The sequence below is a fragment of the Coregonus lavaretus genome (assembly GCF_964263955.1).
Source record: "Coregonus lavaretus genome assembly, chromosome: 36".
Lineage (NCBI taxonomy): Eukaryota > Metazoa > Chordata > Actinopteri > Salmoniformes > Salmonidae > Coregonus > Coregonus lavaretus.
The window spans coordinates 21686255-21830433 of record NC_140023.1 but is presented as its reverse complement, the minus strand read 5'-3'; the positions used below and the strand labels follow the sequence as shown (position 1 = coordinate 21830433).

The window sequence follows — 144179 nt, the reverse complement described above, 5'->3', positions numbered from 1 at the left end:
ACCTTAACCGGTCCATTATAAGGGAAAGGATGATGAAGAGTCAGGAAACCTGTTAAGTATAACATCTTTATGAATAGATGACGATTCCCTGATGATGATGCCAAACAGTCACTAATACAGTGTCTACACAGTGCCGGAAATCTTTTATCTCAAAAAAACAAATCTGTACCAAACAAGGATGATAGCCCTTGGTAAAGACTTTCCTGAAATATTTCCACAAGTGTAGTATAGTGCCTTCAAAAATACAGCTAGATTGAGAAATAGGCCTGCTGTATAGATTCCATGTTTAAAGTAACTGTCCAGTGTTTCCAGATTTATATGAAATATGACCTATAATTAATTACAATATGAGTTAAATAGTTTTAGTATGTTACAAAGCAGCTTTTCTGTGTTGGAAGGTTGCGGCGTACCCAACAACAGAATGGTTAGGGCGTATACCGGTCATAAAAAATATGACATCATCCTCTATGAGGAAATAGCAAGCATTTTCTTTTAAACTACAGTATCTGTTTGAGATATAAGTTTGAAGTGAGGTTTTTTACGGGGGGGGGTTTCTTCCAATTTATGGTTTCGCCACAAATACGAGAATAGGATGAGTCAACAACATTATTTGGCTATGAGTTAACAGAATATGAACTTTCAAAAGTGAGATTTTCACAGACAGTAATGTTAACATTCTATGTCCTATAGAGGCAAACAGCAGACGGCATAGTTCTGGGTGTCCTGGGTTGCTTAACTTCGCTTAACTTTCTGTGGTGCTATGGAACAGAACAGTAGTCTTGAATTATGAATGTTTTATCAATATTCATAGAATATGTTAAGTAAAACCTTATGCATAATAAAACAATTTAAGTTGAATGATTTACATGATCGTTCCATAATGTTCATTTTGTTCATTATTTAAAAAGGTCCATTGAGCTTACATTCTTCTCCATATTCTTGGACTTGCAACGCAGCTCAGAGATTTCTGTGTTGATAGCTGAGCTGATGTTAACTGGAAAGGTGTTCGGCCACTTCTGGAGAGTAGCCCCTATGATATAAAAGGGGAAAAGTAAATTAAGTAAACACTTACAATAAAGGGTGAAAGTAAGTAAATATACAAAGGTCTCTGTTCCTGTTTGCAAAAAATGTTTTAAGCTTACTGTAAATGGTGTCCAGCTTTGTTTTCTCTAGGGGGGAGCCAGACGCAGGGCTGGAGAGGGCGGAGCTGGGTTGAGCAGAGCATAGACGCAGAGCCGGAGAGGGCGGAGCTGGGTTGTGAAGGGGAAGACACAGGGCTGGAGAGGGCGGAGCTGGGTTGAGCAGAGCCAGACGCAGAGCCGGAGAGGGCGGCGCTGGGTTGAGCAGAGCCAGACGCAGAGCCGGAGAGGGTGGCGCTGGGTTGAGCAGAGCCAGACGCAGAGCCGGAGAGAGCGGAGCTAGGTAGAGCAGGAGAAGCGATTTTCACCAGTTTCCTCACATCTATGAGGAGCCTAGGCACATCTATAACACATTGATTAGATTGAAGATAGGTTTAGTAGTGAAATAACATATTTCAGAGGTGTGCTACAGCAGATGTGAAAATCTTATAGTTTCTGTGAATATAAGACGAAACAGCCAAGCTGGGTCAGCTCATTTACTGACACTGGCAAACATGCCTCACACAAGCATTACTAAAATAGTGAAATATGGGTGGGCATTGATGTTCAAAATTAATTTATTTCAATTGACTGATTTCCTTATATGAACTGTAACTCAGTAAAATTGTTGAAATTGTTGCATGTTGCGTTTATATTTTTATTCAGTATATGTCAGTTGAGTTGTCTGACTCTTCTAATTATTTGGGTGGAACAGATGCCCTCTTGCTCTGCTTGGGAGCCTGGACATCGTTATTACTGGCGATTTATTTAATCTTGCTTGTTGTGTGGAATCGGTTGTGTGAAACAAATACAAGGTAGAAGAAGACATTTACCAGAGTTAGGGTCATTGGTTAGGCTTAAGCCAACCTCTTTCCCAGTCTAAATGGCATGTAGCCTGGCATAACTGTAGCGTGGAGGATTGACTACTATGAGGGAAAGGGGGATACCTAGTCAGTTGCACAACTGAATGCATTCAACTAAAATGTGTCTTACGCATTTAACCCAACCCCTCTGAATCATCGTCACCCGGGGAGCAGTTGTTGTTGGGGCTTAACTGCCCTAGAGGCAGAACGACATATTTTTATCTTGTCAGCTAGGGGATTCGATCAAACAACCTTTATGTTACTGGCCCAATGCTCCTACCCGCCAGGCTACCTTCCGCCCCCTCTATGGACAACAGTTGCAAAAATTCCATCATGCTATTATCTAACCTGTTACAATTTGCAGTGGTGACCTGTCATTCAGGGCATGTGGGGCAGAGCCCCAACTATTTTGAGCCCCACATTTTTAGCAAAAAAAAAGAGAAAAAAATACGTGTCACATCAGTTTGCAAACAATATATACATTAAAAAAAGTAATTGAGTTAATAAAGCTGCTTTTTTGCTTTCTTGAGTAAGGCAGCTCCAACATGCAGGTGTTTCAGCCTAACTCAGTCCTTTCTGTGGTGGTGGGGCAGCCAGCGGAAAATACGGAGCGTAGATTTTGGTAATGTTCTCTAGTTGCGCCGTGATTGGCTCAGTGTTCTGTCACGCATGGAGACACTATGTCACCGCCAAGTCTAAGGGTAGAGCAAAAAAATTCCAGCCCCTTGGGTGCTGCCATAGAGTTACATTAGAAGTGCCCATCCAAGAAGGCTCAAGGTCATTGGCCACAGATAAAATGACGTCAAATCACATTATATCTACAGTAGCTTTGATTGGACTGATCATGTCTACATCATACTTTCAAAATCTTAGCTAGCTGTCATCATCATGAATCAAGTCGACAATCTACTGGCAAATCCTTTTTAATCCTTGTCTCTATGAAGAGAAATAATGAAGAGAAATTATAGATAAAACGTATCGGTGCTCATCGGCCATTGGACATAACATTACACAACAAGTTGGAAATTGCAAATTCAACAATCAGTGGTTTGGTAGGAATCAGTGGCTAACTGCAAGCATTGCAAAGCAATCACTAGCCTTCCTAATTGACCTGGCCCAGGTATCCTGGATGGATATAGATCTCATTCCGTCAGTAGAGGATGCCTGGTTGTTCCTTAAAAGTAATTTCCTCTCAATTACATTTACATTTTACATTTTAGTCATTTAGCAGACGCTCTTATCCAGAGCGACTTACAGGAGCAATTAGGGTTAAGTGCCTTGCTTAAGGGCACATCGACAGATTTTTCACCTAGTCGGCTCGGGGATTAGAACCAGCGACCTTTCGGTTACTGGCACAACGCTCTTACCCACTAAGCTACCTGCCGCCCCAAATCTCAATCTTAAATAAACATGCCCCATTCAAAAAATACAGAACTAAGAACCGATATAGCCCCTGGTTCTCCTCAGACTTGACTGCCCTTGACCAGCACAAAAACATCATGTGGCGTACTGCATTAGCATCAAATAGCCCCCGCGATATGCAACTTTTCAGGGAAGTTAGGAACCAATATACACAAGCAGTCAGGAAAGCAAAGGCTAACTTTTTCAAACAGAAATTTGCATCCTGTAGCACTAACTCTTTGGGACACTGTAAAGTCCATGGAGAATAAGAGCACTTCCTCCCAGCTGCCCACTGCACTGAGGCTAGGAAACACTATCACCACCGATAAATCTACAATAATCGAGAATTTCAACAAGCATTTTGCTACAGCTGGCCATGCTTTCCATCTGGCTACCACTACCCCGGCCACCAACTCTGCACCCTCCGCTGCAACTTGCCCATGCCCCCCCCGCTTCTCCTTCACACAAATTCAGACAGCTGATGTTTTGAAAGCGCTGCAAAATCTGGACCCCTACAAATCAGCTGGGCTAGACAATCTGGACCCTTTCTTTCTAAAACTAGCCGCGGAAATTGTCGCAACCCCTATTACTAGTCTGTTCAACCTCTCTTTCATAACGTCTGAGATCCCCAGAGATTGGAAAGCTGCCGCGGTCATCCCCCTCTTCAAAGGGGGTGACACTCTAGATCCAAACTGCTACAGACCTATATCCATCCTGCCCTGCCTTTCGAAAGTATTTGAAAGCCAAGTTAACAAACAGATCACCGACCATTTCGAATACCACCGTACCTTCTCCGCTATGCAATCCGGTTTCCGAGCTGGTCATGGGTGCACTTCAGCCACGCTCAAGGTCCTAAACGATATTATAACCGCGATTGATAATAGACAGTACTGTGCAGCCGTCTTCATCGACCTGGCCAAGGCTTTCGACTCTGTCAACCACCGCATTCTTATTGGCAGACTAAATAGCCTTGGTTTCTCAAATGACTGCCTCGCCTGGTTCACCAACTACTTCTCAGATAGAGTTCAATGTGTCAAATCGGAGGGCCTGTTGTCTGGACCTATGGCAGTCTCTATGGGGGTGCCACAGGGTTCAATTCTTGGGCCGACACTTTTCTCCCTGTATATCAATGATGTCGCTCTTGCTGCTGGTGACTCTCAGATCCACCTCTACGCAGACGACACCATTTTGTATACATCTGGCCCTTCATTGGACACTGTGTTAACAAACCTCCAAACGAGCTTCAATGCCATACAACACTCCTTCAGTAGCCTCCAACTGCTCTTAAACACTAGTAAAACTAAATGCATGCTTTTCAATCGAACGCTGCTGGCACCCGCCCACCCGACTAGAATCACCACTCTCGACGGGTCTGACCTAGAGTATGTGGACAACTACAAATACCTAGGTGTCTGGTTAGACTGTAAACTCTCCTTCCAGATTCACATAAAGAATCTCCAATCCAAAGTTAAATCTAGAATCGGCTTCCTATTTCGCAACAAAGCCTCCTTCACTCATGCTGCCAAACATGCCCTCGTAAAACTGACTATCCTACCGATCCTTGACTTCGGCGATGTCATTTACAAAATAGCCTCCAACACTCTACTCAGCAAATTGGATGTAGTCTATCACAGTGCCATCCGTTTTGTCTCCAAAGCCCCATACACTACCCACCACTGTGACCTGTACGCTCTTGTTGGCTGGTCCTCACTACATGTTCGTCGTCAAACCCACTGGCTCCAGGCCATCTATAAATCACTGTTAGGCAAATCCCCGCCTTATCTTAGCTCATTGGTCACCATAGCAGCACCCACCCGTAGTCTGCGCTCCAGCAGGTATATCTCACTGGTCATTCCCAAAGCCAACACCTCCTTTGGCCCCCATTCCTTCCAGTTCTCTGCTGCCAATGACTGGAACGAATTGCAAAAATCTCTGAAGCTGGAGATTCTTATCTCCCTCAATAACTTTAAGCATCATTTGTCAGAGCACCTTACCGATCACTGCACCTGTACACAGCCCATCTGAAATTAGCCCACCCAACTACCTCATCCCTATATTGTTATTTATTTTGCTCTTTTGCACCCCAGTATCTCTATTTGCACATAATCTCTTGCACATCTAGCATTCCAGTGTTAATACTATTGTAATTATTTTGCACTATAGCCTATTTATTGCCTTACCTCCATAACTTGCTACATTTGCACACACTGTATATATATTTTCTGTTGTATTTTTGACTATGTTTTTTACCCCATATGTAACTCTGTGTTGTTTTTATTGCACTGCTTTGCTTTATCTTGGCCAGGTCGCAGTTGTAAATGAGAACCTGTTCTCAACTGGCTTACCTGGTTAAATAAAGGTGAAAAAAAAAAAAAAAAAAAATATTCAGTGGAGTGGCTGTGTGGTCCCAAGTCTGGGATTAAGGGTCTCTTTTCCAAGCTTAAAATGATAAACATTCAACATTGGCCATGCAATCAATGAAGCATGATTTATGCCGCGCTCAAAACAGCTGTTAACTCGGAACTGCGAAATCTGACTTCAGTGAATTCAAGACAACTGGGAACTTGGGGAAAACGAGCTCCGACTGGGAAAATAAGTTTTGAACGGTCATCCAACTCGGAATTGTAGCACTATGACCTGAAGATCACTGACGTCATCATGATTCGACTTTGTTTTTTTCAGAGTTCCCAGTTGTCTTGAAAGCACCATAAATCCAGAGAAGGCCAGACTTTGATGACAAAGTTTGATGACAAAATTTGCCCACGAAGGACCGCCGCGCCACCTTTCTTTTCAAGTGGCACTGCATCTCAGTGCTAGAGTCATCACTACAGACCCTGGTTCGAATCCAGGCTGTATCACAATCCGGCCGTGATTGAGAGTCCCATAGGGTGGCCCAGCATCGTCTGTGTTTGACCGGGGTAGGCCATCATTGTAAATAAGAATTTGTTCTTAACTGACTTGCCTAATTAAATAAAGGTTAAATATGTTTAGATAAGAACTGTACGCATGTCTTTCATACCTATACACCATTCTTGTGTGCGTTCAATAAAAAATATTTGAACAGAAATAAAGGTTAAATAAAAATAAATAAAAAAGTGAGCACAGCTCAACAAGGTGAGTCCAAAAATGTATTGTATGCTGCTGCAAAAATGATGTAATGTGCCAGGTAGATATGTATACTGTAGCTGAGAAAGTAATACTGAGTGTATGTTGTGCAGTAAGCTGTTAGTAGCCCATGTGCCTCACCCTAATAATTTGGTCCTTTTCCCCCTCATAATTTAGCCTACTGTTCTGACTTGGTGGTGCACATGTAGCCTATAGCCTGTTTTAGAGAAATGTAACCATTTAATATTGTAAGAGCTTTCATTGTCTGCTTATATGCCCCCTTTATTTATCCAACGGTTCTGACTTGGTGTACAGTGAGAACACCGTCAGAACAGCCCATGTTCTAAATTATGTCGCTGTACATTTCAAAAGTGCTGAACAAATATTTATATTGACTACGTCCGACCTAGCTCGCTCATTAATGTTTTCATCGAAATTACGGATTGCCTCTTATCCGCTTGTCGTCCCCTTATGCCATAGTTTGTACATCTCAATTGTCAGTAGAAACCCCATTTGTTTAAGCAAGTCAGCCAAATCAGCTATGTTTTTTTTAAAGGCAGTAAATGAGGCTGAATGAACTGTTTCGCTGCCAGACAAGGCTCCGCTGATAGCCAGGTGTAGCAGTGGTAAGGTGTTTGGACTGCTGTTGGGACTCTATGTTGGGACGGCTTTATGTAGGCCCTAACAGTTTGTGGGCACCGTTTGGCACCGTTATAGTGAAATTAATGTATTGTTTAGTGTTGTGTTGTGTAGTGGCTTTGATGGCATGCATCCCACATTATTTATTTATTTGCCCCACCAAGATTTACATGCTAAAATCGCCACTGACCATTTGAATATTTTATCCTTGTTAACTTATAAAAGTTAAATCTTCCACCTGACATTTTGCAGAGTGAACTCTTTTCTCCTAATGTTCCTGTGTGGACTGTTTTCTCCTTTCTCATTACTATATTCTCATAAAAGCTACTATAAGTGAAGAGGGCTTGCACACAGCATTATGGGCAAACCAAAATTTCCCCTGGTTGCTGACGTAGGGCCATTTTTAAAATGTCCTCCACTAATGGTTAAAGTTAGGATTTGGGGAGGGAAGCTTTGCCCTGGAAATGGGTTTCACTGTTATTCCACTCTGTGAATGACAAATAGACTACAATAACAGTGTCATACGGTATAACTTATAGTGGCATGTTGGGCTTAAATAAATAACAATGCATATCTGAAGCAGAAGACTTCTACTTACTGCTGACAAAAATTATGTTGCCATTATAATGGGGCCACCCTTCTTGCTTCTTCTTCCCCTAAATCCACTCAATTATGGCGAGGATTCCCCTGGTCATTGAGTTTGCTATCATTGTATCGCCTTATAGCATCTAGCGTCTTGATCTCGCTGTACCTGGGCTAACTGGGTGACAGTAGCTAGCTAAGATGATCTACTAGCTAGCTAAATCCTCAAGCCAGCTCGCCAGCGAGTTAACTTGACTTAAACTAACGTTACCGGTAAATGACAAGATAATGTATAACTTCTTAACGGTAGCTAGCTAGCTATATGAACTTTGGCGCTAGAGCCTTGGAAACATGTTATGAGCTAAACATGTATATGCTAGCTAGCTAGCTAAATTATATTGTTAGCAAACATTAACACTCACCGTAGTTTCCATCTTGTCCAAGTATTTTTGTGAACTCCATCTCTCAGTCATTCTTCTGTGTTAGTGGAATACTTTCGTTTTGGCATAATTAATCATTTGTAACAAGAACCACTCCCTTAGCGTCATCCACACAATTAATCTTCTCCTTTCCCCCTTCTGATAACCAGGTGGCGAATCGCATCTCTGCATGTCTGGCAGACATATCAATGTGGATGACGGATCACCACCTCAAGCTGAACCTCAGCAAGACGGAGCTGCTCTTCCTCCCGGGGAAGGACTGCCCGTTCCATGATCTTGCCATCACGGTTGACAGCTCCGTTGTGTCCTCCTCCCAGAGTGCAAAGAGCCTTGGCGTGACCCTGGACAACACCCTGTCATTCTCCGCTAACATCAAGGCGGTGACCCGATCCTGTAGGTTCATGCTCTACAACAATTGCAGAGTACGACCCTGCCTTACACAGGAAGCGGCACAGGTCCTAATCCAGGCACTTGTCATCTCCCGTCTGGATTACTGCAACTCGCTGTTGGCTGGGCTCCCTGCCTGTGCCATTAAACCCCTACAACTCATCCAGAACACCGCAGCCCGTCTGGTGTTCGACCTTCCCAAGTTCTCTCACGTCACCCCGCTCCTCCGCACACTCCACTGGCTTCCAGTTGAAGCTCGCATCTGCTACAAGACCATGGTGCTTGCCTACGGAGCTGGGCTTCAGGCTCTGATCAGTCCCTACACCCAAACGAGGGAACTACGTTCATCCACCTCTGGCCTGCTGGCTCCCCTACCTCTGCGGAAGCAGAGTTCCCGCTCAGCCCAGTCAAAGCTGTTCGCTGCTCTGGCACCCCAATGGTGGAACAAGCTCCCTCACGACGCCAGGACAGCGGAGTCACTCACCACCTTCCGGAGACACTTGAAACCCCACCTCTTTAAGGAATACCTGGGATAGGATAAAGCAATCCTTCTACCCCCCCCCCCCCCCCCCCCCAAAAAAAAAAAAAAATAACTATTGTAAGGTGGTTGTCCCACTGGCTATCATAAGGTGAATGCACCAATTTGTAAGTCGCTCTGGATAAGAGCGTCTGCTAAATGACGAAAATGTAAATTTAAATGTACCTCTCTTGATTGCCCCTTGATTGCTAGCTAGCATTAGCCAAGCACACATGTGCAATATTGCTGGACCAGTCTTCTTATCTTATCTTTCCATTTCATGTGAATTTCATGTGAAATCGTGGGAATACATTTATATTGTTAACTTACCTATCTTCGTCTCCTTGTACTTTCAGCTTCTCATCGTGCGGTGACTGTTTGACTGACTCTAGAAATTCTAATTTTACGACCTAGCTAGCTATGTCGCTCTCCTACTTTCCGCTTGTCGTCGTGGTGACTCGTTGACTGCAGAATTTCACATAACTACGTCACCCTTAAGTTTCGACTACATAAAAGGACACACGCAAAATATAGGCAAAAAAGGCAAAGCTAGCTAGCGCTAAAGCTAAGGGAGTGGTTGTTGTTACAAATGATTAATTATGCCAAAACGAAAGTATTCCACTAACACAGAAGAATGACTGAGAGATGGAGTTCACAAAAATACTTGGACAAGATGGAAACTACGGTGAGTGTTAACGTTTGCTAACAATATAATTTAGCTAGCTAGCTAACATACACATGTTTAGCTCATAACATGTTTCCAAGGCTCTAGCGCCAAAGTTCATATAGCTAGCTAGCTACCGTTAAGAAGTTATACATTATCTTGTCATTTACCAGTAATGTTAGTTTAAGTCAAGTTAAGTCGCTGGCGAGCTGGCTTGAGGATTTAGCTAGCTAGTAGATCATCTTAGCTAGCTACTGTCACCCAGTTAGCCCAGAACACTGAACAGATCGCCGATTGAGGCTTTTTCTGGGATGCTCACAATCCTAATCTGCCAAATGTATTATTTCCGTAGGAGAATTTCCAGAACCTTGACAGATCTCATATGTAGTAAAGAAAGAAACACAGACTTCACTGTGGCATAAAATGTGAGAACTCATCTTTTGATAGGACTGCCACAGTTGTTATAGTGCTGTACAAAGTTGATATGATGTTCATAAAGATATTTTACAAGTTTTTATTATGTGTATTTTGCACGTTGTCATTTACAGGACTTGCAAGAGATGCAAAATTAATCAAAGGAGCAGAGACACGCAGCTGTCTTCACAGTGGCTGAGGTGAGTGGGACCTATATAGCTAGTTCTGGATGCCCAAATTAAGTGGTTGTGTTTGTTAAGGTCTCTGATGTGGTCCATTGGTAGATTGGCATTATTCATCATTGACTGGTTTTCCTTAACAGTGAAATATGGTGGTATTACCACAGGGGCAACTAATATTTATCCCGGTCTCTCTGTCTTTATTTCAATCTCTCTCTCTTTGTCTGTCTTTATTCATCTCTCTCTCTTTTTATACCCCCGCCTCTTCTCTTTCTGTAGCCCCATCTCACTAATTCATGTTTTTCACATGAGTGAGAGCAGAGTAAATCCTTGACATGATAACATAATGTCTCTGATGGCCCCTTGGTAGATCGGCATTATACATCATTGTAGCTCATCCAAAACAGTAAAATATGTTGGTATTACCACAGGATCAACTAGTCTCTCTCTCTCTCTCTCTCTCTCTCTCTCTCTCTCTCTTGTTTTTCACATCACGACTGAGAGCAGAGTAAATCCTTGATATGATAACATTATTGGGATGTTTTTTTAATGAGTTGTTAATTTCTTTCTTACCACTGATACTGATGAGATTGTCAGTGATGCAGAAATGCCAAACCAAACACCGGATCAAATAGCAACATCTTTCACATGGGCCCAGGTGAGTGATCTGTATATGACGCTAATTAAATAATGTTGTATGACATTAAATAATCAAAGTTAACTGACTTATTTAGCTTAAGACAGACAAACAAACTAACGACAAAATGCACACTACTGTAAACACACTTACCCTCCCTCTCACTATCCATGTTTCTCTCATGTGTGTTGTGGCTTTCTGTCTTTTTCTATGCAAAGTACAGTAGACCAAAGGAAGGTTATAATGCAGAAATGGAAAGCTAAAATCAAACTGAACCTACATAATTAAACTTCTTATATTGTTTCCTATCACTATGTCCCTCAAGAAACAGAGGATACCGGTGATGTCCACTCACATGGACTTACAGCAGATCAAAGACGCATCACGATTCTGTCCATTGCTTTGAGACACGACACTACTGGTGTGTTGGTGGAAGACCTGCTGACTCTTCCACAGTTACATTCTGCTGGGACAAGTGCAGAAGAAACACTCGCATGTGTCCTGTTTCTCATCCATAACATTGAAAAACAGTTTAGAGGAAGGACATTTCTTTATCAATGTCACATTGAAGGATTAACTGAAAGATCTTATTGAGAATCAGGGTATGCATGATCTATGTTTTCATGCTGATGACAGAAGTAGACATGTAATACGTGATATTGTATTGGCACTTTATATCAGACCTTGATGATGATGTGACATTTAATTGTGATGGTGTACCAGTCTTTCAGTTCTCCAAATTACGTTTTTGGCCAATACTGTGTTGTGTCAATGAGATACCCACAGAGAGTACAGATAAGCATGTGCTTTTTTGTGGTTTGGATCGAAAAAGCCAGATATGACTTGCTACTTCAAGCCTTTTGTGGAGAAATGTGCCACTTTTTTCACAGACAGGCTTTGAGTGGAAGCATCCCAGTGATCAGTCATGGAGACACATGAAGTGCATCCATTATGTGTTTGTGATGCGGTAGCAAGAATATTACTACAGATCTTCAAGAAATGTAATGGAGAGTATGGTTGTGGACTGTGCCTTCAGCCTGAGGTGCAACACACAAGGGGAAATGGAACGTCAAAGGGTTTAAACATGTTTAGATGAGAAACCGAATGACAGAGATCACCAAACCACTGTGGAGAAATAGCTGAGACTGAAGGCCAGACTATATTGGGCATAAAGGGCTCATCTGCCATTTTGGGTTTACCTAAGTTTGATTTGATGTTCCCTGACTACATGCACTGTGTGTTACTTGCCGTGTGCAGACAGATGGCCACTTTATGGATTTATTCTAAGAGCTATGCACAGTTATAGTACATTGGTACACAAACCCAGATAATTAACATACATCTTCTGTCTATAAAAACTCCAGGTAATATTGTTCCAAGATCAGTAACTGAACGCAAATTCTGGAAAGCCCACGAGTGGCAACACTGGCTTCTCTACTATAGCTTGCCAGTCCTGAAAGGCCTACTCCCACAGAAGTATCTCTCTCATTGGGCCTTGCTGATACAGGGAGTAAGCATTCTGTTGGGGTCTGAAATAAGTGCAGAGCAGATTGATCACGCCCATGAAGCATTAGTGTACTTTGTTGGAGGTGTAGAGTCACTGTACGGAGAAGAGCACATGACATTCAATGTTCATTCCCTTCTGCATCTACAGTTGAAGTCGGAAGTTAACATACACTTAGGTTGGAGTCATTAAAACTCATTTTTCAACCACTCCACAAATTTCTTGTTAACAAACTATAGTTTTGGCAAGTCGGTTAGGACATCTACTTTGTGCATGACACAAGTAATTTTTCCAACAATTGTTTACAGACAGATTATTTCACTTATAATGAAATGTATCACAATTCCAGTGGGTCAGAAGTTGACTGTGCCTTTAAACAGCTTAGAAAATTCCAGAAAATGATGTCATGGCTTTAGAAGCTTCTGATAGGCTAATTGACATCATTTGAGTGAATTGGAGGTGTACCTGTGGATGTATTTCAAGGCCTACCTTCAAACTCAGTGCCTCTTTGCTTGACATCATGGGAAAATCAAAAGAAATCTCCACAAGTCGGGTTCATCCTTGGGAGCAATTTCCAAATGCCTGAAGGTACCACGTTCATCTGTACAAACAATAGTACACAAGTATAAACACCATGGGAACACGCAGTCGTCATACCACTCAGGAAGGAGACGCGTTCTGTCTCCTAGAGATGAACATACTTTGGTGCGGAAAGTGCAAATCAATCCCAGAACAACAGCAAAGGACCTTGTGAAGATGCTGGAAGAAACAGGTACAAAAGTATCTATATCCACAGTAAAATGAGTCCTATATCGACATATCCTGAAAGGCCGCTCAGCAAGGAAGAAGACACTGCTCCAAAACCGCCATAAAAAAGGTTTGCAACTGCACATGGGGACAAAGATCATACTTTTTGGAGAAATGTCCTCTGGTCTGATGAAACAAAAATAGAACTGTTTGGCCATAATAACCATCGTTATTACATTTACATTTTAGTCATTTAGCAGACGCTCTTATCCAGAGCGACTTACAGGAGCAATTAGGGTTAAGTGCCTTGCTCAAGGGCACATCGACAGATTTTTCACCTAGTCGGCTCGGGGATTAGAACTAGCAACCTTTCGGTTACTGGCACAACGCTCTTAACCACTAAGCTACCTGCCGCCCATTGTTACGTTTGGAGGAAAAAGGGGGTTGCTCGCAAGCCGAAGAACACCATCCCAACCGTGAAGCACGGGGGTGGCAGCATAATGCTGTAGGGGTGCTTTGCTGCAGGAGTGACTGGTGCACTTCACAAAATAGATGGCATCATGAGGAAGGAAAATTATGTGGCTATATTGAAGCAACATCTCAAGACATCAGTCAGGAAGATAAAGCTTGGTCGCAAATGGGTCTTCCAAATGGACAATGACCCCAAGCATACTTCCAAAGTTGTGGCAAAATGGCTTAAGGACAACAAAGTCAAGGTATTGGAGGGGCCATCACAAAGCCCTGACCCCAATCCTATAGAACATTTGTGGGCAGAACTGAAAAAGCGTGTGCGATCAAGGAGGCCTACAAACCTGACTCAGTTACACCAGCTCTGTCAGGACGAATGGGCCAAAATTCACCTAACGTATTGTGGGAAGCGTGTGGAAGGCTACCCGAAATGTTTGACCCAAGTTAAATAATTTAAAGGCAATGCTACCAAATACTAATTGAGTGTATTTCAACTTCTGACCCACTGGGAATGTGATGAAAGCAATAAAAACGTGAAATAAATAATTCTCTCTACTACTATTCAGACATTTCACATTCTTAAAATAAAGTGATGATCCTAACTGACCTAAGACAGGGAATTTTTTACTAGGATGAAATGTCAGGAATTGTGAAAAACTGAGTTTAAATGTATTTGGCTAAGGTGTACGTAAACTTCCGACTTCAACTGTAAGTGTAATACACTATGGTCCTTTGTGTGTGCACTCAGCCTTTGTGTTTGAGGATTTCAATGGATACCTCCTGAAATAGGTGAAGAGTAGTAATGCTGTACCACAACAAATATGCAAACGAGTGGTGTTGTCCTGTTTCACAAAGCCATAAACACGAACCAGGTAGTCAGACTATGCATGTATATTCAGTGTCACAGTCCAGCTCCATTGTATGTAGGTTAATAAAGACATATTAATGGAAGTAAAATGAATGTGAACCAAACGTGAAGAATGTCACGTTTGTATCATCACAATCAAATTCCATGTATTAAATACAAAGGTTGGTTTGGTTTTGTAGACTTTCCATTGGCCCACAGAAAAACAATCTACAATAGAAATAAGGAAAGGTGAATACAATGTAGGAAAACTGTATTGGCCTCAAACCACACCAAAGCAAAGCTCTAAATTGGAAGTTCACATAGTGTCACGGTTTCGGCCGAGGCTGCTCCTCCTCCTTGTTCTGGCAGGCTTCGGCGGTCGTCGTCCCCGGAGTACTAGCTGCCACCGATCTATGTTTCATGTTCGTTTGGTTTTGTCTTGATGTTGTACACCTGTGTCTTGTTAGTCCTCGTTAGTGTCCTATTTAGTTCTCGTTGTGTGTGTTTGTCTTTGTGTGTGATTGCTCTTCTGTTTCGTGTTGGAGCTACGTACTTCCCTCCAATGTTTTGGAGAGGTTTTTCGCACATGTTAGTGCGCCGTTTGTTTGACGCCTGTGTGCGCCGTTATTTCGCCTTCGGGCTTATTGTGCTTATTTTCTATGTGAATATTGCACTAAAGTCTTTTGGACTGAGCTTCTGCGTCCTGCGCTTGATTCATGCACCACACCCACCTTCAGCACCCCTTGACACATAGTTGGAGATGATGACTTAGGAGTAACCCAAAGTTAAGTGTGAGTAACCCAACTTCTTTCTCTGTATGTCAACAATATTGTAAAAAAAAATAAAAAAAATAATTAGACAGTCCCCAAAGCCTAGATCTTTCCATATATTGTACATGTCAAGCCTGACGGGCCGGCCGAGGCGAGGGAGCCTGACGAGCCGGCTGAGGCGTGGGAACCTGACGAACCGGCTGAGGCATGGGAGCCTGACGAGCTGGCTGAGGCATGGGAGCCTGACGAGCCGGCTGAGGCATGGCGTGGGATGGGAGCCTGCCGAGCCAACCGAGGCAAGAAAACCTCTCGAGCCAGCTAAGGCATGGAAGCCTAACGAGCCAGCTTAGGCATCCCTGGTTCCTTCGGCTGTGGCTTTCGGACCCGATGTCACCCCCCAAGAAATACAAAATCAACTCCTTGATGCTTCCAATTGTGGTGTCTGTATTTTGTGAGGACAGACGCTGGGAGACAAGAAGCAGGTACAGGGAGTGAATATTTAATATAAACAGACATGAAACAAAACACGGACAGCGTCTGGGCAGTGGAAACATAACGACATTAATGCAGACACAGGGAACAAACTGAGGAACAGGCAGATAAAGGGGAGGTAATTAAGCAGTGATGAAGTTCAGATGAGACCAATGAAGCGCTGATGCGCGTAACGATCGTGACAGGTGTGCGTAAAGATGGGCAGTCTGGCGCCCTCGAGCGCCAGGGAAGGGGAGCGGGAGCCGGCGTGACAATAGTCATGGAGTGGTCCATCCTTGCCCCCAAATATGAAATTTGAACTTCCCACAGAACACAATAAACACAATGAATCATGAAATTAGGCTCTGTACCTGTTTTTTCTATGATCCAAGTGCTTTGAAATGTATATGTTCCATATACAGTACCAGTCAAAAGTTTGGGTTTTTCTTTATTTTTACTATTTTCTACAATGTAGATTAATAGTGAACACATCAAAACTATGAAATAACACATATGGAATCATGTAGTAACCAAAAAAGTGTTAAACAAATCAAAATATATTTTATATTTGAGATTCTTCAAATAGCCACCCTTTGCCTTGATGGCAGCTTTGCACACTCTTGGCATTCTCTTGACCAGCTTCACATGGAATGCTTTTCCAACAGTATTGAAGGAGTTCCCACATATGCTGAGCACTTGTTGGCTGCTTTTCCTTCACTCTGCCGTCCGACTTGTCCCAAACCATCTCAATTGGGTTGAGGTCGGGGGATTGTGGAGGCCAGGTCATCTGATGCAGCACTCCATCACTCTCCTTCTTGGTCAAATAGCCCTTACACAGCCTGGAGGTGTGTTGGGTCATTGTCCTGTTGAAAAACAAATGATACTCCCACTAAGCCCAAACCAGATGGGATGGCGTATCGCTGCAGAATGCTGTGGTAGCCATGCTGTTAAGTGTGCCTTGAGTGAGTGAGTGTGAGTGAGTGTGCAAAGCTGTCATCAAGGCAAAGGGTGGCTATTTGAAAAAAATATATAAAATATATTTTGATTTGTTTCACGCTTCTTTGGTTACTACATGATTCAATATGTGTTATTTCATAGTTTTGATGTCTTCACTATTATTCAACAATGTAGAAAATAGTAAAAATAAAGAAAAACCGTTGAATGAGTAGGTGTTCTAAAACTTTTGACTGGTAGTGTATCTCACACCATTCTCAATCCGCACAGTCATCCTTAAGCACTTCCTGTAACAAACTTTAAAGGCTAACAAACTCTCTGAACCTCAACCCAACCCACCCCCTCTGTGAGAAACATGTCTATTTCAAACCTCATCCATTAAACATTTATTTTAATGATGGTAAAGAAAGTGTGCAATGCCTGGTAATCACAGCAAAAGAACGGTTATTAAAATCTCTCTGTGTATGGCTGAGACGCAACTTCAAGATTCACCATCCAAAAGCAGAAGGACTGAAATGTATTTTGCCTTGTCAATTGTGTAATAATGTTAATAAATTGTATGCTTTCTTACTGCCGCCAAGAGTCGCGCGCATCCATGTGTGACGTCAGTATGTCGTGTACTGTAAAGATGTCTATAGAGAGAACAGGTTCAGAATATATGGATCAATAAAAGAATACCATCTATGCATTTCCGTCTCCGTTCCAGCACCAACTGGTAGATAAAAAAATACTCTGATCTTGTAGAGATTATTTAGGCAAATGGTAGGGTTAGGAAAAAATGTACAGTGCGTTCGGAAAGTATTTATACCCCTTGACTTTACAGCCTTATTCCAAAATGGATTAAATTGTTTTTTTCCCTCATCAATCTACACAAAATACCCCATACTGACAAAGCAAAAACAAGATTTTAGAAATGTTTTCAACTTTATTACAAATAAAAAACTGAAATATAACATTTACATACACAGTGAGGGAAAAAAGTATTTGATCCCCTGCTGATTTTGTACGTTTGCCCACTGACAAAGACATGATCAGTCTATAATTTTAATGGTAGGTTTATTTGAACAGTGAGAGACAGAATAACAACCAAAAAATCCAGAAAAACGCATGTCAAAAATGTTATGAATTGATTTGCATTTTAATGAGGGAAATAAGTATTTGACCCCTCTGCAAAACATTACTTAGTACTTGGTGGCAAAACCCTTGTTGGCAATCACAGAGGTCAGACGTTTCTTGACGCCACTCCAGGACCTTAATGTGCTTCTTCTTGAGCCACTCCTTTGTTGCCTTAGCCGTGTGTTTTGGGTCATTGTCATGCTGGAATACCCATCCACAACCCATTTTCAATGCCCTGGCTGAGGGAAGGAGGTTCTCACACAAGATTTGACGGTACATGGCCCCGTCCATCGTCCCTTTGTTGCGGTGGTCGTCCTGTCCCCTTAGCAGAAAAACACTCCCAAAGCATATTGTTTCCACCTCCATGTTTGACTGTGGGGATGGTGTTCTTGGGGTCATAGGCAGCATTCCTTCTCCTCCAAACACGGTGAGTTGAGTTGATGCCAAAGAGCTCCATTTTGGTCTCATCTGACCACAACACTTTCACCCAGTTCTCCTCTGAATCATTCAGATGTTCATTGGCAAACTTCAGACGGACCTGTATTTGTGCTTTCTTGAGCAGGGGGACCTTGTGGGCGCTGCAGGATTTCAGTCCTTCACGGCGTAGTGTGTTACCAATTGTTTTCTTGGTGACTATGGTCCCAGCTGCCTTGAGATCATTGACAAGATCCTCCCGTGTAGTTCTGGGCTGATTCCTCACCGTTCTCATGATCATTGCAACCCCACAAGGTGAGATCTTGCATGGAGCCCCAGGCCGAGGGAGATTGACAGTTATTTTGTGTTTCTTCCATTTGCGAATAATCGCACCAACTGTTGTCACCTTCTCACCAAGCTGCTTGGCGATGGTCTTGAAGCCCATTCCAGCCTTGTGTAGGTCTACAATCTTGTCCCTGACATCCTTGGAGAGCTCTTTGGTCTTGGCTATGGTGGAGAGCTTGGAATCTGATTGATTGATTGCTTCTGTGGACAGGTGTCTTTTATACAGGTAACAAGCTGAAATTAGGAGCACTCCCTTTAAGAGTGTGCTCCTAATCTCAGCTCATTACCTGTATAAAAGACACCTGGGAGCCAGAAATCTTTCTGATTGAGAGGGGGTCAAATACTTATTTCCCTCATTAAAATGCAATTCAATTTATAACATTTTTGACATGTTTTTTTTCTGCATTATTTTGTTGTTATTCTGTCTCTCACTGTTCAAATAAACCTACCATTAAAATTATAGGCTGATCATTTCTTTGTCAGTGGGCAAACGTACAAAATCAGCAGGGGATCAAATACTTTTTTCCCTCACTGTAAGTATTCAGCCCCTTTACTCAGTACTTTGTTGAAGCACCTTTGGCAGCAATTACAGCCTTGAGTCTTCTTGGGTATGAAGCTACAAGCTTGGCACACCTGTATTTGTGGCGTTTCTCCCATTCTTCTCTGCAGATCCTCTCAAGTTCTGTCACGTTGGATGGGGAGCTTCGCTGCACAGCTATTTTCAGGTCTCTTGGGAGACGTTCGATCAGGTTCAAGTCCGGACTCTGGCTGTGCCATTCAAGGACATTCAGAGACTTGTCCTGAAGCCACGCCTATGTTGTCTTGGCTGTGTGCTTAGGGTCGTTGTCCTGTTGGAAGGTGAACTTTCACTCCAGTCTGCTCCTTCATCTTTCCCTCGATCCTGACTAGTCTCCCAGTCCCTGATGCTGAAAAACATCCCCACAGCATGATGCTGATGCTGTGGCTCTGATAGTGGCTAATATTTAACATGATACAAATTGTAAAATAAAATGGAGAAAGCGCATACATCAACTCGAGTTGGCAGGTACAGCCCTACAGAAGCCTATGGCTTGCGTGTCCAAATTTCATCCACGCAAATTATGAGGGCAGCTATTTATAGCCTATTTCACTGTGGAAAAGGGGCCGCAATACATGTCATGTTGATATGAATTTCAGTTTGCTTCCGTTTAGCTGGTTTCACATTCATCTCCAGGGATCATAAAGGAAAATCATCTAAAACAATTGCTATGAGTATTTACGATCCCCTTCTCAAAATTGATTACTTATTTACTGTACCTAGCTCTAATAAATTGCTCCTATTCATTTATAAATTACAGAGCATTAAGAATGGTGTTATTTCTATAGAAAAATATTAATTGATGCTTTTTCCACTTGGAACCGGTAGGTTTGCTAGACCTTATTCATGGTTTGAACAAGCATATCTCCTGCCTGTTTGAGCAACAGTCATGTTATTTTGTACATATACAGTGGCTTGCGAAAGTATTCACCCCCCTTGGCATTTTTCCTATTTTGTTGCCTTACAACCTGGAATTAAAATTGATTTTTTGTGGGGGTTTGTATCATTTGATTTACACAACATGCCTACCACTTTGAATATGCAAAATATTTTTTATTGTGAAACAAACAAGAAATAAGACAAAAAAACAGAAAACCTGAGTGTGCATAACTGTTCACCCTCCCAAAGTCAATACTTTTTAGAGCCACCTTTTGCAGCAATTACAGCTGCAAGTCTCTTGGGGTATGTCTCTATAAGCTTGGCACATCTAGTCACTGGGATTTTTGCCCAGTCTTCATGGCAAAACTGCTCCAGCTCCGTCAAGTTGGATGGATTCCGCTGGTGTACAGCAATCTTTAAGTCATACCACAGATTCTCAATTGGATTGAGGTCTGGGCTTCGACTAGGCCATTCCAAGACATTTAAATATTTCCCCTTAAACCACTCGAGTGTTGCTTTAGCAGTATGCTTAGGGTCATTGTCCTGCTGGAAGGTGAACCTCCGTCCCAGTCTCAAATCTCTGGAATACAGAAACAGGTTTCCCTTAAGAATTTCCCTCTATTTAGCGCCATCCATCATTCCTTCAATTCTGACCAGTCCCTGCCGATTAAAAACATCCCCACATCATGATGCTGCCACCACCATGCTTCACTGTGGGCATGGTGTTCTCGGGGTGATGAGAGGTGTTGGGTTTGCGCGTTTTCCTTGATGGCCAAAAAGCTCAATTTTAGTCTCATCTGACCAGAGTACCTTCTCCCATATGTTTGGGGAGTCTCCCACATGCCTTTTGGCGAACACCAAATGTGTTTACTTATTATTTTCTTTAAGCAATGGCTTTTTTCTGGCCACTCTTCCATAAAGCCCAGCTCTGTGGCGTGTACGGCTTAAAGTGGTCCTATGGACAGATACTCCAATCTCCGCTGTGGAGCTTTGCAGCTCCTTCAGGGTTATCTTTGGTCTCTTTGTTGCCTCTCTGATTAATGCCCTCCTTGCCTGGTCCGTGATTTTTGGTGGACGGCCCACTCTTGGCAGGTTTGTTGTGGTGCCATATTCTTTCAATTTTTTTATAATGGATTTAATGGTGCTCCGTGGGATGTTCAAAGTTTCAGATATTTTTTTATAACCCAACCCTGATCTGTACTTCTCCACAACTTTGTCCCTGACCTGTTTGGAGAGCTCCTTGGTCTTCATGGTGTCGCTTGCTTGGTGGTGCCCCTTGCTTAGTGGTGTTGCAGACTCTGCAGCCTTTCAGAACAGGGACTTAGATTGCAGTATGTGACATTTAGATTGCACACAGGTGGACTTTATTTAACTAATTATGTGACTTTTGAAGGTAATTGGTTGCACCAGATATTATTTAGGGGCTTCATAGCAAAGAGGGTGAATACATACGCAAGCACCATTTTTCCGTTATTTATTTTTTAGAATTTTTTGAAAGAAGTTATTTTTTTCATTTCACTTCACCAAATATGCACTATTTTGTGTATGTCCATTACATGAAATCCAAATAAAAATCAATTTAAATTGCAGGTTGTAATGCAACAATATAGGAAAATGCCAAAGGGGATGAATACTTTTGCAAGGCACTGTATGTATCTCATGAGAAACAAGTTAGATTTTCAGCAAATTATACTTTTTGTACAGCGACAACACCTCTGCCACACCTTATTCGATCTCCACCAAAAACGAATAGCAGGTGAATAGCATGCTATTCTGATGCTTAAGTTCAAGGTCAGAATACGCATAGAGAGAAAAGTGCATAAAATGGAAATTACGTTTCATTTACGCACACTTTAATCAGGTCGGAATCGGGGCCCAAGTCTGAAATGAACAGGACCCTGAACAGCTTCTACCCCCAAGCTAGAAGACTGCTAAACAAGACTGCTAAATAGCTAATCAAATGGCTACCCGGACTACCTGCATTTACCCTTTTTTTCCACTAACTCTCTTGCACTGACTCTATGCGCACACACTGGACTGTACCCACACACTCACACATACTTACACTGACACCCCAACACACACATTCACACACACACACACTACATACACCCACACACAGATATCACGCGCACACATGCATACTTAAGCCACACTCACACACACACACACACACTCACACACACACTCACACACACACAAACACACTTTTACACTCACCACATATGCTGCTGCTACTGTCTATTATCTATCCTGTTGCTTAATCACTTTACACTATATGCACATAGCTACCTCAATTACCTCGTACCCCTGCACATCCACTTGGAACTGGTAATCCCTGTAAATAGCCATGTTATTTTTACTCTTTATTGTTATTCTACCCTAACCCTAATTCTATTGTTATTCACTTTGTATTCATTCCCTGTGTCACTATTTCAATTGTATTTTATTTTACCTTTATCTTTAACTCTGCATTGTTGGAAAATAACCTGTAAGTAATCAATCCACTGTTATTCTACACCTGTTGTTTACGAAGCATGTGACAAATACAACTTGATTTGATTTGATGCAAATAATAACTCAAGTAGTTTTTCATGTTATCTTTCCTGTTGTGTTTCTTTTTTTAAAATGTATTCAAAGTTTAGTGACGATTTTTGAAAAACAGCTAAACAATCAGCACATTTTTCTTGTTGACTCCTGCCTTGTATTCAAGTGGTCTAACATGACTTTTACAGCTGTCTCAGATTTCCCAAACGCTCACGATCCTACTGAGTCAAAGCCAAACAGGGCTGGAACCTAGAGAGGACTGCATCTTTTCTCAGAGCTGAAGAGGGGAGAAGTCTCCCCAAACAGCTTTGACATCTGAACACTGAGAGAAAAAACCTCCTCTGCTCCTGAAAGTTGACTTTCTGGAGAAAACTCATTATCATGCTATCTTGAGCTGTAAATTCCCAAGACAGTACTTCCCCAAACTATTTTGATGAAAAACTCTTGCACAATTTTAGGCAGTTTATTTTATTACATTAATCAATATTGAAACATCAAATAAACATGCAAAGTGTAACTATCTATTTACAACAATTTCAGCAAACAAAATGCTTATATTCAAATGTTACAGTATAAACACATTATACAGGAAGATGTCCCAAGAACTTTGATGTCAATAACACAACATCACCTTGAAAATGTTAGGAAAATAGGTTTCTCCAACGTTGGCCAATCAGTCTGTCAGAGGCAAGTGGGCAATGGAGGGTTGGTTGCTTGGCCTTGCAGTACCTGGACTTGTGTCCTGTTTATCATGTGTCCAGCCATTGCGGTTATTTATCCAATACTGTGTCCATTCAGTGCAGCAAAACAGATCACTGATTATGTAGTTACGTCTTGGGAGAGGAGACATTGAGTCTAGAGTCCAAAAAGAGGGGCTCACATGACAACATCATTGAATAGCAAACACATTTGATGCAAATCCACAGTAAAGGGAAATTGGGAATGGGAATTTGTAAGATTCTCGTGAAACAAAGGGAATATTTCTTTAGTGGTTTGATTTAGTGGATTATTTTACTCCATTTTGGCACTGGCGACAGTAGCTGAGTGGATATCAGGTCACCCAACACAATGACCATATAGACTGTAACTTGACCTTCATGATTTGGCACCGATCTACGTATATATTAGTTGAGTGCATTTTTTTCTTCTTTACCATAGACCCGATTCTAAGAGAAGGTCAAACTGTTCTTATAAAGTTGCTCTAGCACCGTAGAGAAGAATTTCGTATCGAAACTGTAGTAAGTTCAATATAAGTAACACCTAAGTTTGGTCCCCAGTGATAGTATAATTAAGGGCAGTTGTCTATAATATTAGGTTTTTAGGTAGCCTCCGTTTGTACTGTATGACAATCAATACTTATCTTCCCTAGTCTAGCAAACAACACAATGAAAACCCAAAACAAGCAAAGAAACAGAAAGAAAAATAAAGTTATCATTGGTAGTCGTGCAAAACAAAAACTAAATCTATTTTCATCAGTAGTTAGCTCATTATCAAAGATATATATTTTTTAATTATATTGCACTGAACAAGACCATGTTTGAAGAAAAAACTATATGAAAACACAAATGCTTTTGTAAGTTAATGTTGCATTATGGTGAATTATTGCAAATATAAACTTTCATTGTGTACATTAATTAAGAGAATGCATTACTATGATCAATATCATATTCATGAACAAATCATTATGTTGTTATTCTATGCTCTGGACAACCTGCTTGTCAATGGCTTTACGGAAATGGGTGAAAGCATTGTAACAGAAAAATGCACTTAATATTTAGGATATAAACAAACATGCATTGAATGTGAGACTGTGTCTGTCTGCACAGGACTATGGAATGTTGCGGTGTTCCTTTTGCATGCTGATATAGCATGCTATTACTTTCGATGGAGGATTTTTCCACGCAGCAATGTGAACTAGTAATTCATCGTTTCAAAATGTACGCAACAAAGTCAAAAGGGAACCATGAAGGATTACAAATCAAATTGAAATCTTTGGTCCTTTGGTTATTACTTATATGTGAAATCATTATCGGAAATATATGCCATTCATCATCACACACAACAGAGGACAAGGACATTGGCAAAAGATGCAGGGAGGAAGCTTTGCATTTCAGTTAAACCCTTATTTGGATGATGAACCGATGATTGATGATGACCTCCTGTTAAAATACAGTAGCGGTTTCACCTCTATTCAAAATGGCCTAAAACATCTAATACACGGTACTAGCTTCACGATTAAGACGGCATGTATCACAAAGCACAGCGCAAAATACTATCGCCCAGCGCCAATGAAAAAATACTGCACATATCACTGTTACTCGTGTGTCCACAAGGTGCTGTATATCCACACCGTTCTATTGCATTATTCCTGTACAGTTAAGGTGCTGGCAGTCCCTTGTAAAACATACTAGAAACAGAATCGTATGATGACAAATTATATAAAATGGTTTATAGGTGCCTTTGAGAGTCAATTTCCATAATGTGGTGGAGAGAGCCAAGGCTACGGGATTTATAATGGCAATAAAATGAGAGAGGAAATGGGAGCGAGAGAGAGGGGGGGGGGGGGTGAGAAAGAAAGAGAGTGGATGAGAGAGAGAGAGAGAGAGAGAGAGAGAGAGAGAGAGAGAGAGAGAGAGAGAGAGAGAGAGAGAGAGAGAGAGAGAGAGAGAGAGAGGTAGAGGTAGAGGTAGAGGTAGAGGTAGAGGTAGAGATAGAGAGAGGCCAAGGCTATTCGGACTAACCCAGAGGCGCTCTGGAGGTTTCCCTTCGCAGTGAGAAACTCAGTCATAAACATTACACCATTACACAGCACAACCAGTCATTTACTCCTCTGCTCTGTGCCGGCCATACAGATTTAGGATCTTAATTTGATCTCTATTGATGCTGAGAATTTTCCTGCATTTCAGGAAATGCAAACTTGTAGTGTATTCAAGGTTTAAAAAGGCTTCTAAAGTTTGTAATTTATACTTTAATGAAAATGTTTCAACCCTACACAAAAATGTCATTAATTATAGTCCATATAATAATTCACATTTCCTGTTGCTGCAGGATAATATTTCTGCTGTAGAAAACTGGCTCAAATTAAGATCCTACATCTGTAGGTCGTCTATGACCAATAAAAGAACAACATGGAAATCAATCAATTATGAAAGCAGTAATGAGCTAAATAAGGTATAATAAATGTGTCACGGACATTTGATTCCCCTAAGGATGTTGACTATGCCTCACTCATGAATGTAAAATGTGCATTGTTTGAGAAAAAACACATGAATGAATCACAGACAGAAACACACATCTTCAGACACCCACACACACACATACCCAAACACAGTTCCACACCCCTGTGATTACAAGTACAGGTAGTATGTCCAATAGAGGAGATTGACAAATACAAAGGAGAGGGGGAAGGTCATCCTGGAGTAGTTGTCTATTAAGTGGGGATTCTCCACATGGCAACAGTTTGCAGCTTTGCGCAGGACCTTACGGAGGAGGACCAGGACAATGAGGCAGCGGTTGGTGGGCTCCTCAGGTGCGTCAGGCTTGGGTTCACTGCCAGTGGGGCTGGAGGGGCAAAGTTCCAGCTCTGCTGTGGGCGCCAAGGCTGCAGCATCTGCAGCAGCTTTCTCCTTACGCCTCTTGGCCCTGTTGTTTTCAGCAGCGATGGTGGTGACCATGCCGTTCATCTCCTCGTCAAAGCCTCCCATCTGGTGACCGTACTGGAGGAGGGGAGGGAGAGAGAGAGAGTCACAGTGAAAGAGGATTGAAGAGTCGCTTAATTATGCACCAATCAACTGATGCTATCATCTAAAATAAACAAAACAATTGTGGAGATACTTACATCCATCCAGTATGAGCAGACGAAACATGGAAAAGGTGATGAAGATGATGATTCTGATAATGATGGTGATGAGGATGACGACAACGATGACGATAATAATGATGCTGATGATGACAATGATCAAGATTATGAAAATGATGGCAATGAACATGACAATAATAACCGCACCACTGACGTTAACAACGCTGAAGGCCTCACCATGACAATGTTGGCGTTGGGGTGGTTAAGGGTGCAGAAGTGGGCCACGGCATACTCGATCAGGGCTCCGAAGATGAAGCTGAAGCAGATGCCCAAGTACACGTCGATGGCCTTGATGAAACAGTTGGCGTTGGGCAGGGACGTCCTGGCACCCATCATCAACGTGGTCATGGTCAGAACCGTGGTCACTCCTGTCACAATACACAACACAATGGTTGGATGATTCATTAAATGTTTGAAATCATCAAGATGTCCAGTGTCCTGGAGTTTTCCTTTCCTTTCAATTCACATACAACAACACAACCCCTAGGGTTTAATGATGAACTACGTCAGTAGTCACTCCACACATGTAGAAATCAGTAGAATTCAGCTTGAGTTGAGTTACCTGACATTAATACACTGAACAAAAATATAAACGCAACAAAGATTTTTCGTAATTACAGTTCGTAAGGAAATCAGTCAATTGAAATAAATTAATTAGGCCCTAATCTATGGATTTCACATGACTGGGAATACAGATATGCATCTGTTGGTCATAGATACCTTTAAAGAAAAGTAGGGGCGTGGATCAGAAAACCCATCTTTATTTGATGTGACCATAATTTGCCTCATGTAGCGCGACACATCTCCTTTGCATAGAGTTGATTTGGCTGTTGATTGTGGACTGTCCCACTCCTCTTCAATGGCTGTGCGAACTTGTTGGATATTGGCGGGAACTGGAACATGCTGTCGTACACGTTGATCCAGAGCATCCCAAACATGCTCAATGGGTGACATGTCTGGTGAGTATGCAGGCCATGGAAGAAGTGGGACATTTTCAGCTTCCAGGAATTGTGTAGAGTTCAGTGCAACATGGGGCTGTGCATTATCATGCTGAAACATGAGGTGATGGCGGCGAATGAATGGCACGACAATGGGCCACACGATCTCGTCACGGTATCTCTGTGCATTCAAATTGCCATAGATAAAATGCAATTGTGTTCGTTGTCCGTAGCTTATGCCTGCCCATACCATAACCCCACCGCCACTATGGGGCACTCTGTTCACAACGTTGACATCAGCAAACCGCTCGCCCACACGATGCCATACACGCTGTCTGCCATCTGCCCGGTACAGTTGAAACATGAAGAGCACACTTCTCTAGCGTGCCAGTGGCCATCGAAGGTGAGCATTTGCCCACTGAAGTCGGTTACGATGCCGAACTGCAGTCAGGTCAAGACCCTGGTGAGGAGCACAAAGAGCACGTAGATGAGCTTCCCTGAGATGGTTTCTAACAGTTTGTGCAGAAATTTCTCGGTTGTGCAAACCCACAGTTTCATCAGCTGTCAGGCTGGCTGGTCTCAGACGATCCCGCAGGTGAAGAAGCCAGATGCGTGGGTCCTGGGCTGGCGTGGTGGGTCCTGGGCTGACGTGGTTACAGGTGGTCTGCGGTTGTGAGGGAGGTTGGACGTACTGCCAAATTCTCTAAAACAACATTGGAGGCGGCTTATGGTAGAGAAATTAACATTCAATTCTCTGGCAACAGCTCTGGTGGACATTCCTGCAGTCAGCAAGCTAATTGCACGCTCCCTCAAAACTTGAGACATCTGTGGCATTATGTTGTGTGACAAAACTGCACATTTTAGAGTGGCCTTTTATTTTCCCAAGCACAAGGTGCACCTGTGTAATTATCATGCCATTTAATCATCTTCTTGATATGCCACACCTGTCAGGTGGATGGATTCTCTTGGCAAAGGAGAAATGCTCATTAAGAGGGATGTAAACAAATTTGTGCAAAAAATATGTTTTTGTGCGTATGGAAGATTTCTGTGATCTTTTATTTCAGCTCATGAAACATGGGCCCAACACTTTACATGTTGCGATTCTATATTTTTCAGTGTACATCAGGCTATATGTTTAAGTAATATTACAGTTATGTAAAGGTAAGCTAACAGGAGTATGATTCACTTGTGGAACAGTCTGTTTTCTCTAACCACCTGCATTCTACAGATGAAGGATCTTAATTTTGCAGGATAACTTTCCTACTTGAAGTTAACAGCCGGTTTCCACGTCATCTCCCGACGTCCTCAGACATGGATAGACGTTGAATACTGACTTGTATCACCAGTGACCTGCATGGTTTAAAAAGGCTTCTGGAGTTTGTATTTTCCACTTTGAAATGTCAGGCTTGATTGTCCCTTAAGAAAAATGCATCAACCCCTACAAAAATGTCCATTAATTATAATCCATATAATAATTCACATTTCCTGTTGCTGCAGAATAATTTTTCTGCTGTAGCAAACCACTCAAGTTTTCAGACTACCAAAAAGCTTCTGATCAGCAGCTTTGCATGGAAGAGAGTGTGAAAGGTATCTGCTTGATGGGAGTGCTTCCTGGTTTGAGGAGCAGTGGTTTACCGATACAGATCCTTGCAGGGACGGAAGACTGGCTGATCCAGAAGGAGACCCAGGACAGGACCACCAGCAGGCTGGAGGGAACGTACGTCTCCAGGATGAAGTACAGGATGCTTCTCTTCAGCTCAAAGTGGAAGATCAGCTTGGGGTAGTGGCCTGTGGGAGAGAGACAGAGCGAGATGACAGCAGAGAGACATGAGAACAAGTGTGCTAGTAGAACCCAAGGGTTCCTAAAGTTTTCAATTTACTACCAACTATGAATTTAAAAGATGAACGTGGCTAACATTTATAGCTAGATTATGCTAAATATCATTTTAGGCACCCCTAACTAAATGTGGCATGCACGCTAGTGCTTCGTCCGTCACAAGAGACTAAAACTAAACAGTAGCCAAACAATATTGTATATGTGAAAGGATAATGTTAGAGGTAGGACGTGAAAGTTGAACCTGTTTCATAGATGGCCTCAGACGCAGAGGTGTAGTGGTCCTCTACTGTGTACTGAGCCAGACGCAGCGTGTCCAAACCACTGACCGACTCATTCCCTCTGGTCCAGTAGAACATCACATCATTGATGTTGTAGCCCCCTGTATAGAGAGAGAGAGAGAGAGAGAGAGAGAGAGAGAGAGAGAGAGAGAGAGAGAGAGAGAGAGAGAGAGAGAGAGAGAGAGAGAGAGAGAGAGAGAGAGAGAGAGAGAGAGAGAGAGAGAGAGAGAGAGAGATGATGTCAAGTCAAAGACAGCGAGATAGTTAATGGGGGTCTATTACACTAAGTGACTAAATGTTTTGAAATAGCACTTTATCACACATACCAGTGTACTACTTATACATCTAATAGAAACACAAACAATCATCCATAAAACAATTAATAAAGGTTAGCTGGCCACTGTGCTGTAAGTGTGCGACAGCCACAAGCAAGCTTTACAATGTTAATGTTTTATTCAAACTACTTTTTATTAAATATGTTTTATTAAATAGAAGTAGCGTACAGCAACAGCCCTCCATTGCAGATTGTGAAGCACTGTGACAGTAAGACTGAATAGGAAATGCTAACATGACAGTGGGTGATTCATACATATTTCACGTCCTATATAGGTCAGGACCTTACATAATCCTACAGACCATCTTACATGTGATTTAGAAGACCTCACAGTGACACTGTATAACAATGTACATAAACATTTGTTGTAAAGTGCTTACTCACTGTATACTGAAATCTTGAAAGAAGGTTAGGGGGGCAACTAAATTCCCATCAATAGCATTTATTGCTGTCACGTTTTAGAGCAAGCTGCTTACTGTATAGGCCTACATTTATAAGGAATAAAGCCACAAGCTATATAGGATCAACTATTTTTCTTCCTGATAATATGGGTACAGCTCCGAAACAGACCTGGGGTTCAAATAATTTTTAAATAATTTCAAATACTGTTTGCCTGTTGAAATAGAACCAATAGAAAAGTCTCCACCTGGCACTTCAGGCGGGCTAACGCAAACACTCAAAGGATTTTAAAGATTGCAATTAGCATTTGAACCGAGGTCTGCTCCGAAATACAAGTTTTCTATCCACACGTCAACCTTGCCTTTAGAGATTCTTTATAAGACGTAGTTTAGTAATTGACCTGCAGAGGGAGACGTAGAATAAGAAGCGCTACGAGGCAGCTGTGACTAGAGGAGAAGAAATCTCCATTAAACTGGGACACACAGAATCCCCATTTGCTGTTGCTTCATTACATTACATTTTATGGCTCTTACTCTGCCCTCTCACGGTCTCCCAAGAGACACAACATGTGTAAAATTCCAGGGTGTCATAAGTTATTGAGGAAAGTGTGTTTAATGTAATGCAGAGCACCCCGAAAAGTAACAGACATTGAAGCCGCTGAGGATCTCTTGTTGTAACTTCTTCAGTGTTGTTATGTTTGCCCTATTACCGACGGATTGCGGAACTCATGATATTTGTGACTGCCGGTTCAGGGCAATGTGCAAATTGGGTATGCAGCATGCGCCGGCGCCGTGGACCTGTGCAGTAGCGCGGGAACGGTTACATTAGAAAATTAGGGGCGGTCTTGAGGTGCTCTGAAGCCTGAAACATGTACTGCACTGCAGCCTGGAGAGGTGAAAGCTTTTGCCTCTTAAAATATCCTGCTCACCGAGACACTGAGATGAGTGCATCTTAAAAACTGCTGCAGAGGGACTTTTCAAATCTTCAAAACCAAATCTCGCTACAGTATCCTCCGCTGTGGTGAGTGTGGTCTCATCATTAAGCAACAATCAAACATGGCTGTGAATGTCTTCCAACTCAAGGCCTTTTCACTGTCAGTAGCCACTAAAATATGTCACCGCCATATCTATCTAAACACCTGGTGCTCGTCTTGTCTTTAAACTTCCCTGTTGGAAGTAAAGTGTGGGCTGGTGAGCGAGGAGGAGCGGGGAAGCAATGTTACATTTTTGGCAGCACATTAAAAAGAATGACACCTCACAGTATGGCTCTTTTCAGTGTGCTGCTGAAGCAAGGCTGTGGGAGTCTGGGATTTACAGTATACGTTCAACCTGGCAGTAATGTAAAGGGGAAAATCCTTGACTTAGCTCTACATGTATTGAGTGGGATAAGTGGGACAGGAGCTCCCTCTGGTTAAGTTTGTTGTTGACATGACATTCAAGGTGTTGCTTTGGCAGCGATGTGGCTATAGCTTAGCACGACTTGCTGTCATTAAAGAGTGTGGAGGCGAGCGAGGGAGGGAGAGATAGAGTGGGAGAGAAAGAGACGGAGGAAGAGAGAGAGAGAAAGACAGCGACAGCGAGAAGAGCGAGGAGGAGAGAAATGAAGGGCAAAAGAGAGTCTTCTGCTCTAAACCCTTTGCGTTTCCTCCCTTGCTTGGCTCCTGCAGGTTTTGAGCTTATGTAACAGCTCGAGCTGAGGCTGTAGCAGAGACAAGACAGGCGTGATCCCAATATGTGATTGGCTGGCGAGGGCTGGTGACTAGTGTGAAGAGGTTTTTGGGGCAAGCCAAGGATAAGAGGCTGGGCCGACGGTGCCAGACACCGTCCCTGTTTCCATGAGTTACAGGCAGCTTTGGGTATGACCCAGTTTTGCCTTATATATAATCAAATAAATGGGGAAAGTACACCTACACATGTACACACCCCTGCTTGCTTTCTCTCTTTTTCACACACGTTCACTCACATTCTCTCTCTCTCTACATATATATATATATATATATATATATATATATATATATATATATATATATATATATATATATATATATATATATATATATATATATATATATATATATATATATACAGTTGAAGTCTGAGGTTTACATACACCTTAGCCAAATACATTTCAACTTAGTTTTTCACAATTCCTGACATTTAATCCTATAAAAATTCCCTGTCTTAGGTCAGTTAGAATCACCACTTTATTTTAAGAATGTGAAATGTCAGAATAATAGTAGAGATAATGATTTATTTCAGCTTTTATTTATTTCATCACATTCCTAGTGGGTCAGAAGTTTACATACACTCAATTATTATTTGGTAGCATTGCCTTTAAATTGTTTAACTTGGGTCAAACGTTTCGAGTAGCCTTCCACAAGCTTCCCACAATAAGTTGGATGAATTTTGACCAATTCCTCCTGACATAGCTGGTGTAACTGAGTCAGGATTGTAGACGCTTTTTCAGTTCTGTCCACAAATTTTCTATAGGATTGAGGTCAAGACTTTGTGATGGCCACTCCAATACCTTGACTTTGTTGTCCTTAAGCCATTTTGCCACAACTTTGGAAGTATGCTTGGGGTCATTGTCCATTTGGAAGACCAATTTGCGACCAAGCTTTAACTTCCTGACTGATGTCTTGAGATGTTGCTTCAATATATCCACATACGTTTCCTTCCTCATGATGCCATCTATTTTGTGAAGTGCACCAGTCCCTCCTGCAGCAAAGCACCCCCACAGCATGATGCTGCCACCCCCGTGCTTCACGGTTGGGATGGTGTTCTTCGGCTTGCAAGCAACCACCTTTGTCCTCCAAACATAACGATGGTCATTATGGCCAGACAGTTCTATTTTTGTTTCAACAGACCAGAGGACATTTCTCCAAAAAGCATGATCTTTGTCCCCATGTGCAGTTGCAAACCGTAGTCAGGCTTTTTTATGGCGGTTTTGAAGCATTGGCTTCTTCCTTGCTGAGCAGTCTTTCAGGTTATGTCGATATAGGACTCGTTTGATTGTGGATATAGATACTTTTGTACCTGTTTCTTCCAGCATCTTCACAAGGTCCTTTGCTGTTGTTCTGGGATTGATTTGCACTTTTCGCACCAAAGTACGTTAATCTCTAGGAGACAGAACGAGTCTCCTTCCTGAGCGGTATGACGGCTGCGTGGTCCCATGGTCTTTATACTTGCGTACTATTGTTTGTACAGATGAACGTGGTACCTTCAGGCGTTTGCAAATTGCTCCCAAGGATGAACCAGACTTTCTTTCTGAGGTCTTGGCTGATTTCTTTTGATTTTCCCATGATGTCAAGCAAAGAGGCACTGAGTTTGAAGGTAGGTCTTGAAATACATCCACAGGTACACCTCCAATTGATTCAAATGATGTCAATTAGCCTATCAGAAATGTCTAAAGCCATGACATCATTTTCTGGAATTTTCCAAGCTGTTTAAAGGCACAGTCAACTTAGTGTATGTAAACTTCTGACCCACTGGAATTGTGATACAGTGAATTATAAGTGAAATAATCTGTCTGTAAACAATTGTTGGAAAAATCACTAGTGTCATGCACAAAGTAGATGTCCTAACCGACTTGCCAAAACTATTTGTGGAGTTGGTTGAAAATTTAGTTTTAATAACTCCAACCTAAGTGTACATAAACTTCCGAATTCAACTGTATATATATATATATATCTCTACCTCTCCCTCTCTGTTTTTAACAAAACCATAAAACCTAATCAAGCCCAACAGCTCCTTTCCTTAGTTCTACAGGAAAGGAGCAGTTGTTGCCCATGGGGCGGCGCACAATTGGCCCAGCGTCGTCCAGGGTAGGGGAGGGAATGGCCGGCAGGGATGTAGCTCAGTTGGTAGAGCATGGCGTTTGCAACGCCAGGGTTGTGGGTTCGATTCCCACGGGGGGCCAGTATGAAAAATAATGTATGCACTCACTTAACTGTAAGTAGCTCTGGATAAGCGCGTCTGCTAAATGACTAAAATGTAAATGTACAATTGCCAAGGCGCCCTAGTAGCAGCTTAGGCAGAGAGCTCTGTACATTTTGTTCCTATTTATTCACTTTCAAGTGTTTTTTTGTTTCAAGTCTAAGTCTATTTGTTTCCTGCCCGTGAATTCATGGCAAATCAGCTTTCTTAAAATAGAAGCAACAAAAAATTGCCTGGTGTATTCGAACCGAATGAAAACACACTAGCTCGCAAGCTTGCTTGGTAGCATTGCTAGCTAGCTAGTGTGTTTTGATTAGATTCTAATACACCAGCCTATTTTTGGTTGTTTCTACAGTCTCCTTGCTGGCAGTGATGATTTCATTGCTCAGGAGATTTCCTCTAAAGTGAGAAAGTAAGCTGGCTTTCACCATAATCCTGAGTGTGTGGAGAGCTCAAAAACGTAATCTCGTTTTAAAAGACCAGAGAGAGTCAACGGCTACAGAGAAGTCGCAGTCAGATGGCGGGGACGGCGAGGCGCCGGTGAGACGCCGGTGAGACGCCTTGAATGGAGAGTGAATTGTGCTGCTTATCTCCCCCCGTTGACCTCTGCTCAAGCCATGTGGTTCCCTCTTGACTGTTGCTCCATCTGATGGAGGCTTCAAACATTCAAAACGTTCAACTCTTGGCTGAAAATCGCAGTCCAGACCTACTCTGTCATATAGCTGTTTATTTTATTATTTTTTGTTTTGCTTTTTCAAGCGCTTTGAGATTCTTTCTGTAATGAAAAGCGCTTTAGAAATTGAATAAATTAATATTATTATTATTATTATTAGACAGCCACATGTTGCTGCTTAGCTATAGAAGTTAATCTGAAGTGACATCTTACAGCTCTCTAGTTGCAGAGTGCAGGTCTGCTTGTCCATGGGGTATTTGGTCAGGTCCATGTTGCAGGCCACAGTGGTGGTGATCCTGGTGAGATGAGAGAAAAACGCTAGTCAACAGTTCCTCAAATGTTTCTTTCCCCCTCGCAGAACCACCTCAGTGTTTTCCCATGTATTCCCTCTGGCCTCCCTCTGAAAGCACTACTACTGCTGTTTCTCTCCCTGGCCTCTCCTCAATCCTAACCCTCGTTTTCTGATATCTAATTGTATCCTTTCCCTATGGCACCCTCTTGCACTCTCTATCACCCCTTCCTTGCCTTCCTCCTGCCCTTCTGATCATGCCCTCTGTCTTCCCTGGCACTTCCACTTATGCACACAGGTCCTTTCTGACAGACCCATGTCCCCGGGCAGTGGGCATCCATATATGGAAAATACCTTAATGAGTCTACCAGGGGTAGGCAACTAGATTCAGCCGTGGGCAGATTTTTGTCGGAGCGGAGGGTCGGGGGGCCTGCAAATTGACCACAACTAAGCCCAAAAAGAGATTGTATTTCAAAATACCAATCATTTAACGAGTCTATATACAGGGGGTACCGGTCAATGTGCGGGGGTACAGGTTAGTTGAGGTAATTTGTACATGTAGGTAGGGGTAAAGTGACTATGCATAGATAATAAACAGCGAGTAACAGCAGTGTAAAATAGTCTGGGTGGCCATTTGATTAATTGTTCAGCAGTCTTTTGGCTTGGGGGTAGAAGCTGTTAAGGAGCCTTTTGGACCTAGACTTGGCTACATACTGAGCTTCATATATTGTATGCTTAAAGAAATGGGGAAATTATATTATTTATACTAATACAATTGTTCAGAGAAATAATAATAAGTAATAAATGTTTTTTTTTTCTTCCAATGGGTAGGAGTCAAAATTATTGACACCCTGTTTTCAATACATTTCAATTCCTCACCTTGCAAGGATAACAGCACGGAGCCTTTTTCTAAAATGTTTTATGAGTTGGAGAACACATTGGGAGGGGTGGTAGACCATTCCTTCCAGATCCTTGATATCCTTGTTCTGTGCTTCTGGACTGCCCTCTTCAATTCAAACCACAGGTTTTCAATGGGGTTCATTTCGACGCCAAGCCCACCACTGGTGTGTGTGGCCAAAGAGCTCTATTTTCATGTCATCCAACAAATGTAAACACCTGGAGTTCGCTCAATGGCATTGGGACATGGATTGGAACTGGTGCTTTGGTCAGATGACATGAAAGTAGTGCTCTTTGGTCACACACACCAGTGGTTTGGCATCAAAATGACAATGCATGAGTAGAAAATAACCCCATACCTACTGTAAAATATGGTGGTGGATCTTTGATGTTCTGGGGCTATCTTGCTTCCACTGGTCCTGGGGCCCTTGTTAAGGTCAACAGCATCATGAACTTTATCCAGTACCAGGACATTTTAGCCAAAAACATGGCTGCCTCTGCAAGGATGCTGAAACTTGGCTGCAAGTGAATCTTCCAGCAAGACAATAACCCCAAGCACAAATCAAAATCCTCAAAGAAATTGTTAATTGGCCACAAAATCAACATTTTGCTATGGCCATCTCAGTCTCCGGACTTGAAACCCATTGAAAATCTGTGGTTTGAATTGAAGAGGCCAGTCCATAAGCGCAGGTGAAGGATCTGGAAGGATTCTGTGTGGAGTCTAAGAGCCCTCCCAATGTGTTCTTCAATGCATAAAACATTTTAGAAAAAGGCTCAGTGCAAGGTGAGGTATTAAAAAAAGGGGTGTCAATAATTTTGACCCCTACCATTTTGAGAATGTAGAGCAATTGTTTTTGTATAAATTAATATAATTTCTTGGCATATACAATATAGCTCAGTATTTGAAATATGTATTTTATACAGCCATTTTTGCTCATCTTTATCAAGGGTGTCAATAATTTCAAACCCCACTGTATGTCTCTTTTTTTATTTGTGGGAATACTTGGGAACAGATTTCCTAAATTAGGCCCCCAAAAAATCACTTTCGGCCTGGCTTTGACCCACGGACCTCCTGTTGCCGACCCCTGGTCTATCATATGCACATGCATGCTGTAAATGGAATGTCTTTATGCATGCACAAAGCTCTGGCGCACAAGTAAAAAATACTGCACACACACATGCAGTCACACACATATGCCATGCACACTGTACAAATACAAGCAGAAGTAAAGCTCACACGTATAGCTAGATTTGCATTCAAATAACCATACACATTTGTGCTCACTCACATGATACAGAACAAAGCAGTGTATCATTGATGGAGGATGTGAATCAATAAACAGAAGCCTTGGGGTGCTGTCCATTCAGCACCACCATACCAGTCTAAACAAGTCAGCACCACATACTCCATTACCCCTATAGGGAATTCAAGGTGGGCCAATAAGCAGAAGCAGAGACATGCTGTCCATTCAGCACCACCACACCTGGGCTGCGTTCAGTTCACTTCAACGTTTGCCTTGTTGCATGACTGTTTGTACTGAACGACACATTTCCTTTGAGGTACATTTGCTCCCACTTGGTTGGTGTGGTGAGGTGTGGCCTGATCAATATGGGTTTGACCATCTGAAATCGCAAAACTGCGTATTGTAACTGCCCTCTGGGCCACTGGTCGTTCAGTACAGTGCCGTTTCCGTTTAATTCAATTGCACACCGCTCTGTCGTACTGAACGCAACCCGTTCTAAACAAATCAGCACCAAAAACAGCAACTTCACCCTTTAACCGCTATAGAAGATTCATTGTGAGCCAATAAACAGAAGCAGGACATTCATCAATCAGTCAAGCTATAACAGGATACTGTGTGTGCCATTCCCATCCAGGTTAAATATTTCAGAAAGCCACAGCTTATTGTACCACTGGTTCACCAATAGCTAAGCCCATTGCTCTGTTCAATCACTGGTTTAGATAACCCAATAGCCAAGTTATACTTGAGCACACTGTGCAATATTTGATTTAGTGATCCTGCAGGGACGCTGGGCCGTCATTGTAAATAAGATTTTGTTCTTAATTGACCTGCCTGGTTAAAAATAAAAATCTAATAAATGAAAAAGGGAATTATCTAATTCCAATAGTTCAAGGCCTTTATATTGTTGGATCCCTGTATGTGTGTGTGTGTGTGTGTGTGTGTGTGTGTGTGTGTGTGTGTGTGTGTGTGTATATCTGTGTGTGTGTGTTTCATCCCTGTGCGCACACTTGCATGCATTTGTGCGTGCATGTGTGTGTGTGTGTGTTTCTCCCACCTCAGGGCGTAGAGCACCGTTCCATTGGGGAAGATCCTGATCAGCCTGTTCTCCACAGTGATGTCATGGAGGAAGGACTTTTTGGAGTCTACGATGAAAGTGTCTGGTACCCAGAGCAGCTCCACCAGCCTGCCGTCCAGACTCAGGCTCTTGTTCCCCTCAAACACCAGACGCTCGTCTGTCCAGCGCTGACGCAGGAAGATAGTGGCCGTGTAGTCCTAAAGAGTGCGGTTGTACTGCAATTACATTACAGCTTCAAGTCTAAACACTGATTAGGCTCTATTACATAACATGATAAACATACTGGAATGTAATATGTATTTTAATATTGCAATGTACAACGTCTTATGACACAGGAAGTTGTCTCACCATGTTGATCTCTGATATGGTGTCAATGCTGGCAATATCCAAACTCATGCCCACAGTCACTGGCCCATCTAAAGAGATGAGAGATATACACACAGAGAAAGGGTGAGAGGGGAAGGAGAGAGAGAGGGAAAACAGACAGAAAGCGAGAGAGAGAGCGAGAGAGAGAGATGTACTTGCTTTACTTTCCGTGTCAATAAAGTATATTGAATTGTATTCAACATTGAGAGAGGGAGGGACAGAAAGAGAGAAAGAGAGAATGAAAGAACAAGGGAAACTGAAAGAGAAATGAACGAGAGGATTCAGAGCACCATGTGGAATCATAAAGCAGTTAACTCACAGTGGTGTTATCCAAAATGCCTCAAGACACGAAAGAACATGTTTGGGAAACGTATTTCTGAATACTCTATCAGTGGCAACAGCAAGAATGTTGCATGCAGCCCCATACATATCCTCTTTCCTCTCTCTCGTTCCCTCTTTCTTTCACTTACCCAGTCTCATTCTTGAATAACGTTCTAGTATTTCTGCTTTTGCTTGCTGAAAACAAGGTCACCTAACCTTTGTGCATGTGTAACTCTGTATGGATGTATGTATGCATGCATGGGTCCGTCTGGACTGCTGGAAGAGAAGCGGTTGCAATTGTAACAGCTAATTGGAATCCAAATAAACAAATACATGTGTTTGCATACCAAGCTCACCTACACTGAGGACTCTGTAGAGAGAGAGAAAGAGAGAGAGAGTGTGTACAGTTTAAGTCGGAGGTTTACATACACTTAGGTTGGAGTCATTAAAACTCGTTTTTCAACCACTCCACAAATTTCTTGTTAACAAACTATAGTTTTGGCAAGTCGGTTAGGACATCTACTTTGTGCATGACACAAGTGATTTTTCCAACAATTGTTTACAGACAGATTATTTCACTTATAATTGTCACGGATTCTGCCGAGACTGCTCCTCTTCCTGGTTCGGGCAGGCTTCGGCGTTCGCCGTCCCCGGAGTACTAGCTGCCACCGCTCTATGTTTCGTAATGTGATTGCTTTTGTCTGTCTTTTACACCTGTGTCCATTTGTGTGTTGATTACTTGTCTTATAAGTTCCTTGTTTTGCATTAGTCTGATTGTGTGTTGTTATTTTCTGCCTGTCGTGCAGAGCTGCGTTCTGCACTCTGTCTTTGTTTGGGATTATTGTTTACGCGTGTTTGCGTAATTGCCTCGCCTCCGTCTGTTTTCGAGGTCGTGTTTTGTTTGTTGCTCTTTGGACTATTAAAGTCTTTTGGACGTATCCTCTGTGTCCTGCGCCTGACTCCTCCACCACATCCACATCGGAACTACTGACAATAATTCACTGTATCAAAATTCCGGTGGGTCAGAAGTTTACATACACTAAGTTGACTGTGCCTTTAAACAGCTTGGAAATTTCCAGAAAATGATGTCATGCTTTAGAAGCTTCTGATAGGGTAATTGACATAATTTGAGTCAATTGGAGGTGTACCTGTGGATGTATTTCAAGGCCTACCTTCAACCTCAGTGCCTCTTTGCTTGACATCATGGGAAAATAAAAAGAAATCAGCCAAGACCTCAGAAAGAAAATTGTAGACCTCCACAAGTCTGGTTCATCATTGGGAGCAATTTCCAAACGTCTTAAGGTACCACGTTCTTCTGTACAAACAATAGTACGCAAGTATAAACACCATGGGACCATGTAGCCGTCATACCGCTCAGGAAGGAGACGCGTTCTGTCTCCTAGAGATGAACGTACTTTGGTGCGAAAAGTGAAAATCAATCCCAGAACAACAACAAAGGACCTTGTGAAGATCCTGGAGGAAACAGGTACAAAATAATCTATATCCACAGTAAAATGAGTCCTATATCGACGTAACCTGAAAGGCCGCTCAGCAAGGAAGAAGCCACTGCTCCAAAACTGCCATAAAAAAGCCTGACTACGGTTTGCAACTGCACATGGGGACAAAGATCGTACATTTTGGAGAAATGTCCTCTGGTCTGATGAAACAAAAATATAACTGTTTGGCCATAATGACCATCGTTATGTTTGGAGGAAAAAGGGGAAGCTTGCAAGCCGAAGAACACCATCCCAACCATGAAGCACGGGGGTGGCAGCATCATGCTGTGGGGGTGCTTTGCTGCAGGAGGGACTGGTGCACTTCACAAAATAGATGGCATCATGAGGAAGGAAAATGATGTGGATATACAGTGGGGGAAAAAAGTATTTAGTCAGCCACCAATTGTGCAAGTTCTCCCACTTAAAAAGATGAGAGTGGCCTGTAATTTTCATCATAGGTGCACGTCAACTATGACAGACAAATTGAGAAAACAAAATCCAGAAAATCACATTGTAGGATTTTTAATGAATTTATTTGCAAATTATGGTGGAAAATAAGTATTTGGTCACCTACAAACAAGCAAGATTTCTGGCTCTCACAGACCTGTAACTTCTTCTTTAAGAGGCTCATCTGTCCTCCACTCGTTACCTGTATTAATGGCACCTGTTTTAACTTGTTATTAGTATAAAAGACACCTGTCCACAACCTCAAACAGTCACACTCCAAACTCCACTATGGCCAAGACCAAAGAGCTGTCAAAGGACACCAGAAACAAAATTGTAGACCTGCACCAGGCTGGGAAGACTGAATCTGCAATAGGTAAGCAGCTTGGTTTGAAGAAATCAACTGTGGGAGCAATTATTAGGAAATGGAAGACATACACAACCACTGATAATCTCCCTCGATCTGGGGCTCCACGCAAGATCTCACCCCGTGGGGTCAAAATGATCACAAGAACGGTGAGCAAAAATCCCAGAACCACACGAGGGGACCTAGTGAATGACCTGCAGAGAGCTGGGACCAAAGTAACCAAGCCTATCATCAGTAATACACTACGCCGCCAGGGACTCAAAACCTGCAGTGCCAGACGTGTCCCCCTGCTTAAGCCAGTAAATGTCCAGGCCCGTCTGAAGTTTGCTAGAGTGCATTTGGATGATCCAGAAGAGGATTGGGAGAATGTCATATGGTCAGATGAAACCAAAATATAACTTTTTGGTAAAAACTCAACTCGTCGTGTTTGGAGGACAAAGAATGCTGAGTTGCATCCAAAGAACACCATACCTACTGTGAAGCATGGGGGTGGAAACATCATGCTTTGGGGCTGTTTTTCTGCAAAGGGACCAGGACGACTGATCCGTGTAAAGGAAAGAATGAATGGGGCCATGTATCGTGAGATTTTGAGTGAAAACCTCCTTCCATCAGCAAGGGCATTGAAGATGAAACGTGGCTGGGTCTTTCAGCATGACAATGATCCCAAACACACCGCCCGGGCAACGAAGGAGTGGCTTTGTAAGAAGCATTTCAAGGTCCTGGAGTGGCCTAGCCAGTCTCCAGATCTCAACCCCATAGAAAATCTTTGGAGGGAGTTGAAAGTCTGTGTTGCCCAGCGACAGCCCCAAAACATCACTGCTCTAGAGGAGATCTGCATGGAGGAATGGGCCAAAATACCAGCAACAGTGTGTGAAAACCTTGTGAAGACTTACAGAAAAGGTTTGACCTGTGTCATTGCCAACAAAGGGTATATAACAAAGTATTGAGAAACTTTTGTTATTGACCAAATACTTATTTTCCACCATAATTTGCAAATAAATTCATTAAAAATCCTACAATGTGATTTTCTGGATTTTGTTTTCTCAATTTGTCTGTCATAGTTGACGTGCACCTATGATGAAAATTACAGGCCTCTCTCATCTTTTTAAGTGGGAGAACTTGCACAATTGGTGGCTGACTAAATACTTTTTTCCCCACTGTATTGAAGCAAAATCTCAAGACATCAGTCAGGAAGTTAAAGCTTGGTTGCAAATGGGTCTTCCAAATGGATAATGACCCCAAGCATACTTCCAAAGTTGTGGCAAAATGGCTTAAGGACAACAAAGTCAATGTATTGGAGTGGCCATCACAAAGCCCTGACCTCAATCCTATAGACAATTTGTGGGCAGAACTGAAAAAGTGTGTGCGAGCAAGGAGGCCTACAAACCTGACTCAGTTACACCAGCTCTGTCATGAGGAATGGGCCAACATTCACCCAACTTACTGTGGGAAGCTTGTGTAAGGCTACCCAAAACGTTTGACCTAAGTTAAACAATTTAAAGGCAATGCTACCAAATACTAATTGAGTGTATGTAAACTTCTGACCCACTGGGAATGTGATGAAAGAAATCAAAGCTGAAATAAATCATTCTCTCTATTATTATTCTGACATTTCACATTCTTAAAATAAAGTGGTGATCCTAACTGACCTAAGACAGGGAATTTTTACTAGGATTAAATGTCAGGAATTGTGAAAAACTGAGTTTAAATGTATTTGGCTAAGGTGTATGTAAACTTCCGACTTCAACTGTATGTGTGTTTGTATTTATGTGTGTGCATTTCCATCCTTTCCAGGAAGCTGCCCTCTTATGTGGGGTTCATGGCAATCAGGAGTGCACTCATCTCTGTTAATTACAGTGGAGAAAAAAAGTATTTAGTCAGCCACCAATTGTGCAAGTTCTCCCACTTAAAAAGATGAGAGAGGCCTGTAATTTTCATCATAGGTACACGTCAACTATGACAGACAAAATGAGAAAAAAATTCCAGAAAATCACATTGTAGGATTTTTAATGAATTTATTTGCAAATTATGGTGGAAAATAAGTATTTGGTCAATAACAAAAGTTTCTCAATACTTTGTTATATACCCTTTGTTGGCAATGACACAGGTCAAACGTTTTCTGTAAGTCTTCACAAGGTTTTCACACACTGTTGCTGATATTTTGGCCCATTCCTCCATGCAGATCTCCTCTAGAGCAGTGATGTTTTGGGGCTGTCGCTGGGCAACACGGACTTTCAACTCCCTCCAAAGATTTTCTATGGGGTTGAGATCTGGAGACTGGCTAGGCCACTCCAGGACCTTGAAATGCTTCTTACGAAACCACTCCTTCGTTGCCCGGACGGTGTGTTTGGGATCATTGTCATGCTGAAAGACCCAGCCACATTTCATCTTCAATGCCCTTGCTGATGGAAGGAGGTTTTCACTCAAAATCTCACGATACATGGCCCCATTCTTTCTTTCCATTACACTGATCAGTCGTCCTGGTCCCTTTGCAGAAAAACAGCCCCAAAGCATGATGTTTCCACCCCCATGCTTCACAGTAGGTATGGTGTTCTTTGGATGCAACTCAACATTCTTTGTCCTCCAAACACGACAAGTTGAGTTTTTACCAAAAAGTTATATTTTCGTTTCATCTGACCATATGACATTCTCCCAATCCTCTTCTGGATCATCCAAATGCACTCTAGCAAACTTCAGACGGGCCTGGACATGTACTGGCTTAAACAGGGGGACACGTCTGGCACTGCAGGATTTGAGTCCCTGGCGGCATAGTGTATTACTGATGGTAGGCTTTGTTACTTTGGTCCCAGCTCTCTGCAGGTCATTCACTAGGTCCCCTCGTGTGGTTCTGGGATTTTTGCTCACCGTTCTTGTAAAAATTTTGACCCCACGGGGTGAGATCTTGCGTGGAGCCCCAGATCGAGGGAGATTATCAGTGGTCGTGTATGTCTTCCATTTCCTAATAATTGCTCCCAGAGTTGATTTCTTCAAACCAAGCTGCTTACCTTTTGCAGATTCAGTCTTCCCAGCCTGGTGCAGGTCTACAATTTTGTTTCTGGTGTCCTTTGACAGCTCTTTGGTCTTGGCCATAGTGGAGTTTGGAGTGTGACTGTTTGAGGTTGTGGACAGGTGTCTTTTATACTAATAACAAGTTCAAACAGGTGCCATTAATACAGGTAACGAGTGGAGGACAGAGGAGCCTCTTAAAGAAGAAGTTACAGGTCTGTGAGAGCCAGAAATCTTTCTTGTTTGTAGGTGACCAAATACTTATTTTCCACCATAATTTGCAAATAAATTCATTAAAAATCCTACAATGTGATTTTCTGGAGAGAAAAAAATCTCAATTTGTCTGTCATAGTTGACGTGTACCTATGATGAAAATTACAGGCCTCTCTCATCTTTTTAAGTGGGAGAACTTGCACAATTGGTGGCTGACTAAATACTTTTTTCCCCACTGTACATTTGCTCTGATTCGGTTCAGTCTCAGCGATCACTGATCAAACAGTAGACACATTTAGAGGGATTCTCTGAGGCAGAAACAATGAAAATGACAAGGGATTTGTGAGAAGTACAAACACTGTGCAGAGGATCAAAGGCTACAATACTTTATGTCACTGTCTCGAGGTTACACTGTTAGTATGGAATCCATATTAGGAAGTCACACTGAGTAGGCCTATGCATTAAAATATTGAATTTCTATGGCATCCAGTTTAGGAAGTCACACTAAGTATGCATGGGAATTGTGTCTGCTCAGACAAATAACAGACTTTGTCAGCTGCTTACTCTTGATATTAATAGCCTAACCCTATGACTAAAATCACCAGCTGTGTTAATGTGTTGGTATCATGTATTTAGTTTCAGTGAATGTTCGTCATGCACATACTGTGTTATGCATGTGGAATGAGATTGCTTCCATCTGCCAGGTAAAAGCTCAGGGAGATTTATGCATAGCCAAAATATGGTAATATTGAAATGAATATGGGAATATGGTAAGCCACACAATCACACAGACAAAAAAACACACGCATGCACACACACACACACACACACACACACACACACACATCTCACTTGAGCCTCATCTCATTTTCCAGGGATGTGTGCAATTTCCCTTACTGTCAAAGAAGGGCCTGAGGTACTTGTTGTATCCTTTCATCAGTTTCTGAATGGTGGGAGGCAGAATCTCTCCCTCCTTCACTTCAGCGCTGAGCAGCGAGTTCTCTAACATCCTGAGGAGAAGAAAAGAACGGAGAAAGAACAAATGAAATAATTGAGTGTCTTTCCCCTCAGTGCATTCATCCTCAGTGGATACCAAACGGTTCCTGCTATTCAGCCTGACTATCCTACCTCTGTGCTCTGCCAGTTGAGCTCAACAATACCTCCTGAATAAATTAAACTGTGGTAAGAGAAGCACTAGATTAAAAGGCCTCCAAACAACTTGGAATGAAAAGGGAGAAAAGAACAAAACTCATTTTTCGTAATTGGTTTACTTTGATCCCAACTGGGTCAGAATACTTGAAACATTCCATCATCAGCAATCTTCAACTTCCTCTTCTACCTCTACACGCTTGACTCCGCTCATCTCCTGAGCTCAGATCAGCTTCCATATGCAGTTCCACTGATTGTTCTCCTTAAAGGCATGTAGCGGTGAAGGGAGATTATTATTTCACCAGGGATTGAGGGAGAAGAACACTGAAGAACACATTCATGCACCTTCTCCCATGGTAGTACTGTCCGTTTGGGCATTAACATCTGGAATCTAAATATGCTCGCAAATGGATTAAGCCCAGGAACTTAGTTAGTGATGTAAGGAACATTGATGGAAAGCAGATTAGGACAAGTGTGGTAGGCAGATACATTACATTCATCTCCATACGCTAGCAGGCATGTATGTGCCCTAACTGTGCTCACAGTCAACAGCCACTCATTCTCAGTCACTAGAGTTAATTATCTGTTCAAGCAAGGTTAAAGGCTTTTACTCATGAGTCCAGAGAGCATTCGTTACTGTGTTGAATTTAAATTCAATTTGTAGACTTTACAACACTGTCACAGTTTCAGAAGTTCACATAAAACTTGATGAATGCATACAGACAGACAGTGACTTGTAACGTCATTAGCGTTTGATACTATCTGAGAAAACGGGACTATTTATGAGTTTAAAGGGATCTTAACTAGCTCTAAAAGCCTCTAGTAAGTGACTTTTTGAGTGTGCTTTAGCTTGTTGTAATTAAATTCCCTACCCAACTCTCAGACTGACACGTCAGCCATATTCTAATAATGAAAAGACACGTCATGAATCCAGATGAACTCAACTGCATATAGGACACTCTTTAAATAAGAATGACTTTAAGAGTGACTTTTTAAAAAATTGGCAAGACAGGCGCACATAATTCACATTCACTCATAACACCGGAGACTTGTTCTACCTGACCATGTCAAATTAGTTTACAGGATTCCGTGAGCAAAGTATTGATGAAACCCTTCCAGGAATGTATATGACAGGCAGGCTTCACTCCAGCCCTGGGAAGAAAAATACATGTTTGTGACAGAGCCCTTCATTATGAAACTGGGTCATCACTATAAAAATAAATAAATACATGTTTTAATAATAAACAAAATTAAAAGAAAAATGAAATAAAAAAATTAAAAAATAAAAACATTGTAAAGTGGTGATCCCACTGGCTATAAGGTGAATGCACCTATTTGTAAGTCGCTCTGGATAAGAGCGTCTGCTAAATGACGTAAATGTAAATGTAAATCACGAATGACCCATACCTACACATACACACACACACACACAGTGATACACACATGGGCGCGCATGCACACACATGCACGCACTGTCTCTAACGCACACACACATGCACGCACACACACATGCACACACACACACACACGCACACACGCACACACACACACACACACACTCCCCAGTGTAGGTGAGCTTGGCATCTATAGGAGCTCACATCAAAACACTGCCACCAGTATCAGGGGTCAGTCCATTGAAGCAGCAGTAGCATATACACTGAGTGCACGAAACATGACATAGACTGACCAGGTGAATCCAGGTGAAAGCTATGATCCCTTATTGATGTCACTTGTTAAATCCACTTTAATCAGTGTAGATGAAGCGGAGGAGACAGGTTAAAGAAGGATTTTTTAGCCTTGAGACAATTGAGACATGGATTGTGTATGTGTGCCATTCAGAGGATGAATGGGTAAGACAAAATATTTACAGTAAGTGCCGTTGAATGGGGTATGGTAGTAGGTGCCAGGCACACTGGTTTGTGTCAAGAACTGCAACGCTGCTGGGTTTTTCACACTCAACAGTTTCCCGTGTGTATCAAGAATGGTCCACCACCCAAAGTACATCCAGCCAACTTGACTCAACCTTGGGAAGCATTGGAGTCAACATGGGCCAGCATCCCTGTGGAATGCTTTCGACACCTTGTATAGTCCATGCCCCGATGACTTGAGGCTTTTCTGAGGGCAAAAGGGGTGGAGGTACAACTCAATATTAGGAAGGTGTTCTTAATGTTTTGTACACTCAATGTAGTCTGCTGGGATCTATTATTTTGGAGTGAGATTGGGAGAGAAAGAAAAACAGGATGACAAAAAGAGACATAGTGCACAGTTATATGAAAGGTTCTGTCTGTACAATGACAAAAAGCGGGGCTAATGATGACTAATCCTAGAAATCCGCTAGAGTCCACATCAACATTATGAGATCATAGATCATAAGATCATAAGACTGATCTCCCATTAGATTGATTCCCCACCAAACCTATAACCCATTTCATACTCAATTTCAATCCCTATGATGGGAAGAAGGTAGGCAGACTGAGTGAAAGAATCCCACTACTGCCTGGCTCATCACTGTCCAAATGTCTTCACTATAGAAGCGCTGGAGGAAGCATTCTCTCTCCTACCTGCCAAACAGTCTTTGGCTTCATCCTGTGAGCTCTGATTCTGTATACAGAGAAGTGGACCTTTGAAGGCCCCCAAGGGATAGTCTGGAGAATCCAATGTGAATACTCCAAAAGGATTCTTCGGCTGTCCCCATGAGATAACAATTTTTGGTTCCAGGTAGAACCCTTTTTGGTTCCATGTAGGGTTCTAACAGGAACCAAAAAGGGTTAATCAAAGGGTTCTCCTATGGAGACAGCTGAAGAACCTTTTATGTTCTAGATACTAACTTTTTTTCTAAGTTTGTACCGACACATACCCGCAGGTATGGTACTAGTGGGTATTTTATCTATTCAATCATCCGCTATATTGTTTGTGGAAAAGGTAAATAAAAATACAATATTAAAATACACCAGTCAAGCTCTTTTCCCTAGATGAAAGCCTTGCTCTGTGGAGTGAGGAATCCCAGTATGCACTCTGACAGACCTGGCACACCTATCCTGCCTTCTGCTTCATCACCTGACACAATAAGGCAATAGTCATGCTGCGTTCGTAACCAAGTGGCAGGTGTGCATTTCCCAGTTGTGAAGTCATAAATACCAGTTGGGTACATGCATGTGCTTTGAACTCGTTGAGAAATGCCGATTGGCTAATGGCCAACAAGCTGAGTCAACCATAATCTAAAAGTACAGCTATAATGCTTGTAAACAATTTATAGAGTTCAAAACCCATATTAATAGATAGAATTTAATAAATAATGTTTTGTTGTTACATTTAAAGAACAATTTTTTTACACTTTTCAACCTCATATTCATTATCTCCAGCACCATACCAGTGTTAACATACAGTGCCTTCAGAAAGTGTTCACAACCCTTGACTTTTTCCACATTTGTTTGTGTTACAGCCTGAATTTAAAATGGATTAAATAGAGATTATTTCTCACTGGCCTACACACAATACGCCATAATGTCAAAGTGGAATTATATGTTTCAAATTAGTAAAAAATGAAAAGCTGTGGATAGCCTAAATACGTTCAGTAGTAAACATGTGCTTAACAAGTCACATAATAAGTTACATTGGACTCATTCTGTGTGCAATAATATTGTTTAACATTATTTTTTTCATGACTACCTCATCTCTGTACCCCACACAATTATCTGTAAGGTCCCTCAGTCGAGCAGTGAATTTCAAAGTCGGATTCAACCACAAAGACCAGAGAGGTTTTCCAATGCCTTGCAAGAAGGGCACCTATTGGTAGATTGTCAAAAATATCCCTTTGAGCATGGTGAAGTTATTGATGCAAATGGTGACTTTTAAACAGTTACACAGTTTAATGGCTGTGATAGGAGAAAACTGAGGATGCATCAACAACATTGTAGTTACTCCACAATACTAACCTAATTATCAGAGGGAAAAGAAGGAAGCCTGTACAGAATAAAACATATTCCAAAACATGCATCCTGTTTGGAACAAGGCACTAAAGTAATACTGAAAAAAAATTGGCAAAGCAATGAACTTTTTGTCCTGAATACAAAGTGTTATGTTTGGGGCAAATCCAATACAACACATTACTGAGTACCACTCATCATATTTTAAAGTATATTGGTGGCTGCATCCTTTTATGGGTATGCCTTTAAACGTTAAGGATTGGGGAGTTTATCAGGATAAAAAAGAAACGGAATGGAGCTAAGCACAGGCAAAATCATAGAGGAAAACCTGGTTCAGTCTGCTTTCCACCAGACACTGGGAGATTAATTCACCTTTCAGCAGGACTATAACCTAAAACACAAGGCCAAATCCACACTGGACTTGCTTACCAAGAAGATAGTGAATGTTCCTGAGTGGCCGAGTTACAGTTTTGACTTACACTACCAGTCAAAAGTTTGGACACATCTACTCATTCACTCGTTTGTCTTTATTTTTACAATTTATTACATTGTAGAATAATAGTGAAGACATCAAAACCATGAAATAACACATATGGAATCATGTAGTAACCAAAGAAGTGTTAAACAAATCAAAATATATGTTAAATTTGAGATTCTTCAAATATCCACCCTTTGCCTTGATGACAGCTTTGCACGCTCTTGGCATTCTCTCAACCAGCTTCAGGAGGTAGTCACCTGGAATGCATTTCAATGAACAGGTGTGCCTTCTTAAAAGTTAATTTGTGTCGGATTTCTTTCCTTCTTAATGCGTTTGAGCCAATCAGTTGTGTTGTAACAAGGTAGGGGGGATATACAGAAGATAGCCCTATTTGGTAAAAGACCATGTCCATATTATGGCAAGAACAGCTCAAATAAGTGCAGTCGCAAAAACCATTCAGCACTATGATGAAACTGGCTCTCATGAGGACCGCCACAGGAATGGAAGACCCAGAGGTCCCTCTGCTGCAGAGGATAAGTTAATTAGAGTTACCAACCTTAGAAATTGCAGCCCAAATAAATGCTTCACAGAGTTGAAGTAACAGACACATCTCAACATCAACTGTTCAGAGTGGACTGCGTGAATCAGGCCTTCATGGTCGAATTGCTGCAAAGAAACCACTACTAAAGGACACCAATAAGAAGAAGAGACTTGTTGGTCCAAGAAACACGAGTAATTGACATTAGACCGGTGGAAATGTGTACTTTGGTCTGGAGTCCAAATTTGAGATTTTTGGTTCCAACCGCCGTGTCTTTGTGAGACGCGGTGTGGGTGAACGGATAATCTCCACATGTGTTGTTCCCACCGTAAAGCATGGAGGAGGAGGTGTTATGGTGTGGGGGGTGCTTTGCTGGTGACACTGTCTGTGGTTTATTTAGAATTCAAGGCACACTTAACCAGCATGGCTACCACAGCATTCTGCAGCGATACACCATCCCATCTGGTTTGGGCTTAGTGGGACTGTCATTTGTTTTTCAACAGGACAATGACCCAACACACATCCAGGCTGTGTAAGGGCTATTTGACCAAGGAGAGTGATGGAGTGCTGCATCAGATGACCTGACCTCCACAATACTCTGACCTCACCCCAATTGAGATGGCTTGGGATGAGTCGGATGGCAGAGTGAAGGAAAAGCAGCCATCAACAAGTGCTCAGCATATGTGGGAACTCCTTCAATATTGTTTGAAAAGCATTCCAGGTGAAGCTGGTTGAGAGAATGCCAAGAGTGTGCAAAGCTGTCATCAAGGCAAAGGGTGGTTATTTGAAGAATCTCAAATATAACATATATTTTGATTTGTTTAACACTTTTTTGGTTAGTACATGATTCCATATGTGTTATTTCATAGTTTTAATGTCTTCACTATTATTCTACAATGTAATAAAGAAAAACCCTTGAATGAGTAGGTGTGTCCAAACGTTTGACTGTTGCTGTAAACGTAATTGAAAATCTATGGCAAGACCTGAAAATGTTTGTCTAGCAATGATCAACAACAAATTTGACAGAGCTTGAAGAATTTTGAAAATAATAATGGGCAAATGTTGCACAATCCAGGTGTGGAAAGCTCTTAGAGACTTACCCAGAAGACTCATAGCTGTAATCGTTGCTAAAGGTGCTTCTACAAAGTATTGACTCAGGGGTGTGAATAGTTATGTAAATTAATTTCATTTTCAACATATTTGCAAAAATGTCTAAAAACATGTTTCACTGTGTCATTATGGGGTATTGTATTTAGATGGATGGGGGAAAAAAATCTATTTAATCCATTTTGAATTCAGACTATAACACAAAAAAATGTGGAATAAGTCAAGGGGTATGACTACTTTCTGAAGGCACTGTATGTGAAAATGGCGCGTTTCTATGATCTGTAGTTATAAAGATAAGAAGAAAGGTTCTAAAAATTGCTTCTCTGTGACATCACATGGTAGGATTAAAAGTAAGGGAGGGTATTTTCTTGCTCCCTACGTCACTGTGAACTCATAGTGTTTGAAAATCACAGTTTTTGATATGTTTTAACTTTTGATAATGTTATCGGGTATAACTTTTTTACTTAATATTTTTGCGTCATTTTCACATATGTAGATACTGGTATTGTGCTGGACATAATGAAAATGATTGGAATGTCCCTTTAACTGCCGAAAATGCTGTTATCAAGGTAATTTCCTTAGTAACTCACGTCAGAGGTCTGCATGTGGGAGAAGTCGGGACTCAGGGATGATAGACGAGTTTCTCACTAGTAATTATCAGTTGGAGGGCCGTTCAAGTGGATTTTTCCCAGTCGTATGTGGTAAATTCCCACTTCCCACTTGGTTAGGAATGCAGCATAAGACTGATATAATAGTGCTGGGCTGCTGGTCGTTTCCAGCACTATTGGAACATACAGTGATCCCAATAACTGAAACAATGACAACACAGCTTCTAGGAATCGGGGATATTGGTTGATTGCTTACTCACTCTCTCTTGCTCTGGCTTTTGGGATCTCTAATCTCTCCCCCCCTCCCCCCTCTCACTCTCTTTCTTTATCTCTCTCAATGCTTCTGGGGTGATGCACGGGGAGCCTTTATTGATTATTGATGTTCCTCCACAAAACATACCAATGGAGTCTCTGCAGAGAAAATGATACATCTGTAAAATACCAAAAAACTGCTGTCCTTGGTAAAATACCAAATCACTCTTGTGGCAAGTGAAGTGGTTCTCAATGACCAGTGCCACAGTGGGACATATAGCCTTGTGGCTGGTGTAGATAATGGTGGTTTGATGTAAGATGTGTGGAAGTAGAGAGGGGGTAGGGGGTTGAGGGGATGGTGATGCAGTGTGGTGGGGTGGGGGAGTCAACCACATGGGGAATCCGCCTTTTCAGATCTTCTTTCAGTGTCATAGCGCTTCCCGTGTTCCCTTCCCTCCTTTCCCCTCCAACCTTTGCTGCTCACACAGAGATGTGGCCGGTATCAGCCGAGGCAGCGTTCTCGCATTTCACAAAAGACTCATTCAGTCCAGCACAGCCCCTGCAGAGAACTGAGTAACACTCTCCACAGCACCTCTCCCTCCTCCCCCACCCCCTCCCACTCCACAGCAGCACACTTCCATCAAAACCGCTCTCTCCCTCTTCGATCTTTTCATGGCAATCCCACTCCCCCCCCCCCCCCCCCTCCTGCCTTCTGCCGTAGGAAAAATCCCTGTGGCGCATGGCACGACATTCCGATCCCGCTCTGCAGCAAGAGGAATGGGATACATCTAGTATGTACACAGGGGGGTGGGAGTGGGAATTCGATCAAAAACCTTTTCCCATTCAAGGCCATGTTCAAATCACCCGAGCGCAATAGGATTTGATGAGACGGGAGCTGTTTCACCACAAAGATCATGCAAAAAAGACCAGAACTCTCACTGCATCAAGCACAGGGGCTCATGAAAACATAATGCCCATGAAATCTGATGGGTATAATTTTACAATTTCTTCGACATTTACAGCTCTCTTTGTGGACCCCAGTAAGAGTAGCTGCTGCTTGTTCAAACGCTAATAGGGATCCAAATAAACAAATGGGAATCTTGTTCTTCCTACCCATCAATCAAATAAATAATATAATACCATACTTGTGTGTCATTTTAATTGTCTCTTTGAGCCCTTCACTGTAGATCTCTGTATAATTTATTTCAACTTTTTCCAATCATGCCAAAGATGTTATGTGCAGCAGTGTTGGTGTAACTGCAATCATTGTACATGTCAGAATAGATAGGTCAGAATGGGGATACAAATTAGACCACAGAAGTGAATGTTTCAAGTTTCAGGTTTTATTAGTCGCATGTATGGGATACACATGGTATACACCATCCAACGAAATGTCATCTATATTCAAGGCCATAAGTGCCTAGTAGACTGAGTAGACTGTTACGCATGAAGGATCCTTGCACCTCAAGGTAAAAATGTAATCATGCACATTAATTTCTCAAATGCCAACTAATGACTTTTGAATGATACAAAAACTCTAGGACATGGTTAATGCCCCCTCTCCACATGGTTTGAAATTTGATTAACTGTTTCAGTGTGCCCTTTTGACCTACTCACCCAGCCCAAGGCTAAGTCAGAAGAGGCATTCATTCCCCAGTGACAGGCAGGAAGGGAGAACAGGTGAAAACATATGGCATCAGCCACGTCTTCAGTGTGCAGTTGAAATGTTAGTTGGCTGCACACTGGATGCTTCGCCTGTCAGGTCAAATTCAAATACGTGTTTTTTTCTTTCTCCTGAGAAGATTATTTTTTCTGTGGTGAAATGGGATTTGACGAAAGTCTGCGCTGTTCTCTTACAATATTATTCTTCCCTGCTCTGTTGGGTCTTAAGCAACGTCCTCAGACCCTCACCCACTTGAAGACATTGAGGAAAGCACAGCAAAAACGTCCTTGTGGGTTCTGTGTCTGAGGCGTTCAGATAAAGAAACTGCTGTTTCTTTCTTCCCTGCTATCCCAGGTACCATAGCTCTTTGACTTCTGGTAGGAGAGGAAAACTCTCTTGCCGAATATTTCATACTTCCTCTCCCAGGCTACTGTGTTTTGAATTTTAAACATGACTCCCCTAAGTACCCTGAGTGTCAAACGTATTCTCCAAATGTGCACCTTCAGGTGTTTTATCCAACTTAGCAATAAAGTTAGGAATCAAGTTCTTGAATAAGTTCTTGGAAATATATTCATATTGGTCAGCATAAAATCAGTACCAGATAATGCATAGGTATTCTTTGGCAGCCATGTATTTAACGTGCAGTGTGCAACCTTTTATTGACATCTATTGCATCTATCTCTGTCTACCTCTGTCTACCTGTTGTCATGGGCTTACTAGCACATGACATACAATGGAATCTTACATGACAAAAATAACATTTTAGGTACATTTCAGATATGCCGCCAGGCAGCATACATAATTGTGTGTGTGTGTGTGTGTGTGTGTGTGTGCATGTGCATGTGTGCTTGTGTGTGCTTGTGTGTGTGTGGCTTGTTGATTGTCTGGGGAGAGATGGAGGGAGTCTTGGCAATGGGATTTTCCAGCCTATTACCCATAGCTAATTAAGCTGAAGTATTGCTAACTTGGTAGCTACAACTGTCATGGCCTCTACAAACTCTACACTGACTTACAATGAAACATCCAAGCATGGAAGAGCCACCCTCAATCAACTCTGGCTTTTTTTCTTTATTTTCATAGATGTTTTTAACATGGTGGTTTGGTTTAATCATGTATGATGTTATGTTTGTAATGCAATATGTATACATTATACTACTGCCTCTCCACAGCTGGTTCACTGGTCAAGTCAATACTTTACTACATACAGTGAAGTTGTAATACTTGTGAAAGTTGATTCATGGTCGATACTAGCTTTGTGTGCACAAATAGATTCATTTTTTCATTTTTTATTTAGGGGGTAGATCAGCTTTAATATTGCAGATCGATTGTAACTTCCATGTAAGGATTTTTATGATGGCAAAAGCTATATCTTCCACCCCTGCTGAACAGGCCACCAATCAGCGTACAATGCTACCCGCAACAAAAAGAGATTGTTCTTGAGTTACCCAAGACAGAATCCCATTGACATTCAAAGGGAAACTTAGTGATTAAGGGCCCTCTGTGATCTACCAGAAGTGAGAAAAAGAGAATCTCTGCGGTTGAGCCACTTTCTGTCTGATGTGTATGAATCCATCGTTCACAGTTATCTGGGCGCTCATATAGCCTAGTCACTGCTCGGAGAATCAGGCATGAGTAATTTATTGGATGTGTGCAAAGCCTCCTTAATGGGTTCAGCTGGGGATGATTGGATGCTGTGCAGGCAGAGAGAGAGTAGAGAGCCCCATGCATCGCTCCTTTCCTCTCTCAGACAATGATCAAAATAATGTCCTGTGCAATAATGCAATTCCAACGGAGTGCAAACAGTGATGCAAATTTGAATGCCTCCAGTCCTGAAGAAAGGAAGTAATTGACAGGAAGCGTCTCGACACATCACAGACCCTTCCAGCAGCCATTAAAGGCACTGCAGACACAACTCGACAACCTCAAGAAAAACCTCCTGACAGGATTCATCCATTAAAGATATGCTTTTAATTGTTGGTATATGTCTGCTTTAATCAGACAGTACTCCATTTAATGCCTAGAAATCTTTAGGGAAGCTAAGCATTTAAGTAGGAATGGCTCCCAAGCCTAAATCGGGTCTGGCCAAGTGTGTCTCTTCAAAAAGCTCTGGAATTGTATGTCATATGACCCATATATTTACACCTGTTGTGACATATATTGCGTTATTTTATGGCTGGTTATGACAGGTTGTGACACCTACATAAGAGTGTCAAAACCCACATTTATTCAAATATGTTTTTTCCCTGCAAAGAAGTTTCCTTTCGTTTGAACGTTTTTTCTTAATTCCTTTGTTGTTGTTGTAATGAATTCTTTACAGTTATGTTTTTTTTGTTCATCATATTTTAAATAACTTGTAGAAAATATACTTTATGACACTGTCATGAAGCATTATGACCATCCTGTGTCACTTTACTTGGACTAAGAAAATGCACTTTATGACACTGTCAAGAAGCATTAGAACCATCCTGTGTCACTTTACTTGGACTAAGAAAATGCACTTTATGACACTGTCAAGAAGCATTATGACCTTCATGATCATATAAGCCAGATGGGCCTATCACGTACATAGAGGGTGTCTTGTCCTGCTCCTGAAATCTGCTCCTGCATTCATCCCAGTCATCAGCAACAGAGCATTGGGGTAGGTGCATGTATGACATCAATGTGCACTCAATTACAATGATAATTTAATATGTTCCATTTCAGAAAATGTTATATAACATAAACATACTGTTGACAAGTAGGCTATGGTGTGACGGAATGTTTTGCCTTGTGTGGTAGGTTTCGTAGGTTTTAACACTCTTTTGTAAGTGTCATTACCAGCCATAAAATAACACAATATAAATGTATGTCAAAACAGGTCTAAATATATGTGTCATGACAGTGTTATGACCATATTCTGACATGTTATGACAAGTTATGTCAACTGTTATGACATATTATGACATTGTTATGACCGTGTGTGTTTGTTTTCTTTTCTTTTTTATGGATGCATTTTAGTCCAGACTGGTTCAGTAAATGTGTATTTTGTGTTTCCTTGGGAGCAGCAGAGCCTGAGGAGGATATGAGGGGAAGCTAGACAGTAATTAGCTAAGTGGATTTGGCCATATGGAATATGACTCAGGGAAGGAGCAGGATACAGAGGAGGGGAGGTGCGTTCTAGAATCTAAGGTTCAGTCCAAACCCTGCATGCCCCTGGTCGCCAGGCTGGTCTAATTGCTGATGCAGACAGTAATTTGTGCTACTTTACTGAAAAAGCGTTTTCCTCAGCAAAAGAACAACATTAAAGGGACTATCATTAATTTTTGGATTGAGGCATAGAGCTGGAATTACAAAATAGATGACCTGGGACTTCGATTTATCTCAACAGAACACTACTTTAGAGATCTGATTTTGGAGTGTTAATGTACCTTTAAAACTAAACAAAATATCTAAAACAGAACCATCAAATAGAGATGTTTATTAACACAATCTATAATTACTATTTACAGACTTTCCATCCCATTAGTGCATTAATTGACTTGTTGGGGAGAAATGGTTGACCACCCAGAAAAAGGTACTCAACAGGATAATTACTTTGTTCTTCCACAACACTGGATAAGACAGAACAACAGGCATGTTAATGACAGCCTGTATAAAAAATGAAAATAAACAAACAACTTTGCCTTCCTGAGGGGTATATTATGAAGGAAGCTAAATCTACTCAGGGTTTTCGAAAGCTAGCCAGCTTCAGTTAGCTTCTAATTCCAGCTCATGCTTCATCCGTCCTATGACGGTGGATATTGCTCGTCCACCAGATGCCAGTGGTGTAAAGTACTTAACTAAAAATACTTTAAAGTACTACTTAAGTATTTTTGGGGTATCTGTACTTTACTTTAATATTTATATTTTGGATAACTTTTACTTGTACTCAACTACATTCCTAAAGAAAATATGTATACATTCATTTCCCCTGACACCCAAAAGTATTCGTTATATTTTGAATGCTCAGGCAGGACAGCAATATGGTCCAATTCACGCACCTATCAATATAACGCGTTGTCATCCCTACTGCCACTGATCTGGCGGACTCACTAAATCCAAATACTGTGTTTGTAAATTAAGTCTGAGTGTTGGAGTGTGTCCCTGGCTGTCCGTAAATTACAAAAAAAACAAGAAAATCATGCCGTCTGGTTTGCTTAATATAAGGAATTTGATATAGAGCATGACAAGTATGACAATTGACTTTTTCACTGTACTTACAGTAAGTGCATTTAAAACCAGATACTTTTAGACTTTTACTCAAGTAGTACGTTTCTGGATGACTTTCACTTTTACTTGAGTCATTTTCTATTCAGGTATCTTTATTTGTTTACTCAAGTATGACAATTGAGTACTTTTTCCACCACTGCTTGCCGCTAACTCTAGCAGGCTTGTAACTGTGCATGCTTGTCGCATGTTTCATTGAAAGAAATGAAAGAAAAGTTATCTTACAAATTCAGCAGGCTACGGTGAGCAAATAGGCTTTTAGAAGAGGCGACTTTACTTTATTCTTTATCATTAATGCCGTCTTTGGTGTGTTTTGGTGTGCTGATCAATGCACAAGCACCTTTTTTCCCACTCCCATCGATAAAATAATTGTATTAAGTCATATAAAGCTTTACTGTGCATGAAGTTTCAAATGCATTTTGTGATTACTAAATGTGTAATGTGATAGGTATTTTAACAGTATTATTTTTGAACACAAAAAAACATTTGATAAAAATGAAGGTGATGATGACGCAACCTTTGCAAGAGGGAGGGATCTTATTTCATTGGACACTTCATTCAGGGTAAATGGAGTTAAACCTGAGTTAGCCTGCCCCGGAGCAGGTTAGTTTTGAAGGATTCGTTGCCATAGAAATGTACCTGGCTAAAAGGTGAGCCACTTTTATGGTACCGGTTATCCCAAGTTGAACTCAGAGTTGACCAAAGTTACCTCGGTAACTCCTCAAACCTGATTCATAGTATAGGGCTCTGGTTTTGACTAGCCAAGAAAAATGGAAACAACTGGAAAACAGTAGGCCTGCACACCAGAGATTAAAAAAATTAGGGCAGTACACTTCAATATGAAAATTACCACTTTTTGGTCTGTGTAGCAGACAGGATTATACAGTGCATTCAGAAAGTATTCAGACCCCTTGACTTTTTCCACATTTTGTTACTTTAAAGCCTTATTCTAAAATGGATTAAATTATTATTTTTGCAAATGTATACAAACTTAAACACAGACATACCATATTTACATATGTATTCAGACCCTTTGCTATGATACTGGAAATTGAGCTCAGGTGCATGCTTTTCCATTGATCATCCATGAGATGTTTCTACAACTTGATTGGAGTCCACCTGTGGTAAATTCAATTGATGGGACTTGATTTGGAAAAGCACACATCTGTCTATATAAGGTCCCACAGTTGACAGTGCATGTCAGAGCAAAAACCAAGCCATGAGGTCGAAGGAATTGTCTGTACAGCTCCGAGACAGGATTGTGTCAAGGCACAGATCTGGGGAAGGGTACCAAAATATTTCTGCAGCATTGAAGGTCCCCAAGAACACAGTGGCCTCCATCATTCTTAAATGGAAGAAGTTTCCTAGAGCTGGCCGCCTGGCCAAACTCAGCAATCGGGGGAGAAGGGCCTTGGTCAGGGAGGTGACCAAGAACCTGATGGTCACTCTGACAGAGCTCTAGAGTTCCTCTGTGGAGATGGGGAGAACCTTCCAGAAGGACAACCATCTCTGCAGCACTCCACCAATCAGGCCTTTATGGTAGAGTGGCCAGACGGAAGCCACTTCTCAAAAGACACGCCAGCCCGCTTGGAGTTTGCCAAAAGGCTCCTAAAGGACGCTCAGACCATGAGAAACAAGATTCTCTGGTCTGATGAAACCAAGATTGAACTCTTTGACCTGAATGCCAAGCGTCATGTCTAGAGGAAGCATGGTGGTGGCAGCATCATGCTGTGGGGATGTTATTCAGAGGCAGGGATTGGGAGACCAGTCAGGATTGAGGGAAAGATGAATGGAGCAAAGTACAGAAAGATCCTTGATGAAAACCTGCTCCAGAGCGATCAGGACTGCAGGACAATGACCCTAAGCACATAGCCAAGACAACGCAGGAGTGGCTTCGGGACAAGTCTCTGAATGTCCTTGAGTGGCACAGCCAGATCCCGGACTTGAAGCTGATCGAACATCTCTGGAGACACCTGAAAATAGCTGTGCAGCGACGCTCCCCATCCAACCTGAGAGAGCTTGAGAGGATTTGCAGAGAAGACTGGGAGAAACTCCCCAAATACAGGTGTGCCAAGCTTGTAGCGTCATACCCAAGAAGACTCGAGGCTGTAATCGATGCCAACGGTGCTTTAACAAAGTATCTAGTAAGGGTCTGAATACTTATATAAATGTCATATTTCTTTTTTAGACATTTGCAACAACAAAAAAATACAACCAGTTTTTGCTTTGTCATTATGGGGTATTGTGTGTAGATTGATGAGGGGAAAAAACAATGTAATCGATTTTAGAAAAAGGCTGTAACGTAACAAAATGTGGAAAACGTCAAGTGGTCAGATTTTTTTTATTTTTTTATTTTCCCTTTATTTAACCAGGTAAGCCAGTTGAGAACAAGTTCTCATTTACAACTGCGACCTGGCCAAGATAAAGCAAAGCAGTGCGATAAAAACAACAACAAAAATACCACAGAAAATATATATACAGTGTGTGCAAATGTAGAGAGTCAAAAATACAAGGCAATAAAGGTAAGGCGGTAAGGCAATAAATAGGCCATAGTGCAAAATAATTACAATTAGTGTTAACATTGGAATGATAGATGTGCAAGAGATGATGTGCAAATAGAGATACTGTGGTGCAAATGAGAAAAATAAATAACAATATGGGGACGAAGTAGTTGAGTGGGCTAATTTCAGAAGGGCTGTGTACAGGTGCAGTGATCGGTAAGGTGCTCTGACAACTGATGCTTAAAGTTAGTGAGGGAGATAAGAGCCTCCAGCTTCAGAGATTTTTGCAGTTCGTTCCAGTCATTGGCAGCAGAGAACTGGAAGGAATGGCGGCCAAAGGATGTGTTGGCTTTGGGGATGACCAGTGAGATATACCTGCTGGAGCGCATACTACGGGTGGGTGTTGCTATGGTGACCAATGAGCTATGATAAGGCGGAGATTTGCCTAGCAGTGATTTATAGATGGCCTGAAGCCAGTGGGTTTGGCGACGAATATGTATTGAGGACCAGCCAACAAGAGCGTACAGGTCAGAGTGGTGGGTAGTATATGGGGCTTTGGTGACGAAACGGATGGCACTGTGATAGACTACATCCAATTTGCTGAGTAGAGTGTTGGAGGCTATTTTGTAAATGACATCGCCGAAGTCAAGGATTGGTAGGATAGTCAGTTTTAAGAGGGCATGTTTGGCAGCATGAGTGAAGGAGGCTTTGTTGCGAAATAGGAAGCCGATTCTAGATTTTACTTTGGATTGGAGATGCTTAATGTGAGTCTGGAAGGACAGTTTACAGTCTAAACAGACACCTAGGTATTTGTAGATGTCCACATACACTAGGTCAGACCCGTCGAGAGTAGTGATTCTAGTCGGGTGGGCGGGTGCCAGCAGCGTTCGATTGAAGAGCATGCATTTAGTTTTACTAGTGTTTACGAGCAGTTGGAGGCTACAGAAGGAGTGTTGTATGGCATTGAAGCTCATTTGGAGGTTTGTTAACACAGTGTCCAATGAAGGGCCAGATATATAAAAAATTGTGTCGTCTGCGTATAGGTGGATCTGAGAGTCACCAGCAGCAAGAGCGACATCATTGATATACACGGAGAAAAGAGACGGCCCAAGAATTGAACCCTGTGGCACCCCTATAGAGACTGCCATAGGTCCAGACAACAGGCCCTCCGATTTGACACATTGAACTCTATCTGAGAAGTAGTTGGTGAACCAGGCGAGGCAGTCATTTGAGAAACCAAGGCTATTTAGTCTGCCAATAAGAATGCGGTGGTTGACAGAGTCGAAAGCCTTGGCCAAGTCGATGAAGACGGCTCCACAGTACTGTCTATTATCGATCGCGGTTATAATATCGTTTAGGACCTTGAGCGTGGCTGAGGTGCACCCATGACCAGCTCGGAAACTGGATTGCATAGCGGAGAAGAAACGGTGGGATTCGAAATGGTCGGTGATCTGTTTGTTAACTTGACTTTCAAAAACTTTCGAAAGGCAGGGCAGGATGGATATAGGTCTGTAACAGTTTGGATCTAGAGTGTCACTCCCTTTGAAGAGGGGGATGACCGCGGCAGCTTTCCAATCTCTGTGGATCTCAGCCGTTATGAAAAAGAGGTTGAACAGGCTAGTAATAGGGCTTGCGACAATTTCGGCGGCTATTTTTAGAAAGAAAGGGTCCAGATTGTCTAGCCCAGATGATTTGTAGGGGTCCAGATTTTGCAACTCTTTCAGAACATCAGCTGTCTGGATTTGTGTGAAGGAGAATTGGGGTGGTGGGGGGGGGGGGGCATGGGCAAGTTGCAGTGGAGGGTGCAGAGCTGGTGGCCGGGGTAGTGGTAGCCAGGTGGAAAGCATGGCCAGCCGTAGCAAAATGCTTGTTGAAATTCTCGATTATTGTAGATTTATCTACAGTGCAGCTGGGCAGCTGGGAGGAGGTGCTCTTATTCTCCATGGAATTTACAGTGTCCAAAAACTTTTTGGAGTTAGTGCTACAGGATGCACATTTCTGTTTGAAAAAGCTAGCCTTTGCTTTCCTAACTGCTAGTGTATATTGGTTCCCTGAAAAGTTGCATATCGCGGGGGCTATTCGATGCTAATGCAGTACAACACAGGATGTTTTTGTGCTGGTCAAGGGCAGTCAAGTCTGAGGAGAAACAGGGGCTATATCTGTTCTTAGTTCTGAATTTTTTGAATGGGGCATGCTTATTTAAGATTGAGAGGAAAGCACTTTTAAAGAACAACCAGGCATCCTCTACTGACGGAATGAGATCCATCCAGGATACTTGGGCCAGGTCAATTAGGATGGCCTGCTCGCTAAAGTGTTTTAGGGAGCGTTTGACAGTGATGAGGGGTGGTCGTTTGACCGCGGACCCGTTACAGATGCAGGCAATAAGGCAGTGATCGCTGAGATCCTGGTTGAAGACAGTGGAGTTGTATTTAGAGGGTATGTTAGTCAGGATGATATCTATGAGGGTGCCCATGTTTACGGATTCAGGGTTGTACCTGGTAGGTTCCTTGATAATTTGTGTGAGATTGAGGGCATCTAGTTTGGATTGTAGGATGGCCGGGGTGTTAAGCATATCCCAATTTAGGTCACCAAGCAGTACGAACTCTGAGGATAGATGGGGGGCAATCAATTCACATATGGTGTCCAGGGCAAAGCTGGGGGCTGAGGAGGGTCTGTAGCAAGCGGCAACAGTGAGAGACTTATTTCTGGAAAGGTGGATTTTTAGAAGTAGAAGCTCAAACTGTTTGGGCACAGACCTGGATAGTATGATAGAGCTCTACAGTAGATTGCAACTCCACCCCCTTTGGCATTTCTATCGAGACGGAAAATGTTGTAGTTGGGGATGGACATTTCTGAATTTTTGGTGGCCTTCCTCAGCCAGGATTCAGACACTGCTAGAACATCAGGGTTGGCGGAGTGTGCTAATGCAGTGAATAACTCAAACTTAGGAAGGAGGCTTCTGATGTTAACGTGCAGAAAACCAAGGCTTTTACGGTTACAGAAGTCAACAAATGATAACTCCTGGGGAGTATGAGTGATACTGGGGGCTGCAGGGCCTGGGTTAGCCTCTACACCACCAGAGGAACAGAGGAGGACTAGAATAAGGATACGGCTAAAGGCTTTAAGAACTGGTCGTCTAGTGCGTTGGGTACAGAGAATAAAGGGGGCAGATTTCCGGGCGTTGTAGAATAGATTCAGGGCATTATGCACAGACAAGGATATGGAAGGATATGAGTACAGTGGAGGTAAACCTAAGCGTTGGGTAACAATGAAAGAGATAGCATCACTGGAGGCACCGATTGAGCCGGTCTCGGCGTGTATGGGGGGTGGAACAAAGGAGCTATTTGAGGCAGTTTGAGAATGACTTGGGGTTCTATATTGAAACTGTATAATAAGAACTAACTGGAACGGCAATAGGCAAGGCATATTGACATGGGAGAGAGGCATAAAGCAATCACAGGTGTTATTCGAGAGAGCTAAGACAACAACTGGTAATGGCGATGAAAGTTTGGGCTGAGGCTAAACAGATAAATAGGACAGGGTACCGTGTAAAGGAACAGTCCAGCAGGCATCAGCTGTGCAGCTGAGTGATCATAAGGTCCAGTCAACAGCAATATGTGAGTCCGAGAGCAGTTTGAATTGGTGCTAAAGCACAGCGAGCAGGAAGCACGGCTGTTGTTTGCGTGTGCTAGCGGGCCGGGGCTAGCTGATGGATCTTCGTGGTCGTCGCAACAGGAAGCCTGTTGAAACCACAGACGATTACGTCGGCAGACCAGTCGTGATGGATCGGCGGGGCTCCGTGTCGACTCTAGGAGGTCCCGTCCGGTTGACAGAGAGGTAGCTAGCCGGGAGATGTGCCTAACTTGAGGCTAGCTCAAGGCTGATTAGCCAACAACAACATCCATTTGGTTGCAGCTAGCTAGTTGCGATGATCAGGTGTTAAAGATCCAGTGATTTAGTGATTCCGGCAGAAGGTCCGATATGTTCTGGGTCGATTAACGCGCTGTGCAGACAGTGCAGACTGCAGGCTAGAGCTGGCTGGCTAGAGCTGGCTCATTTTCAGCTACCTACCAGCTGGCTAGAGCTGGCTGGTAGGTAGTGCAGGCCATGGACAATGGTGAAAAACCGCTAATGGTGGCTAATAGCATGTAGCTAGTTAGCTGGCAACTCCCGTCCGGTAGACAAAGAGGTAGATAGCCGGGATATGGGCCTGGCTCAAGGATAACTGGTGCTTGCTTCGGGGGCAGTGGTGATTAGCCTACAGCAACATCCATTCGGTTGCGGCTAGCTAGTTGCGATCCGGTGTTAGGGTCCAGTGATTCAGTTATTCTGGCAGAAAATCCGATGTTCTGGGTGAAAACCGCTAACGGTGGCTAATAGCATGTAGCTAGTTAGCTGGCAACTCCCGTCCGGTAGACAAAGAGGTAGATAGCCGGGATATGGGCCTGGCTCAAGGATAACTGGTGCTTGCTTCGGGGGCAGTGGTGATTAGCCTACAGCAACATCCATTCGGTTGCGGCTAGCTAGTTGCGATCCGGTGTTAGGGTCCAGTGATTCAGTTATTCTGGCAGAAAATCCGATGTTCTGGGTGAAAACCGCTAACGGTGGCTAATAGCAAGTAGCTAGTTAGCTGGCTAGCTAGTTTCAACTGGAGATTCTAGATAAAGGTGAGTAAATAATAGAATCCGTTCCACATTGAGTGAGGCGGGTTGCAGGAAAGTATATTTAGTAGAAGGATGAAAAGTGTGATAGGGAAATATGTACGAAAAATACAAAAAAATACAAAAAACAGGCTATTTACACGGACTCACAACGAAGGACACGACCGCACTGCTACGCCATCTTGGATAATGATGGATAAATCACTAACAAACATAGGTTTACATGCAGAGGGAAACCAAAGCAACATTTCTGAGGGAGTACTTAGACATTTGGATCAATGTTGCTCTCACAATAAAATAATGGCCAATAATGAAGGCAGGTCTATTTATCAACCAGCAGTACCCCTTCATTGATGCCAGTCCAGATTGACTTGTCAGTTGTGATTGCTGTGGAAGGGGCTGTGTGGAAATCAAATGTCCTTTCTGCCAGAGGAAGGATGCTGTCTAATAAGGTGATGAGCATGGAGGAGTGAAATGTCTGGAAGCAGGAGATGATGGATTCCTTTTTTTGTTGTATTATTTATTATTATTGGCCCATCCACCACGCCACCTCCCCTCTTCGCACCAAAGTACGTTCATCTCTAGGAGACAGAACACGTCTCCTTCCTGAGCGATATGACGGCTGTGTCGTCCAATGGTGTTTATACTTGTTTGTACAGATGAACGTGGTACCTTCAGCCGTTTGGAAATTGCTCCCAAGGAGGAACCAGACTTGTGGAGGTCTACAATTTTTTTTCTGAGGTCTTGGCTGATTTCTTTTTATTTTCCCATGATGTCAAGCAAAGAGGCACTGAGTTTGAAGGTAGGTCTTGAAATACATCCACAGGTACACCTCCAATTGACTCAAATGATGTCAATTAACCTATCAGAAGCTTCTAAAGCCATGAAATCATTTTCTGGAATTTTCCAAGCTGTTTAAAGGCACAGTCAACTTAGTGTATGTAAACTTCTGACCCACTGGAATTGTGATACAGTGAATCATAAGTGAAATAATCTGTTTGTAAACAATTGTTGGAAAAATTACTTGTGTCATGCACAAAGTAGATGTCCTAACCGACTTGCCAAAACTATAGTGTTAACAACAAAAATGTGTGGAGTGGTTGAAAAACGAGTTTTAATGAATCCAACCTAAGTGTCCCGTGTAGCTCAGTTGGTAGAGCATGGTGTTTGCAACGCCAGGGTTGTGGGTTAGATTCCCACGGGGGGCCAGTATGAAAAAAAAATGTTTAAAAAAAGAATTATGCACTCACTAACTGTAAGTCGCTCTGGATAAGAGTGTCTGCTAAATGACTAAAATGTAAAAAGTGTATGTAAACTTCTGACTTCAACTGTATATAACATTCGGTTGGTAGCAAGAATGTAGTATTTAAATATGTTGTGTTGAATCAAGCGTTGTTTTGCGTATCAGTTCATATACAACAGGTGCCATCGAAAATCTCTTTCAAATTATTTTGCAACCTGTATGGCACAGCTGTCAAAATGTTTTCCTTAAATGAAACTAGTATAGTTTCATTTTCAATTAACTGAAAATGAGAAGTTGTAATCAGTATAAAGGCAAAAAGGAAATGTTTTAACAAAGGAGCCTTTCTTAGTAATCTATCAGAGAACCAGTTTGGGTTTACATATAACTTATTTATGAGTGAAGCTTTTAGTGAGAGGTTTAATGATTTCAAATTTAATGATTTCAGCCCCCCCCCCCCCCCCCCCCCAACTCATATTCATTATATAAAAAGGTAAGTTACATTTTGTCTGGCTTAGCGTTCCAAATCAAGTGAAATATTTTTTGCTCATATGATTTAAAACTAGTAGTCTGGAGCAGGCAGCACCATAATAAATAAGTAAATTGTGATATGACTAATATTAGTTTTTCAGTGTGATTTTTCCATAAGTAGACATGTATTTACCTCTCCATGGTTGCAGGATCTTGTCTATTTTTGCTAACTTTCTATTGAAATTTGTTGTGCTAAGTTCATTTATATCTGTAGGGATATGAATACCAAGTATATCTACTTCACCATCAGCCCATTTTATTAGTAAACTACAGGGTGGTGGTGAGCGATTAGTGCTTTTTAAGGTCGGTTCGGTTTCGGTTCGATTATAATAAAAATTATCACGGTTTTCTATTTCGGTTTCGATTATGTTTTTAATGTATAAATGCAATGTCAGGGCAAGTTGTATGCGCTAGCTAGCGTTTCCAAAAGCTAAACAAACAAAAACATAATTACTTTTACAAGACGTGGGCCTCCCGAGTGGCACAGCGATCTAAGGCACTGCATCGCAGTGCTAGATGCCTCACTACTGTGTCGCAGCTGGCCGCGACAGGGAGACTCATGAGGCACAATTGGCTTAGCGTCGTCCGGGTTAGGGGAGGGTTTGTTCGGTCCGGGATGTCCTTTTCTACTCCTGTGGCGGGCCGGGCGCATGCAACCTGACTTCGGTGTTTCCTCCGACACATTGGAGCGGCTGGCTTCCGTTTTTTGAAACCAGGTTTGCTGTTCATTTGAGCAATATGAGATGGAACGGAGTTCCATGCAATAATGGCTCTATATAATACTGTACACTTGAATTTCTTCTGGATTAAGCGGGCAGTGTGTGAAGAAGCAGTGTGGCTTGTGAGAGTTCTGTTTCGGAGGACGCATGGCTCTCGACCTTCACCTCTCCCGAGTCGGCACGGGAGTTGCAGCAATGGGACAAGACTGGAACTACCATTTGGAAATCACGGAATTGGGGAGAAAAAGGGGTAAAATAAATAATTAAATTGAAAAATAAATCGAGACGTGTTTGTGCCGTCAGGTAGCGTTATATGTTCGGGGGTGTGTCAGAAATATTTGAGCTATTTTCACAACCAGAATAATGGGCGCAATAGCTTGCGGTGGCGCGAAAGGGCTGGGTTTTGATGAATAAACAAGTTGTGGGTGTGTCTTGGCTGGGCCCCTCACTGTCCAATGAGAACGCGCTCCATGGCTAAATATGTGGTTGCTTCAAGTTGTGTATTTACAGTCTTTTATGTATTGTGTTGTCATCAACTCCAATTAGAATGTTAGTCCGTTATAGCCTAGTTCGTTAAATAGTTCGTCTGCCTCATATTTTCTAAAAATGTTGAACATGTTTGCAGTCCACATCGTTCTAATTGCATTACTTCAACATGGAAATACATTGTTAAACATAGGCTGCAGCATTCACACTGATATAGGGGCTAGGCCTATTGTACATTGCAGTCTGGACATGCCAAATGCCACATTTTGTCAATAAGCAAGATTAAATTCACTAGGCTATTGATAAGGCCTAAAAAGATAGTGTATAATTTGAATCAAATTCTAATAAAAACAAAACAACAACTTGTTTTAAATAAACTATGTCTAAATAGTTACAGGCACCATAATTGTTCCCCGTGGGCGTATAATACAGACAAGGCAACTTTGTTAACGAAAATAAAAACGTTTCAGAGGAGCTGGATAAGAATCCAATATAAAGGGGAATGCCCACTCACTGTTAAACCTCTTGCAAATGTAATGTTTTATGTACATCATGGAACCATCTTACAGATCATATTTGTACTTCTCCAGAAATAGCAGACGAAATTGTTTTGCATTTGAGCCATGTAAGTTCCCACCATAAACCCGTGGACGGTGAATCTTTCTAAATAAATGTGGTTTTTAATCAAATGAAACAAAAAACAATCAATCCGTTTTTTAACTAACAGCTAACAACATGATATCATGAATCGCTTCTCTCGTTCCATGGCACTGTGTTCACACAGTGAACATATAAATGTCTTAATACGCATAACATTTGCACGTCTATACAAAATAGTAGGCTCCTGTCAATTGTATAGTTGCCATTGATACGGCATTATAGTTTGGAGGAGCGTGTCTTTGGTAATGGGATGAGGGACGCTCTTTGAAAATGGGTCTGGACAGCCTCCTTGAACAAGAGAAATGCAGGTATGTGAATTCTGAAGAATGAAAAAGCATGAGGGCAACAACCTAAAATATTTCAAAGCACTCTCAGTACTCCATTTAAAACCCTTTCATTCATAGGCTACTTTTGGCTAATGGCCAGAATAAAAAGATGCACCTATTCAAGCTGCTAAACCAGCCTTGATTAAGGGGAGGGTAGGCAATGCTTGGTTTTTAATCCAATTAAATGAAATGAGGGGAAACCAATCGTTTTTTAATGTTTCTAAATACGAGATTCACTGGCACAAAAGGCACATCTCTCGTCGATGGGCACTGTGCGTCATGGCTGGATGGGCTACGCTTCCCCTCTTCAAATTAATTCCATTATCAACTGCGTTACAGTTAAGACCTGCTTTTTGTGGGTCTTAAAACTTCCCATTAGAGCTGCATGAAATTGTCACTTTTGCATTTGTTTTTAAGGACACAACTCAAATATGTCCACCCCTCCCACCTCTGCGCAAGCAAACTGATGTTAGACAGGTAAATTGCCGAACCTTGCGTTAGGGCAAAATGAGTGTTTACATGATGAAATTGCTAACTAACGTGCATTTGACACTTACTAGCCGAAAAAAGAGTCCCTGATGTTAGAATATCACTTATTCAGGTCACCTATACCATCAGGGCTCTTGATTGTTTGGTGGTTTAATTCATTCAGGTGTTTTAGTGGTATATAAAGCTTACATCTATTATTGGGCTCGTCAAAACAGCAGGTTGTCCTATCCCATTGAGGCCTATGTCAAATGCTGTAACGTCCATACATTTTCCCTCCTCTTGTAAATAAAGTTCTCAACTAATTATCTCCATTGACTTACCCGTGATGAAATGATCAGAGCAAACCCTGCACTGACTGCTGTCTGGGTTCAGGTCTTGACGGTTGATAAAGGCAATCCAAAGGTTTCTTCGCTTATCTGACAGTTCTTGCGTCTTATCTCCTTGGTGTTTCATGATTGCGGGTAACCTGTAAAAATATTTTTTTCCGTTGTCTTTCCTGCCTTGTTAGAGCAGCTAAATACGGCACAGAAATTGACCATAGTGATGAACCAATTAGTTTTAGTCATGGTTACCATACAGCTTTGGGTCGCCACTCAGCTGTTGTTGTCGGAAGAACTGATGCGGTTGTCTTCCAACATGGCCGCCAGGAGGTGTCGTACGTCACCTGGCAACCCTCTATAGTGGGCTACAGAAGTCGTAGTTTTATTGTAGAGTAAAGTGGTCCCTTATCACCCCACATAAAAAATACTACAGTTTACTATAGAATACTATAGTACTTAATATAGAATTATGTAGTATTCTGTAGTAAGTTGTAGTAATCTTAGCCTGGTTGCCATCTCTGTTCAGCTATTATATTCCACTCCTTGCCACTCCTGTCATTTGCCAAAGAGACTGTCCTTTCAACAATCTTCAAATATGAACATTCTATCATTAATGAGCTCGAGGAGATCAGGGGATTTGATCCTGATAACCCTCACAGCTATCATCCAATCACAATGTTTATGCAAATTAGACTGATAGGAAAACTTTCTAACTTAATAAATACATTTGATTGGAAGCATTCTAACATTGGGCATTCTGACGTAATACATTTAATTGTAAACATAAACATTGGGCGCAGGGAGAACAGAGGATTCCCGTTTATTGCATTTTTACCAACAACCAATGTGATCACCTCACAGCCATTCAAACTTCTCAGCCAGTTCAATGTGAATGCTGTAGCCTATTTTATATCCAGCAAGGAAGAGTAAGATGCTTCTTTCCTCGAATATACTCAATGTATTTTTTTAATTGCTCAAAATAAGTGACCAAACTATATTGCTACTTCTGGGACATGTATTGGGCTAGGCTGGCTCAAGAGCTATACGAGGAATAGAGAGAGGATAGAAGAGAGAGAGGCCAGTAGAGATGCCAGCGGAGATTAATTAATTGCACAAGAAGGGAACAGCGAAGACAGAGATGTGTAAGTTACAAGTTAATTCATAGGCTGTGCTATATATCCACCATTCGTAGTCTAGCCTACAGTATATGTTAGGCCTACAGTAAATGTAGGTGACCACCACCTGTGCTATACAAGCCAGGGACAAAAAAATATATTTGTTTGACGCATATTTTGTGCCAATGAATTGAAGTTGAACATCACCAAATGCTTCGGTTTAATTAAATGTGCAATACAAAAGTACAGTGCCAATGCCTATTTAATGAAACCCTGTTTAACATGCAGCTCAACCGGGAGATTGAGCAAATTTTGACAGCCAATTTTAAATTAAATTAAACATTAGAATTTTGTTTGGCATATTTTATCATCTCAACCAATGCCATTTAGTAAAATGTTTTTTTTTTTTAAACAGACATTCAAAGATGGTTGAAAACCAGGAAGTGAATGTTAGCAAAACTGAAACTCATTAATCACACATTTTCAGTACTAACTGTGTATAAAATGGGAAATTACAACTGTAAAATGTTGTTGACCTCTAAAACATCATTTTGGAATGATGAAATTATTAAAATATTTTATAATTTTAGGAACTCTTGAAAAATATGCTCTACCAGGCAGTTGAGTTGCCCATTAAAGGAATGCTATTTAATCAAAGCAGCTATTATGGACAAATATTATTATGGGATTTTGTTGTCTTTGCAAATAGACAAATATTAAACAGTAAACACATGTATTTACATATATTTTAATATTAATATTTGGAAACACAAATGTATCATATTTAATGTATATTTCAAATCAGTCCTCATTTAACTAGGGCTGTCTTCCATTATACTGTAAGTAACTGAAGCAGACATAATGTTAATTAATGTATCATTTTTTAGATGAGTTTACCCTAATTGGGACACGCAACAAGCTCGTTGAGATGTTTGCGATGCCTTATCTATCAAATTTTAAGTCATGCAAATGAAAAAATATTCATTTATGGCCTATATCAACGTTCAACATGCAGCCGGATTTGTCCCCATGTGCAGTTGCAAACCGTAGTCTGGCTTTTTTATGGCAATTTTGGAGCAGTGGCTTCTTCCTTGCTGAGCGGCCTTTCACGTTATGTCGATATAGGACTCGTTTCACTGTGGATATAGATACTTTTGTACCTGTTTCCGCCAGCATCTTCACAAGGTCCTTTGCGGTTGTTCTGGGATTGATTTGCACTTTTCGCACCAAAGTACGTTTATCTCTAGGAGACAGAATGCGTCTCCTTTCTGAGCGGTATGATGGCTGCTTCTAAAGCCATGACATAATTTTCTGGAATTTTCCAAGCTGTTTAAAGGCACAGTCAACTTAGTGTATGTAAACTTCTGACCCACTGGAATTGTGATACAGTGAATCATCAGTGAAATAATCTGTCTGTAAACAATAGTTGGAAAAATTACTTGTGTCATCCTAACCGACTTGCCAAAATTATAGTTTGTTAACAAGACATTTGTGGAGTGGTTGAAAATCGAGTTTTAATGACTGATGGCTGATTTTGTACGTTTGCCCACTGACAAAGACATGATCAGTCTATAATTTTAATGGTAGGTTTATTTGAACAGTGAGAGACAGAATAACAACAAAAACATCCAGAAAAACGCATGTCAAAAATTTTATAAATTGATTTGCATTTTAATGAGGGAAATAAGTATTTGACCCCTCTGCAAAACATGACTTAGTACTTGGTGGCAAAACCCTTGTTGGCAATCACAGAGGTCAGACGTTTCTTGTAGTTGGCCACCAGGTTTGCAGACATCTCAGGAGGAATTTTGTTCCACTCCTCTTTGCAGATCTTCTCCAAGTCATTAAGGTTTCGAGGCTGACGTTTGGCAACTTGAACCTTCAGCTCCCTCCACAGATTTTCTATGGGATTAAGGTCTGGAGACTGGCTAGGCCACTCCAGGACCTTAATGTGCTTCTTCTTGAGCCACTCCTTTGTTGCCTTGGCCGTGTGTTTTGGGTCATTGTCATGCTGGAATACCAATCCACGACCCATTTTCAATGCCCTGGCTGAGGGAAGGAGGTTCTCACCCAAGATTTGACGGTACATGGCCCCGTCCATCGTCCCTTTGATGCGTGAAGTTGTCCTGTCCCCTTAGCAGAAAAACACCCCCAAAGCATAATGTTTCCACCTCCATGTTTGACGGTGGGGATGGTGTTCTTGGGGTCATAGGCAGCATTCCTCCTCCTCCAAACACGGCGAGTTGAGTTGATGCCAAATAGCTCGATTTTGGTCTCATCTGACCACAACACTTTCACCCAGTTCTCCTCTGAATCATTCAGATGTTCATTGGCAAACTTCAGACGGGCCTGTATATGTGCTTTCTTGAGCAGGGGGACCTTGCGGGCGCTGCAGGATTTCAGTCATTCACAGCGTAGTGTGTTACCAATTGTTTTCTTGGTGACTATGGTCCCAGCTGCCTTGAGATCATTGACAAGATCCTCCTGTGTAGTTCTGGGCTGATTCCTCACCGTTCTCATGATCATTGCAACTCCACAAGGTGAGATCTTGCATGGAGCCCCAGGCCGAGGGAGATTGACAGTTATTTTGTGTTTCTTCCATTTGCGAATAATCGCACCAAATGTTGTCACCTTCTCAACAAGCTGCTTGGCGATGGTCTTGTAGCCCATTCCAGCCTTGTGTAGGTCTACAATCTTGTCCCTGACATCCTTGGAGAGCTCTTTGGTCTTGGCCATGGTGGAGAGTTTGGAATCTGATTGATTGATTGCTTCTGTGGACAGGTGTCTTTTATACAGGTAACAACATGAGATTATGAGCACTCCCTTTAAGAGTGTGCTCCTAATCTCAGCTCCTTACCTGTATGAAAGACACCTGGGAGCCAGAAATCTTTCTGATTGAGAGGGGGTCAAATACTTATTTCCCTCATTAAAATGCAAATCAATTTATAACATTTTTGACATGTGTTTTTCTGGATTTTTTTGTTGTTATTCTGTCTCTCACTGTTCAAATAAACCTACCATTAAAATTATAGACTGATCATTTCTTTGTCAGTGGGCAAACGTACAAAATCAGCAGGGGATCAAACACTTTTTTCCCTATGTAAACGTCAGACTTCAACTGTATATGCGAGGAATGACAACAGATGCCAATTAATGGGATGCAACTGAAACAAATGTAGCTTGATTGACTCTTGTAGGTTAATATTTTCTGTATCATTATTTCACTCTCTCATTAAGGCTTCCTCTCCAGCCACTTTGCACAACATGATCTTGCATTGACACTGCCTTCTAATAAGGGAATTACCGCAGCAGGATGTAACGATATTGTTTATTGTTGTTCTTAAAATTTGAATTCTATATTACTCAAAATCTTCGCACACCCCATGTTCCACAACGTTGTCATGGAAAATATGAACGTTGTTTCCAACTACCAATCAACAACTGCGCAGTAAATCCGGCTGCATATTGAACGTTTTTCTTGCCGAAAGGCCAGTCTCTTTGGCAAATGACAGGAGTGGCAAGGAGTGGAGTGTACCCAGACTAGAGTAAAAAGACTGGTACCCAGACTAGAGTAAACTGCAGTATACTGTAGAATACTATACTACACACTGTATTGATATATTTTATTTGCATATGCCCCACCTATTCCTCGCCCCTATATCCCAATATGTGCCACCCATGAATAAAAAACCTACATGCCAAGTATAGACCATATAGTGGTCCCTACAGGTTATAAGAAAATAGTAGGTTATGGACAATTTACTCTTTTAATTTTTGCCCAGTAAGTTTCCTCAAGGAGAAAGTCCAAAAAAGATAATAAAATAAAAGCACTATAGAAAATACTATAGTATACTACAGTAATGTCCACAAAAACACTACAGTAAATACTACAGTATACCACAATAAAGTCAGCAAAAACACTACAGTGTATACTATAGTATGCCTTCAGAAAGTATTCACACCCCTTGACTTTTTACACATTTTGTTGTGTTACAGCCTGAATTCAAAATTTATTAAATTGAGATTTTGTGTCACTGGCCTACACACAATACCCCATAATCTCGAAGTGGAATTATGTTTTTAGAAATGTTTACAAATTAATTAAAAATGAAAAGCTGAAATGTCTTGAGTCAATAAGTATTCAACCCCTTTGTTATGGCAAGCCTAAATAAGTTCAGGAGTAAAAATGTGCTTAACAAGTCACACAATAAGTTGAATGGACTCTGTGTGCAATAATAGTGTTTAACATGATTTTTTTTATGACTACCTCATTTCTGTACCCCACACATACAATTATCTTTAAGGTCCCTCGGTTCCTCGGTTCCTCGGTCGAGCAGCGAATTTCAAACACAGATTCAACCACAAACACAGATTCAACCAAAAACACCAGGGAGGTTTTCCAATGCCTCGCAAAGAAGGACACCTATTGGTAGATGGGTAATAATTTCTAAAAGCAGACACTGAATATCCCTTTGAGCATGGTGAAGTTATTAATTACACTTTGGATGGTGTATCAATACACCCAGTCACTACAAATATATAGAGTGCCTTGCAAAAGTATTCATCCCCCTTGGTGTTTTTCCTATTTTGTTGCATTACAACCTGCAATTTAAATGGATTTTTATTTGGATTTCTTGTAATGGACATACACAAAATAGTCAAAATTGGTGAAGTGAAATAAACAAAAAATCAAAAAAATAAATAACGTAAAACTGGTGCGTGCATATGTATTCAACCCCTTTGCTATGAAGTCCCTAAATAAGATCTGGTGCAACCAATTACCTTCAGAAGTCACATAATTAGTTAAATAAAGTCCACCTGTGTGCAATCTAAGTGTCAAATGATCTGTCACATGATTGCAGTATATATTTACCTGTTCTGAAAGGCCCCAGAGTCTGCAACACCACTAAGCAAGGGGCACCACCAAGCAAGCTGCACCATGAAGACCAAGGAGCTCTCCAAACAGGTCAGGGACAAAGTTGAAAAATTATCCGAAACTTTGAACATCCCACGGAGCACCATTATATCCATTATTAAACAATTTTAAGAATATGGCACCACAACAAACCTGCCAAGAGAGGGCCGCCCACCAAAACTCACGGACCAGGCAAGGAGGGCATTAATCAGAGAGGCAACAAAGAGACCAAAGATGACCCTGAAGGAGCTGCAAAACTCTACAGCGGAGATTGGAGTATCTGTCCATACGACCACTTTAAGCCGTACACTGAATAGTTTTCCGTTTTTTTTGGTCTTATTTCTTGTTTTTTTGCATATTCAACGTGGTAGGCATGATGTGTGAATCAAATAATACAAACCCCCCAAAAATCCATTTTAATTCCAGGTTGTAAGGCAACAAAATAGGAAAAATGCCAAGGGGGGTGATAGCTTTCCTGCAGCTCAGTTGGTAGAGCATGGCACTTGCAACGCCAGGGTTGTGGGTTTGTTTCCCACGGGGGCCGAGTATGAAAATGTATGCACTCACTGACTGTAAGTCGCTCTGGATAAGAGCGTCTGCTAAATGACTAAAATTTAAAAAATGTAATACTTTCGCAAGCCACTCAGTTGCCGGAGAGGAAGGAAACCGCTCAGGGATTTCATCAAGAGGCCAATGGTGGCTTTAAAACAGTTACAGAGTTTAATGGCTGTGACAAGAGAAAACTGAGGATGGATCAACAACATTGTAGTTACTCCACAATACTAATCTAAATGACAGAGTGAAAAGGAGGATGCCTGTGTAGAATGAATATTCCAAAACATGCATCCTGTTTGCAATAAGGCACTAAAGTAAAACTGCAAAAAATGTGGCAAAGAAATTAACTTTATGTCCTGAATATAAAGTGTTATGCTTGGGGCAAATCCAACACAACACATCACTGAGTACCACTTTTCATATTTTCAAGCATGGTGGTCGCTGCATCATGTTTTGTGTATGCTTGTCATCAGCAAGGACTAGGGAGTTTTTTTGGGGATAAAAATAAACGGAATAGAGATAAGCACAGGCAAAATCCTAGAGGAAAACCATGTTCAGTCTGCTTTCCATCAGACACTGGGAGAGAAATTCACCTTTCAGCAGGACAATAACCTAAAACACAAGGCCAAATATACACTGCAGTTGCTTACTAAGATGACATTGAATGTTCCTGAGGGGCCTAGTTACAGTTTTGACTTGAATCGGCTTGAAAATCTATGGCACGACTTGATAATGGCTGTCTAGCAACGATCAACAACCAACTTGACAGAGCTTGAAGATTTGTTTAAATTATAATGTGTAAATATTGTACAATGCAGGTGTACAATGCTCTTAGAGACTTACCAAGAAAGACTCACAGCTGTAATCGCTGCCAAAGGTGATTCTTTGTTTTTGTTTTATTTTTCATTTATTTTTTACAAATGTTACAATTTTTATTCCACTTTGACATCACAGAGTACTTTGTGTAGATTGTTGACAAAAAATGACAATTCAATCCATTTTAATCCCACCTTGTAACACAACAAAATGTGGAAAAAGTCAAGGGGTGTGAATACTTTCTGAAGGCACTGTAAATATAGTAATACTACAGTATACTATAGTATATTTTCATGTGGGACTTTTCATCCTGTAATTTAAATGGTGTTTGTTGTTTGTAAAAAAAAAAAAAAGAGATGGACCTTAAGAATGGTTGAGCTATCAAGGCCTTACGCAATGAATGATCCAATTGGAGTCCTGTCCTGAGACTCTGAGATACTGGAGGATAACCAGTGAGTTATGGTGCTGAAGTACATCAGAGCACAGCCATTAACAATTTGCAAGTGTTTTAGCCACCTTCAGGGGGATAGGATATCTACACCCTACTTTTGAGTGTTGAACATAAGCTTCTGTATTTATCTTCTGAAAGACAGTAGGGTCGAAGATTGCAGCTAATTCCAGCTCAGCATGACTTAGAGAGAACTACAGCGCACTAAAGGAGGCCAAACTCCCAAAATAAGATGAAAAGGTTTGTTTTGGCATGATATCCCTCAACACGACACTTCCCGCCCCATTAACATATTAATACAAGGCTAATCCATGACCCCACTGTGTAGAGGATTTGCTGTGGGACTTTGTGGATCTCAGAAACTCTGGTACTGTATAAATAGGGACTAGGGAGTGCAAAGTGCATGGACAACCTAACACCCTAGTAAAGTTAGCATTGGAATGCTCCAACAACTCAGTGATGGTTCATTTGTCAGATTTTTTTCTTTCTTACAAAACACACTGTCAGTAGCAGTAGAACTGCAAATTGGTTCTGATTGACAGTTGGGTTATTTGATGTAATAGATGGATAAAGGGCGTGGGATCTGTCTGTGAGTTCTGTGATAAACGACTCCCACTGGGAAAAGGGTACACAATGGGAAAATAGATAGCCTTTGATCTATATGTGATTTTCACAGTTCATACACATGTTTAATCCATCTGTTTGATATAGGTTTCAGCCATTAGACAACTTTAAGTCAACAATCGATTTCCCAGTCATAACAAAAGGCATTGCACAGCTACACAGTTACACAGCATCTGTTGCAGTATTTGAACATCTTCTCCGAACATGTCTGCTTTTTCAGGTCACCCAGCTGTGATTCAGCCTCTCCCCTTGATTCTCTCGCTCTTTGTTCTTTCCAATGGGAGGAGAATAAAACACTGTAGTGATGTTGCTAGTGCTTTCAAGAAGAGTCACAGGGACATGAGAGGCAGTTGTCTGAGGGCAGACTGACTGACACTCAGACATTGCCTGTATTCATCTCCACTGTGAAGTAAGGTTTTGTGGCTCTTTGTCACGATCGCTCATAGACGGGACGGACCAAGGCGCAGCGTGATATGCGTAAATATCAAACACAACAACAAAATGACAAACAAAACGAACCGTGAAGTCCAAGGCAGCACAACACAACATACCTTAACACGGAACAAGATCCCACAACTCAATAGAGCCCATAGGCTGCCTAAGTATGGTCCCCAATCAGAGACAACGAGCGACAGCTGCCTCTGATTGGGAACCACACTGGCCAACATAGAAATACACATACTAGATAGAAAACATAGAAAATACAACATAGAACATACACACCCTGACTCAACATATACGAGTCCCCAGAGTCAGGGCGTGACAGTACCCCCCCCAAAGGTGCGGACTCTGACCACGCAACATAAACATAACAGGGTAGGGGCCGGGTGGGCATTCCGCCTCGGAGGCGGATCCGGCTCAGGGCGTGACGACCACTTACTCTCCGCATCCCTGTTGCGCCCCTGGTCTGGTCTGGACCTCGGCGCGCTGCTTCCCCTCTCCTTCCTCCCATGAAGTACCAAGCCCTGTCTGGACCCTGGTGTGGGAGACCCCAAACCTGGAGAGGGGCTGACGTCTGGGTCTGGACTGGAGCCGCTGACTGGAGCTGGACCCGACGACGGAGACCCGAGAGGCAACCCCAAGAACATTTTTTTTTTGGGGGGGGGCACACGGTGTGGACGACGAGGCAGCAGGAGGCCGTTAAAGGGCGGATCTGCAGGTTAGGAGAGGAGGCCACCATGTTACGGGGGCTATTGGTTCAGAGAGAGCAGGAGTTATTCGGTCAGAGGGAGGCGCTACAGGAGGCTATAAGGGAGAAGCAAAGTGTAGAAGCACGGCGAGAGGAGCTGGTTAGGCAGCAGAAGGAGGGGGGGTTAATAAAGGAGCCCAGTCCCGCACCTCGCACCAAGCAAGTGGTGCGTGTTGCCAGTCCGGTCCGGCCCGTTCCTGCTTCCCGCACTAAGCCAGTGGTGCGTGTTCCCAGTACGGTCCGGCCTGTTCCTGTCCCTCGCACCAAGCCAGTGGCGCGCGTAGCCAGCCCGGTCCGGTCTGTTCCTGTCCCTCGCACCAAGCCGGTGGTGCGCGTCGCCAGCCCGGTCCAGCCTGTTCCTGTCCCTCGCACCAAGCTAGTGGTGCGCGTCGCCAGCCCGGCCCGGCCTGTTCCTGCCCCTCGCACCAAGCCAGTGGTGCGCATCGCCAGCCCGGCCCGGCCTGTTTCTGCTCCCCGCACCAGGCCAGTGGTGCGCGTCGCCAGTCCGGTACGGCCCGTTCCTGCTCCCCGCACCAAGCCAGTGGTGCGCGTCGCCAGCCCGGTCCGGCCCGTTCCTGCTCCCCGCACTAAGCCAGTGGTGCATGTGTCCAGTCCGGCACGGCCCGTGCCTGTTCCACCGGTGCCTGGTCCGGCACCGGTCAGCTGCTCCACTCCGGAGTCAGAGCAGTCCGCTCCACCGGTGCCCAGTTCAGCTCCGGTCAGCTGCTCCACTCCGGAGCAATCCGCTTCACCGGGGTCCAGTCCAGCTCCGGTCAGCGGCTCCACTCCGGAGCCAGAGCAGTCCGCTCCACCGGTGCCTGACCCAGCTCCGGTCAGCGGCTCCAGTCCGGAGCCTGTGAAGTCCGCTCCACTGGTGCCCGGTGAAGCTCCGGTCAGCGGCTCCAGTCCAGACCCAGACGTCAGCCCCTCTCCAGGTTCGGGGTCTCCCACACCAGGGTCCAGACAGGGCTTGGTACTTCGTGGGAGGAAGGAGAGGGGAAGCAGCGCGCCGAGGTCCAGACCAGACCAGGGGCGCACCGGGGTCCAGTCCAGATCTGGTCAGCGGCTCCACTCCGGAGCCAGAGCAGTCCGCTCCACCGGTGCCCAGTCCAGCTCCGGTCAGCGGCTCCAGTCCGGAGCCTGTGCAGTCCGCTCCACCGGTGCCCGGTCCAGCTCCGGTCAGCGGCTCCAGTCCAGACCCAGACGTCAGCCCCTCTCCAGGTTCGGGGTCTCCCACACCAGGGTCCAGACAGGGCTTGGTACTTCGTGGGAGGAAGGAGAGGGGAAGCAGCGCGCCGAGGTCCAGACCAGACCAGGGGTGCAACAGGGAGGCGGAGAGTAAGTGGTCGTCACGCCCTGAGCCGGATCCGCCTCCGAGGCGGAATGCCCACCCGGCCCCTACCCTGTTATGTTTATGTTGTGCGGTCGGAGTCCGCACCTTTGGGGGGGGGGGTACTGTCACGTCCTGACTCAGAGGACGCTTGTATGTTGAGTCAGGGTGTGTATTTTCCATGCTGTGTTTGTCCATGTTGTACATTCTAGTATGTATAGATCTATGTTGGCCTGTGTGGTTCCCAATCAGAGGTAGCTGTCGCTCGATGTCTCTGATTGGGGACCATACTTAGGCAGCCATTTGGCACTAGTGGGTTGTGGGATCTTGTTCCAGTTAAGGTATGTTGTGTTGCCTTGGACGTTTCGTTTTGTTTGTTATTTTGTTGTTGTGTTTAATATTTAATAAACATGTACGCATATCACGCTGTGCCTTGGTCTGACCCGTCTATGAACGAACGTGACACTCTTACTGTAAATGTACCTCTATGGTTGAGAACTATGACATGAATAATGCTTGTGTGTAATATTTCTATTATGTTATGACACAAAGGCCACAGTGTGACAATGTGTTCATTTGCTATTGGGAAATGTCCTTGGCAGAGTTAATATTGTCAGGGTCAAGGGTCATATTTGTATGGCTGCAGCTCATTGGTTGTCATGGTTGTTGATATGGTTGTTGGTGATATTATGCTCCAGTGGCCCTTATATAATAGCCCCCTTTCAAATCACCTGGGTCACGGTGAGGGTGAAGGTTATATCACTTAGCTAAGTCCATACAATACACTTGGCTACACCTCTCTGCAATGATAGAGATGTAGCCATTGGATCTATCACTGCGTCAGCGAGAAACCTGCTACAAGCAGAGCTGGAGGTCATGACATTCAAACAATATGCCAATGTTCTGCCATGGCTAATTCGTGTGGTCTGCCCAACGCATCACCGGGGGCAAACTACCAGCCCTCCAGGACACCTACAGCACCCAATGTCACAGGAAGGCCAAAAAGAACATCAAGGACAACAACCACCCGAGCCACTGCCTGTTCACCCCACTATCATCCAGAAGGCGAGGTCAGTACAGGTGCATCAAAGCTGGGACTGAGACCAAGGCCATGAGACTGTTAAATAGCCTTCACTAGCACATTAGAGGCTGCTGCCTATATACATAGATTAGAAATCGCTGGCCACTTTAACAAATGGAACACTAGTCACTTTAATAATGTTGACATATCTTGCATTACTCATATTGTATATACTGTATTCTATACTATTCTACTGTATCTTAGTCTATGCCGCTTTGAAATTGCTCATCCATATATATATATATATATATATTCTTAATTCCATTGCTTTACTTAGATTTGTGTGTATTGGGTATATGTTGTGAAATTGTTAGATATTACTTGTTAGATATTACTGCACTGTCGGAGCTAGAAACACAAGCATTTCGCTATACCCGCAATAACATCTGCTAAACACGTGTATGTGACCAATAAAATTCGATTTGATTTGATTTGGTGCCATCCCTGAATGACCATCTGCAGGACCTGACCTGCTAAAGAGGACCACTGTGAATCTCAGCCTCTCACTGGGGAAAATACACTATATATACAAAAGTATGTGGACAACCCTTCAAATGTGTGGATTCGGCTATTTCAGCCACACCCGTTGCTGACAGGTGTATAAAATCGAGCACACAGCCATGCAATTTCCATAGACAAACATTGGCAGTAAAATGGCCTTACTGAAGAGCTCAGTGACTTTCAACGTGGCACCGTCATAGGTTGCCACCTTTCCAACAAGTCAGTTCGTTACATTTCTGTCCTGCTAGAGCTGCCCCGGTCAACTGTAAGTGCTGTTATTGTGAAGTGGAAACGTCTAGGCACAACAACGGCTCAGCCGAGAAGTGGTAGGCCACACAAGCTCACAGAACGGGACAACCAAGTGCTGAAGCGCGTAGCGTGTAAGAATAATCTGTCCTCGGTTGCAACACTCACTACCGAGTTCCAAACTGCCTCTGGAAGCAACGTCAGCACAATAACTGTTAGTCTGGAGCTTTTGAAATGTGTTTCCATGGCCAAGCAGCCGCACACAAGCCTAAGATCACCATGCATAATGTCAAGCATCGGCTGGAGTGGTGTAAAGCTCGCCCCCATTGGACAACTAAAGTTTGGTGGAGGAGGAATAATGGTCTGGGGCAGTTTTTCATGGTTTGGGCTAGGCCCCTTAGTTTCAGTGAAGGGAAATATTAATGCTACAGCATACAATGACATTCTAGACGATTCTGTACTTCCAACTTTGTGGCAACAGTTTTGGGAAGACCCTTTTCTGTTTCAGCATGACAATGCCCCCGTGCACAAAGCGAGGTCCATACAGAAATGGTTTGTCGAGATTGGTGTGGAAGAACTTGACTGGCCTGCACAGAGCCCTGACCTCAACCCCATCGAACACCTTTGGGATGAATTGGAACGCCGACTGCGAGCCAGGCCTAATCGCCCAACATCAGTGCTTGACATCAATAATGCTCTTGTGGCTGAATGGAAGGAAGTCCCTGCAGCAATGTTCCAACATCTTGTGGAAAGCCGTCCCAGAAGAGTGAAGGTTGTTACAGCAGCAAAGGGGGGACCAACTCCATATTAATGCCCATGATTTTGGAATGAGATGTTCGACGATAAGGTGTCCACATACATTTGGTCGTGTAGTGTAATATAATTGGGTTTACCAATATGTTGTATTTGATGCCAATTAAATATCAATCAAGACACTAGGTAGCTACTCTCAAAAGTAACTAATTGAATGGAAAAAAGTATTCATACTGTCAAAAACTGCCACTGGCAGTATAATGCTGATGGGCAGCTGAGGTTGAGCTGAGGAGATTCAATGCCCAAAAACATATGACCTTTCATTTCATTCTCTGTGTGCATGAATGGACAAAGACTCCTGTGTGGGATGGGACACTGTGGACCAAAGCATCTGTACCCAAAGCATATAACACTCGACACCACTGACTGCCAGGCCTCCTGCTGTTATGCTAATATCAGAGGGGATGGTGGCCAGATCTAGTGTGCCATGGACCAACAATTTATGGCAGAATAAGGTGGTATTACAAATGTGGCCAATGTGCTCAATGCATCTTCACGTACAAATGCAACTAATTTACCCACCCCCACACAGGACAAATATTTAAGATCAAAGGCCTGATTACCTGCATGTCCACCAATGTTGTTTACAAGTTGAAATGTCCTTGTGGTCTGTCTTACATAGGGAAAACCCTTAGAAGCCTTAAGACACGGATCATTGAGCACCGCAGCAATATATATGCCATTTAGCAGACGCTTTTATCCAAAGCGACTTACAGTCATGCGTGCATACATTTTTGTGTATGGGTGGTCCCGGGGATCGAACCCACTACCTTGGCGTTACAAGCGCCGTGCTCTACCAGCTGAGCTACAGAGGACCACATGGACCAATATATGGACAGGTGAGACCAAAAATCTGGTTGCTGTTCATTTTGTACAAGCTGGACATCCTATTAGTTCTCTAAGATATGTTGGAATAGAAATGCTCAAAATGTCACGCAGGGGAGGGGACATTGAGAGGAAACTTCTTCAAAGGGAATATTTCTGGATCAACAGGCTCAACACACTGTCTCCTCTTGGCCTTAACGAGGAGTTTGACTGTTTTTATAGTTTCAAATTGTCCAAATTGTGTTTTTTGATCCTAATTGAATATTGTGTGTGTATGTACACTACCCATCAACAGTTTTAGAACACCTACTCATTTAAGGGTTTTTCTTTATTTTTACTATTTTCTACATTGTAGAATAATAGTAAAGACATCAACACTATTAAATAAAACATATGGAATCATGTAGTAACCAAAAAAGTGTTAAACAAATCAAAATATATTTTATATTTGAGATTCTTCAAATAGCCACCCTTTGCCTTGATGACAGCTTTGCACACTCTTGGCATTCCCTCAAACAGCTTAACCTGGAATGCTTTTCCAACAGTCTTGAAGGAGTTCCCACATATGCTGAGCACTTGTTGGCTGCTTTTCCTTCACTCATCCCAAACCATCTCAATTTGGTTGAGGTCGGGGGATTGTGGAGGCCAGGTCATCTGATGCAGCACTCCATCACCCTCCTTCTTGGTAAAATAGCCCTTACACAGCCTGGAGGTGTGTTGGGTCATTGTCCTGTTGAAAAACAAATGATAGTCCCACTAAGCCCAAACCAGAATGCTGTGGTACCATGCTGGTTTAGTGGGCCTTGAATTCTAAATAAATCACAGACAGTGTCACCAGCAAAGCACCCCCACACCATAACACCTCCTTCTCCATGCTTTACGGTGGCAAATACACATGTGGAGATCATCCGTTCATCCACACCCTGTCTCACAAAGACATGCCTTTGTGTGACCAATTTGGACTCCAGACCAAAGGACACATTTCCACCGGTCTAATGTCCATTGCTTGTGTTTCTTGGCCCAACAAGTCTCTTCTTCTTATTGGTTTCTTTGCAGCAATTCAACCATGGCCTGATTCACACAGTCTCCTCTGAACAGTTGATGTTGAGATGTGTCTGTTGCTTTTTTTGGGGGGCTGCAATTTCTGAGGCTGGTAACTCTAATGAACGTATCCTCTGCAGCAGACGTAAGTCTGGGTCTTCCATTCCTGTGGCGGTCCTCATGAGAGCCAGTTTCACCCTAGCGCTTGATGGTTTTGCGACTGCACTTGAAGAAACTTTAAAAGTTCTTGACATTTTCTGGATTGACTGTCCATGTCTTAAAGTAATGATGGACTGTGGTTTCTCTTTGCTTATTTGAGCTGTTCTTGCCATAATATGGACTTGGTCTTTTACCAAATAGGGCTATCTTCTGTATACCACCCCTACCTTGTCACAACACAATTGATTGGCTCAAACACATTAAGAAGGACAGAAATTCCACAAATTAACAAGGCACACTTGTTCATTGAAATGCATTTCAGGTGACTACCTCATGAAGCTGGTTGAGAGAATGCCAAGAGTGTGCAAAGCTGTCATCAAGGCAAAGGGTGGCTATTTGAAGAATATAAAATATAAAAAATATTTTGATTTGTTTAACACTTTTTTGGTTACTACATGAATCCATATGTGTTATTTCATAGTTTTGATGTCTTCACTATTATTCTACAATGTAAAAAATAGTCAAAATAAAGAGAAATCCATTAATGAGTAGGTGTTCTAAAACTTTTGACCGGTAGTGTATTTTACTGTAAATATTGATCACATTCCTTGTGTATGATCATATATTTTGTTACATTGAATGTTAATATTGTGAACCTATGTCATACATTTTTTACCTCCTGTTTCAGGAAGTGATGTCACTGAGTACTGCCCCTATATATAGGACCTGCCACCCCCACCTGGGATATGGATGCTTGATGAAGACCTAAGGGTCGAAACATAGTTATAAAGAAAAATCACCTGGGAGCATGAGTAGCAGTGTGCGCCTTTTCCTTTCTGTTTTTCTGAGTTTGCCTACAACAAAGTACCTGGATGTGCATATGTTCTTCAGCTTTTGTAGAATAAGGTGGTACCCAGTTGGTTGGACTTATCTAAGTTGTGCTTGGAGGATATTTTTTTAATATTTTTGCCTGCAACAAAATGGACTGGCAAGAACAGGATGAGTTCTGTCACGGTAATGGTCAAATATGCACCACAACATCCCATCATCCTCTCTGCATGACCCCTTTAGGCATTAGCACAACCGATTGGACGCAGTACTTGGTGCATGTGGTGCTGAGGGTTGCGTCACTACCCGTGGCAGTGTCAACGTGAATTTCAATGCTTCTATGGAGAATTCCAATGCTTCTGAGTGATGCATGGCGAGTCATTATTGAGTATTGATGTGCCTAAACAAAACAACCAATGGAGAATTGCTTTATCTGTCTCTCTCTCTCTCGCTCTCTATCTCCCTCTCGATCTCTCTCTTACACACGCACATGCACACACACACACGCATACAGAACAAAAAATCCCCATTCATACCCACAGGTCCCAGGCAGTCACTGTAACTCTTCTACTGTAACGTATCTTACCTGCTAATGAGGAGCATGACGATCACTCTCCCTCCAGAGGGGAGCGCAGCCATCACTGCTGGAGGTGTCTGGTGGAGTCTATCTGAAATAAGAGGATACAGAGAAAACTAAATCCCTAAACATAGGTACACTCAGGTTCTTTTGTTTTGATGAGTAGTTTGTACAATGCATGCACTACTTCACATACAGTGGGGAAAAAAAGTATTTAGTCAGCCACCAATTGTGCATGTTCTCCCACTTAAAAAGATGAGAGAGGCCTGTAACTTTCATCATTGGTACACGTCAACTATGACAGACAAAATGAGAAAAAAAATCCAGAAAATCACATTGTAGGAATTTCTATGAATTTATTTGCAAATTATGGTGGAAAATAAGTATTTGGTCAATAACAAAAGTTTCTCAATACTTTGTTATATACCCTTTGTTGGCAATGACACAGGTCAAACGTTTTCTGTAAGTCTTCACAAGGTTTTCACACACTGTTACTGTTGCTGGTATTTTGGCCCATTCCTCCATGCAGATCTCCTCTAGAGCAGTGATGTTTTGGGGCTGTCGCTGGGCAACACGGACTTTCAACTCCCTCCAAAGATTTTCTATGGGGTTGAGATCTGGAGACTGGCTAGGCCACTCCAGGACCTTGAAATGCTTCTTACGAAGCCACTCCTTCGTTGCCCGGGCGGTGTGTTTGGGATCATTGTCATGCTGAAAGACCCAGCCACGTTTCATCTTCAATTCCCTTGCTGATGGAAGGAGGTTTTCACTCAAAATCTCACGATACATGGCCCCATTCATTCTTTCCTTTACACGGATCAGTTGTCCTGGTCCCTTTGCAGAAAAACAGCCCCAAAGCATGATGTTTCCACCCCCATGCTTCACAGTAGGTATGGTGTTCTTTGGATGCAACTCAGCATTCTTTGTCCTCCAAACACAACGAATTGAGTTTTTACCAAAAAGTTATATTTTGGTTTCATCTGACCATATGACATTCTCCCAATCCTCTTCTGGATCATCCAAATGCACTCTAGCAAACTTCAGACGGGCCTGGACATGTACTGGCTTAAACAGGGGGACACGTCTGGCACTGCAGGATTTGAGTCCCTGGCGGCGTAGTGTGTTACTGATGGTAGGCTTTGTTACTTTGGTCCCAGCTCTCTGCAGGTCATTCACTAGGTCCCCTCGTGTGGTTCTGGGATTTTTGCTCACCGTTCTTGTGATCATTTTGACCCCTCGGGGTGAGATCTTGCGTGGAGCCCCAGATCGAGGGAGATTATCAGTGGTCTTGTATGTCTTCCATTTCCTAATAATTGCTCCCACAGTTGATTTCTTCAAACCAAGCTGCTTACCTATTGCAGATTCAGTCTTCCCAGCCTGGTGCAGGTCTACAATTTTGTTTCTGGTGTCCTTTGACAGCCCTTTGGTCTTGGCCATAGTGGAGTTTGGAGTGTGACTGTTTGAGGTTGTGGACAGGTGTCTTTTCTACTGAGAACAAGTTCAAACAGGTGCCATTAATACAGGTAACGAGTGGAGGACAGAGGAGCCTCTTAAAGAAGAAGTTACAGGTCTGTGAGAGCCAGAAATCTTGCTTGTTTGTAGGTGACCAAATACTTATTTTCCACCATAATTTGCAAATAAATTCATAAAAAATCCTACAATGTGATTTTCTGGATTTTTCTTTTCTCAATTTGTCTGTCTGATGAAAATTACAGGCCTCTCTCATCTTTTTAAGTGGGAGAACTTGCACAATTGGTGGCTGACTAAATACTTTTTTCCCCCACTGTATGTTCATCTACTGAAAAATATTTAGTTCAGAAGCAGTGAAAAGGACTCCCAAACACCAGTCCTTTCAGATGCTGTTTTCAAACTCAAATTAGCTGAGGGGCAACACAGATGCTCTGAGACGTCTGTGCAGTTTTTGTAACAGCACCCTGTAGACCTCCTTGGTCATTTTATGACTGAACTGACATATACAGTTGAAGTTGGAAGTTTACATACACATTAGCCAAATACATTTAAACTCAGTTTTTCACAATTCCTGACATTTAATCCTAGTAAAAATTCCCTGTGTTAGCTCAGTTAGGATCACCACTTTATTTTAAGAATGTGAAATGTCAGAATAATAGTAGAGAGAATGATTTATTTCAGCTTTTATTTCTTTCATCACATTCCCAGTGGGTCAGAAGTTTACATACACTCAATTAGTATTTGGTAGCATTGCCTTTAAATTGTTTAACTTGGGTCAAACGTTTTGGGTAGCCTTCCACAAGCTTCCCACAATAAGTTGGGTGAATTTTGGCCTATTCCTCCTGACAGAGCTGGTGTAACTGAGTCAGGTTTGTAGGCGTCCTTGCTCGCATACGCTTTTTCAGTTCTGCCCACAAATGTTCTATAGGGCTGAAGTCAGGGCTTTGTGATGGCCACTCCAATACCTTGACTTTGTTGTCCTTAAGCCATTTTGCCACAACTTTGGAAGTATGCTTGGGGTCATTGTTCATTTGGAAGACCCATTTGCGACCAAGCTTTAACTTCCTGACTGATGTCTTGAGATGTTGCTTCAATATATCCACATCATTTTCCTTCCTCATGATGCCATCCAGTTTGTGAAGTGCACCATTCCCTCCTGCAGCAAAGCACCCACACAGCATGATGCTGCCACCCCGTGCTTCACGGTTGGGATGGTGTTCTTCGGCTTGCAAGCCTTCCCCTTTTTCCTCCAAACATAACGATGGTCATTATGGCCAAACAGTTCTATTTTTGTTTCATCAGACCAGAGGACATTTCTCAAAAAAGTAATATCTTTGTCCCCATGTGCAGTTGCAAACCGTAGTCTGGCTTTTTTATGGCGGTTTTGGAGCAGTGGCTTCTTCCTTGCAAGTGGCCTTTCAGGTTATGTCGACATAGGACTTGTTTGATTGTGGATATAGATACTTTTGTACCTGTTTCTTCCAGCATCTTCACAAGGTCCTTTGCTGTTGTTCTGGGATTGATTTGCACTTTTCGCACCAAAGTAAGTTAATCTCTCGGAGACAGAACAACATACCTTCCTGAGCGGTATGACGGCTGCGTGGTCCCATGGTGTTTATACTTGTGTACTATTGTTTGTACAGATGAATGTGGTACCTTCAGGCGTTTGGAAATTGCTCCCAATGATGAACCAGACTTGTGGAGGTCTACAATTTTCTTTCTGAGGTCTTGGCTGATTTCTTTTTATTTTCCCATGATGTCAAGCAAAGAGGTACTGAGTTTGACGGTAGGCCCTGAAATACATCAACAGGTACACCTCAAATTGACTCAAATCATGTAAATTAGCCTATAAGATGCTTCTAAAGCCATGACATCATTTTCTGGAATTTTCCAAGCTGTTTAAAGGCACAGTCAACTTAGTGTATGTAAACTTCTGACCCACTGGAAATGTGATACAGTGAATTATAAGTGAAATAATCTGTCTGTAAACAATTGTTGGAAAAATTACTTGTGTCATGCAGAAAGTAGATGTCCTAACCGACTTGCCAAAACTATAGTTTGTTAACAAGAAATTTGTGGAGTGGTTGAAAAACAAGTTTTAATGACTCCAACCTAAGTGTATGTAAACTTTCGACTTCAACTGTATCATCCAGATTCCCCCATTTGTCTTGTGCTGTTATAAAGAGAAGTCAGCACATCTTTGGCTGGAAGTCATCCTGGAAGTCATCCTCCCAACAACCAACTCACTAAGCTACTAACATGACCCCAGGGCATCATTTGAACTGCATAATCACCTCACAATAATTACTTATCTGAAACTTCTACTCCAGCAATAAGCTCTCGGCTTAGGTAGAGGCAATGAAAGATATTGCATTACTACCTTCCTTAGAAAGCGCTCTCTGTCCCTCCACTCTCTCTGTCTGTCTGTCTCGCCTCCCTTGCCTTATCCAAGTACACTCCCTTAAAATGAAAGCAGACAGAAAATCTGCGTCCCAAATGGTTTAACCACAAAGTCCAAAGTGCTGCAGTCTGCAGGCTAAGCAGACAAGGAATTGAAGATACTGAGAGTTCCCTGGTAGGCAGATTTCGAGCTGGACACAACCTCCCCTTTTATTAATTTGGAGATGAAAGTGTGATTCTAATTTAGGATTTTGAAATGACTGCACATTTAGCTGTTGGGTGAAAAGGAAAGTAGCTGCAAAATGATATGCTAGGCATCATAAACTGCAGCGTTACCTAGTAATGCTTAGTGAGAGAAATGTGCTCTCTTTGTACTGGATGTCATTAATAAACAGATGCATTGTGTTATTTTATACAACGGGTCTGAATCCTGAATGCTGATTGGTTAAAAGCGCATTCCAGCCGGTGTCTTTTTCACAAGTTACCACCGGCTAAATTTATGACGTTAATATGCCTATTTACTCTGTTCCATCTGACTGCGCAATCCACTGTCTCATCAGCCCAGCCAGTCAAGTTATAACTTGATCTCCACTATAAAAAGCATCTAGACATTATCTCACATTTCTTTTAGACTAACATTTCGTTTTCAACAGTGGAGATTTGTATAAACCTTGCTGTCTGTCTCTCTGACATTTGCAACAATATTCTAATTCGATCTCCATCTGTCCCATAGTAATGAACGTGTAGGGGTTGGGAGTTGGGACGAGACAGACAGGCAGGCACCATTTCTCAGCCAGACGAAATCATGAATCAGCTGGCATCATTATGGATATATACAAAGAAAGGTCAATTGAAAAAAGTTCAAACAAAACGAAGTGCAGCTAGTTTGCAGTCTTTCCAGCTTCAGTTTAAAGTGGTTGTGTTAGCTGTGTTGTTGGCTAGCTCCTCTAAACAACAGTGTCCTGACGAGTGAGCAGATGTTCTATGCCAGGCGAAATCACGCCTCATTAGCTCATTGTTATGGATGTATCCAAATAAATGTCACTAGAAATGCAAATTCGGCTACTTTGCTGTTATTCTGGCTGTAAATTATTTTGACGTGACTGTAAGTTAGCCGTAGTTGGCTAGCTATGGAATGGAACATTTAGAACGAACGACTAGGTCGCGTCCATAGATACAGAACAAAAAGACTGAACGACTGGGTCGAGTCTCTAGCGACCGAACCGATAAAACGAACGACCAGCCGGCTTGGGTAGCAACCCTAGATTTGTGTCAGGACTATATCTTGTGGAAGGATGAAATAGTACGTCTCGGACCTAACAACACCCGTGCCAATATATCCTCCAAACACCGGCTTCTCTGGCATTATCACTTAAATAATCACAGTACAGAAACAGGATGGGATAAACCAACAAGATTATCCAACTGATATCAATCCTAAATGATGAAGACCTAATATTTGCATTTCATGAAATTTCATTTGGGTGGTTTATTGGACAATCCTCGGTCTTCATTCAGCAACTACGAAAATACGATTTAATTAAATGTCAAATAAACCCATTAACGTGAGACAAATGGTTCGAAACATGCAGCTAAGAACAGATTCTGGAAATTATGCAACAGTCTTTATCAATAAAACAGAGATGTTAAAATTTGAAAAAGTCCACGATAATCATTCCTCATCTATGGTCAGTATTTGCTTTATTGGAATTATTTGTCAGTTCATGCGCAAAGAAGCACTGGACTGATCTGTGGTTCACTGGACTAATCTGTGGGCTGAACACAGCTGAACACATCAATACATTTACATGAACGTAACAACCATTTAAATAAATTTCTCAGACAGCTGTCAATCATCCAACCCGCAATGCCTGTGTCACTCTGCCACCAGAGGGTGATGACACCCCAATATTACAAAACATCCAATCAATGCAAACACAGGCACACAACCTCACGAACACTGTACATCCTAAGATCGCACACTTAAATTCAGATATTGCAGATAATCACACTCTTGCATACACTGAACAGACTCACATACAGCACTTTCACTACATTTGTTGAAGTCAAAAGTCAACTAAGCTTTTTAGTACAAACCACAAAGCACTAGCTATTTTAAGATATGAGGTCAAGCATATTTATGTCTCAATCATTTTCAGTGTAGGGGCCTGTTGCCTAATCTGCACTGTCCAGCTGTGCTTAAGTATGTCAGTCAGCTAAAATTCTACTTGTCAGCCCCCGAATCCACTGACCACCCTCAAACACACAGCAGTGTCTGCTTAAACCTCTCAAGAGAAACCTCTTTCAGCCATCTTTCAGAACCCTGTCGTCTTGTCTACCATTTGATTTTAAGGTGACTTGAAAAGGGCAAAAGTGGGTGGAAAAAATATATACGTTTGAGTTATTGAGTCACATTATCAAATGTTTTGCCCTTTTCTGTGCTTTCTCGCTTCCCGCCTGGCGTGCTTGGTGAGTCACCTCTTTGTCAGACCCCCTTGTGGTCTTGATTTTCCATTTTCTTCCCTGTCCTGTATCCTGACCTGTTCCCTAACCTCTTAAGCAACTTGGACTGAGACCCTGCCCACTGACTTATACAATTTTTACAGTACCTGCCAAGCGGAACCAACTCAAGCCGGGCTGTACTGGGCTGGCCAGTTTTCGTATCCACCACAGTTGCTGAAAAGGACAGTGTGGAAAAATATCAGAGCTAGCAGAGTTTGTTTTGGGTCGGTGTAACGAATGTGAGTAGGGTTCACAGTCTCATGATAAGATAAACCTGCCTGCGGCTTCAAAATCAGTGTCACCCTCAGCCCAAGATGGATATCAGTACCTCTTGGTGTAATGGTCAAGACGTTGCTTTCTCCCATGGGAAACGGGTATTATAGTACCCACTACATCCCACACTGCTTTTGAACTCAGAGTTGAGCTGATGTAACATTAGTAATTTTATAAATATGTTCCACCAGCCCAACTCGCCTCTTACAGGCACAGCAGGCCCTGAGGACTTTGTCTGAGCAGTCGGCTAACCACAGCGGATCAAATCAAAAAATCAAATCACATTTTATTTGTCACATACACGTGTTTAGCAGATGTTATAGCGGGTGTAGCGAAATGCTTGTGCTTCTAGCTCCGACAGTGCAGTAATATCTAACAAGTAATATCTAACAATTTCAAAACATATACCTAATACACACAAAACTAGTAAAGAATGGAATTTAAGAAAATATACATATATGGACAAGCAATGACAGAGCGGCATGGACTAAGATATGGTAGAATATCATACAATAGAATGCAGTATATACATATGAGATGAGTAGTGCAAGATATGTACACATTATTAAAGTGACTGTAAACATTATTAAAGTGACTAGTGTTCCTTTTCTTAAAGTGGCCAGTGATTTCAATGGGCAGCAGCAGCCTCTAATGTGCTAGTGATGGCTATTTAACAGTCTGATGGCCTTGAGATAGAAGCTGTTTTTCATTCTCTCGGTCCCAGCTTTGATGCACCTGTACTGACCTCGCCTTCTGGATGATAGCGGGGGGTAAACAGGCAGTGGCTCGGGTGGTTGATGTCCTTGATTATCTTTTTGGCCTTCCTGTGACATCGGGTGCTGTATGTGTCTTGGAGGGCGGGTAGTTTGCCCCCGATAATGCATTCGGCAGACCGCACCACCCTCTGGAGAGCCCTGTGGTTGCGGGCGGTGCAGTTGCCATACCAGGTGGTGATACAGCCCGACAGGATGCTCTCAATTGTGCATCTGTAAAAGTTTGTGAGGGTTTTAGGTGCCAAGCTGAATTTCTTCAGCCTCCTGAGGTTGAAGAGGCTCTGTTGCGCCTTCTTCACCACACTGTCTGCGTGGGTGGACCATTTCAGTTTGTCGGTGATGTGTACGCCAAGGAACTTGAAGCTTTCCACCTTCTCCACTGTGGTCCCGTCGATGTGGATAGTGGGGTGCACCCTCTGCTGTTTCCTGAAGTCCACGATCATCTCCTTTGTTTTGTTGATGTTGAGTGAGAGGTTATTTTCCTGGCACCAGAGCCCTCACCTCCTCCCTGTTAGCGGTCTCGTCATTGTTGGTAATCATGCCTACTACTGTTGTGTCGTCTGCAAACTTAATGATTGAGTTGGAGGCGTGCTTGGTCACGCAGTCATGGGTGAACAGGGAGTACAGGAGGGGGCTGAGCACGCACCCTTGTGGGACCAGTGTTGACGATCAGCGAAGTGGAGATGTTGTTTCCTACCTTCACCACCTGGGGGTGGCCCGTCAGGAAGTCCAGGACCCAGTTGCACAGGTTGGGGTTCAGACCCAGGGCCTCGAGCTTGATGATGAGCTTGGAGGGTACTATGGTGTTGAATGCTGAGCTATAGTCAATGAACAGCATTCTTACATAGGTATTCCTCTTGTCCAGATGGGATAGGGTAGTGTGCAGTGTGATGGCGATTGCATCGTCTATGGATCTATTTGGGCGGTAAGCAAATTGAAGTGGGTCTAGGGTGACAGGTAAGGTAGAGGTGATATGATCCTTGACTAGTCTCTCAAAGCACTTCATGATGACAGAGGTGAGTGCTACTGGGCGATAGTCATTTAGTTCAGTTACCTTTGCTTTCTTGGGTACAGGAACAATGGTGGCCATCTTGAAGCATGTGGGAACAGCAGACTGGGAAAGGGAGAGATTGAATATGTCCATAAACACACCAGCCAGCTGGTCTGCGCATGCTCTGAGGACGCGGCTAGGGATGCCGTCTGGGCCGGCAGCCTTGCGGGGGTTAACACACTTAAATGTCTTAATCACGTCGGCCACAGAGAAGGAGAGGCCACAGTCCTTGGTAGTGGGCCTCGTCAGTGGCACTGTGTTATCCTCAAAGCAGGCGAAGAAGGTGTTTAGCTTGTCTGGAAGCGAGACGTCGGTGTCGGTGACGTGGCTGGTTTTCCTTTTCAATCTGAATCAGGAAGGAGAGATGAGTCACCTGGTGCCCTGTGCCACCCTCCAGGTCCCAGCTGCACCCGTACCTCATCATCTCATAGCACTGCCTGTCTGCCCAACCACCAACTCTGCAGAGTAATGTTTGCACAAGGCATAGTCTCTACCCACACCTCAGACAGCATATAACGAGCACAGCAGGGAGGCAAAGTGGAGATATACAGATAGAAAGAAGTCCCTTACCACTGTGTCATCCAAGACATGTTTGTTGCCTTTGGTTTACTTTTTTTAAATGTGTTAAATCTGCTATGTTGTCACTGGGTGGGAAGAGTAAATGACATTCTGAGCTCTGGAGTTTTTAAGATAAGGAGCGGGCCTTCCCATCACATCTCTGCACATCCCAGTTATTGTTAATCTCATTGATTTCAGCTCCTTAATCCCTCTTTTAATATCATGCTTAACTGAGCGCTAAATCTGCTGTGCAACTGGTTATGCAGACTGCGGTGAGATTTGTTGAAACAAAAAATATAGGGAAATAAATAAGTAACATTGTGTTTTTTCACAGAGCTGCACCGGAACAGAGACAGTTGTCTTGGCTGTTACTCAAATCACACACATATACATAGATTTGGGAGAGAAGGACATTTCAAAACCTCCAGCCTCCATGAACAGGTCAAGTGTTTCTATTTTCTTTCGGGATAAGATCAGACCTGACTCCTCATTTGTATATACTACTTGATTACATGAAACAACATCAATGTACTCTAGAGCTGTTTGGTGCTTCAGAGCTCTTGCCAACCGCTGACAGCTATCTTTAATCTGATAGGCTTCATAGCCTGAGGGTAGCAATAGGCTAAAGTGGAATTTACTAGGGATGTGCATCTATCCTTTCATGAACAGTTCGGTATGCATCTAGATACATGGGGTATATGGTGCGTTTCGGTTTGATTAAGGGGAACGAATTGATGCTATTCAGTTCGATTTGATACACTAACATTTTTTAGCATGAACATATTCATTTTTCCTTTTTAAATTAATATCTGCTGCTGATGGGAGCTCAGGAGCTGGGCCTCTCTGAGCTGGATCTGTCTGAGATTACTTCTCTAAAATGAGTGGCCATCTCAAGCCAATGGTTTAGACATTTTGAATTTTACTGCCCGCTCTTTCCAATGAATGCTAGCACGCACAGGTCGCAGAAATGATTGATGTCCTTTATGAAATTACCTGTTCATTTAAAAATAACCAAATAGAAATACTCTGACTGTTTAAAGCAAAACTATCAAAAAATGTTTTATTGCGAACTTGAACAATCTAAATAATTTTATACAGCGCATTTGGTAATGGTAGCAAATTACATTGGTTGTTATTTAAATATAACTAATAAGGCCTATGATTTGATATTGCAAAAGCCATTTTACAATAGCCTAATCTGAATGCTGAAGGTGCCGAGCAGATGAACGAATAGCCTAGAACAGGGATAGACCTACCTCGTTGGTGTGATCAGCTGTATACCGCACTGTGCGGCGTGCGCACCCACAGTTGTTATCAGACAGTCATACGCAGTTACATGCATACAAGTTCGATGGGCTACTGAACTGAACGAGAGGACATATCAATTTTCACAACAGATAAGAAGTATTTTCGGAATAAAACAATATGAGTAAAAAACATTAGTGAACCGGAGATTCGTAACGTTTGAATCGGTTATCTGACCAATGCATGCTTCATTTGGATTGGTTTGGGCTCCAGCAGACAGATGAACCCGGACCAATGCGTATCGGTGAATCGTTACGAACCTTGAAATTACCCCATGATAAGAACAACTAATTAATTTTATGCACCAAATACAGAATCGCCTGCATTACATAATAATGAATAACCATATAAATCCTCCACTCCATCAGCACATGAACACCCACTTCCACTAAAACGCGCACACATGGATGCAGGTCTACATATATCCTGAGGGGCTGTATGAAATGTGTTTATGACCTTCACCTGGTGTGAGCGCTGCCATGCCCTGTCACTTTGAAATCCCCGTTCCCAAAAATAATTCAGGTGCATAAAAGGTGATGGCAATTTATCAAGAGGTCTTGACCCCAACTAGAACGTTCTAATTAACCGCAATGGCAAAGTGAATATTGCACTCGGTAATAGTCAATCAAGCGTTCAACATAAAGCATGGCTACCCATACAGTATAGTTGATCACCACAGCCTCCTTTCTTTAAGTGCAACATTTACACACAACCTCCAATCTTTATCACATTTACATTTTAGTCATTTAGCAGACGCTCCTATCCAGAGCGACTTACAGTTAGTGAGTGCATACATTTTCATATGAGCGCAACAGTCACAAAGCGCTGATATTCACAGAACTGGATGAATATTAAATACTCACTCAATCCCTATAAAGCTGTTTTCACGCTATACACGAGATTATAATTCCATTATTATAGGATAGCTTATTGTTCAGTGCTTCACTTTTACATGACAAAAAATTGATATTGGAGATATTTGTAAAAAAAAAAAAATACATTAGCCTACAAATGTTACTGAACAATTGTTTATTATGCTACTTTTCATATTCAAAACAGAAATTAGCAAACCATTTAAAAACCTGCGGAATAAGCCATTGAAAGTCTTAGAATTTTTAGCAGAGCGCACTGACTTGGCTGAAAACAAACCAATACGCTCAAAAACGAGACATGTTCCTTTGATTGTAAGTAGGTTTACTAAACCATATTCAAAAATGTAAAACGTAAGTACAAACCCTAGAAGGATTCATTGTACATGCTAAACTTCAAGGGCGGTTGTATCATATTGCAAAATAGGCTACTACAAAGTTAAAAGCACGCAGGTACGCAGGTAATTTCTTACCTGTAGTGATTGGTGGCCGAGCGCATGCCAAAAATGTCAGTTTATACTAGCGATAAGAGTCCGTGTCATCGAATTTTCCTTAGCATTCAAATTAAAGTTGTCCCACTTCAGTCCAGTTTTTCTGTAGGTGGCACCTACTGATGTGCGCACATCTGCCCACGAAAACAACTGGTGCTCTGTCAGCGAATTCACCTCAACTAGGAGAAGCCTCGTACAGAATGAAGCGCAACGGTCCTACCAACCAACCCTACAGCCGCTTTAGGGTCTCTAAAGACATTTACATTTTAGTCATTTAGCAGACGCTCTTATCCAGAGCGACTTACAGTTAGTGAGTGCATACATTTTTCAAGACAATGCATGAGAAGAATGTCACCAACAATCACTTGGCCCACTCAGAACAAATGAATTCATTTCCACTATTTATATAATTCCCTTGATGAAAAAACTATTAACATTCAGACCACAATTGGATAATGTGTTCGTTTTTGGTTTTTGGTTTCCATTTTTTTCATTGGGAAGCTACATTCACAGTGGCAAAATCATCTCCCATTTAGCACAGGGATAATGTCTTTGTAGAACAAAGAATAGTAGTCTATCAATTATTGAAGCCCAAAGGAGCCAAGCGCAGAGGAAATGAAAGTAATTTCTGTGATGGCAACATCCAAGCATATTGAAGCCATCCTATTCTTAAATTAGCCAACACTTTACATAACAGTCTATAAAATGTATTTATTCCATTACATGTAGTCCTAACTAAACTCTGAAACTCGACAAAGAAATACGATTTGTGGCACATTATCATAGTTATTATTTGACTTTTGACACAGAGCATTATGTGCCATTGCTGCTTTATTGGTACTGTGAAGTAATGAAGTGAAAATAATCCTGTCAGTGCTAGTTTAACGGTTCGCCACACTACAGAGAAGACATACACTGAGTGAGTCAGTGACATAGACTGACCAGGTGAATCTAGGTGAAAGCTATGATCCCTTATTGATGTCACTTGTTAAATCCACTTCAATCACTGTAGATGAAGCTCAGGAGACAGGTTAAAGAAGGATTTTTAAGTCTTGAGACAATTGAGACATGGATTGTGTATGTGTGCATTCAGAGGATGAATGGGCAAGACAAACTATTTAAGTGCCTTTGAACCAGGTATCAAATCAAATCAAGTTTTATTTGCCAAATGCGCCGAATACAACAAGTGTAGACATTACCGTGAAATGCTTACTTACAGCCCTTAATCAACAATGCATTCATTTTTTTAAAATAAAAAAGTAAAATAAAACAACAACAACAAAAAAGTGTTGAGAAAAAAAGTCCCCCTGCTAGAGTGCATTTGGGTGATCCAGAAGAGGATTGGGAGAATGTCATATGGTCAGATGAAACCAAAATATAACTTTTTGGTAAAAACTCAACTCGTCGTGTTTGGAGGACAAAGAATGCTGAGTTGCATCCAAAGAACACCATACCTACTGTGAAGCATGGGGGTGGAAACATCATGCTTTGGGGCTTTTTTTCTGCAAAGGGACCAGGACGACTGATCCGTGTAAAGGAAATAATGAATGGGGCCATGTATCGTGAGATTTTGAGTGAAAACCTCCTTCCATCAGCAAGGGCATTGAAGATGAAACGTGGCTGGGTCTTTCAGCATGACAATGATCCCAAACACACCGCCCGGGCAACGAAGGAGTGGCTTCGTAAGAAGCATTTCAAGGTCCTGGAGTGGCCTAGCCAGTCTCCAGATCTCAACCCCATAGAAAATCTTTGGAGGGAGTTGAAAGTCTGTGTTGCCCAGCGACAGCCCCAAAACATCACTGCTCTAGAGGAGATCTGCATGGAGGAATGGGCCAAAATACCAGCAACAGTGTGTGAAAACCTTGTGAAGACTTACAGAAAACGTTTGACCTGTGTCATTGCCAACAAAGGGTATATAACAAAGTATTGAGACCATAATTTGCAAATAAATTCATTAAAAATCCTACAATGTGATTTTCTGGATTTTTTTTCCTCATTTTGTCTGTCATAGTTGACGTGTACCTATGATGAAAATTACAGGCCTCTCTCATCTTTTTAAGTGGGAGAACTTGCACAATTGATGGCTGACTAAATACTTTTTTTCCCCACTGTATAGCCTTGTGGCTGGTGTAGATAATGGTGGTTTGATGTAAGATGTGTGGAAGTAGAGAGGGGGTGGGGGGTTGAGGGGATGGTGATGCTGACTAAATACTTTTTTCCCCCACTGTAAGTGTTTCTAATTACCTGTGGGTTGTGATAAGGTACTTTAGTGACACCAAGCAGACAATTGTATCAACATTTCTGGGGCTTGTTGAGTTGGAGGGAGGAGATGCCAAATCTATAGCCCGTGCTGTTGTGGCTTTCCTCGAGAAGTGTTGTCTTAAAAAAGAGAAACTTCTGGGGATATGGACTGACAATGCCTCTGTTATGACGGGGATTAACAATGGGGTCCATAAAGTGCTGAAGGAGGAGTATGGCCTCAAAGATCTGGTTCTTATTCGCTGTGTGTGCCACTCTCTGCAGCTTGCTGTAAGTCATGCTTCCAATGACACCATCCCCCGTAGTGTGGAGTACTTGGTACAAGAGACTTACAACTGGTTTTCAGTGTCTCCAAAGCGCAGGGAGGCCTACAAGGCCATATATGAGACCATCAACTGTGGGGAGAAACCTTTACAGATAGCCAAGGTGTGTGCCACACGTTGGCTCTCCATTGAATCCGTGGTTTCACGCAATTTGACCAGTGGGAGGAGCTTAGTCTGCATTTCGCATTCACCAAGTCCAGTGAACACTGCTACATGGCTGAGGTTTTATACTCCATGTACAGTGATCCTCAAAACATATTGTATCTGACCTTTTTGAAGTCAGTGCTGGGTGAGGTACAGTTGGCCATCAAGGCTTTTGAGGGATAGCAAGTAGATACTCTTAAGCTACTTGACAGCTTGGTTAGCCTGATCAAGTCTGTGAGCAGCAGGTTGCTGAATCCACTGGCAAATGTTGATGTACTCAAAGGGCCAATAGATGGATACATCAGTCCCAAACCGTACCTTGGTTACCTTTTTGAGTCAAAGGCAGCTGAGCTCCACCTTGCGCCTGAGGATGAAAACAATGTCCGAAAGCGGTGTGTAGCCTTCACCATCTCCCTCACTAATTAGTTGAGGGTGAGACTGCCGGACAATATCAAAGCATTGCAGTACATGTCCGTTTTCAATGTGGAGGTAACTCTAAAGCACAATAAGAGCCCTGGAGAATTATTAAAAATAGCCAAGCTCCTTGGCTACTCCCCTGCAGAGATAGACAAGATTGTCCAGCAATGGCGTGCCATCCATCTTAGTAAATGGAATGAGACAAAAAACACACTGGGCTTCTGGAGTGAAATTTGGAAGTTCAGGGATGCAGCTGATATCAACCCTTTTCAAGAACTTGCCATGGCTGCTGTGTCTGTGTTGTCCTTGCCACACTTGAATGCTGAAGTCGAGAGAGTATTCAGCCAGATGAGTGTGGTAAAAAGCAAACTTAGAAATCGGATGTCCTTGCAGACCCTTAACTCCATCCTGTACATTCAATATGGACTGAAGCTGTCTGGTGAGGCTTGCTATGAGCACCAACTGCCTGATAATGTTTTGCAGCTTTTTGGCACATCAGCTGCTTACTCATTTAAGTCAGCTCCCTCAGTTGCTGAACCTGCCATAGAGAGCCTTGACCAAAATGACGATGACCCACTCTTTCTGTGATCCAGCACAGCCTGTGTGTGTGTGTGGAGGGGGGTCTGAAAAAATTAGGGCCAGACTAGTTACCATAATTTTCTCACATTGCCATTTACAGTTTTTTCTATTGTGTCTTTTTGGTCCATTTAGATTGTTAATGTAGATTGTATACACATTTTTTTTTAAATGTTATGGTTAAAAATGTTTATGTTTTACTGTGACTTGTTATAGGCTCCTAAGTGGACCATAAGGTTAAAAACCAAACCAAACTTAAGAAAGCTAAACAACAAAAAAAACTAAAAACTAAGTAACTCCGCCAGAGTGTCTCTTTTGGGTCACTTTTGCCGGTCCCAAGCCCTGATAAAGGAGGAGGGTTGGAATTGTGACATAAAGAAAAACAAGAATCGACAGAAGAACGTTCATTTGTAGTTCTAAACATATTTAGGGTGTTTTTTACTCACTTTTTGTCTATCCCACGACGTTATTCCTCTCTCCTACAGCTTCCATCACAATTACATGCACATGGCCAATTATTAGGCGATGACGTCATTTAGCGACTTCTAGCGACTTTTAGGAAAGCCAATAGCTACTTTCCTTACTGAGGAGTTGGAAACACTGCTCAGCCCCACAGCTGAGTATGTGTGCCTATGGCGGATGTTTTGCAGTGTCGTCTAAAAATGTTGCTGGACCTTGATGTCTAGAAAATTAGGCTATAAGAAATTCGGACATGTGTAAGCCCGCAGCTATACTCAAGTATGTGGGCATACTGAAGTGATGTCTAAAATGCTTTGAATTAATTAGCACCTTGGAGAGTGCTGTCCGTTTCATCACCATACACTATAAGACTTTTCTGTAATTTCAACAGTAAAGCACTGTAGGATGCACAGTATAATACCATACATGTGTTTTACAGCTTACATGCTGTAGAATGCATTGCATTATGGGTAAAATGTTATAGCTTACAGTTATAGCTTATGCCTACTGTAGATTCAAATGAACCGTTTTAGACGCCCACCTCATGCTGTCGGGTGAGACACATGAAGCTCAGACTATTTTAGTAAATATCTTCTTGAAGCGGCTGTGAAGTGGAATAATATTTTCAGCAGCTGCTGGGTAGGTACCTTGCCTTGTTTATAATTATATTTATTGCTAGCCAAAGATGAATTACTGCATGTTTCCATAGCTAACCTAGCTAGATAACTGGCTAACGTTTGCTAGCTAGCTAGCTAGCTCAAGTTGACAAAAGCCATTAAGATCTGCTCTAAATTGCTCGTAGATATAGTGGGGAGAACAAGTATTTGATACACTGCCGAGTTTGCAGGTTTTCCTACTTACAAAGCATGTAGAGGTCTGTACTTTTTATCATAGGTACACTTCAACTGTGAGAGACGGAATGTAAAACAAAAATCCAGAAAATCACATTGTATGATTTTTAAGTAATTCATTTGCATTTTATTGCATGACATAAGTATTTGATCACCTACCAACCAGTAAGAATTCCGTCTCTCATAGACCTGTTAGTTTTTCTTTAAGAAGCCCTCCTGTTCTCCACTCATTACCTGTATTAACTGCACCTGTTTGAACTCGTTACCTGTACAAAGGACACCTGTCCACACAATCAAGCAAACAGACTCCAACCTCTCCACAATGGCCAAGACCAGAGAGCTGTGTAAGGTCATCAGGGATACAATTGTAGACCTGCACAAGGCTGGGATGGGCTACAGGACAATATGCAAGCAGTTTGGTGAGAAGGCAACAACTGTTGGCGCAATTATTAGAAAATGGAAGAAGTTCAAGATGACGGTCAATCACCCTCGGTCTGGGGCTCCATGCAAGATCTCACCTCGTGGGGCATCAATGATCATGAGGAAGGTGAGGGATCAGCCCAGAACTACACGGCAGGACCTGGTCAATGATCTGAAGAGAGCTGGGACCACAGTCTCAAAGAAAACCATTAGTAACACACTATGCCGTCATGGATTAAAATCCTGCAGCGCACGCAAGGTCCCCTTGCTCAAGCCAGCGCATGTCCAGGCCCGTCTGAAGTTTGCCAATGACCATCTGGATGATCCAGAGGAGGAATGGGAAAAGGTCATGTGGTCTGATGAGACAAAAATAGAGCTTTTTGGTCTAAACTCCACGCGCCGTGTTTGGAGGAAGAAGAAGGATAAGTACAACCCCAAGAACACCATCCCAACCGTGAAGCATGGAGGTGGAAACATCATTTGGGATGCTTTTCTGCAAAGGGGACAGGACGACTGCACCGTATTGAGGGGAGGATGGATGGGGCCATGTATCGCGAGATCTTGGCCAACAACCTCCTTCCCTCAGTAAGAGCATTGAAGATGGGTCGTGGCTGGGTCTTCCAGCATGACAACGACCCGAAACACACAGCCAGGGTAACTAAGGAGTGGCTCCGTAAGAAGCATCTCAAGGTCCTGGAGTGGCCTAGCCAGTCTCCAGACCTGAACTAGGCCGTATTGCCCAGCGACAGCCCCAAAACCTGAAGGATCTGGAGAAGGTCTGTATGGAGGAGTTGGCCAAAATCCCTGCTGGTCAAGACCTACAGGAAACGTATGATCTCTGTAATTGCAAACAAAGGTTTCTGTACCAAATATTAAGTTCTGTTTTTCTGATGTATCAAATACTTATGTCATGCAATAAAATACAATTAATTACTTAAAAATCATACAATGTGATTTTCTGGATTTTGTTTTAGATTCCGTCTCTCACAGTTGAAGTGTACCTATGATAAAAAGTACAGACCTCTACATGCTTTGTAAGTAGGAAAACCTGCAAACTCGGCAGTGTATCAAATACTTGTTCTCCCCACTATATCTACGAGCAATTTAGAGCAGATCTTAATGGCTTTTGTCAACTTGAGCTAGCTAGCTAGCTAGCAAACGTTAGCCAGTTATCTAGCTAGGTTAGCTATGGAAACATGCAGTAATTCATCTTTGGCTAGCAATAAATATAATTATAAACAAGGCAAGGTACCTACCCAGCAGCTGCTGAAAATATTATTCCACTTCACAGCCCCTCAGCAAATTCAAATTCTCCCTGTCTCACCTCTGTATCCATCTTTCATTACTCTCCTCTTCACCCACCCTCTCTGTCCTCCCATGGTGCACCCCTACATGATCACTGTGCATCTCAGTTCATGCTGCCTGGTTCTGCTGTTGTTTTATTTTTCTGTCTCTCTCGCTCTGTTGCTCAATGAAGAAGACAATGAAAATAGAAACCTGTTTAAAGTTTTAATGCTTGACTTAAGCCATCTCACAAAATTCCAACAGCCTCATTGCTTCATCAATATTTTGATACAGTTGCTGTGGACATGTTTCATAAAGGCTTGAACCCACAGGATAAGCCTCCCCAACATGTTCATAAACTGACTGAAATTAAATTTCAATCTTGCTCCTGGGCTTGTGTTTTTCCAAGAGTTTCCTAGTTGGAGCACTTTGGACATGTTTGGCTACACACTGTGTGCACAGTATTTTTGAGGGAGCTAGGACAGAGGGAGAGGGTGGCAGTAACCAGTGACAGATCACAGACCGTGGTTGAGTGGGAAAGGGGGATTATTTCTGAGCCAAGAGCATCCCGGGCATATTCCTCCCTCTGTCTTCCCTCCAGTCAGTGAGAACAACAGTAGCTCCACATGCCAAAATGGCTTGGCAGGCTATGGCTGTGCTTAGGCTTGCATTGAGGCTTGCTTGATGGTGCATGGGAGGCCCCCACTGCTGTGGCAGATGCAGTATGTCCCTAACCAACCTCTCTATACAAACCTCCATGGCTGGACCTGCAAGTCATTAGGTCTGTTTCTCAGGTGACAGGGGTTAGAAACAGAGGCTGAACCCCACAGACTGGAGGATAGTAGGGAACGTAATGACTGGATATTAAGCAGACTGGACAGCTTGAGTGCTTGGCTTTCAACAAGAAGGGCGTTCCGGAAATAAATAGACTCTAGTTGTGAGGTGGAGGTGGTTGTTTGTGTTAGAGGCATGGTGTGAGAAGCACAGGGATGGGGATCAGCTCAACATCTCCTCATGCTTACCAATCGTGACTCGCATCAGCACATGGATCGTGGATTCTATCCACACTTCTATTTTAATTCTGTCTACAGGGGCCTGAATGATAATGGGATTTTAAATGCCCCCGTGGCTTGAGCTCTGCATACTCTTCATTGTTGATGAGAGTCTGTTGGAGTCGCTTCGCCCCATAAATTTTCCATTTGTTCTGCAGCCTGTGTGTCTGTGTCTGTTTTCTGTGGACTCATGCCAATTACATTGCAGTACTTTTAGACAGAGTTTTGAGGAGATTGTCTCTTGATATACTGTACCAGTCAAAAGTTTGGACACACCTACTCATTCAAGGGTTTTTCTTTATTTTTACTATTTTCTACATTGTAGAATAATAGTGAAGACATCAAAACTATGAAATAACACATATGGAATCATGTAGTAACCAAAAACGTGATAAATAAATCAAAATAAATTTTATATTTGAGATTCTTCAAATAGCCACCCTTTGCCTTGATGACAGTTTTGCACACTCTTGGCATTCTCTCAACCAGCTTCATGAGGTAGTCACCTGGAATGCATTTCAATTAACAGGTGTGCCTTCTTAAAAGTTAATTTGTGGAATTTCTTTCCTTCTTAATGCGTTTGAGCCAATCAGTTGTGTTGTGACAAGGTAATGGTGGTATACAGAAGATAGCCTAATTTCGTAAAAGACCAAGTCCATATTATGGCAAGAACAGCTCAAATAAGCAAAGAGAAACGACAGTCCATCATTACTTTAAGGCATGAAGGTCAGTCAATTCGGAAAATGTCAAGACCTTTGAACGTTTCTTCAAGTGCAGTCGCAAAACCATCAAGCGCTAGGGTGAAACTGGCTCTCATGAGGACCGCCACAGGAAAGGAAGACCCAGAGTTACCTCTGCTGCAGAGGATAAGTTCATTAGAGTTACCAGCCTCAGAAATTGCAGCCCAAATAAAAGTCACAGACACATCTCAACATAAACTGTTCAGAGGAGACTGCGTGAATCAGGCCTTCATGGTCGAATTGCTGCAAAGAAACCACTACTAAAGGACACAATTAAGTAGAAGAGACTTGCTTGGGCCAAGAAACACGAGCAATGGACATTAGACCGGTGGAAATCTGTCCTTTGGTCTGTTGAGTCCAAATTTGAGATTATTGGTTCCAACCGCTGTGTCTTTATGAGACGCAGAGTGGGTGAACGGATGATCTCCGCATGTGTGGTTCCCATCGTGAAGCATGGAGCATGTGATGGTGTGGGGTTGCTTTGCTGGTGACACTGTCTGTGATTTATTTAGAATTCAAGGCACACTTAACCAGCATGGCTACCACAGCATTCTGCAGCGATACGCCATCCCACCTGGTTTGCATTTAGTGGGACTATAATTTGTTTTTCAACAGGACAATGACCCAACACATCTCCAGGCTGTGGAAGGGCTATTTGACCAAGAAGGAGAGTGATGGAGTCCTGCATCAGATGACCTGGCCTCCACAATCCCCCGACCTCAACCCAATTGAGATGGTTTGGGATGAGTTGGACCGCAGAGTGAAGGAAAAGCAGCCAACAAATGCTCAGCATATGTGGGAACTCCTTCAAGACTGTTGGAAAAGCATTCCAGGTGAAGCTGGTTGAGAGAATGCCAAGAGTGTGCAAAGCTGTCATCAAGGCAAAGGGTGGCTACATTGAAGAATCTCAAATATAAAATATATTTTGATTTGTTTAACACTTTTTTGGTTACTACATGATTCCGTATGTGTTATTTCATAGTTTTGATGTCTTCACAATTTTTCTACCATGTAGAAAATAGTCAAAAAAAAAAAATAATAATTGAATGAGTAGGTATGTCCAAACTTTTGACTGGAAATGTATATTTCTGATTGTATGTACAAAAATGCATGTTAATTAAATATCCAAGTTGACTGGACTTCAAATTGGGAAATTGTTGAGCTGACATGAAATACTCTGCTAACCCAATGATTTTTGCTCAGTGTGAGTTGAATTTGAAAAACAATGTTTAGTGATCGCATATAGCTGAGTTGGTCACACAAGATGGTTTAGTTTGCTGAGACCTGCAATGTAAAATACTGTGTTGGCCAAACCCACCACTGTTGTGCGTGGCCAAAGAGCTCTATTTTCATGTAATCTAATCATAGCACTGGTTCCAATCCAAATGCCAATGCCGTTAAGCAATCTCCAGGTGTTTACATTTGTTGGATGACATGAAAATAGAGCTCTTTAGCCACACACACCAATGGTGGATTTGGTGTCGAAAGAAAGATGCATATTCAGAGAAGTACCTCATACCTACTGTAACTATGGTGGTGGATCTTTGATGTTATGGGGCTATTTTGCTTCCACTGGTCCTGGGGCCCTTGTTAGTCAACGGCATCATGAACATGTCTTTACCCAGTAACAGGATATTTTAATTCTTTAGAGTCTATTTAAAAAATAAAAATAAATAAAGCCCATAGAAATACATTGAATAACACATTCAGAAATGGCAAAAAGACAGTCAAAAGAAACATAATAAGAAACAAGGTTTTGAAGTGTCTGTCCTAAATCTAGCTGATATTTAAAAAAAGTCATACTTCCATTCGTGTTTTTTTTTACCGGTACCGGTTATCTTCAGAGGAGTGACACTTGTGGGGGTCATAGAGCAAAACGGAGAACATCATGTTCGTGAGAATCTCCCCTTTCCATAGTGTGGTCATAATAGTTTGTAGGTGAAACCGTTCGGACGCTACAGATGTTCACGTGAGAAGACCGATTTTGGGGATGTCTCATGGTCTGACAAACATCACTCTAGCTCTGCCACCTTTCACCAAAGATGTGGAAGTGCGACACTGGCGGATGCGGTGGATTGAGACGTATCCAATGCAAAAATAGGCTAGATACACTATTTATACAAAAGTATGTGGACACCCCTTAACATTTGTGGATTTGGCTATTTCAGCCACACCCGTTGCTGACAGGTGTATCAAATCGAGCACACAACCATGCAATCTCCATAGACAAACACTGGCAGTAGAATGGCCTTACTGAAGAGTTCAGTGACTTTCAATGTGGCATCGTCATAGGATGCCACCTTTCCAACAAATCAGTTCGTACAATTTCTACCCTGCTAGAGCTGCCCAGTCAACTGTAAGTACTGCTATTGTGAAGTGGAAACGTCTAGGATCAACAACGGCTCAGCCGCGAAATGATAGGCCACACAAGCTCACATAACGTGACTGCCGAGTGATGAAGCGCGCAGCCCGTAAAAATCGTCTGTCTTCGGTTGCAACAATCACTACTGAGTTCCAAACAGCCTCTGGAAGCAACGTCAGCACAATAACTGTTAGTCGGGAGCTTCATGAAACGGGTTTCCATGGCCGAGCAGCTGATGAATCACACTTCACCATCTGGCAGTCCGACGGACGAATCTGGATTTGGTGGATGCCAGGAGAACGCTACCTGCCCGAATGCATAGTGCCAACTGTAAAGTTTGGTGGAGGAGTTAACCAAAAACCTGGTTGCCTCTGCCAGGAGGCTGAAACTGGGATCTTCCAGCAAGACAAGTGGATCTTCCAGCAAGACAATAACCCCAAGCACACATCAAAATCCTCAAAGAAAAAGTTAAATGACCACAAAATCAACATTTTGCAATGGCATCTCAGTTTCTGGACTTGAACCCCATTGAAAACCTGTGATTTTAATTGAAGAGGGCAGTCCATGACGAAGGATATCAAGGATCTGGAAAAAAGCTGTATGGAGGAATGGTCTAAGATCCCTCCCAGTGTCACGGTTTTGGCCGAGGCTGCTCCTCCTCCTTGCTCGGGCAGGCTTCGACGTTCATCGTCCCCGGAGTACTAGCTGCCACCGTTGAATGTTATCGATATTTGTTTGGTTTTGTCTTCCTTGTACACCTGTTTCCTTTTTGTGTTAATTATGTTCCCTATAAGTGTCTCGTTTTGTTTGTAGTGAGTTGTGTGTAATTGTTCCGCCTGTCCGTAGGTGCTGGTATTTTGCTCTATAGTGTTTAGAGTACTGACGCACTTTTGCGTATTTTGAGCATTTGGAGTATTTTGCGCACTGTTGCGTAATCGCTCGCCTCCTTGTTTTGTTGAGGCCCTTTTCTTTGTATTGTCGTGTCTTCCAGTAAAGTCTGTTGGAAGTAGCTTCTGTGTCCTGCGCCTGACTCCTACACCACATCCACATCAGCCACTGACAGAATTACACACCATTATGGAGTCAGCAGGAGCAGCAGCAGCACCCGAGTCGCTGGAGGATCGCGTCCGTGGTCAAGACGACAGGATCCTTCAACTCGGATCCGCCCTGCAGGACGTGATCAACACTCTGCACCGATGGGAGACCAGAGGAGTGCCCACACCTCCTCCTACCTTACCACCACCATCGGTCAGTCCTCCCATCCCAGCTCCGGAATCCAGTGGGATTCGGCTCTCGCTCCCGAGGGCGTATGATGGTGCCACAGCCGGGTGTCAGGGGTTCCTTCTGCAGGTGGAACTATACCTGGCCACCATACACCCGGCGCCCTCGGGATACGAGAGCGTTTCCACCCTCATCTCCTGTCTCTCCGGCAAGGCGTTGGAGTGGGCCAACGCCAAATGGAGGGGAATAGACGCCGCCACCATCACCTACGCAGAGTTCTCCCGCCGCTTCAGGGCAGTGTTCGACCATCCACCTGAGGGGAAAGCGGCGGGGGAGCGTCTATTCCACCTCCGACAGGGGAAGAGGAGCGCACAGGAGTTCGCCCTGGAATTCCGGACTCTAGCGGCGGATGCGGGGTGGAATGAGCGGGCCCTCATCGACCACTATCGATGTAGTCTACGGGAGGACGTTCATCGAGAGCTGGCCTGCAGGGATACCAACCTATCGTTCGACCAGTTGGTGGACATGTCCATCCGTCTCGACACCCTGCTGGCCACCCGCGGACGTCCCGAGCGGGGGCCGTCCATTCCATCCTCCAGCACCTCCGAGCCGAGCCCTATGGAGCTCGGGGGTGCTGTCGCTAGAGAGAGGAGGAGAGGGAGCCCGAGGGGGGCCATCCCCTGCACCAACTGTGGCTGTGGAGGGCACACTGCGGCTAGGTGCTGGGGAGGGTCTCCAGGGGGACGGGACAACAGGCCACGCACTGGGGAGTCCTTCCAGGTGAGTAGGCGCCCCACTTACCCAGAGCTCTCTGTTGTGCACTTATGTATACCTGTAAGATTTCCTCAGGTAGCACCTCATTCCCAGCATAAGGCGCTAGTAGATTCAGGCGCAGCTGGGAATTTTGTTGATCTGAATTTTTGTGTAAGGTTAGGGATCCCCCTCCTTCCTGTTGATACTCCCTTCCCTATCCATGCACTAGATAGCCACCCGTTGGGATCTGGGTTGATTAGAGAGGTCACAGCGCCACTTAGGATGAGTACGCAGGGGGGTCATGAGGAAACGATTCAGTTATATCTGATCGACTCTCCTGCGTATCCTGTGGTGCTGGGGCTTCCCTGGTTGATTACCCATAATCCCTCCATTTCGTGGCAACAGAGGGCTCTCAAGGAGTGGTCTGCCCAGTGTGTAGGGCGATGTCTAGGTGTTTCCGTGGGGACGACCTCGGTGGAGAGTCCGAACCAAGTGCCCGCAATGCACATTCCCCCTGAGTATGAGGATGTAGCACTCGTGTTTAGCAAGACGAGGGCGACGCGGATGCATCCACATAGACAGGGGGATTGTGCGATAGACCTCCAGGCAGGAGCAGTGCTTCCGCGGAGCCATGTGTATCCTTTGTCTCAAGAGGAGAAGGTGGCTATGGAGACTTACATAGCCGAGTCTCTGAGACAGGGATACATCCGGCCCTCCACTTCCCCTGCGTCCTCGAGTTTCTTTTTTGTGAAGAAGAAGGATGGAGGGTTGCGCCCGTGTATTGATTACCGTAGTCTCAATCAGATCACTGTGAAATACAGTTATCCACTCCCTCTGATTGCGACTATGACGGAATCATTGCACGGAGTGCGTTTCTTCACAAAACTGGATCTCAGGAGCGCCTACAACTTGGTGCGCATAAGGGAGGGAGATGAATGGAAGACAGCATTTAGTACCACCTCGGGTCATTACGAGTATCTAGTCATGCCATACGGGTTAATGAATGCTCCTTCAGTCTTCCAATCCTTTGTGGACGAGATCTTCCGGGACATGCATGGGCAAGGTGTGGTCGTGTACATTGACGACATTCTAGTGTACTCTTCTACCCGAGCCGAGCATGTAGCCCTGGTGCGCCGAGTGTTGGGGAGGCTGTTGGAGCACGACTTGTATGTCAAGGCAGAGAAATGTCTGTTTTTCCAGGAGTCTGTCTCCTTTTTGGGTTATCGGTTGTCCGCGTCAGGTGTGAGGATGGAGGTTGACCGTGTGTCAGCCGTGTGTAATTGGCAAACCCCAACCACGGTTAAAGAGGTGCAGCAGTTCTTGGGTTTTGCCAATTACTACCGGAGGTTTATCCGGGGTTTTGGACAGGTGGCAGCTCCCATGACGTCCCTGCTGAAGGGGGGTCCGGTGCGTTTGCAGTGGTCAGCTGAGGCGGACAGGGCATTTGGGAGACTGAAGGACCTGTTTACTTCGGCTCCGGTGCTGGCGCATCCGGACCCCTCTTTACCATTCCAGGTAGAGGTGGACGCGTCAGAGGCCGGTGTAGGGGCCGTGCTTTTTATTCCAAGAAGCTCAGCAAAGCGGAGCGAAATTATGACGTAGGCTACAGGGAGCTGTTAGCCGTGGTACAGGCCCTAAAGGTGTGGAGGCATTGGCTTGAGGGGGCTCAACACCCTTTTCTCATTTTGACTGACAACCGTAACCTGGAGTACATCCGGGCAGCTAGGAGATTCAAAACTCGTCAGGCTCGGTGGAACATGTTTCTAACCCGGTTCGTATTTAAAATAACGTACATCCCTGGGTCCCAGAACGGTAAGGCAGACGACCTGTCCCGGCGGTATGACACAGAGGAGAGGTCCATTGAGCCCACTCCCATACTGCCGGAGTCTTGTCTGGTGGCACCGGTAGTGTGGGAGGTCGATGCGGAGATCGAGCGGGCGTTGCGTACCGACCCTAGTCCGCCAGAGTGTCCTGTGGGTCGGGCGTACGTTCCGCTCGAGGTTCGGGATCGGCTGATTTATTGGGCTCATACGTCCCCCTCCTCTGGACATCCAGGTATTGGCCGGACGGTGCACTGCCTTAGCGCTAAGTACTGGTGGCCAACATTAGCCAGGGATGTGAGGGTTTATGTCTCCTCCTGCTTGGTGTGCGCCCAGTGTAAGGCGCCTAGACACCTGCCCAGGGGGAAGTTACAACCCCTGCCCGTTCCACAACGACCCTGGTCTCACCTCTCGGTGGATTTCGTTACAGACCTTCCCCCCTCTCAGGGGAATACCACTATACAGGTCGTTGTGGATCGGTTCTCTAAGGCCTGTCGTCTCCTTCCAATGCCGGGTCTCCCTACTGCCCTACAGACCGCTGAGGCACTGTTCAACCACGTCTTTCGGCACTACGGGGTGCCCGAGGATATCGTGTCTGATCGAGGTCCCCAGTTCACCTCCAGAGTCTGGAGGGCGTTCATGGAGCGCTTGGGGGTCTCGGTGAGCCTTACCTCGGGGTACCACCCAGAGAGTAATGGGCAGGTAGAAAGAGGGAACCAGGATGTGGGTAGGTTTCTGAGATCTTATTGCCAGGGCCGGCCGGAGGAGTGGGCGAGGTATATCCCCTGGGCAGAGATGGCACAGAACTCTCTCCGCCACTCCTCCACCAACCTAACCCCTTTCCAATGTGTGTTAGGGTATCAGCCGGTTCTGGCACCTTGGCATCAGAGCCAGATCGAGGCTCCTGCGGTGGATGAGTGGGTGTGGCGCTCGGAAGAGACGTGGAACGCTGCACACGTCCATCTGCAGCGGGCCATCCGTCGACAAAAGGCGAGCGCCGATCTCCACCGCAGTGAGGGTCCGGTGTGCGCACCTGGAGATCGAGTCTGGCTCTCGACTCGAAACCTGCCCCTCCGCCTGCCCTGCCGGAAGCTGGGTCGGCGGTTTGTGGGGCCATTTAAAGTCCTGAGGAGATTGAACGAGGTGTGTTACAGGTTACAACTGCCTATTGATTATCACATTAACCCCCCGTTCCATGTGTCTCTTCTCAGGCCGGTGGTAGCTGGTCCACTCCAGGACTGTGAAATAAGAGAGATTCCTCCGCCCCCATTGGACATCGAGGGGGCTCCGGCGTACACAGTTCAGTCTATCTTGGATTCGAGACGCCGGATTGGGGGTCTCCAATATCTCGTGGAGTGGGTGCTGGGTGCCGAGGAGGGACATCTTAGACCCATCTCTCCTGACTGAGTTCCACCGTGGTCATCCCACGCGCCCTGCTCCGCATCCTCCTGGTCGTCCCCGAGGCCGGGGTCGGCGCACAGCTGGAGCCGCGCGTCAAGGGGGTGGTACTGTCACGGTTTCGGCCGAGGCTGCTCCTCCTCCTTGCTCGGGCAGGCTTCGGCATTCGTCGTCCCCGGAGTACTAGCTGCCACCGTTGAATGTTATCGATGTTTGTTTGGTTTTGTCTTCCTTATACACCTGTTTCCTTTTTGTGTTAATTATGTTCCCTATAAGTGTCTCGTTTTGTTTGTAGTGAGTTGTGTGCAATTGTTCCGCCTGTCCGTAGGTGCTGGTATTTTGCTCTATAGTGTTTAGAGTACTGACGCACTTTTGCGTATTTTGTGCATTTGGAGTATTTTGCGCACTGTTGCGTAATCGCTCGCCTCCTTGTTTTGTTGAGGCCCTTTTCTTTGTATTGTCGTGTCTTCCAGTAAAGTCTGTTGGAAGTAGCTTCTGTGTCCTGCGCCTGACTCCTACACCACATCCAATCTCATAAAACCTTATAGAAAAAGGCTCAGTGTCGTTATCCTCTCAAAGTATTGAAATAAGGGGTGCAAATAATATTGACACATATCTTTGAGAAGAAAGATTACTTTATAAGCCAAATATATTTTTTAAATAATTGTATTAGTATAATAGAATATACATTTTAAAAATGTACTCATTTAAATTCATGAACCCAGGGCAAATAAGACATAGTCTTGGCACCGTTGTTTTGTGCTTACCAAGTCAAGGATGCAGGGGTATGTTTATATAGTCTTTTGTAGAATAAAGTAGTCTCTTGTTGATTCTAGACATGTGACTTCAGCTGAGGCTGAACAAAGAGACAAATAAAAAAAGAATTATTATATTTTGGTTTCTCATACGGAGCTGAGCCATACAGGTTCACATTTGAAGACATTCGGATGCACAGTATTTAGTATTTTATTTGGATCCCCATTAGCTACTGCTAAAGCAGCAGCTACTCTTCCTGGGGTCCACAAAAAACATAAAACATGACATAATACATACCATTAATAGTCAAGTACAGTACAAGGACAGAACTACATAAATAAAAAATAAGAATACACTCTTTCATACATTTATCCCTTAGCATTCCATGCATCATGTACTCATTATAACGGCAATACTGCTGCCATTCATTTCCCCATACACTGTATTTTGCTATCCTTTTCTCTACTGTTACAATTGCTTTGTCTATCTTAATCTCATAGCAACCTTGAATCCTGATATCCTAATCTCACAGCACCAGTTGTTCTGTAAACACCATAGAGAATCTCACAACATCAGGAACCATCTGTGTCCTTGGTTATACCATTTGACAATAGTACTATGCATAACTATGTGAGTCATAGATGCCACTGAATGCAACACTCTGAAACAAAAATGGGAATGCAATTATGTGGAGTTTCACCGAAAGTCGTTAAGTCATTAACTCCTGCTCAGTTCACCTGACGTGAACAGAACCACCTATCATATTGTATGGAGTTGCACCTAAGTTTCACCCCTGCTATGTTCCCCTGACATGAACGTAGCAAACTTGTTCGCTAAATTCCCCTGACTTAAATAAAGCTACCTTGTCATCTACAGTTACCGCCCATAATGGATATCCTGGGGTAAAATATATACTTTTTACAGTTAACACCCGCAATTGGTTTCCTGAGGTAACATTATCTCTTGAACTTGTAGGCTTTTTTGTTACATTACCACCCGCTATGGGTTTCATTAGGTAAGATGCAACATTCATGCCTTTAATCATGTGGAGTCTCCTCCCACAAGAGTTTCAACTTAATGGTTTCCACCACAGTAACTTGTCTTACATTTCCATTTGTATTCCCCTATATCACATTCACACCCAGCAGCATCCACCAGTCACACACATACACACATATCAGTACATAGGTCTGCAAGTTATTTAGGTCAGTAAGTGGAGAGGTGTTGTGAGGTGATGTTTTATTTGTGGTTTTTTAAAGATAATTTTGCTGTTTGCTTGAGTGATTTGAGATGGCAAGGAGTTCCATTTGATAATTGGCTCTATATAATACTGTGTGTTGCCTTGACGTTTTGAATTTGGGGACTGTGAAGAGACCCCTGGTAGCATGCCTGGTGGGGTACGTATGTCTGTCAGAGTTGTATGTTAGCTGATTGAAAAGGCAGTTTGGAATTTTTTACATTAATGTTTCTTATAAAAAAAAGAACTGATGCAGTCAATCTCTCCTTTACTTTTAGCCAAGAGAGTTTGGTATGCATATTGGTGACATTAGCCCTCTGATTACAGTAAAGGGCAAGACACGCAGCTCTGTTCTGGACATTTCATTATAAAGTTCTGTTCTGGGTCTTTGATTGTAACGCCTGGCCATATGGGGCAGCAGGTAGCCTAGCGGTTAAGAGCGTTGGGCCAGTAACCAAAATGTCGCTGATTTGAATCCCTGAGCTGGCAAGGTGGACAAATCCACAGTTCTGCCCTTGAGCAAGGTAGTTAAACAACTGCTCCCCGGGCACTGATTATGTTGATTAAGGCAGCCCCCCAACACCTCTCTGATTCAGAGGGGCTGGCTTAAATGCGGAAGACACAATTCCATTTCCCTTCCCATATCATCGGGCAATGGTCAAGACATGATCAAACTAGAGACCGTAGGACTTGTTTTGTCGAGTGTGGTTTTAAGAATGCTGAGTATTTCTTTATCACATATTTTTATCACATCGCTTTACCCCATCTTTACAACAATTGAAACACTATGCCTTGACCATGAAAATGTACAGTGTAAGGAGACACCAAAAGTTGAGTCTCCTCAAGTTGTTCAACAGCCACATAATTCATTACCAGATTCAGCTGAGGTTTTATATTTGTCCCAAATACGATGCTCTTGGTCTTCAATATATTCAGGACTAGTTTATTACTAGCCACCCATTCTGAAACTGACTGCAACTATTTGTTTAGAGTTTCAGTGATTTCACTAGCTGTGTCCGCTGACGTGCATAAGGTTGAATCATCAGCATACATAGACACACAGGCCTTGTTTAAGGCTTGTGGTAGATCATTAGTAAAAATAGAAAACAGTAACGGGCCAAGCCAGCTCCCTTGCGGAATACTACACTTCACATGTTTTTCGTTAGAGAGGCTTCTATTAAAGAAAACTCTCTGTATTGTATTAGATATATAGCTTTCAATCCATGATATGGCAGAGGGTGTAAAGCCATAACACATATGTTTTTCCAATAACAGATTATGGTCAATCATATCAAAGGCAGCACTGAAGTCTCACAGTACAGCTCCCACAATTTTCTTATTATCAATTTCTTTCAGCCAATCATCAGTCATTTGTGTCAGTGCAGTACATGTTGAGTGCCCATCTCTATAGGTATGCTGAAAGTCTGTTGTTAATTTGTTCATAGAAAAATAACATTGAATCTGTTCAAACACTACTTTTGCCAAAAGTTTGCTAAGAATCGGCAATAGGCTGATTGGTCGGCTGTTAGAACCAGTAAAGGGCGCTTTACCATTCTTGGGTAGCGGAATGACTTTAGCTCCCCTCCACATCTGAGGACAAACACTTTTCTCCAGGCTCAGATTAAAGGTATGAGAAATAGGAGTGGCAACATATTCCGCTACCATGCTCAGTAGCTTTCCATCTAAGTCGTCAGTAGCAGGTGATTTAAAATTATTGATGAACAACAACAATTGTCCCACCACTTCCACACTAACTTTACAAAATGTACATTTACATCACTTTCCTTTCATAATTAGGTATTTTATGCATGAATATGATGGCTCACAGTTTGTTGTTGGCATTTCATGCCTGAGTTTGTCCACTTTGCCAATGAAGTAGTCATGAAAATAATTAGCCTCATCAAAGGGTTTTGTGATGAATGAGTCAACTAATTCAATAAAAGGCAGAGTTGAATTAGCCTTGCTGCCCATAGTTACACTTAAAGTTCTTCAAAGCTTTTTTCCATCATACTTTGTAAATTTTAGTTTCATAATATAGTTTCTTCTTCTTTTTGTTCAGTTTAGTCACATAATTTCTCAATTTACAGTAAGTTTGCCAATCAGATGTGCAGCCAGACTTATTAGTCACTCCTTTTGCGTTGTTTCTCTCAACCATACAGTTTTTCAGTTCCTCATCAATCTGCAGCGCCTTAATCGTTTTAACAGTCAGTTTCTTAATAGGTGCATGCTTATCAATAACTGGAAGAAGCAAATTCATGAATGCAGGAAGTGCAGCTTCTGAATGCTCAACATTACACACTCCAGACCCAAAAATATTTTTTTCAGGATAGGAGTCACTACAAAACAGTTTGTATGATCTCTTATACACTATTTTAGGCCCAGCCTTTGGAACTTTGGCTTTTCTGGATATACAGTAACTCTGGGTCTTCCATTCCTGTGGCGGTCCTCATGAGAGCCAGTTTCATCATAGCGCTTGATGGTTTTTGCAACTGCACTTGAAGAAACTTTCAAAGTTCTTGACATTTTCCGTATTGACTGACCTTCATGTGTTAAAGTATTGATGGACTGTCATTTCTCTTTGCTTATTTGAGCTGTTCTTGCCATAATATTTGGTCTTTTACCAAATAGGGCTATTTTCTGTATAACCCCCCTACCTTGTCACAACACAACTGATTGGCTCAAACGCATTGAGTAGGAAAGAAATTCCACAAATTAACTTTTAAGAAGGCACACCTGTTAATTGAAATGCATTCCAGGTGACTACCTCATGAAGCTGGTTGAGAGAATGCCAAGAGTGTGCAAAGCTGTCATCAAGGCAAAGGGTGGCTTTTTGAAGAATCTCAAATATAAAATATATTTTGATTTGTTTAACACTTCTTTGGTTACTACATGATTCCGTATGTGTTATTTAATAGTTTCGATGTCTTCACTATTATTCTACAATTTTTTTTTACTGGTAGTGTATTGGTAATGGCAATAGAAGTTACTTTTAGATTTGTATCATTTTCCTTTAGATAGAATTTGATTAACCACATTACATTGATTTTGAGATATGAACACTGATCCACGAAAATGTGCACATGAAAACCATAACTGGCATGCAGATCAGTTGAAATTGTACGATAACTTGGCACTCCAAATGGAAAAGGTTGCAGACCGCTGGTGTAGCCTATTACTGGCAACATCAGGAGTGTAACTGCAGAATATGTGAAGGCAAGCAGGAGCAGGCAGCGGGAGGAGGAGGGTCGGGTTGGGAACATGTTTTTTTCTTCTGGTTAGGCCATATTGATCTCTGGCTCCCTCTTTAGTAATTTGCGTGCATTCATTTTTAATCACAGTGCTTAAAGCATCAGAGAAGCTCAGTAGCCTACATATAGTTGATTTGATTCAAACATAGGGTGTCTATACTGTATATGAATTCACGCTTAAACATTTAGATTGGTGAACAGACGACTCTCGGTAGACCCTTTTTCGGGGACAGCCCTCGTTCGGTGTGCAGCTATAAATTGTGTAAAGTTTGTCCGATTGATCGTTTATCTGAGTTGGTGTGACTTCTCAGAAATGTGACCTCTCTGCTCTCTTTGTGTGTGCAAGACATACACACAGTACACATACACTATATTTACAAAAGTATGTGGACACCCCATCAAATTAGTGGATTCGGCTATTTCAGCCACACCCGTTGCTGACAGGTGAATAAAATCGAGCACACAGCCATGCAATCTATATAAACAAACATTGGCAGTAGAATGGCCTTACTAAAGAGCTCAGCGACTTTCAATGTGGCACCGTCATAGGATGCCACCTTTCCAACAAGTAAAATGTCTGCCCTGCTAGAGCTACCCCGGTCAACTGTAAGTGCTGTTATTGTGAAGTGGAATCATCTAGGAGCAACAACGGCTCAGCCGCGAAGTGGTTGGCCACACAAGCTCACAGAACAGGACTGCCGAGTGCTGAAGTGCGTAGCGCGTAGAAATAATCTGTCCTCGGTTGCAACACTCACTACGGAGTTCCAAACTGCCTCTGGAAGCAATGTCAGTACAAGAACTGTTCGTTGGGAGCTTCATGAAATGGGTTTCCATGGCCGTCCAGCCACACACAAGCCTAAGATCACCATGCACAATGCCAAGCGTCGGCTGGAGTGGTGTAAAGCTTGTCGCCATTGAACTCTGGAGCAGTGGAAACGCGTTCTCTGGAGTGATGAATCACGCTTCACCATCTGGCAGTCCGACTGACGAATCTGGGTTTGGCGGATGCTAGGAGAACGCTACCTGCCCGACTGCATAGTGCCACCTGTAAAGTTTGGTGGAGGAGGAATATTGGTCTGGTGCTGTTTTTCATGGTTCGGGCTAGGCCCCTTAGTTCCAGTGAAGGGATATCTTAACGCTACAGCATACAATGACATTCTAGTTGATTATGTGCTTCCAACTTTGTGGCAACAGTTTGGGGAAGGCCCTTTCCTGTTTCAGCATGACAATGCCCCCGTGCACAAAGCGAGGTCCATACAGAAATGGTTTGTCAAGATTGGTGTGGAAGAACTTGACTGGCCTGCACAGAGGCCTGACCTCAACCCCATCGAACACCTTCGGGATGAAGTGGAACGCCGACTGCGAGCCAGGCTTAATCGCGCAACATCAGCGCCTGACCTCACTAATGCTCTTGTGGCTGAATGGATGCAAGTCCCCGCAGCAACGTTCCAACATCTAGTGGAAAGCCTTCCCAGAAGAGTGGAGGCTGTTATATCAGCAAAGGGGGGACCAACTCCATATTAATGCCCATGATTTTGGAATGACATGTTCGAACGAGCAGGTGTCCACATACTTTTGGTCATGTAGTGTATTAGTACTTACTGAGATTTATAGATGCAAGTTCTTATTCTGCAGTTGTGGTATGTGTCAATACCACACTGCCTCATGTTTCATTTATTTTTCCTCTCAATCTGTTTCGTCTCACCGTTTGAGCCGACAGCTGTCTATCTGGGTGATGTATTGCTAACTCCCCTGGCGACTCAAGACATCCATTAATCATCAGAGGGAAGAACAATGCCATGACTGTTTATGGTGAAAATGTATTTGGTATTTTGTTTATTTCTCAATTCCTGCCTGCGTGACCCACTTTAGAAATGCAAGTGAGGAGCATCATGTAATCGGGTGTAAAAGTAGGTCACTCTTTGAGCTTTTGAAGCGTCAATTTGGGGTGTTTTTAAGCAAAAAAGTCAAGGCTCTTCATCATGAACTGTACATAAGCTTCCGAGCAAGCGACTTGCTCAGAGTTGCCTCTGTAGCTTTGATTAGGTCATGTTCTGAAGCTATATAATTATGTTTAGCACTGGTAATAGAGTGGACTGAACATCACGCCAGCTATATCCCCAAATGAGCTCCCAATTAGAGAGATGCTGTTTAGCCTTCACTTTGAGCAACATAAACATAATTAAAAGCTCACTAGAGCTGGGCATATTCCATCATCATCATATAACATTCCCGAAGCCTTAACAATTGGGTGAAAGTGATAACACATGATCTAACTGGAGATAGCTAGCTAACATAATTTCACAAAGCATGATGCGTTAGTCAGTTAACTTTCATTCTGAAATAACTTCATATTTTCAAGTTAGTCAGATATTAGTTTAGAAAGACTTGAAATTGGCATGGGAGCTAACTAGCTAGCAAGCTACCAGCTAGCTATAGCTATAGCTAGCTAGCTGCTTAGCTGCTTATCAAAGTTAGATAACTGGTCAATTTGACCAAAATATAGACCAAACTACTTATTTGTGATACATCCGGTTTTATGCTGTTTTAGTCCACACAACATGTCGCCCTGTCACCTACAGTAAAACCTGATGAACACCATTGCTGTGATATAATAACATTGGCTAGCCACAGTCATGCTTTTTTGTCCGACCAGCTCCACGATGAGAAGGTTCTAGCTAGTGTATCTCTCTGTCCTTCTATTCTTGTTGGATGTAGATGTTTATCAGGTCCGAGGCTTCCATGACTGTTATGATTTTAATTTACAAGTTAATTACAGTTAGCTTTTTGCTTTAGCGTCATCTGTACCTGATAGAGCAGATCTAGTCTAAACGTGCGGAAGTAAGCCGTCTGGCGCAAGAGACTGATTGGGAGGGAGACTAGAGCAGACCCAGAAGTTCTGTCTGAACGCACATTTGACCGCCCCAGGATGGTCCATTTACTTTGTGATGTTATAGTTTATGCTATGAAATCCTGTGATTCTATTGGGGCAGATCCCGCATAGCAAATGGCTGGCAAAACAATCCAAGCAATGTTCGCATGGCCTATGCGCCCGCAGAGCTTCTGCTGCTGGCAGAGTCACTGAGGGGCAGAGTAGTAAGTAACTGAACAGCTTGTTTTGAACAATATATTTTTGAAATAGGAAAATGTGCACATTGTCGTGATGTGACTTTCATTAATATGATGACTGCTATTTATCGAATCAACTATGTTTAATTGCTACTCAATTAAAAATAATAATGTAACAATTAACTCATTAGGATTTGGGGCACCACAGAATAAGATGTTTATAGAGTTACCATGTCCCAAATTAAACTCTAAAAGGTCTTTACCTATCAATATGTATAAAACAGTCAACGTATTAATCATTACCTCTTGCCAGTCATCATTCTGAATGGTCACAGAATTCTTGGATCTGCAAGAACCCCAGCTTTACTTATGATTCAGCACTACACAAATTGGCTTAATTGTTTATTTACTAGCTAACTAAATAATATCACAGAATACAAACTTAATACATGAGAAAAAGTCCCTAGCGGACTAACAACAGCATGACTGCTTGGTTATCAAAAGCGGTAGTGGTAGATAGGGAGAGGGAGAGACAAAGAGAGCGAGTCAAACTTATCGTTGATACATTTGGAAGCTACCCTAAACGTAATCATAATACTTTGGTCACGAACCACCGCCCGTTTGGGTAAGAAGTCATGAATGTATTTACGTGTAGATGTCTTTGTTTGTCATCTCTCCGTTGAAACCAATCAATCCTTCTATGGGAAGGGGTAGGTTTTAGTGTCCCATTTCTGTGTAAGCTCTGCTTGTCCACCAGAGGTCACAATGTCCTTCTTAGTTGTCCTAGCTTGGAGTGGAGTGTTCAAATAGAACAGATACTCAGATGCATTCTAATGATTGTCTGAGATGGGAGTTTCATCTTCCCACCCCGTGTGGTTAGTCAAAGTTCTAGAATACTTTACACGCACAGCTGCAGACTGCCAATGTTCTGGTCTAGTGTGTTTATCTTCTTCATCTCGTGTTGAGATTCAAAGTTCTAACAATTTTCAGCCATGTAGACGCAGCTCCAGGCTTTCTGGTCTAATGTAAATTTTGTTACCAAGGCTTTTCATGCACTCTGGTAAAAGGGGTGTTCCTACATTCTAAAGACATCACAAAATAATAAACAATATGACATGATTAGTCTTTACATCCCCACTGACCATTCCAAACATTCGGATGTTAGAAATATTGCTCCAGTGTTTACTTTTTGGACGTTATAGTTTTGGCGGAAAAAGTATTCTGGGGGAAAAAGCACATTCCGATCACCATACTAAAGGGCTAGAGATAGATTATCCTCCTCTTAGAAATACGAGGTGTCAAAACCGGCCCAGCCCCCCTTCCCTTCTTCTGTGGGTGCGCGGGTCTGGTTGATTTCAGCCATTTGCCAAGCTGATCTGAAGCCAAGAGAGTCATGACAACATTTACCACACTCTTATGAGCATTTAAAACATAATCCATTAATTATATACAGTGCCTTGCAAAAGTATTCATCCCCGTTGGCGTTTTTCCTATTTTGTTGCATTACAACCTGTAATTTAAATTGATTTTTATTTGGATTTCATGTAATGGACATACACAAAATAGTCCAAAATTGGTGAAGTGAAATGAAAAAAATAATTCTTTTCAAAAAATGCTAAAAAATGAATAACGGAAAAGTGGTGTGTGCATATGTATTCACCCCCTTTGCTATGAAGCCCCTAAATAAGATCTGGTGCAACCAATTACCTTCAGAAGTCACATAATTAGTTAAATAAAGTCCACCTGTGTGCAATCTAAGTGTCACTTGATCTCAGTATATATACACATGTTCTGAAAGTCCCCAGAGTCTGCAACACCACTAAGCAAGGGGCACCACCAAGCAAGTGGCACCATGAAGACCAAGGACCTCTCCAAACAGGTCAGGGACAAAGTTGTGGAGAAGTACAGATCAGGGTTGGGTTATAAAAAAATATCTGAAACTTTGAACATCCCACGGAGCACCATTAAATCCATTATTAAAAAATTGAAAGAATATGGCACCACAACAAACCTGCCAAGAGAGGGCAGCCCACCAAAACTCACGGACCAGGCAACAAAGAGACCAAAGAAAACCCTGAAGGAGCTGCAAAGCTCCACAGCGGAGATTGGTGTATCTGTCCATAGGACCACTTTAAGCCGTACACTCCACAGAGCTGGGCTTTTCGGAAGAGGGTGAGAAAAAAGCCATTGCTTAAAGAAATAAATAAGCAAACACGTTTGATGTTCACCAAAAGGCATGTGGGCTACTCCCCAAACATATGGAAGAAGGTACTCTGGTCAGATGAGACTAAAACTGAGTTTTTGTCCATCAAGGAAAACGCTATGTCTGGCGCAAACCCAACACCTCTCATCACCCCGAGAACACCATCCCCACAGTGAAGCATGGTGATGGCAGCATCATGCTGTGGGGATGTTTTTAATCGGCAGGGACTGGGAAACTGGTCAGAATTGAAGGAATGATGGATGGTGCTAAATACAGGGAAATTCTTGAGGGAAACTTGTTTCAGTCTTCCAGAGATTTGAGACTGGGATGGAGGTTCACCTTCCAGCAGGACAATGACCCTAAGCATACTGCTAAAGCAACACTCGAGTGGTTTAAGGGGAAACATTTAAATGTCTTGGAATGGCCTAGTCAAAGCCCAGACCTCAATCCAATTGAGAATCTGTGGTATGACTTAAAGATTGCTGTACACCAGCGGATCCCATCCAACTTGAAGGAGCTGGAGCAGTTTTGCCTTGAAGAATGGGCAAAAATTCCAGTGGCTAGAAGTGCCAAGCTTATAGAGACATACCCCAAGAGACTTTCAGCTGTAATTGCTGCAAAAGGTGGCTCTACAAAGTATTGACTTTGGGGGGTGAATAGTTCTGCACGCTCAAGTTCTGTTTTTTTGCCTTATTTCTTGTTTGTTTCACCCCCAAAAATATTTTGCATCTTCAAAGTGGTAGGCATGTTGTGTAAATCAAATGATACAAACCCACAAAAAATCTATTTTAATTCCAGGTTGTAAGGAAACAAAATCGGAAAAATGCCAAGGGGGTGCATACTTTCGCAAGTATACACTACCAGTCAAAAGTTTGGACACAGCTACTCATTCAAGGGTTTTTCTATATTTTTACATTGTAGAATAATAGTGAAGACATCAAAACTATGAAATAACACATATGGAATCATGTCGTAACCAAAGAAGTGTTAAACAAATCAAAATATATTTTATATTTGAGATTCTTCAAAAAGCCACCCTTTGCCTTGATGACAGCTTTGCACACTATTGGCATTCTCTCAACCAGCTTCATGAGGTAGTCGTTTGAGCCAATCAGTTGTGACAAGGTAGGGGGGTATACAGAAGATAGCCCTATTTGGTAAAAGACCAAGTCCATATTATGGCAAGAACAGCTGAAATAAGCAAAGAGAAACGACAGTCCATCATTACTTTAAGACATGAATGTCAGTCAATCCGGAAAATTTCAAAAACTTCTTCAAGTGCAGTCGCAAAAACCATCAAGCGCAATGATGAAGCTGTCTCTCATGAGGACCGCCACAGGAATGGAAGACCCAGAATTACCTCTGCTGCAGAGGATAAGTTCATTAGAGTCACCAATAATAAGAAGAGACTTGCTTTGGCCAAGAAACACGAGCAATGGACATTAGACCGGTGGAAATTTGTCCTTTGGTCTGGAGTCCAAATTGGAGATTTTTGGTTACAACCGCCGTGGCTTTGTGAGACGCGGTGTGGCTGAACGGATGATCTCCGCATGTGTATTTCCCACCGTAAAGCATGGAGGAGGAGGTGTTATGGTGTGGGGGTGCTTTGCTGGTGACACTGTCTGTGATATATTTAGAATTCAAGGCACACTTAACCGGCATGACTACCAAAGCATTCTGCAGCAATACGCCATCCCATCTGGTTTGGGCTTATCATTTGTTTTTCAACAGGACAATGACTCAACACACCTCCAGGCTGTGTAAGGGCTATTTTACCAAGAAGGAGAGTGATGGAGTGCTGCATCAAATGACCTGGCCTCCACAATCCCCCGGCATCAACCCAATTGAGATGGTTTGGGATGAGTCCGACGGCAGAGTGAAGGAAAAGCAGCCAACAAGTGCTCAGCATATGTGGGAACTCCTTCAAGACTGTTGGAAAAGCCTTCCAGGTGAAGCTGGTTGAGAATACCAAGAGTGTGCAAAGCTGTCATAAAGGCAAAGGGTGGCTATTTGAAGAATCTCAAATATAAAATATATTTTGATTTGTTTAACACTTTTTTGGTTACTACATGATTCCATATGTGTTATTTCATAGTTTTGATGTGTTCACTATTAATCTACATTGTAGAAAATAGTTAAAATAAAGAAAAACCCTTGAATGAGTAGGTGTTTCCAAACTTTTGACTTGTACTGTATATGATTTTTCAAAAGACATCTGAATTTTTTGGAGGACCAATCACAAGTGGGGCACTGCCCCTAACACCATGTCCCTTCCCAAAGGATCAGTTTTATTTTACCAGCTGTACTTGTAATAGGGGCCCAGAAACACTTCACTGCACATCAATCTTCCCACACCTTGTCCCTTTTAGAGAGGACAACATTTCATTGATCACCATATCTCTGCATGTGAAGGGAGATTATTCACAAACAGTCAGCATCTTCAGATACAAATCATTACTCAAACTGAAAACCAGGGAGGGGAGGATTTAACTTGCTTTAGTGATATCCTTTAAAAGGATGAAAGGGCAAGTTTACGCTTGGTAGCAGAGCAGAAAAACAGCTGCTGTGTCCTGAGGCAAAGTTTGTTCTGAGAGATTACACAGTGCGGCTCTCGCACTTGACAGGGTTTTGTAGTCCCTCACATTACTCTGCGATCTGGCAGACCTGCTCAGCAGACATGGAGTACACCCCTGTCACTTAATCTGTTAGGATGATTCTGAAACCCAAACGACAGCAACCCAGAGAGATGAGTGGTGGACACTGTAGCTACTCTTTTTAGGGCAGAGCTACAGGAATGATGCTGTGCAAGAAGACATGCGGTGCAGAGAGAGTTGGAGTTGATGAGATTCAGATGAATGTGCATTTTTGGTGCTGTGCAGTATGTGTGGCAACTGTATGTCTGCACTCATACTGACTCAGATGTTTACTGTATATTTGTCTAATATTCACGCAGATGTACTATACGTACAGTGGGGAAAAAAAGTATTTAGTCAGCCACCAATTGTGCAAGTTCTCCCACTTAAAAAGATAAGAGAGGCCTGTAATTTTCATCATAGGTACACGTCAACTATGACAGACAAATTGAGGGAAAAAAATCCAGAAAATCACATTGTAGGATTTTTAATGAATTTATTTGCAAATGATGGTGGAAAATAAGTATTTGGTCACCTACAAACAAGCAAGATTTCTGGCTCTCACAGACCTGTAACTTCTTCTTTAAGAGGCTCCTCTGTCCTCCACTCGTTACCTGTATTAATGGCACCTGTTTGAACTTGTTATCAGTATAAAAGACACCTGTCCACAACCTCAAACAGTCACACTCCAAACTCCACTATGGCCAAGACCAAAGAGCTGTCAAAGGACACCAGAAACAAAATTGTAGACCTGCACCAGGCTGGGAAGACTGAATCTGCAATAGGTAAGCAGCTTGGTTTGAAGAAATCAACTGTGGGAGCAATTATTAGGAAATGGAAGACATACAAGACCACTGATAATCTCCCTCGATCTGGGGCTCCACGCAAGATCTCACACCGTGGGGTCAAAATGATCACAAGAACGGTGAGCAAAAATCCCAGAACCACACGGGGGGACCTAGTGAATGACCTGCAGAGAGCTGGGACCAAAGTAACAAAGCCTACCATCAGTAACACACTACGCCGCCAGGGACTCAAATCCTGCAGTGCAAGACGTGTCCCCCTGCTTAAGCCAGTACATGTCCAGGCCCATCTGAAGTTTGCTAGAGTGCATTTGGATGATCCAGAAGAGGATTGGGAGAATGTCATATGGTCAGATGAAACCAAAATATAACTTTTTGGTAAAAACTCAACTTGTCGTGTTTGTAGGACAAAGAATGCTGAGTTGCATCCAAAGAACACCATACCTACTGTGAAGCATGGGGGTGGAAACATCATGCTTTGGGGCAGTTTTTCTGCAAAGGGACCAGGACGACTGATCCATGTAAAGGAAAGAATGAATGGGGCCATGTATCGTGAGATTTTGAGTGAAAACCTCCTTCCATCAGCAAGGGCATTGAAGATGAAACGTGGCTGGGTCTTTCAGCATGACATTGATCCAAAACACACCGCCCGGGCAACGAAGGAGTGGCTTCGTAAGAAGCATTTCAAGGTCCTGGAGTGGCCTAGCCAATCTCCAGATCTCAACCCCATAGAAAATCTTTGGAAGGAGTTGAAAGTCCGTGTTGCCCAGCGACAGCCCCAAAACATCACTGCTCTAGAGGAGATCTGCATGGAGGAATGGGCCAAAATACCAGCAACAATGTGTGAAAACCTTGTGAAGACTTACAGAAAACGTTTGACCTGTGTCATTGCCAACAAAGGGTATATAACAAAGTATTGAGAAACTTTTGTTATTGACCAAATACTTATTTTCCACCATAATTTGCAAATAAATTCATTAAAAATCCTACAATGTGATTTTCTGGATTTTATTCCCTCATTTTGTCTGTCATAGTTGACGTGTACCTATGATGAAAATTACAGGCCTCTCTCATCTTTTTAAGTGAGAGAACTTGCACAATTGGTGGCTGACTAAATACTTTTTTTCCCCACTGTATTACTCAAGAGGAGTATATACAGTACAGTTGTTTATACTGCATGTGTGAGTTTATGGCGAATACAGTACAATATCAGTTGCTGTTTCTCTGCTGAGGTGGAGGAGGCACCTTATTCAGCCTAGTCTCAGACTAGATGTAACATAGTAAACATAAATCTTGGACACTCAAATTAGTATGATATTTTACATTTGGTATGGTTACATAAGATAGGTTACTTAAGGCAAAACAAATCGAAAGTAGGGTGGTTGGTCAGGGTGGATGGGTAGGCGTATAACGTGAATGTCTAGCAACACAAAGGTTGCGTGTTCAAATCTCATCACGGACAACTTTAGCATTTGAGCTAATGATCAACTTTGCAACTACTTACTTATTTTTAGCTACTTTTCAACTACTTAGCCTGTTAGCTAATCCTTCCCCTAACGCTAACCTTAACCCTCGGATTTATGTATTACTATGTTACGTCTACCCCTGAGTCCAGGTTGCCTTATTAGATATTTACAATGTTGATACAGCTATACTGTGTTTGAGTTGAATACATTTTGTTTGTTAGTTAATGTTGTCCCTAGAGGCACTATTTGGCACCAATTTTATTTCTGCATCGATAACACAAGGACTTCTACATCCCACAGATTAATGACGTGTGAAGGAATAGGTCATATTCACAAGAGTGGAGATGGCACTTTAAAAGGTGGATGCCATTTGTGACCAACTATCTCTTTTCAGTCTTATGTTCCAAAATTTGAAATTGTGTTTTTTACATTGGATAAAAGTACAGACTCAGATCTTCAAAATGGCATATCATACACTGTAGTTGGAGGAAACATGGTGAAGCAATGCTGCTTTCAAAGTTGATACATTTATAATCCTATTTAGGAGAAAAAGGCATAGAAACATTTTGCTGTGATTTTCACACTTGCTCTACATTAATCCTTGGGACACATATATTTAGAAAAGGAATACTTTCACCAAATTGATAAAATGAATTCTCTGAACATTATCTCACCAAGTTCCCCCATTAGGAAATCCAATAACAATATTAAGTTGCCAGTTGTTGTATAATAAAGATAACCTTCACATTGTACAGCTACTTTGCCTTGCAAAAGTATTCATCCCCCTTGGCGTTTTTTGTTACATTACAACCTGTAATTTAATTTGATTTTTATTTGGATTTAATTTAATGGACATACACAAAATAGTATATATTGGTGAAGTGAAATGAAAAAAAAATGACTTTCGAACAAATAAATAACGGAAAAGTGGTGCGTGCATATGTAGTCACCCCCTTTGCTATGAAGCCCCTAAATAAGATCTGGTGCAACAAATTACCTTCAGAAGTCACATAATTAGATAAATAAGGTCCACCTGTGTGCAATCTAAGTGTCACATGATCTGTCACATGATCTCAGTATCTATACACCTGTTCTGAAAGGCCCCAGAGTCTGCAACACCACTAAGGAAGGGGCACCACCAAGCAAGCGGCACCATGAAGACCAAGGAGCTCTCCAAAGAGGTCAGGGACAGAGTTGTGGAGAAGTACAGATCAGGGTTGGGTTATAAAAAAATATCAGAAACTTTGAACATCCCACGGAGCACCATTAAATCCATTATTAAAAAATGGAAAGAATATGGCACCACAACAAACCTGCCAAGAGAGGGCCGCCCACCAAAACTCACGGACCAGGCAAGGAGGGCATTAATCAGAGAGGCAACAAAGAGACCAAAGATAACCCTGAAGGAGCTGAAAAGCTCCACAGCGGGGATTGGAGTATCTGTCCATAGGACCACTTTAAGCTGTACACTCCACAGAGCTTTACGGAACAGTGGCCAGAAAAAAGCTTAAAAGAAAAAAGAAAAATAAGCAAACATGTTTGGTGTTCGCCAAAAGCCATGTGGGAGACTCCCCAAACATATGGAAGAAGGTACTCTGGTCAGATGAGACTAAAATTGAGCTTTTTGGCCATCAAGGAAAATGCTGTGTCTGGCACAAACCCAACACCTCTCATCACCCCGAGAACACCATGGTGGTGGCAGCATCATGCTGTGGGGATGTTTTTCATCGGCAGGGACTGAGGGACTCGGAAACTGGTCAGAATTGAAGGAATGATGGATGGCGCTAAATACAGGGAAATTCTTGAGGGAAACCTGTTTCAGACTTCCAGAGATTTGAGACTGGGACAGAGGTTCACCTTCCAGCAGGACAATGACCCTAAGCATACTGCTTAAGCAACACTCGAGTGGTTTGCAAAAGGTGGCTCTACAAAGGATTGATAAGGGGGGGGGGGGGGGGGCATGTTGTGTAAATCATTATTTCTTGTTTGTTTCAACAACAACAGCAAATATTTTGCATCTTCAAAGTGGTAGGCATGTTGTGTAAATCAAATGATACAAACCCCCAAAAAATCCATTTTAATTCCAGGTTGTAAGGCAACAAAATAGGAAAAATGCCAAGGGGGTGAATACTTTCGCAAGTGCCGCTCTTTGTTTACCCCCATTTAGCATCGTTCAGACCCTCTAAAGCCTCAGACCAGGGGTGCCCAGACATTAGTTACATAGGATCTACTTTTTCCACCCTCTTCCTAACACGGTTTGCAAATTTAGCAAACATTTAGTTTCATAATTACCAGCTGGTTAGATGTGCATGGTATTCATCTAGCTAGCCAGCTAATTGAACATGCAAGAAAATGACCTCGAAATCTATAATCCAATAGCTTGCTATGCTATTTAGCTATCATTTCATCGTGGCTAGCTAGCCAATTTAGCATGTGTCCCTATAATGTAACATGGTGTTTGATTAGCTTGCTAATTGTTTACCATTCGCACCACATTGGCTATTTTCAGTAGCTAGCTAGTTAAACATGACAAACTGGCAAACATTAAAAAGATTATCATCATGTCATGCACGCCTTAGCATATCAACATTAACAGCAGCGTGCAACTGCCCAGCTCAGCTAGCTGGCTTAATGTTGCTTCATCCCGCAACGAGCCATCTGTAAACAATGGCTTGTTGCGGGACGAAGCAAGCTTTATTGGTACCTGTATGCAACTGTCTAGCTAGCTAGCTAGCTATATAGCTAACACTAGCTAGCAATGAAAACAACTTTTTGATACAGTTGAGACAATAACATATGTACATGTAGGTATCTTGGCATTTTAACTGTAGGCTCTTACCGGTGTATGGATTATGTTGATTCACGGCAGACTGAAACACTTAGAAAATAATCCTTCCCACTTGGCTTCAACCAGTCCAGACTGCTTTAGTCACACAAGACAGCTGTGTTGATACCAGCAGCTGTATTCAGGACAACACTGGTATTAAAAGCTGTAGCTACACTTTGCATGTAGTCCATGATGAAAAGATTAGTAAATCCAATGGATCTTTTAAATATCTGCGATAGCAGAGGGCAGGATGTGCCATTTGACAGAGAAGCCTTGAGTGACAGAATGGCCTCTCTTTTTCGTGAATGTCCCAGCCCCCTCATTATGTCAAACAACCTCGACAAGAAGGAGCTGCTCTTCCTCCCGGGGAAGGCCTGCCCGCTCCAATACCTCTCCATCACGGTTGACAACTCCACGGTGTCCCCTTGACATGACCCAGTACAACACTCTGTCATTCTCTGCAAACATCAAAGTAGTGACTCGCTCCTGCAGGTTCGTGTTCTACAATATCTGTAGAGTACAACCCTACCTCACACAGGAAGTAGCACAGGTCCTAATCCAGGCACTTGTCATCTCCCGTCTGGACTACTGCAACTTGCTTTTGGCTGGGCTCCCCGCTTGTGCCATCAAACCCCTGCAGCTTATCCAGAACACAGCAGCCTGCTTGGTGTTCAACATTCCCAAGTTCTCCCATGTCAACCTGCTCCTCCGCACACTCCACTCGCTTCCAGTCGAAGCTCGCATCCACTACAAGACCATGGCGCTTGCTTACAGAGCAGCAAGAGGACCTGCCCCTCCCTACCTTCAGGCTATGGTCAAACCCTACACCCCAACACGAGTACTCCGTTCTGCCACCTCTGGTCTCTTGGCCCGCCCAACCCTATGGGAGGGTAGCTCCCGCTCAGCCCAGTCAAAGCTATTCTCTGTCCTGGCACCCCAATGGTGGAACCAGCTTCCCGCTAGAGCTAGGACAGCAGAGTCCCTGCCCCACCTTCTGAAAACATTTCAAACCCTACCTCTTCAAAGAGTATTTTAAATAATCCTACAGCACCCTACCTCGCACCCCTCCTCACACCTACTTACTGTGACTGAGATATGTGGTTGGCCCATCTAGCTAAGAGTGTCTGCTAAATGATTAAATGTAAAATGTGAATGTAATAATTGATTTAGTTAACTAAACCAAAATTAGGCCTACATTCAGAGTCCATGAAATCAGCCCTAGGTTCCGTAATTACTTTTGTATTGGTAGATTTATCATCAAGCTATAAATACACTATTTCACAAAATCATGTATATATTTTTTCATTACATTTTGTCAGCTATCACTCTATGGTTTCCCTAATGGTTTCCCATGGTTAATTTGCACATCACTGCTCGGCCCATTGTCTGGGTACAATTAACACAAAAACTCTCCCAATTTGCACACACCGGAAAAGGAAACTGCAAGGTTTAAAACCTATATACTATATCGTTTTCAGTCTCATCGCTAATCCACACAGCTGCTCTGGAGAAATAAAAATAACAAAACTCCAAACAATTTACCCCAGATACCAAAGTCCCCTTTGGCAACAACATCTGCCTAATGAGTGTTTATAGCGGCACTCATACAGGGGACATGATGATCCAATGGTGATATCATGAGGTTTGCAGTGATGCTCGAATAAGTACAGAAGTAGCCCACAACCTAACAAAGCTACAATGTTCAACACACTGTCATTTTTATGGTTGCCACACTGTAATACTGTCATAGTGTAATACTGTCAACTACCATTTTTCACCAAGGCACCAATAAACTGGAAACATGGACGCATCATCTGTAGTGACATGTTTCAAGGAGTCATCAGGCCAGGTAGTCCTGAGGCATGGTCCTAGGGCTCAGGTCCTCTGGGATGGGAGGGATAGAGAGAGAGAGAGAATTAGAGGGAGCATACTTAAATTCACACAGGACACCGGATAAGACAGGAGAATAACACCAGATATAACAAACTGACCCTAGTCCCCCGACACATAGACTATTGCAGCATAGATACTGGAGGCTGAGACGGGGGGGGTCGGGAGACACTGTGGCCCCGTCCGACGATACCCCCAAACAGGGCCAACCAGGCAGGATATAACCCCACCCACTTTGCCAAAGCACAGCCCCCACACCACCAGAGGGATATCAAAAGACCACCAACCTACTACCCTGAGACAAGGCTGAGTATAGCCCACGAAGATCTCCTCCACTGCACAAGCCTGAGGGAGCGACAAACCGGACAGGAAGATCACATCAGTGACTCAAACCACTCAAGTAATGCACCCCTCCTAGGGACGGCATGGAAAGCACCAGTAAGCCAGTGACTCAGCCCCTGTAATAGGGTCAGAGGCAGAGAATCCCAATGGAGAGACAGGAACTGGCCAGACACTCAATCATAGGACCTACTGAAGAGATGAGTCTTCAGTAAAGATTTAAAGGTCAAGACAGAGTCTGCGTCTCTCACATGGATAGGCAGACCATTCCATAAAAATGGAGCTCTATAGGAGAAAGCCCTGCCTCCATCTGTTTGCTTAGAAATTCTAGGGACAATAAGGAGGCCTGCGTCTTGTGACTGTAGTGTACGTGTAGGTATGTACGGCAGGACCAAATCGGAGAGATAGGTAGGAGCAAGCCAATGTAATGCTTTGTAGGTTAGCCGTAAAACCTTGAAATCAGCACTACCCTTAACAGGAAGACAATGTAGAGAGGCTAGCACTGTGTGTTTTTTCGCGTTATTTGTAATTTATTCTGTACATAATGTTTCTGCCATCGTCTCTTATAACCAAAAAGAGCTTCTGGATATCAGGACAGCGATTACTCACCTCGTATTGGACGAAGATTTTTTCTTCAACGAGTCGGACGCGAAGGATATCCTACAGACACCCAAAAAGGCCCAAATCCCCGTCATTCGCTGGAGAAAGAGACGGCGATATCGTGGACGTAGGTCGGGGTGCCTCTTAAGGATCCGACAGCGAGCGAGTAAACTGCCTCTTCCATCAATCCTATTAGACAATCTTTAATCATTGGAAAATAAGATGACCTAAGAGTACGGTTATCCTACCAACGGGACATTAAAAACTGTAATAACTTATGTTTCACCGAGTCGTGGCTGAACGACGACATGGACAACATACAGCTAGCGGGCTATACGCTACATCGGCAGGATAGAACGGCTGACTCCGGTAAGACAAGGGGTGGCGGTCTGTGTATATTTGTAAACAACAGCTGGTGCACAAAATCAAATACTAAAAAAGTCTCTAGGTTTTGCTCGCCTGAGGTAGAGTATCTTATGATAAGCTGTAGACCACACTATTTACCAAGAGAGTTTTCAATAATATTTTTCATAGCTGTCTATTTACCACCACAAACCAATGCTGGCATTAAGATTGCACTCAATGAGCTGTATAAGGCCATAACTAAACAGGAAAACGCTCATCCAGAGGCAGCGCTCCTAGTGGCCGGGGACTTTAATCCAGGGTAACTCAAATCCGTTCTACCTAATTTCTACCAGCATGTTAAATGTGCAACCATTGGGAAAAAAAACTCTAGACCACCTTTACTCCACACACAGAGACCCATACAAAGCTCTCCCTCGCCCTCCATTTGGCAAATCTGACCATAACTCTATCCGAACCATCAAACAGGCAAAGAGTCAATACAGGACTAAGATTGAATCGTACTACACCGGCTCTGACGTTCGTCAGATGTGGCAGGGCTTGAAAACTATTACAGACTACAAAGGAAAGCACAGCCGCAAACTGCCCAGTGACACAAGCCTACCAAACGAGCTAAACCACTTCTATGCTCGCTTCGAGGCAAGCAACACTGAAGCATGCATGAGAGCACCAGCTGTTCAGGATGACTATGTGATCAAGCTCTCCGTAGCCGATGTGAGTAAGAGTTTTAAGCAGGTCAACATTCACAAGGCCGCAGGGCCAGATGGATTACCAGGACGTGTACTCCGAGCATGTGCTGACCAACTGGCAAGTGTCTTCACCGACATTTTCAACATGTCACTGACTGAGACTGTAATACCAACATGTTTCAAGCAGACCACCATAGTCCCCGTGCCCAAGGACACTAAGATAACCTACCTAAATGACTACCGACCCGTAGCACTGACGTCTGTAGCCATGAAGTGCTTTGAAAGGCTGGTCATGGCTCACATCAACACCATTATCCCAGAAACCCTAGACCCACTCCAATTTGCATACCGCCCCAACAGATCCACAGATGATGCAATCTCTATTGCACTCCACACTGCCCTTTCCCACCTGGACAAGAGGAACACCTACTTGAGAATGCTATTCATTGACTACAGCTCAGCGTTCAACACCATAGTGCCCTCAAAGGTCATCACTAAGCTAAGCATCCTGGGACTAAACACCTCCCTCTGCAACTGGATCCTGGACTTCCTGACGGGCCGCCCCCCAGGTGGTAAGGGTAGGTAACAACACATCTGCCACGCTGATCCTCAACACGGGGGCCCCTCAGGGGTGCGTGCTCAGTCCCCTCCTGTACTCCCTGTTCACCCATGACTGCATGGCCAGGCACAACTCCAATACCATCATTAAGTTTGCCGACGACACAACAGTGGTAGGCCTGATCACCGACAATGATGAGACAGCCTATAGGGAGGAGGTCAGAGACCTGGCCGTGTGGTGCCAGGATAACAACCTCTCCCTCAACGTGACAAAGGAGATGATTGTGGACTACAGGGAAAAAAAGAGGACTGATCGACGGGGCTGTAGTGGAACAGGTTGAGAGCTTCAAGTTCCTTGGTATCCACATCACCAACAAACTATCATGGTCCAACGAACTATCATGGAGGGTAGTGCGTATGGCCCAGTACATCACTGGGGCCAAGCTTCCTGCCATCCAGGACCTCTATACCAGACGGTGTCAGAGGAAGGCCCTCAAAATTGTCAAAGACTCCAGCCACCCTAGTCATAGACTCTTCTCTCTGCTACCGCAAGGCAAACGGTACCGGAGCGCCAAGTCTAAGTCCAAAAGGCTTCTCAACAGCTTCTACCCCCAAGCCATAAGACTCATAAACAGCTAATCATGGCTACCCGGACTATTTGCACTGCCCCCCCCCCCCCCCATATTTTTACGCATCTGCCACTGTGTAAATTATTTATGCATAGTCACTTTTACTCTACCCAAATGTACAGTGAGGGAAAAAAGTATTTGATCCCCTGCTGATTTTGTATGTTTGCCCACAGTAAAGACATGATCAGTCTATAATTTTAATGGCAGGTTTATTTGAACAGTGAGAGACAAATCCAGAAAAACGCATGTCAAAAATGTTATAAATTGATTTGCATTTTAATGAGGGAAATAAGTATTTGACCCTTCTGACTTAGTACTTGGTGGCAAAACCCTTGTTGGCAATCACAGAGGTCAGACGTTTCTTGTAGTCGGCCACCAGGTTTGCACACATCTCAGGAGGGATTTTGTTTCACTCCTCTTTGCAGATCTTCTCCAAGTCATTAACGTTTCGAGGCTGACGTTTGGCAACTCGAACCTTCAGCTCCCTCCACAGATTTTCAATGGGATTAAGGTCTGGAGACTGGCTAGGCCACTCCAGGACCTTAATGTGCTTCTTCTTGCCCATTTTCAATTCCCTGGCTGAGGGAAGGAGGTTCTCACCAAAGATTTGATGGTACATGGCCCTGTCCATCGTCCCTTTGATGCGGTGAAGTTGTCCTGTCCCCTTAGCAGAAAAACACCCCCAAAGCATAATGTTTCCACCTCCATGTTTGACGGTGGGGATGGTGTTCTTGGGGTCATAGGCAGCGTTCCTCCTCCTCCAAACACGGCGAGTTGAGTTGATGCCAAAGAGCTCGATTTTGGTCTCATCTGACCACAACACTTTCACCCAGTTCTTCTCTGAATCATTCAGATGTTCATTGGCAAACTTCAGACGGCCCTGTATATGTGCTTTCTTGAGCAGGGGGACCTTGCGGGCGCTGCAGGATTTCAGTCCTTCACGGCGTAGTGTGTTACCAATTATTTACTTGGTGACTATAGTCCCAGCTGCCTTGAGATCATTGACAAGATCCTCCTTTGTAGTTCTGGGCTGATTCCTCACCGTTCTCATGATCATTGCAACTCCACGAGGTGAGATCTTGCATGGAGCCCCAGGCTGAGGGAGATTGACAGTACTTTTGTGTTTCTTCCATTTGCGAATAATCGCACCAACTGTTGTCACCTTCTAACCAAGCTGCTTGGCGATGGTCTTGTAGCCCATTCCATTCTTGTGTAGGTCTACAATCTTGTCCCTGACATCCTTGGAGAGCTCTTTGGTCTTGGCCATGGTGGAGAGTTTGGAATCTGATTGATTGATTGCTTCTGTGGACAGGTGTCTTTTATACAGGTAACAAGCTGAGATTAGGAGCACTCCCTTTAAGAGTGTGTTCCTAATCTCAGCTCGTTACCTGTATAAAAGACACCTGGGAGCCAGAAATCTTTCTGATTGAGAGGGGGTCAAATACTTATTTCCCTCATTGAAATGCAAAAAAAAACATTTTTGATATGCGTTTTTCTGGATTTTTTTGTTGTTATTCTGTCTCTCACTGTTCAGATAAACCTACCATTAAAATTATAGACTGATCATTTCTTTGACAGTGGGCAAACGTACAAAATCAGCAGGAGATCAAATACTTTTTTCCCTCACTGTACATATTACCTCAACTACCTCAACTGGCCGGTGCCCCCGCACATTGACTCTGCACCGGTACCCCCCTGTATATAGCCTCCCTACTGTTATTTAATTTTACTTCTGCTCTTTTTTTCTCAAAACTTTTTTGTTGTTGTTGTTTTATTTTACTTTTTTATAAAAAAAATTATGCATTGTTGGTTAACTGCTGTAAGTAAGCATTTCACGGTAACGTCTACACCTGTTGTATTCGGCGCATGTGGCAAATAAAATTTGATTTGATTGATTTTATTTGATCAGCATTTTTGGTTCTAGTCAAGATTCTAGCAGCTGTGTTTAGCACTAACTGAAGTTTATTTAGTGCTTTATCCGGGTAGCCGGAGAGTAGAGCATTGCAGTAGTCTAATCTAGAAGTGACAAATGCATGGATTAGCTTTTCTGCCACATTTTTTAACAAAAAGTTTCTGATTTTTGCGATGTTACGAAGATGGAAAAAAGCTGTCCTTGAAATATTATTGATATGTTCGTCAAAAGAGAGATCAGGGTCCAGAGTATCGCCGAGTTCCTTCACAATTTTTTTTTAGACGACTGTACAACCATCAAGATTAATTGTCAGCTCCAACAGAAGATCTCTTTTTTTCTTGGGACCTAGAACTAGCATCTCTGTTTTGTCCGAGTTTAAAAGTAAAACTTTTGCCGACATACACTCCCTTATGTCTGAAACACATGCGTCCAGGGTAGGCAATTTTGGTGCTTAACCATGTTTCATCGAAATGTAGAGTTTTGTGTTGTCCGCATAGCAATGAAAGTTAACATTGGGTTTCCGAATGACATCACCATGAGGTAAAATATATAGTGAAAACAATAGTGGTTCTAAAATGGAACCTTGAGGAACACCGAAACGTACAATTGATTTGTCAGAGGACAAACCATCCACAGAGACGAACTGATATCTTTCCGACAGATAAGATCTAAACCAGGCAAGGACTTGTCCATGTAGACCAATTAAGGTTTCCAATCTCTCCAAAAGAATGTGGTGATCGATGGTGTCAAAAGCAGCACTAAGGTCTAGGAGCACGAGGACAGATGCAGAGCCTTGGTCTTACGCCATTAAAAGGTAATTTACCACCTTCATAGAGTGCCGTCTCAGTGCTATGATGGTGTCTAAAACCAGACGGATGCGTTTCGTATACATTTTTTGTTTTCAGGAAGGCAGTGAGTTGCTGTACAACAGTTTTTTCTAAAGATTTTGAGAGGAATGCGAGATTCGATATAGGCTGATAGTTTACATTTTCTGGGTCAAGGTTTGGCTTTTTCAAGAGGCTTTATTACTGCCACTTTTAGTGAGTTTGGTACGCATCCAGTGGATAGGGAGCCATTTATTATGTTCAACATAGGAGGGCCAAGCACAGGAAGTAGCTATTTCAGTAGTTTAGTTGGAATAGGGTCCAGTATGCAGGTTTAGAGGCCATTACTATTTTCATGAATGTGTCAAGAGATATAGGATTAAAAAACTTGAGTGTCTCCAATGATCCTAGGTCCTGGCAGTTTTGTGCAGACTCAGGACAGCTGAGCTTTGGAGAAATACGCAGATTCAAAGAGGAGTCCGTAATTTGCTTTCTAATGATCATGACCTTTTCATCGAAGAAGTTCATGAATTCATCACTGCTGAAGTGAAAGGCATCCTATCTTGGGGAATGCTGCTTTTTAGTTAGCTTTGCGACAGTATCTAATAGACATTTTGGATTGTTCTTATTCTCCTCAATTACGTTGGAAAAATAGGATGATCGAGCAGCAGTGAGGGCTCTTCAATATTGCTCTGTACTTTCTTTCCAAGCTAGTAGGAAGACTTCCAGTTTGGTGGAGCGCCATTTCCGTTCCAATTTTCTGGAGGCTTGCATCAGGGCTCTGGTATTTTCTGTATACCAGGGAGCTAGTTTCTTGTGACAAATGTTTTTTTGTTTTTAGTGGTGCGACTGCATCTAGGGTATTACGCAAGGTTAAATTTAGATCCTCAGTTAGGTCGTTAACTGATTTTTGTACTCTGACGTCCTTGAGTAGGTGGAGGGAGTCTGGAAGGGCCTCTAGGAATCTTTGGGTTGTCAGAGAATTTATAGCACGGCCTTTGATGGTCCTTGGTTGGGGTCTGAGCAGATTATTTGTTGCGATTGCAAACGTAATAAGATGGTGGTCCGATAGTCCAGGGTTATGAGGAAAAACATTTAGATCCACAATATTTATTCCACTGGACAAAACTAGATCCAGGGTATGACTGTGGCAATGAGTAGGTCCGGAGACATGTTTGACAAAACCAACTGAGTCGATGATGGCTCCAAAAGCCTTTTGGAGTGGGTCTCTGGACTTTTTCATGTGAATATTAAAGTCACCAAAAATGATATTATCTGCCATGACTACAAGGTCCGATAGGATTTCAGGGAACGCAGTGAGGAACTCTGTATACGGCCCAGGAGGCCTGTAAACAGTAGCTATAAAAAGTGATTGAGTAGGCTGCATAGATTTCATGACTAGAAGCTCAAAAGACAAAAACACAGTCATTTTTGGCAGGGTAAATTAACATTTGCTATCGTAAATGTTAGCAACACCTCCGCCTTTGTGGAATGCGTGGGGGATATTGTCACTTGTGTAACCAGGAGGAGAGGCCTCATTTAACATAGTAAATTAATCAGGCTTAAGCCATGTTTCAGTCAGGCCAATCACATCAAGATTATGATCAGTGATTAGTTCATTGACCATAACTGCCTTGGAAGTGAGGGATCTAACATTAAGTTGCCCTATTTTGAGATGTGAGATATCAGGAATGGAGGTCTTTATTCCAATGAGATTGTTAAGGCAAACACCACCATGTTTAGTTTTGCTCAACCTAGATCGAGGCACAGACACGGTCTCAATGGGGATTGCTGAGCTGACTACACTGACTGTGCTAGTGGCAGACTCCACTAAGCTGGCAGGCTGGCTAAAAGCCTGCTGCCTGGCCTGCACCCTGTCTCATTGTGGAGCTAGAGGAGTTAGAGCCCTGTCTATGTTGGTAGATAAGATGAGAGCACCCCTCCAGCTAGAATGGAGTCCGTCACTCCTCAGCAGGCCAGGCTTGGTCCTGTTTGTGGGTGAATCCCAGAAATAGGGCCAATTATCTACAAATTCTATCTTTTGGGAGGGGCAGAAAACAGTTTTCAACCAGCGATTGAGTTGTGAGACTCTGCTGTAGAGCTTATCACTCCCCCTAACTGGGAGGGGGCCAGAGACAATTACTCGATGCCGACACATCTTTCTAGCTAATCTACACGGTGAAGCTATGTTGTTCTAGGTGACCTCTGACTTTTTTATCCTAACATCGTTGGTGCCGACATGGATAACAATATCCCTATACTCTCTACACTCGCCAGTTTTTGCCTTAGCCAGCACCATCTTCAGATTAGCCTTTACATTGGTAGCCCTGCCCCCTGGTAAACAGTGTATGATCGCTGGTTGATTATTTTTAGGTCTAATATTGCGGGTAATGGAGTCGCCAATGACTAGGGTTTTCAATTTGTCAGAGCTAATGGTGGGAGGCTTCGGTGGCTCAGACCCCGTAACGGGTGGAGGAGAGACCTGAGAAGGCTCGGCCTCTGACTATGACTCGTTGCTTAATGGGGAGAACCGGTTGAAAGTTTCTGTCGGCTGAATGAGCGACACCGGTTGAGCATGCCAACAGCATTTATTTCCAGAAGCCTTGAGAAAATTGTCCGGCTGTGGGGACTGTGCGATGGGATTTATACTACTATCTGTACTTACTGGTGGCACAGACGCTGTTTAATCCTTTCCTACACTTACATTGCCCTTGCCTAACGATTGCATCTGAAGCTGTGCTTGCAGCACGGCTATCCTCACCGTAAGGCGATAGTTCTCCTGTATATTATGAGTACAGCGACTGCAATTAGAAGGCATAGTGTTAATGTTACTACTTAGCTCCG

General features: G+C 42.9%; 1 protein-coding gene across 1 annotated transcript; it reads right to left on the bottom strand.

The window, feature by feature from the left end:
* Nucleotides 1–25932: 25932 nt before the first annotated feature.
* On the bottom strand, nt 25933–87580 carry LOC311110733 (gamma-aminobutyric acid receptor subunit pi-like; the record flags this gene model as incomplete). Its single annotated transcript, XM_084153293.1, has 9 exons — nt 25933–26301; nt 26622–26812; nt 29018–29170; nt 29461–29598; nt 35052–35134; nt 38323–38540; nt 38692–38759; nt 45454–45566; nt 87528–87580. 9 exons carry the CDS (start codon nt 87578–87580, stop codon nt 25933–25935), a joined length of 1386 nt encoding a protein of 461 aa, XP_084009419.1.
* Between the last annotated feature and the right edge of the window lie 56599 nt (nt 87581–144179).